The sequence below is a fragment of the Bufo bufo genome, chromosome 1, assembly GCF_905171765.1.
Source record: "Bufo bufo chromosome 1, aBufBuf1.1, whole genome shotgun sequence".
Taxonomy (NCBI): domain Eukaryota; kingdom Metazoa; phylum Chordata; class Amphibia; order Anura; family Bufonidae; genus Bufo; species Bufo bufo.
Genome location: NC_053389.1, coordinates 274,059,633 through 274,189,557, shown reverse-complemented (window position 1 = coordinate 274,189,557; position 129,925 = coordinate 274,059,633). Strand labels below are relative to the sequence as shown.

Here is a 129,925-nt window from a genome sequence, read left to right as displayed (position 1 = left end):
GCATTAATGCAGCCTAAAATTTGAATTTTGTGAAAAGGTTCAATATTCTAGGCTCAAAGTGTCACACTCTAGTCAGCTAATTAATCCATACCCCCTGAGCAAAGGGTACCTCAAAATTGAGACTTTGGGGTTTCATAAGGCTACTTTCACACTCGCGTTTGGTGCGGATCCATCATGGATCTGCACAGACGGATCCGTTCAGATAATACAACCACATGCAACTGTAGTGTCCCACTACGTAAGGGTGGGCACTACTCAAGGGTTAATTGGGTCACGTTGTTCTCCACCTCCTGTGGAACATGGTTATGGTATTTTATATTGCATTGTAATGTGTATTTTCATATTGTCTCCTGTGTACCAGGCCTGTTATGGGTGTAGTTCCTCCTTCTAGGCAGTAGAGGGAGCTAGGGAACCCCCTAGTATATATAGTCAGGTCCAGACCAGAGAGAGGGTGTGTAGTCAGAAGCCAGTGTGCTCTTTAACCAGAAGATAGCTGGGAGGCAGCTTTTGACATGCAGCTAGATAGCCCAGGCTCCTAGCTTGCTTCCAGGAGAAGAGGTTCCCTCCTGAAGATAACTAGCACCTTATCAAGTACAGAGCAGAGCCAATTTTATCCAGCCAAATAGAAAGCTGAAGGGCAGAAGGATATTTACAGCAAGAGGATTATATACCAGAGGAAGGTTCCCCTACCCAAGGATAAAGCCAGCAATAGGGCATACGGGCCTGGGTGAAAGCCAGACAGGATCTGAGGAAAGTACAGCCTGATCTGTAAGTGTTATTCCCTCTGAGTATCTTGCAAAGACTTTGCCTGCCATTTGCATGAAGCCTGCCTGTATTCAACATGATACATATGGAACTAACTGAAGACTGTATATAGTTGGACTGTTCAGTAAAAAGAAGTTCTGGTTCACTGCAACTTTGTGTACCTCAGTTATTCCTACAACAAATCGGTGTGCCACCGTTACCGGCACTGGCGTCACGAACTTTAAGGGATCTTGCCACAGGCACACTAAGCCTACAACACCCAGGGCACCTCACCTACCACCTGGCCTGGTCCCTATACACCGAGAGTGCCCCAGAGGATCCATGTGCCAGCCTCTCCATCACTGCTGTACGCCTGCCCAGGGTATATAAAAAAACTGTGAGTACCAAGAACAACCCTCGGTTTGTTAACTACCCCTGTGACCTCATATTCGCTCACCCTGCAGGACTGGTGTACTGCATATTTTGGTGTCACGAACAGGATATGGAATATTCCTACGCCATAGTGGAATCTGAACTGTGTGCCATTATTGCCTATAAAGTGATAAATGCCCTATCTGTTTATTTGAAAATTGTTGTGCCAAAGAACTGTGAAAAATCACGGTGTGAAAACTGTATATTGTGGACTGTTTGCCTTTTTGATCGCTTGCTGTTGTACTTTTTGTGATGTAAGGTGACAAAAATTTTTTTTTTAAAACTGTTTTTTTTTTTTCAACAGTGTTCATCTGAGGGGTTAGGTCATGTGATATGTTTATAGAGCTGGTCGATACGGACGCGGCGATACCTAATATGTATACTTTTTTTCCCCCCTATTTTTTACCAATTTATTTTTTACTTTATTTGGGGAAAATTAAGTTTTTGTTTATTTTTACTTGAAACTTTTAATTTTTTTGGGGGAAAACTTTATTTTTTCAACTTTTTTTTTCACTTTATTTTTTCTTCCACTTTGGGACTTGAACTTTTGGGGGTCTAATCCTTTACAATGCATTCCAATACTTCTGTATTGGAATGCATTGGCTGTATGAGTAATACTGTGTGTATTACTCATACAGCTTCCGGCCTGTGAGATCCAGGGGTCACCGGAAGGCAGCGCGATGCCTTTCTTAGGCATTGCGCTGCCTTCCATGCCATCAGGTCCCCCCTACAGCCGCATGGGGACCCGATGGCACCGCCACACGCCACCGCAAACCGCAGGTAAAGCCGCAAACCGCAGGTCTGAATTGACCTGCAACTTGCGGCGATCGCTGACACGGTGGGGTCACGGGACCCCCCCCCCCCGCGCATTTAGCCAAGGTGCCTGCTCAATGATTTGAGCAGGCACCGGGTTCTGATCACCGCCCGCCGAGTGGTGGTGATCGGACATACACATAACGTACAGGTACGTCATGGGTCCTTAAGGACTCGGGAACCATGCCGTACCGGTACGTCATGGGTCCTTAATGGGTTAATAGTGGCCCCTGCCCCCTTAACAGTGGCCTCCACAGTGTCCGCCCCTTTAACAGTGACCTCCACAGTGGCCTGCCCCCTTAACAGTGACCTCCACAGTGGCCTGCCTCCTTAACAGTGACCTCCACAGTGCTTACCCCTTTAACAGTGACCTCCACAGCACCCTTCCCCTTTAATTCTAGGGCTACACGACATGTGTCACGCAACATTTTGTCTCAACAATTATTATGATGATAGGGTATGGTGTAGCACTGCGACATGTGACATGCTGCGACTGCGACACGACAGTTGCAAATAATCCATCCAAGAAGGATTTTTCTGCGACTGTCGCATCGCAGTCGCAGCATGTCACATGTTGCAGTGCAACACCATAGACTATCATTATAAAAATTGTTGCGCAACATTGGTACGACATCAATGTCGCGCGACACATGTATTAGTGTAGTTGTGCCCTATGTGTCGCACGACACATGTCGTCGTGTAGCCCTAGCCTAAAGCTGACCTACAGCAGTGAAGAAAAATGGCTGGGTTGTTATGGAAACCTGGAGTAAAACTGTGTGTATGTGGAGACTAAGGGCCTCTATTGGCGAGCTTCTATTGGCTGATCAGGGACATGTAACCGTGTGTATGACAGTTGGGATATGAAGAGAAAGACTTGCAGGCTTGTATTGACTAATGCAGGTCATTTTTTAGGAATATCTCAGGAACGGTACGTCCTAGAGAGCTGTGACCTCCAGAAGATTTCTTTCAAGGTATCAAGGGATGTGTATACTAAGTTTAGTTGAAATCGATGGTTGCGTTTTTGAGTGATCGCGGAACATACACACATACACACATTTATACGTCCTTCTTTTTATATATATATATATATATATATATATATATATATATATAAATTTCTTTCTCTGCAGAACACAAGCAGACATTAGAAAAGTTATTGGACAAAGTTCTGAATGGCTTGGCAGCTGTGGGGTGTTACATGCCTTGTTCTGCCACATGCTGCCACCTAATCGTAAATTTGCCCTGAAGTTGTGAGGAAAATGGAGTACAGAGTACGTCAAACTCAGGGACCGGTGTGTTTTTAAGTTTTTCATCAACTAATCCCACTTATTTAGACTAGAGTATAACATTTTTGAAAGGAGTGCACAACTGCAGTGACCTTTGATAATTAGGACACAGAGATGTTTGGAGAGAGACAAGGCTGTCAAAATATTGGTGCATCCTTCTAATACAGAGAGTGCTGATACATCAGACTAAGGCCTCCTGCACACGACCGTTTTTTTCCGCTGTCCACAAAACGGGGTTCCGTTGGTCCGTGATCCGTGACCGTTTTTTCGTTCGTGGGTCTTCCTTGATTTTTGGAGGATCCACGGACATGAAAAAAAAGTTGTTTTGGAGTCCGCCTCGCCGTGCGGAGCCAAACGGGTCCGTCCTGAATTACAATGCAAGTCAATGGGGACGGATCCGTTTGACGTTGACACAATATGGTGCAATTTCAAACGGATCCGTCCCCCATTGTCTTTCAATGTAAAGCCAGGAGTTAATATACCATAGGATCAGAGTTTTCTCCAATCCGATGGTATATTTTAACTTGAAGCGTCCCCATCACCATGGGAACGCCTCTATGTTAGAATATACTGTCAGATATGAGTTAGATCGTGAAACTCATATCCGACAGTATATTCTAACACAGAGGCATTCCCATAGTGATGGGGACGCTTCTAGTTAGAATATACTACGAACTGTGTACATGACTGCCCCCTGCTGCCTGGCAGCACCTGATCTCTTACAGGGGGCTGTGATCCGCACAATTAACCCCTCAGGTGCTGCACATGAGGGGTTAATTGTGCATATCATAGCCCCCTGTAAGAGATCAGGAGCTGCCAGGCAGCAGGGGGCAGACCCCCCTCCCTCCCCAGTTTGAATATCATTGGTGGCCAGTGTGCGGCCCCCACCCCCGGCCCCCCCTCCCTCCCTCTATTGTATTATCATTGGTGGCCAGTGTGCGGCCCCCCCGGCCCCCCCTCCCTCCCTCCCTCTATTGTAATATCATTGGTGGCCAGTGTGCGGCCTCCCCCGGCCCCCCTCCCTCCCTTTATTGTATTATTGGTTACTTAGCAATATTACAATATTAGAAGCATCATACTTACCTGCTGCTCTGTCTGGGACCGGCCGGGAGCTCCTCCTACTGGTAAGTGACAGGTCTGTGCGGCGCATTGCTTAATGATCTGTCACTTACAAGTAGGAGGAGCTCCCGACCAGTCACAGACAGCGCAGCAGGAAAGTATGATGCTTCTAATATTGTAATATTGCTAAGTAACCATGGCAACCAGGCCTGCAGTAGCGTCCTGGTTGCCATGGTTACCGATTGGAGCCCCAGAGCGATTAAACTGGGACTCCGATCGGAACTCTCCGCTGCCACCATTGATCGGGGGGGAAGGGGGAGAGGGGAGGCCGCACACTGGCCACCAATGATATTAATACAATAGAGGGGGGGCCGGGGGGGGGGCGCACACTGGCCACCAATGATAATACAATAGAGGGAGGGAGGGGCAGCCGGGGGAGGCCGCACACTGGCCACCAATGATATTAATACAATAGAGGGGGGGGCGGGGGGGGGGGGGCGCACACTGGCCACCAATGATAATACAATAGAGGGAGGGGAGGGGGGCCGGGGGAGGCCGCACACTGGCCACCAATGATAATACAATAGAGGGAGGGAGGGAGGGGGGCCGCACACTGGCCACCAATGATAATACAATAAAGGGAGGGAGGGGGGGCCGGGAGAGGCCGCACACTGGCCACCAATGATATTACAATAGAGGGAGGGGGGGCCGGGGGGGGAAGCACTGGCCACCAATGAAATTAAAACTGGGGAGGCAGGGGGGTCTGCCCCCTGCTGCCTGGCAGCCCCTGATCTCTTATAGGGGGCTATGATATGCACAATTAACCCCTCAGGTGCAGCACCTGAGGGGTTAATTGTGCGGATCACAGCCCCCTGTAAGAGATCGGGTGCTGCCAGGCAGCAGGGTGCAGTCATGTACACAGTTCGTAGTATATTCTAACTAGAAGCGTCCCCATCACTATGGGAACGCCTCTGTGTTAGAATATACTGTCGGATATGTGAAAACTCATCTCTGAAAAAGCTTTTATGCAGACGGATCTTCGGATCCGTCTGTATGAAAGTAACCTACGGCCACGGATCACGGACGCGGATGCCAATCTTGTGTGCATCCGTGTTCCTTCACGGACCCATTGACTTGAATGGGTCCGTGAACCGTTGTCCGTCAAAAAAATAGGACAGGTATTATTTTTTTGACGCACAGGAAACACGGATGCGGCTGCAAAACTGTGAATTTTCCGATTTTTCCACGGACCCATTGAAAGTCAATGGGTCCGCGCAAAAAAACGGAAAACGGCACAACGACCACGGATGCACACAACGGTCGTGTGCATGAGGCCTTATCAAGACTGTTGCTTTCTGCGCCAGTCTTGATATCCCCTGCGCTGCCAGAGAATGCGCCTAATTTATGACCAAGCGCATGCCTCGTCATAAATTAGGCATATCCTCCTACAGTCCATGTGCCTAACCATAAATCTACGACCTGCAACTTTTTAAAGGGAACCTGTCACCTGGATTTTGTGTATAGAGCTGAGGACATGGGTCGCTAGATGCTGCTAGCACATTCACAATACCCAGTCCCCATAGCTCTGTGTGCCTTTATTGTGTAAAAAAAACTATTTGATACGTATGCAAATTAACCTGAGATGAGTCCTTTGCATATGTATCAAATCGTTTTTTTTACACAATAAAAGCACACAGAGCTATGGGGACTGGGTATTGAGGATGTGCTAGCGGCCATCTAGCGACCCATGTCCTCAGCTCTATGCACAAAATCCCGGTGACAGGTTCCCTTTAATGCCACCTTTCAGGCACACAGAGAATGAATAATCTCCCCCATAAAATCTAGCAATGTAGCCCTCAGACTAAAAACAAGTTGTGCAGCCCTGGTCTATGAGGACAGCCTGACTGCTCCCTAATTATTTACCTTTAGAATATGTTGGATTTAAGGTGTCCTATCTTGTTTCCCATAGATAACTATGAGGTGGCGTGATATCAAGATGCCTCTTATAGCCCTCCCTTATTGAAATTACTTTGCCGAAATGACAAAGATTCAATATCCCAACAGACAATTCTTAAAACTTTATACACTGCCTCAAGTCACTCCAATACCCTACTGTAGAGATCTGCCCCACAGGCCTAACGCACCTCTGGTTAGAGTTGAGTTCTTCCCGTAGTGAGCATGAGCAGTCTGACCTGGAATGATTTCTATTTATCTCTAGTCACTCCCATAGCAAACTCCACCAGTGTCAGAGAGCAAGCAGAGACTTCCCTTCCTCTGGAGTTAAGCAATACAATATGCCATAATGATTAACAGAACGTGTGTGGAAATGGTGGCTGTCAAGACGAGACAAGAAGATTTCAGGTTAGAGAATAACTGATCAGACTCTTCAATTCCCTTGTAGCGTCCCCAACAAATAATGGAGCATTACCCGGTGTCCATTCCAGTCAGTGGACTATCCATGTATACACCGACATGCTAGAGAGGGAGAGGAGCTCTTTGTAGAGCTGAATAGATGACTGACCTCTATTAACTGAATTCAGTAGTACTCAATGTCAAGCATCAGCTAAAAAAAGCTACAATTCTAGAGGGTATAAAAAGAGATAAAAAAAAAAAGTTCTCCATGTAAAATAACCCTCTATAAAACCCTTGTAAGGTCACATCTTAAGTATGGGATTCAATTTTAGGCTACACGTTGTAAAAAGAATATAAGAGAACTGAAAAAGGATTCACAGCCATGTGACCAGATTATTACATTGGATTTGTTTAGTTTGGGGGAAAAAAAAACTTACAGCTTATCCTATTTATGTGCATAAAGAACTTGACAAACACTCATTTGTGTATTCAAAATGTCATTTAGGGGAGGGTTCCTCAACTCCAGTCCTCAGGGCCCACCTGACGATCATGATTTTAGAATATCCCACAGAATAATTACCTGGGGGTAAGTCCTGATGCACTGACCTTATATCAACTGCTCAAAACTAAGGAAATCCTGAAATCATGAACGGCAGGTGGGTCCTGAGGACTGGAGTTGAGGAACACAGATTTAGGGTATCACCAAATGGCAATTTTGGTGCTAATACATGTTGCGTGCTCATGTATCGCAGTGTAACAGGGCTGCCATAGGAATGAATGGCGTTGCAGTGTGGCTTGCACTTTTGCCGCGACAATGACACGAGAATCGCCAAAAATCCAGCAGTGTTGTTTTTTTTTTGCAATTCATGTGTCACGGCAAACATATGAGTTGCTCTTTGGCCCTATTCATTCCTAGTGCAGCCCTCCTAAGGCTACTTTCACACTGGCGTCCGTTTCTGAGATCCGTTTCAGGGCTCTCACAAGCAGCCCAAAACGGATCAGTTTAGCCCCAATGCATTCTGAATGGATAAGGATCAGCTCAGAATGCATCAGTTTGCCTCCATTCCGCTCTGGAGGCGGACACCAAAAAGCTGTTTGCAGCGTTTTAGTGTCCGCCTGGCGATGCGGAGCCAAACGGATCCGTCCTGACTTACAATGTAAGTCAATGGGGACGGATCCGTTTCACTGACACAATATGGTGCAATTGAAAACGGATCCGCCTCCCATTGACTTTCAGTGTAAGTCAAAACGGATCCGTTTGCATTATCATGTTTTTTTGTTCATGGTAATGCAAACGGATCTGTTCTGAACGGATACAAGCGTTTGCATTATAGGTGCGGGTCCGTCTGTGCAGATACCAGACGGATCCGCACCTAACGCAAGTGTGAAAGTAGCCTAATCTGCAATACCTGGGCACGCAACATGTGTCGCACCCAAAATCGTCCCTTTACATGGGGAGATTTTAGCCCTAAAAATAAGTCGATCAATGCTCATTTTATATGGACCAGTTGCAAATTGATTGTGGGTTGAGTGATTGCTATTACGATCTGTTCTGACCTCCTTATGTGTGAAGGTACATAGCTTGACAGACAGCTAAACCTTATCCCGGCAATAAATTGACAATGGAGTAACGTCCAAATTTATCTTCATTGCAAGGATGTAAATCAGCGGTAAAAAACAATGCGCTTACTAATGGGGTCTGACATATAGTAATGCATATACTGTACAAACACAGATGCATATCTAAACCAGAGCATGCTACCCATCTGCATAACAAGCATGGTCACTAGCTGCTAACTATAAGCTGCTATAAAGGAGAGGAAAAGGATATGCAAAATACATAGGAAAACAGATGCAAACAGGCTGTAATGTGGCTATGTGACATACCAGCGATGCTACTGTGAGCTTAGATGTAGAGGATGTCTCAAGAGGCTTCCAAGCCATGTGCTATCCTCAGGCAGTGATGACTGTGAATGAAGAAAATGGCTGCTATGTGCAGGGATGATGATGTCACTAAGATAAGGAAGCTGAAGTAGACCAAACTTGTAGTGTGAAATAACTGCAATTGTATGTAAAACGGCCACTAGATGGAGCTGTTACACAATCTACAGAGAATTATACAGAAAACATTAACTATGTATGAAAGTTATGCATAAATTAACAATAAACTTGCTGAAGGCATGACACGATCATTCACTCACACCCTTTAAGTTTGCATACTATTGGCAAGACATCCTGTTTACACAATTTTTGGTGCTGCAAGAAACATTCAATCACCTGATGTTTGCTTGTTTGTTGGGTCATCAGCAGCATTTTTACATAGGGCAATGAATGGGAATGAGCATTGTATAATTTCTGATCATCAGCCAGTGTAAAAGAGCATTTAAATATCAATTTAGGACAGTTTTCTTTACAGTTATGGTCAGTTACAGTTATAAATGAGCAACAAGGAGACACAGTGATGCGAAGCCCAAGACACTACCAGCTAATAATAGTAACAAAAACAAAACAAAAAATGAGCACCCCCATATGGATAAGGACTCTATCGATAAGAAACTGAACGATCTTACCAGATCCTGTAGAGAACCTTGGTAATGGGTCCAGTGTTGAAAAGAGGGACCTCTTGATTCTGTAGGGGTACTGTTGTCTGTTCAATAGCGATGTAGACAGGTGTGGGGAGACTTCTATCCCTACTAAAACCATGAAATGGGGGAGAGGACCCCTACAATGCCCTACCTATCTATACAGAGCACTCACCTCGAAAGGGGCGACCCCGTCCGGATACCTGTCCCTATATTGGCCAATTCCCTAATAGTAGTCCCTAATACTCCTGACGTGACACGTTTCTGACTAAATAACTCATCAGGGGAGACAAAGACTAAAACATTATTTATAAGCCAGACTACAAAAATGGTTGATGTCTATTGGAGTCTAGAACAACATAAAAGGAAGGGAAAGGCTGCATGCCGCCACTGGTAGGCCGACCCCTGAGATCTAAGGGGTATTACTTGCTATTCCCGATCCCACTGGCGGGTATTTGCACTTATAAGAGGCATACAGCCCTTCCCTTCCTTTTTATCTTGATTAGCTGGCAGCTTGATTAGTTTCAGATAGAGAAAGGACATGATTTTAGACACAGTGGACAGTCACTTATGTTTTGTATTAGTGCAGGGGTGGTGACAGGATGAGGTATCTAATTGGGTTCCTCAACATAGAGAAAGCCAGATACGGCAATGTAGAGAAAAAACAGAGTAACTAGAACTGCACCCTGAGGAATCTCAAAAGCAAGAGGATGAGAAGTAGATCTGTCAAATAATACACTAAACAAGCAAGTTACAAAGAAAGCCAAGAGAGATTAGCATCCTTAAGATAAAAGCAGCAGAGTGAAGCATGGTGAGGAGGAGTTGGTTATCTACAATGTTAAATGCTGCAGAGAGGTCCAGAGGAACCAGTAGAGACTAATAGTCACCATTGCATTTAGCCATTAGGAGATCATTTGACACTTTGGTAAGGGCAATTTCTGCAGTACAGAAACCAGATTGTAACAGGTGAAGAGGAAAGTTAGCAGAGAGATAATGAATTAGGTGAGAGAAGACTAGGAGTTCCAGAAGGGTCCTTAGTCAGGGCTGTATCTCTCACTAGGCATAGGAGGGCATGTGCCTAGAGTGGAGCCCAGCAAGGGGACAGCAATTGAGGGACTCATTTAAAAAAAAATATATATATATATTTTTTTTTTGTTTGTTCTTACAGTTACCCCACCCTCCAGTTCATGTTGCTGGCTGGGGATAGCTTTGCAGTCGCAAGAGCTCCGCAGCACATTATACTGCCTTAGTAGAACCACATACCACAGTTGAACAAGAAGTTCTGCTGGGGCAGTATATTGTGTCGCATTACGAAATTTGGTTCTGCTGGGGCAGTATATTGTGCTGCACTATGGTATATGGTTCTGCTGGGGCAGTACATAGTGTTGCACAATGGTATTTGGTTCTGATGGGGCAACATGTTGTGTTGCACTATGGTATTTGGTTCTGCTGGGCCAGTATATTCTGCTGCACTGTGGTATTTGGTTCTGCTGGGCCAGTATATTCTGCTGCACTATGGTATTTGGTGCTGCTGGGTCAGTATATTGCGCTGCAGTAGAACCAAATACCATAGTGCAGCACAGTATACTGGCCCTCTACGGCATCGCTGGGTCCATCTACTTATGTTAACCGTGCCTAGGTGTATTGGCCACTCCCCTGGCCTCAATAGGGAGAGCAAGAAGAGTAGCCGAGAGACTTTTTTTTTTTTTTGATTGGGTCAAATAAAGAGAGTAAAAAGGAGGAAGTATGGGCAGGATGGCAGAGCTTAGTACTGCATTCATTGAATTCCATTGGGCCATACTGTATCTCCATGTACCTTAAATGTAACATGAAGGCATACAGATGTTTATTCTGTAGATTTGAGCTGAATGCTCCAGAGGATGCAGTGCTGCTTCTGCTGGTGGCACAAAGAGAGTCTACTGCTCTAAAATATGGAACATAGTGACTGCACTTGATGCTACCCACATACAACCTCTTATTTTGACTAATATATTTGTCCACAGTCTTTCAAACTACAACTATGATTACTTGTATGTGAGAAGAGATGATTAAATGAAGATTTATAGTTGTTTTTTGGCCTCTTTTGTGTGTTTTGTGTATTACTTAGAAAATGGGAACTTATAAAGACAAACTTCATGCCTCCTCTGTGAGTAATAAATGCTCCAAATCTGATGGGTATTATTAGCTCAATATTATTCCTGGTTTTCTTGACACACTCTCAATAGAATCCTATATGTTGCTTTGTATAATAGGACAATAAGCCAAGTGTTATGTTTTCAGGGTTTGGGGGACTGTTAATAAGTTGTAATGTATGAAATTTGCCATCCATCTTGTGGCCAGTGTTATAGGATGGCTTTCAGTCCTGTAGCAAATGCAAGGAAAATGAATTCACTTAAAATTATTATGGTTGTTGAGTATGGACGTAACTGTCTGTATCATCAAAGGAACTTCTCTGCAAAAGACAAGCATACAGTTGAAACCAGAAGTTTACATACACTATATAAAAAGACACATATGCATGTTTTTCTCAATATCTGACATGAAATCAGAATGAACCTTTCCTGTTGTTGGTTAATTAGGATTACCATAATTATTATTATTTGCCAAATGCCAGAATAATGAGAGAGAGAGAGAGAGAGAGAGAATGTTTTAAGGCATTTTTATTACTTTCTGAAAAGTCAAAAGTTTACATACATTTCATTAATATTTGGTACCACTGCCCTTAAACTGTAGGACTTGGGTCAAACGTTTTGGATATCCTTCCACAAGCTTCTCACAATAGTTGGTCGGAATTTGGGCCCATTCCTCCTAACAAAGGCTACTTTCACACTAACATTTTTTCCTGGATCCAGCAGGGTTCATCAAAAACGCTTCCGTTACTGATAATACAACCATCTGCATCCGTTATGAACGGATCGGGTTGTATTATCTTTAACATACCCAAGACGGATCCGTCATGAATTCCATTGAAAGTTGTGTTAGAGAAAACGGATCTGTCCCCATTGACTTACAATGTGTGTCAGGACGAATCCGTTTTCTATTGTGTTAGATTGTGTCAGTGTAAATGGATCCGTCCCCATTGACTTGCATTGTGGGTCATGGCGGATCCGTCTTACTCCGCATCTCAGGACGGAAAGCAAACCGCAGCATGCTGCATTTTGTCTCCGGTATGAGAATGGAACGGAATGTATTTTGGAGCACTCCGTTCTGTTCAGTTACGTTTTGTCCCCATTGACAATGAATGGGGACAAAACAGAAGCGTTTTTTTCTGGCATTGAGACCCTATGATGGATCTCAATACCGGAAAACATTAACGCTAGTGTGAAAGTAGCCAAAACTGGTGTAACTGAGCCATGTTTGTTGGTCGCCTTGCTCGCACCTGCCTTTTCAGCTTTGCCCATAAATTCTCAATAGGATTGAGATCAGGGCTTTGTGATGGTCGCTCCAAAACATTGACTTTGTTATCCTTAAGCCACTTTGTAACCAGTTTGGCAGTTTTCTTCGGGTCATTGTCCATTTGGAAGACCCATTTCTGCCCAAGCTTTAACTTCTTGGCTCATGTCTTGAGATGTTGCTTCACTATTTTCATGTAATCTTCTTTCCTCATGATGCCATCTATTTTGTGAAGTGCACCAGTCCCTCCTGCAGCAAAACAATCCCACAACATGATGCTGCCACCCCGTGTTTCACAGTTGGGATGGTGTTCTTAGGTTTCCAAGCTTCTTCCTTTTTCCTCCAAACGTAACGATGGTCATTATGGCCAAAAAGTTCAATTTTAGTTTAGTCAGACCACAGGACATGTCTCCAAAAATGTAGGTCTTTGTTCCTGTGTGCATTTGCAAACATTAATCTGGCTTTTTTAATTCTCTTCCTGATAGCTGATTTCTTTAGACTTTCCCATGATGCTACACAAAGAAGCAGTGTGTATCTGGTGTGCATCTAAATACATCCACATGTGTGTCTCTAATAACTCAGATGTTGCCAACAAACCTAACAGAAGCTTCCAAACACATGACATCATCATATGGGCAGTCCAGAATTGTTTAAAGCATAGTAATCTTAGGCTACATGCACATGACAGTGAAAAAAAGGTCAGTTAAAAACTGACATTTTTAACAGACTTTTTTTCACTCATGCCTTTCTGAGAAACGGACGTTAGAAATTGACCCATTCAATTGTATGGGGGCAGTCTGTTAGTGAATAATCGACAAGATAGAGCATCTTCTATTTTTTTACGTCCGTTTTTCACTGACAGTAAAAAAAAACTGCTATGTGAATAACCCCATAGACTACCATTGGTCTTAAAACGGACATGTGATGGCCATCACATGTCCGTGCGCATGTAGCCTAAGTGTATGTAAACTTTTGACATTGCAGAAAGTAATAAAAATGCCTTAAAACATTCTCTCTCTCTCATTATTCTGGCATTTGGCAAATAATAATAATTATGGTAATCCTAATTGATTAAAAACAGGAAAGGTTTATTCTGATTTCATGTCAGATATTGAGAAAAAACATTTAAATAAAAAATAGATGGGCACTCAACAGTCAGAGTCACATGAAAATCTAAAGGTGCAATTTATTAAATTCATAAGATAAAATACATTTAATAAAAAACTGTGAAATAAACGATCCTATCAGCATGTGGGACTCTGAATACAAGCTGTCTAGGTTGCACAATCTGCAAAGCTCAAAATTGAAGTCTGCGACACGTGGGACGCCGAACATGCTCTTACCATACCTTGCAGCATACAGTCCTCCCGCTGCTGCAGAGGTTACTGTTGGACGGCTGACTGAGAGATTGAACCTGAAGAGATAAGTACATACTCTCCACTGTTTGTTGTGTATGATGTTTGAAATAGGATCATCTATAAATCACATATTGTACAGCTGTTGTTCTTAGCTTTTATTTAACCATTTATTTTACATTTTTTTTAATTAAATGTATTTTATCTTATGAATTTAATAAATTGTACCTTTAGATTTTAATGTGACTGACTGTTGAGTGCCCATCTATTTTTTATTTAAATTCTTGATACCACATTATTGATTTGGGTGCATCAATCTTAGTTGGAGCACCTAGCCATCCTTATTATAGGGTGAGCCGTCCCATATATATACTATTGAGAAAAACATGCATATGTGTCTTTTTATATAGTGTATGTTAACTTCTGGTTTAACTGTAGATGTGTAGCCCCTGGAGCTCACATAAATACACAGGCATCCTCTGTGATGGGTGGAGATGAGTGAATTTTTTGAAATTTGTTTGGGTCTAATCTGAACAAATCATTTGATTTTAATCAGGTTTAAATAAGTTTGACCAGAATTGAAAGTGCTTAGACAGCCCTATAAAGTTGTGCATGAAACCCTGAGGTCCCCTAGGACTGTGTATGACTCCTTTCCTTTAAAGCTCTATAAAGGGATGCTATCCAAAAAATAAAATAAAAATTTATATCTCCTTATGTGTCTTTGTTATTTGTTTTTGTTTCGTCAGATATCACAATTGGAGACCATAAAAAATAAAATAGAAAAGCAGTGCATTCTTCTCTCAGGCTACAGCCATATCTTTTCTCCCTTCCTCCCCCCCCCCCCCCTAGTTTAGGAGGAGGGGGCTGAGTTTAGGTTCGCCTTTCAGCAGCTTTGTAAAGCTGGGTAGCATGTGGAGGTATGCTGGAGATCAAACTAAATACAACGCACTCAGTTAGGAATGTTGGATTGCTGCAAAACTCGGCATGCAGTTATGTCTCAGGTAGATGATGATGATTACAGGTGTGGTTTGATTAGACACTGGGTCTTTGTAACGGTCACGTCCACACACACACACAGGGGGAAGGGTAGTGACCACTGCGCTCCACCCTCACCCCTGGCCCTGCCTACTTGCCTCACGAGTCCTGATGACAGGGGACAACTGGACGGCAGTCCCTAACTTAGGATATGTGCAGGGAAGACAGACAAGACAAAATATGGAACATGAACGGACCGGGTCAGAACCAAGAGAGCTACGCAGTACAACGGATTAAGCAAAGAATGGTCAGGAGAAGCCGGGGTCAAATACCAGGAGAGTAGCGAAGTACAAGAGGAGTCCAAAGAGAGTAGTCAGGTGGGAGCCGAGGTCACAATACCAGGATGCATGCGCAGTACAGGAGGAGCAGGCAGAGGATCGTCAGGGAACAGGATCAGGTAAATATTCAGTAGTCCAACAAATAGCCAGGAACCTAGAAATTAACAGGCAACCTGTAGCCAGCAGGCTGCCTGTATTTATAGTGGGGAGTGAGGGTCATGTGACGTGGCCAGTGTCACATGACCGACAGACCAACCAGTCGAGCACCGAGTGATCAGCTCGGCGCTCAAGGCAGACTAGGAGCAGGGAGCCACCCAGCTAGTACAGCCGCCCTGGGAATGAGGTCAAACACAGAACCTCATTCCAAAAGCTAAGCAACAGTTCTGCGGGCAATGGGGGACCGAGTGCACCTTCGGAACCCCGTGACAGTCTTATCACAAGAGGGCATACAATTGCTTTCCCCGCTGCCCAATAAAAAGGCTCTTAGAGGCTACTGTACCTTGGTGAGAGATACCTCTATGAAGCCCTCAGACATTTTGCCCATCTGACACACTTTGAGGGGGGCGCATCATTGGACTGATAGAAGCAGGATAGTCATTATAACAAATTGCCCACCATCTAGGCTGTTTTAACATGGCTGTTGGTAGGAGATGTATGAATCAGTGGTTATGTGAGGGCACACACATGTTGAACAGAATCCAGACAGCCCAGGCAGACCACCAGTAGAGTTTGATCTGCCGACCAGCACAAGCAACTTCCACAGTTTTGTTGTCTACCAAGGCACAAGTGGCATCTTCATTACACATCACTATTACAGACCATTTCCAGGCACTTAGCAGAAGGACATTTGGTGTCATGGCACCCATTACGTGTCCTGCATTGATAGACAGCCACCTTCGCCTTTTTTTTTTTTTTTTTTCACAATTCTTTATTAGTTTTTATATTGTGTCATCCATGTATATAACATCATTGACATATCAACAATCATGTCAATTTTACATCAATATTTGACAATCTCAAAAGGTCATTAAATGCGCATAAATCAAACACATTTACATTCTGGATACAATTGTTATTTCAACAATATTAAAGATATACCCTCTCCCACCCTCCAACACCCACCCTCTAACCCTCCCTACCAAGTATCACCCCCCTCCCATCCTCCCCAGTTTCAGAACTAACCGAATATATCAAAAGAAAATAAAAGAACAAGCCTAACCACTCTTATACTCAGTCTAGATTAGTCTACCTTTAGGTGCCCTAAACCCCCCTTTAGATCTTCCGTCAGATACCAGGTGGTTAATTTGAATGGAGACATGATACGAGGATATTCTGAAACAGGAATGAAGACCATCAGGAATTTCCTCCACCCTTGATAAAGTTTCCTACCTAGAAGTTCCTTATTTTTTAGCCATTCTAGGTGGAATACGTGTTTCAATTGAGATACGACCATGCCCCTTGATGGAATTTTTGGTTCTAACCATAACTTTAATATGCAACGCTTTGCTACCATCAGAAGTTTATGACCCAGTAAAGTCAAATGAGAGATTCCACCTTTTCTGTCATCACCTGTTGTTAAACTAGGTTGGACAATTGTGTGTGTGATGGCTAACATTGGAGAAATTTTCCCTTTAAAGCTGCTGATGTCATTTAAAATCTTACTCATCTGTGCCCAAAAATCCTCCAGTAGCGGACATGCCCACAGCCCATGAAACAAATCTGACCCCACTAATTTACATTTGGGGCAAGCTATCAACCTATTTGTATCACCTTGCCTAGCTGGGATATTGAAACCATATGTTGCATGATGAAGTATTTTGAACTGTGTCTCACGCCATTGCTCATTAGTAACCGATCGGTACAAGTCGGCTAAACCCGCACATATGTGAGGATATACAGGTCCTTTTCAAAAAATTAGCATATTGTAATAAAGTTCATTATTTTCTGTAATGTACTGATAAACATTAGACTTTCATATATTTTAGATTCATTACACACAACTGAAGTAGTTCAAGCCTTTTCTTGTTTTAATATTGATGATTTTGGCATACAGCTCATGAAAACCCAAAATTCCTATCTCAAAAAATTTGCATATTTCATCCGACCAATAAAAGAAATACAAAAAAAGTCAACCTTCAAATAATTAAGTTCAGTTATGCACTCAATACTTGGTCGGGAATCCTTTTGCAGAAATGACTGCTTCAATGCGGCGTGGCATGGAGGCAATCAGCCTGTGGCACTGCTGAGGTGTTATGGAGGCCCAGGATGCTTCGATAGCGGCCTTAAGCTCATCCAGAGTGTTGGGTCTTGCGTCTCTCAACTTTCTCTTCCCAATATCCCACAGATTCTCTATGGGGTTCAGGTCAGGAGAGTTGGCAGGCCAATTGAGCACAGTAATACCATGGTCAGTAAACCATTTACAAGTGGTTTTGGCACTGTGAGCAGGTGCCAGGTCGTGCTGAAAAATGAAATCTTCATCTCCATAAAGCTTTTCAGCAGATGGAAGCATGAAGTGCTCCAAAATCTCCTGATAGCTAGCTGCATTGACCCTGCCCTTGATAAAACACAGTGGACCAACACCAGCAGCTGACATGGCACCCCAGACCATTACTGACTGAGGGTACTTGACACTGGACTTCAGGCATTTTGGCATTTCCCTCTCCCCAGTCTTCCTCCAGACTCTGGCACCTTGATTTCCGAATGACGAGCAACAGTCCAGTGCTGCTTCTCTGTAGCCCAGGTCAGGCGCTTCTGCCGCTGTTTCTGGTTCAAAAGTGGCTTGACCTGGAGAATGCGGCACCTGTAGCCCATTTCCTGCACACGCCATGGTGGCTCTGGATGTTTCTACTCCAGACTCAGTCCACTGCTTCCGCAGGTCCCCCAAGGTCTGGAATCGGTCCTTCTCTACAATCTTCCTCAGGGTCCGGTCACCTCTTCTCGTTGTGCAGCGTTTTCTGCCACACTTTTTCCTTCCCACAGACTTCCCACTGAGGTGCCTTGATACAGCACTCTGGGAACAGCCTATTCGTTCAGAAATTTCTTTCTGTGTCTTACCCTCTTGTTTGAGGGTGTCAATGATGGCCTTCTGGACAGCAGTCAGGTCGGCAGTCGTACCCATGATTGCGGTTTTGAGTAATGAACCAGGCTTGGAGTTTTTAAAAGCCTCAGGAATCTTTTGCTGGTGTTTAGAGTTAATTAGTTGATTCAGATGATTAGGTTAATAGCTCGTTTAGAGAACCTTTTCATGATATGCAAATTTTTTGAGATAGGAATTTGGGGTTTTCATGAGCTGTATGCCAAAATCATCAATATTAAAACAAGAAAAGGCTTGAACTACTTCAGTTGTGTGTAATGAATCTAAAATATATGAAAGTCTAATGTTTATCAGTACATTACAGAAAATAATGAACTTTATCACAATATGCAAATTTTTTGAAAAGGACCTGTATATCTTCTTCCCCCAACCAAGCTTTCCATTTGTCGAATATCTTTTTCTTATCCTTAGCTCTCAATTTGTCCCTAAGCGAATGGTATAATGAGGTAATTGTGGGCCTGCCCGAAGTCTTGAGGAATATGTCAAACTCATTCCTGTTCCACTCCCTGGACAAATCCTTCACTAGACTTTCGCTATACCTCCTAATCTATATATAGGGTAAAAAATTTAACTTCTGTAAGCCCCACTTCTCTTCTAGTTCCTGTAAGGTGGCCCATCGATTCTCCCCTTCTCTGAACAAGTCACCTGCCTTAGTTAACCCTTTCTGGATCCACATATCTATTAACCTGCTGCTGTCACTCGCTTGAAATCCTGGGTTATGAGATAGCGGGAAATGCTTGGAAAATTGATAACACAGTTGAAACTGCTTCCTCAGAATTTTCCATGTAAGGATTGTGTCCCTTAACATTAGTGACCTCTTAATGGATACTGGAAGCTTGGGTATACTTGTGTGTACTAAAGCCATGAGGTCCCAAGGTGAGGCCAATTGCGTTTCTAATTTCAGATTAGAATAATAGGAAGTTTTGTTAGCCCAATCAAGCAAATGACGACTCAAGCATGTTAGATTATAGCCCCTTACGTCGGGGAAATTCAGTCCCCCATGTTCCCTTCTCAGCTTTAACTTGTCTAGGGAAATACGTGGTCTTTTTCCTCTCCACATAAACCTTGTGAAGCCTTTTTCTAAACGTTGTATATCAGCATGCCTAAGTAGAAGAGGAATGGTCTGCAGTGGGTAGAGTAATTTGGACATCCCCATCATTTTTATGAGATGACAGCGCCCCATCAAAGAAAGCGGGAGGTTGATCCACCTATCCAAATCTGTTAATATCTTAGTGATCAATGCTGGAAAGTTCAGCTGATACAAAGAGTGAGGCTGCTTTCCCACCTTGATGCCCAAGTATGTAATATATGATTTGGCCTTGGTTACCGGGAGTTTTTCTACCCAGAACTGAGTTTTTTTTTGTATCAGGAAATAACGTTAACAGTTCACATTTTGCAAAATTAACTCGATATCCTGAATATGTGCCAAACTTTTCGAGTTCCTCAAAAATTGTCATTACCTGTTCTTTAGGTTTATTTAAAAAAAGAATAATGTCGTCTGCAAATAGAGCTGCCTTTAGACATTTTTTCCCCACCCTAATCCCCTCAAAGAGATCAGAATGGCTCAATCTTCTGGCTAACGGCTCTAAGGCCAAATTAAAAAGGAGAGGGGATAGGGGGCACCCCTGGCATGTGCCTTTCTGTAAAGAAAAAGGACTTGAAAGAAAACCTTGTGTGTACACTCTAGCTTTGGGATTAACATATAGTTTGGATATAAAATTCCTAAAATGACCAACAAACCCCATTTTATCCAGTACCGCCTCCAGCCATGCCCACCTGACGTTGTCAAAAGCCTTTTCCGCGTCAATAGTGAGCATGGCTGGAGTCTCTCCTCTCCCCTGATCCTGGCTCACCCTATCCAATACCGTTAATACAGTTCGCAGATTTGTGACTGCAGATCTTCCTTGCACAAATCCAACTTCTTCAGGGGCGATCAGAGTAGGTAATATGATCGATAAACGATCTGCCATCACCTTAGACAATATTTTTGTGTCCACATTAATTAGGGAAATGGGCCTGTATGACCCTGGATGCAATGGATCTTTCCCCACCTTTGGTAGTAACTTAATATAGGACATATTTTCTTTATCAGGGAGTTCTTTCCCCTCTAACACCTTGTTATAAAGATTTAGCATAACTGGAGATACCTGAGTGAGCAACGCTTTATAATACTCCCCTGTATATCCATCAGGACCTGGAGCTTTGGAGTTACTCAGATTACTAATAACTGCCTGGAGTTCTTCTATGGATATTTTAGCATTCAACTGCGCTACCTGTTCTTTTGTGACTAATGGTAATTGTACCTTATCTAACAGGGTATCAACCAGATTGGGACTGGTCTGGTCCACATACAGAGTTCTATAATATTCCCCCACTATTTTACTAATTCCTTCCGGATCAGTAATCACCTTATTGTCAGAGTTTTTAAGGGCCGAGATGAATTGTTGGCGCCTCTTACCCTTTGCCAGGTTTGCTAATAGACGACCCGACTTGTTACCAAACTTGTGCAAGATAGCTTCAAAGGCCACGAATCGCAGTGATTCTCTCTCTTTAGTGATCATGTCAAAATCCCGTCTCGCTTCCACCCAATTTTTCTTATGTGCTTCAGTGGGATTCTCTATAAAAGACGTATATGAGGACCTAACTTTTGCGCTAGCAATTTCCTGTTGACTGGCTACCTTCTTTTTCATCCCAAACATATAATTCATTATTCTTCCTCTCATCACTGCCTTAGAGGCGCGCCAAAATAACCCTGGATCATCCATATGCTCCTGGTTGGCCTCCCGATACTCCTCCCACCACCCTACTAACTTATTTTGGAAGTCCTCTCGAGATAATAGCTGAGAAGGGAATCTCCACAAGTAATCCGGGCCCCTAGGATAATCCTCACTTAAGATTAGTTCTACAGGCGCATGGTCCGCTATCACCCCCAGTCTCCTACCGTCGCCTGCTCTACCTTCCCTCTCAGTGAGCTATGCACTAGGATATAATCTATTCGTGACCACGAATCTTTCGCATGTGAATAGAAGGAATAACATCTTTCATCAGGATGGAGTTGCCTCCAAGGATCTACAATCCCAGTATTCTGCATCAATTTTGACATCACTCCATCTCGATGACCGACGCCCAGTCCCCCACTGACATTACTCTTCCTGTCCTCCAGTGCGTTGAGGACCGTGTTGAAATCCCCTCCTACTATCTTATTGGGGCAATTATCACGCAAAATTCGTTCCTCAAGTTCCCTGTAAAATCGTGCGTTGCTATGATTCGGACCATATACATTATATATGCTATACTGGGTCTCCTGAACCTTCAACATTACATGAACCCATCTGCCCTGGTTATCGGACTCAGAATTCAGAATTTGACAGTTAAACTGCCCATTGATAAGGATCAACACCCCCGCATTCTTGCCAATCGCTGGTGAACCCAGCACCTCCATGACCCACAATTTTTTCATCCTGAAGAAATCCTCCTGGCCTAAATGTGATTCCTGTATTAAGGCTATATCGGGTTTCATCTTCTTAAGATGCCTAATTATTCTCCAACATTTCTGCGGTGAACGTAAGCCATTGACGTTCCAAGAGACCACCTTCATTTTAACTAGCTAAACTAACTAGAGTAGTAAATCTAGACTGAGCATCTCCTAGGCTGTTCTGTTAAACTAAACTAAAAATGCATTCCTGTCATGGTCTTACCTTCTTGCTGTTCTCCTTCGTTTGACATGTGCTGGCGGCCATCTTGGTTTCTGGGTTTCTTGTAGCCTCCCACCCTGCGGCTCCTCCTTCCCACTGGGAGGAGCTGGATGCCCAGCTCATATATATAGGAGGTCTGTGGCTTCAGTTCCTTGCTTGGTCCTCCTGTGTTCACATGCTTCCAGACTGCTGCTGCTTCTGGTTCCTGATCCTGGTTTCGTCCGACTACCCTGCTGGTTCCTGATCCTGGTTTCGTCCGACTACCCTGCTGGTTCCTGATCCTGGCTTCGTCTGACTACCCTGCTGGTTCCTGATCCTGGCTTCGTCTGACTACCCTTCTGGTTCCTGACCTCTGGCTTCGCAAAGACTCTGCTTCGGTTTCGCCATCCGTTTGGACTTTTGCTTTACAGCTTTATTTTCAATAAAGCCTTCTTATTTTCACTTATCCCTTGTTGTACGTCTGGTTCATGGTTCCGTGACATTAGGACCAAGCCATGAATTCTGACGGTACAGGGCCATCCTCGCTACCCACGCTGGTTGCCAGACTTGATCAGCAGGATCACCTGTTGGGTCGGTTCGCTGTGGCGTTGCAAACCCTGCTTGAACGCACGGCTCATTTCGCTCCCGTTGCCGATGGGTCGGTTGTCGCTCCTGGGCCCGCTCCTACTGCCGCTCCGGTTGTTGCGCCAGAGTCTACCCCGACACCTGTTGTTGCACCTGCGGTGTTTCGGGGTATGACCGGTTCTGCCCCTCTTCCACAGCGCTTTGGGGGAGAGCCAACTCAGTGCCGAGGTTTCCTTAACCAGGTGGGCATTTATTTCGAGTTGCTGCCACATGCCTTTCCCACTGAGAGATCAAAGGTGGGCTTCTTGATCTCGCTGCTCTCGGAGAAGGCCTTGGCCTGGGCCAGCCCTTTATGGGAGAACAACAATCCGGTGGTTGCCGAGTTTTCCGGTTTTGTTGCTTCTCTTCGGAAGGTATTCGATGTGCCGGCTCGTGCTGCCTCTGCTGCGAAGCTCCTTATGTCCATCAGACAGGGTTCACGATCCGTAGCTGAATACGCCATTGAGTTTCGTACCCTGGCAGCAGAGGTGGGCTGGAATAATGAGGCTCTGGTCGCTGCTTTCTCTCATGGTCTCTCGGATGCCTTGAAGGATGAGGTTGCAGCTAAGGACCTACCAGTGGAGCTCGAGTCTCTTATTTCTTTCCTGATTTTGATTGACACCAGACTCAGGGAGAGACCTTCCTTTAAGGAGAGCCTGCAGAGGTTTTCTAACAGATTGGCGCCTACGTTTGCTGTCCCACCCGTGCCTCCCTCTCCTCCCACGCCTCCTGGGGATGACTTGTCTGGGGGTGAACCCATGCAGCTGGGGTTTGCTCGCCTGTCCGAGGGGGAGAGGGTACTCCGGAGACGCGAGGGCCGATACATGTACTGTGGTCTCGGTGGGCATTTTCGGTTGGCATGTCCGAACCGTCCGGGAAACGCTCGCACCTGAGATCCTGTCGGGGGCAGATCTTGGGTGGAGTCTCCTCGTCCCCGGTTTCCCGTGTTGACAAACCACTGATCACTGTTGTCCTCTCCTGGGTCGGGGGCTCGGTGACGACCCAGGCGTTGGTGGACTCTGGTGCTGGTGGTTTGTTCATTGATAATGTGTTCGCTGCCGCCAATTCCATTCCTCTGCAGGCTCGAGGTTCCCCACTGGCTCTTGAGGCGATAGACGGCAGACCCCTTCTGCCGCCACACGTGACTCATGAGACCCTTCCAGTGGGGATAGCCATTGGTGCCGTTCACAGAGAGTCGGTCTGCCTCCAGGTTATTTCGTCTCCACACTACTCGGTGGTCTTGGGGTACCCCTGGCTCCGGAAGCATAATCCGACTTTCGATTGGAGATCGGCCGAGATCCTCTCGTGGTCACCGCAGTGTGGGGCTAGTTGCATCCATGGGTCTGTCAAGTTGCTGTGTACTTCCTCGGACTTTCTGTTGCCTCCTGAATACGAGGAGTACCGGGATGTATTCGATAAGGTGCGCGCGGTTGCCCTACCTCCGCACCGCCCATACGATTGTGCCATAGAGTTACAATCTGGTGCCGTTCCTCCTCGTGGCAAAGTCTATCCACTGTCGGTAGCGGAGAATGAGGCCATGGAGGAGTACGTGAGGGAGGCGCTTTCACGCGGACACATTCGCAAATTCTCGTCCCCGGCAGGGGCTGGATTTTTCTTTGTGAAAAAGAAGGGCGGTGAGTTGAGGCCTTGCATCGATTACAGGGGTCTCAATCGCATCACGATCAAGAACGCTTACCCGATACCCTTGATTTCCGAGCTGTTCGATCGCCTTAAAGGGGCCACGGTCTTTACCAAACTCGACCTGAGGGCGGCATATAACCTGGTAAGGATCAAGGCGGGCGATGAGTGGAAGACCGCGTTTAACACCAGGACCGGTCATTATGAATCCTTGGTTATGCCCTTTGGGTTGTGCAATGCGCCCGCAGTCTTTCAGGAATTCATCAACGATGTTTTCCGTGACCTGTTGCAGCAGTGTGTGGTGGTCTATTTGGATGACATCTTGGTATATTCTGAATCCATGGAGGCTCACATTCTGGATGTCAGACGAGTGTTGCAACGGTTACGAGAGAACAAGCTGTTCGGTAAGCTTGAGAAATGCGAATTTCACCGATCCCAGGTAACCTTCTTAGGTTACATCATTTCCGCTGAGGGGTTCTCCATGGATCCTGAGAAGGTTTCGGCTGTCTTACAGTGGCCCCAGCCCAGTGGTCTTCGTTCCCTGCAGCGCTTTTTGGGCTTCGCCAATTATTATCGGAAGTTCATCAGGGACTTTTCCATGCTAGCCAAGCCTCTCACGGATCTGACCAGGAAGGGCAGTAATTCCCAGGTCTGGCCGCTCGAGGCCATCCGAGCTTTTGAGGCTCTAAAGTCCGCCTTTGTGTCGGCTCCGATTCTGTCGCATCCCAACCCTGGGTTGCCCTTTGTCCTCGAGGTGGACGCGTCTGAGACGGGAGTAGGCGCCCTTCTGTCTCAGCGTAGAACACCAGAGGGTCCTCTGCTTCCTTGTGGGTTTTACTCCCGGAAACTGTCTTCCGCGGAGTGCAACTATCAGATTGGTGACAGGGAGTTATTGGCCATCGTGCAGGCCCTTAAAGAATGGAGGCACTTGCTCGAGGGTTCGGTGGTTCCGGTCCTCATCCTGACGGACCACAAGAATCTGACCTACCTTTCTGAGGCCAAGAGATTGACACCACGTCAGGCCAGATGGGCTCTGTTCTTGTCACGTTTTAATTACGTGGTCTCCTACCTACCCGGTTCCAAGAACATCAGGGCGGATGCCTTATCACGGCAGTACTCCGAGCTGTCCAGGGAGGAGTCGATTCCGACATCGGTCATACCTCCGAATCAGATCTTGGCCGCCATTCGCACCAGCCTGACCTCTCCCCTGGGTGAGCAGATTTTGGCGGCTCAATCTGGTGCTCCCTCTGGGAGACCCAACGGCAGATGTTTTGTGCCTGAGGAGTTGCGCACTCGGTTGTTGCGAACCTACCATAACTCCAAGACCGCGGGGCATCCTGGAAAGAATCAGCTGTCCTGGGCTGTTTCACGTCTGTTCTGGTGGCCTTCCCTACGTTCCGACATCGCCGCATATGTAGCGGCATGCTCCGTTTGTGCCCAGAGTAAGTCCCCTCGGCACCTTCCGTTGGGCCTTCTGCAACCCATAGCCACCGGGGAGCGCCCATGGTCACACCTGGGGATGGATTTCATTGTGGACCTCCCTGCATCCCGAGGCCATACGGTCATTCTCATGATTGTGGATCGGTTTTCCAAAATGTGCCACTGTGTTCCTCTCAAGAAGTTACCCTCTGCACAAGAGTTGGCCACGATTTTTGCCAGGGAGGTCTTCCGGTTGCACGGTTTGCCCAAGGAGATTGTGTCGGATCGGGGGAGTCAGTTTGTGTCCAGGTTCTGGCGCGCCTTTTGCTCCCAGTTGGGGATTCATCTCTCCTTCTCCTCGGCCTACCACCCTCAGTCCAATGGGGCCGCAGAACGATCCAATCAGGCCTTGGAGCAATTCCTTCGTTGCTATGTCTCCGATCACCAAGACAATTGGGTTGACCTCCTGCCTTGGGCTGAGTTTGCCAGGAACACGGCGGTGAACTCTTCCTCTGGGAAGTCTCCCTTCATGGCCAATTATGGGTTCCAACCTGCCGTGTTACCGGAGGTATTCTCTCCCCAGGATATTCCGGCTGTGGAGGATCACCTTTCCGTCCTACGTGCTTCTTGGGTACTGATCCAGAAGTCCCTTGAGGTCTCTGCGCAGCGCCAGAGACTCCAGGCTGATCGCAGACGAGCGCCTGCTCCTTCCTACCAGGTCGGAGACCGTGTATGGTTGTCCACCCGCAACCTCAACCTTCGAGTGCCCACTCCCAAGCTGGCGCCTCGCTTTGTTGGTCCCTTCCGAGTGCTTCGCAGGGTAAACCCGGTAGCCTATGCCCTTGCGCTTCCTCCTGGCATGCGGATCTCCAACGTGTTTCATGTCTCCCTGTTGAAGCCACTGGTGTGTAATCGTTTCACTTCCTCGGTTCCTCGGCCTCGTCCGGTCCAAGTGGGTAATCGTGAGGAGTATGAGGTGAGCAATATCCTGGACTCACGCCTGGTCCGCGGTCGGGTGCAGTTTTTGGTCCATTGGAGTGGTTATGGTCCAGAGGAGCGTTCCTGGGTTCCCTCCGCAGATGTCCATGCTCCTGCCTTGCTCCGAGCCTTCCACGCACGCTTCCCTCAGAAACCGTTCTTTACTCCGCGGAGGAGGGGCCCTTTGAGGGGGAGGTACTGTCATGGTCTTACCTTCTTGCTGTTCTCCTTCGTTTGACATGTGCTGGCGGCCATCTTGGTTTCTGGGTTTCTTGTAGCCTCCCACCCTGCGGCTCCTCCTTCCCACTGGGAGGAGCTGGATGCCCAGCTCATATATATAGGAGGTCTGTGGCTTCAGTTCCTTGCTTGGTCCTCCTGTGTTCACATGCTTCCAGACTGCTGCTGCTTCTGGTTCCTGATCCTGGTTTCGTCCGACTACCCTGCTGGTTCCTGATCCTGGTTTCGTCCGACTACCCTGCTGGTTCCTGATCCTGGCTTCGTCTGACTACCCTGCTGGTTCCTGATCCTGGCTTCGTCTGACTACCCTTCTGGTTCCTGACCTCTGGCTTCGCAAAGACTCTGCTTCGGTTTCGCCATCCGTTTGGACTTTTGCTTTACAGCTTTATTTTCAATAAAGCCTTCTTATTTTCACTTATCCCTTGTTGTACGTCTGGTTCATGGTTCCGTGACAATTCCCCCTAATCTCTGAGTATCAGAATGCCTTAAGCATAGAAGTATGTCACAATTATAATCTATATTTCTCCCCCCCCTAACAACAGTAACTTATAACTCCCTTTTTTCTGTGCTGCAGGAACATAACCGCCACTTCTCAGCAGCATCTCGGCCTTAGGCTATGTTTAAACATCAATTTTCAGTATTCCCTTCATGGGCCGCTAACTTTCAGCTCCCATAGCAAACAAACAATATTCCCAATGGTATACTTAGGACTTCGAACTGTCAAGTCTCCCCATCTTATCATATCACTCTAAACATAGCGGCAATATGTCATATCTCATTACATAGCCTCTCATGCGTAACACTTGTAGACATGATCAGCTCTTGCTAGCCGCCATTTTGCGACCTCCCTGGGATTTCTGATCCCTTGATGGGCTTGCCCTTTCTTGCGTTTCCCGGTTCTGGTCATGGGATGGGTCTTCTTCCTGCCTGCCCGAGGAAACGTTTGGAGATCGAGATCTAGTATATTCCATCCCCCGCTGATAGTCCCGACTCTCCTTTGACCGCAATAACATCTGTTCTGCTTCCTGGGGGTCCCTGAAGAAACGTACTGAGCCATCACGCATAGCCACCTTCAAGCGGGCAGGATACTGCAGTTGAAAACGAATCTCCCGCTTATAAAGTTCCGAACATACTCGGCTGAAGTCCCTGCGTTGGCGGGCAACCGCTGCTGAATAGTCCGCAAATAAGAGGATTGTCTGGCCCCGGATTTTAAGTGGCCTTTTGCGGGTACGGAAGGCACGTAGAATTGCCTCTCTGTCACAGTAATCTAAGTACCGCATTATCACTTGCCGCGGCCTGCCACCCGCAGCTGCCTTATTGCTTCCCCTGTGATTATTATCCGGCATCGGGCCTATTCGGTGTGCTCTCTCCACTTTATGCTTGCCCACAAGACCAAGAGCTTCAGGTAACTCCCGCTCACATATTTCCATCAGATCTTGAGGCTTAACGCTCTCAGGGAGGCCCAGGAGTCTCACGTTGTTCCGCCTAGACCTATTTTCAAGGTCTTCTAAGCGGTCTTTTAGGATAATGTTCTGCCTGAACAGTTCTTGAGCCTCACCATCATTTCTCTCAAGCGCTTCTTCCACCTGCACTAACCTCTTTTCCACTTCCTCTAAGCGAGAATCATGCTGGGACAATGTCTCCCGGATTTCATGCAGGGACTGCGTTAGAGTCTTTGCCAGCGTCTCTCTAATATCTGGCGCCAAGTACCTTGCCACTTCAATTGCCAGCATCTGGTAGTTGATTGCCGTAATATCCGGCTGAGATGATATGGGTGTTTGTACCTCCACTTGTGAGCTCAGCAGAGTCTCCGATGCGACCGAGCGGGAATCCTCCATTTTGTCCAGGTTAGTCACCTCACGCGCGCCTTTGCCTCCGGTCATTATTCTGCTCCCACTCCTTAGAAGGTATCGGTCCATGGACCACTTTGTGCCAGAGTACAGCAGACTGGACCTCTCACGTTCCAGACCCTGAAAAATGCCTCGGTGTTGGAGTAGGGGCTCGGTTTCAGTGCACGGTGTCCGGAGCTCTAGCCCTCCGTGTCCTGCATCACAGTGCCGGAACCGGAAGTCAGCCACCTTCGCCTTTGTTTGTAGTGGTGTCGTGAATTACAAACCTAGACTGCTATGAACAAACTATATTGTCTTTAGCGAGTAATCCAGGTTCTGTTTGGGATTCCACGATTGTCAGATTTGAGTATGCAGGCCTTGTGTTGAGTTCTTCAATCCTGCCTTTACTGTGGAGCGACACAAAGCCCTAAATGCTGGTGTGATGATCTTGGGGGCCATTGCCCAGCCCAGTGATATGTACAGGTCATCCTCTGGCCACATGTTGCCTTTCATGGCAGGGCTTCCAGCTGGCATTGTTCAGCAGTATAATGCTTGCTCACACACAGCAAGTGTACTGTCTCCGCCAGATTGCAACACTTCCTTGGCCTACCTGGTTGCCAGACATATCACCAATTGAGCATTTATAGTACTAGTTAGCACATCAGCTTCCATAACCTATGCGTGTGCAGGATCTACAGGCCAGCTGCAACCTCCGTTGGCAAATGTGTCACAGGATACCATATGGAACCTGTATGCAGGGCTGCCATCGGGAATTTCAGGGACCCATACAGGCAAACCGTGTGCCCCCCCCCCAGCCCTTCTCATATTCATAGCCGTAGAAGTCTTTATTTATAACTTATTTTTCTTGTCAGGCAATTTTGCCAAACACATAATTAAGATTTTAATTTCTTTGAACTTTCAATATTGGTTAAATAAAAGGGGGGAATGATTCTGCCATTTTACACCATGTCTTGGTGTGTTATTTATTTATTTTGTCAATGAGTAGATACATTACATCTCCACCAGTTCCATCATCACAAATACATACGCAAGTGACAGTGTGCCTAAGTTCCAGAAAAGCAAAGGCTTTTGTTTTTACAAAAAACATTTAAAAAATTCTCCCTTTTTGGGCATCAGAAGTAGCAGCAGTATGGTATGGAATTTGAAGCACAAGGCAGATGTGCATCTGTATGGGTGTATTAGTAGTGGCAGCAGCACAGTATGGATCCTGATGAACAAGGGAGGAGACGTGAGGCTGTGTAAAGGTAGTACAGTCCTGATCAAAAGTTTAAGACCACTTGAAAAATGGCAAAAAAAATCATATTTAGCATGGCTGGATCTTAAAAAGGTTCCAAGTAGAGCTTCAACATGCAACAAGAAGAAATTTTTTGAGCATTCAATTTAATGAAAACAACGAATTAACTGAAACAGGCTGTTTTTCAGCTGATCAAAAGTTTAGGACCACATGCCTTTAAAAGGCCAAATCTGTGCAAAGATGTGGATTCATTGTCATTTTCTGTCAGGTAGTCACACGTTGTGATGACAAAGGCAAAAAAACTCCCTTTTTGAACGTGTTCGGGTTGTTGAACTGCATAAGCAGGGTCTCTCACAGCTCACCATCGCTGCTGAGGTGGGACGCAGTAAGACAGTCATTTGGAATTTCTTAAATTCTTAAATGATCCTGAGGGTTATGGAACAAAAAAGTCAAGTGGAAGACCCAAAAAAATGTCATCAGCACTGAGCCGGAGGATCCAATTGGCTGTCCGTCAAGACACTGGCCAATCCTTGACCCAAATTAAGGCCCTTACTGGTGCTGACTGCAGCCCCATAACCATCAGACGGCATCTGAGACTGAAGGGCTTCAAAAACAAAAAATGTCTTCAAAGACCTCGTCTCCTTGAATGCCACAGAACTGCTCGTTTGGACTTTGCAAGAGAGCACCAAACATGGGACATTCAAAGGTGGAAGAAAGTTTTATTCTCTGATGAGAAAAAATGTAACCTTGATGGTCCTGATGGTTTCCAACGTTACTGGCATGACAAGCAGATCCCATCTGAGATGTTTTTTTACGCGCCACAGTGGAGGGGGCACCATAATGGTCTGGGGTGCTTTTTCCTTCAGTGGAACAATGGAGCTTCAGGATGTGCAGGGGCGTCAAACGGCCGCTGGCTATGTCCAGATGTTGCAGAGAGCATTCCTCATGACTGAGGGCCCTCGTCTGTGTGGTAACAACTGGGTTTTTCAACAGGACAACGCTACAGTACACAATGCCCGCAGGAAAAGGGACTTCTTCCAGGAGAATAACATCACTCTTTTGGCCCATCCTGCGTGTTCCCCTGATCTAAATCCAATTGAGAACCTTTGGGGATGGATGGCAAGGGAAGTTTACAAAAATGGACAACAGTTCCAGACAGTAGATGGCCTTCGTGCGTCCGTCTTCATCACTTGGAGAAATTTTCCCACTCACCTCATGGAAATGTTGCATCAAGCATGCCGAAACAAATTTTTGAAGTGATAAACAATAACGGCGGAGCTACTCATTACTGAGTTCATATTTGGAAGTTGGATTTCTCTTTTTCGGGGGGGGGGGGGGGGGGGGGGGTGGGGGGGGGTTAGTTTTTTTTTGGAGGTGTGGTCCTAAACTTTTGATCAGCTGAAAAACAGCCTTTGTTTTCATTAAATTGAATGCTCAAAAAATGTTTTGTCTCACTCCCATTTCTTCTTGTTGCATGTTGAAGCTCTACTTGGAACCTTGTTAAGATCCAGCCATGCTAAATATAATTTTTTGCCATTTTTCAAGTGGTCTTAAACTTTTGATCAGGACTGTAGCTGTGGCAGTACTAGCAGTAGCAGTACAGTATGTAGCCAGCTGTGTACTGTAGGTGTAGTAGTAGTGGCAGCAGTAGCAGTTTGGAACCTGATGGAAAAGACAGGAGACATAAAGCTATGTAGGGGTAGCTCGAGTGGCAGTAGTAGCTGCAGCAGCATAGTTTGGAACCTGATGGACAAAGCAGGAGAAGCACAGCTTTATAGGCGTAGTATTTGTTTCCCAGGCGTAGTAAGTGGGGTAGCAGCAGAGGCAGCAGTACAGTATGGAACATGAGCATGTCTTCTATTCCACCAAATGCAGCACAGCCACAATGTTCCTGCCACTGTTGTTGAACATGTTGCCAAATTCTAGGTGGTGGGGAAACACTCGGTGGGAAATTTGCTGTTTTTTGCAGAATAGCAAGCGATGAACTGTGTAACTTTTCTTGCATAGGCTTATTAGTTTCAATGCAGCATCAGTTTACAGAAATCAAAGGATGGATGGGAAGTGAAAGCAACATTCTTCCCTGTTTCTGTTGGTCAGATGTCCATTTAGGAGGAAGTACAGGAGGTGAATAAGTGCTTGGTGTGGGAGCCTACTGGTACAACAGTGGCGGTGTCAATGGCACCTTGCTTCATTGCTATAGAACAGCATTGCCACTACTGTGCAAAACATTGACCCAGTTGGCTGTAAAAAAAAACATGTACTGTCCCTAGCCATAACAGCTGTTCTACATGTCGATGGTGGCATGCACCTTTGCCACCGCCAAGCAACAAGTCTGAGAAGCGGCCCACGTTCACCACGTGAGCGTACAAGGCATGTATCCTCCATTGCAACTGCCATCTTTTGCCTAAAGGCAGTGATATCTACTAAGTGGTACTGCAGCGACTCCATTGCCAGCAACCTGGCCAGGTGGGAGTTCAGGTGGCACCCAAACAGATTACCGGGTGCGTATTGTTGTTTCCATGTCCACACATTCTATGTGGAGGATGAGGAGTAGTAGTCTGAGCAGAAGAAGCAGTAGCTGATTAAGTTGACAGTGACAATGATGTGACTGTACTGACTGTGGATGTGGCCTGGCTACTAGAATGTTGACAGGGGAGGAGGACAGTTTTGCTCTCATTGCTGGGCAGTTCACTTACTTCACGTGAGCAGGTGATGTGGCCCCCTGTGCTGAAGGAGAGCCGTAGTTCCAACATTTGTGATTAAACAGCCACAGTGGGTTTTGTTTTTTTTGCTTGCAGAACTTGCACACTGCTATGGTTTTATTGTTGGACACTTTGAAGAAAAATTCCCACATGGGACAAAGCCACTACCAGCAACACTCACAGTTCTAGCACTAACATACCTGAGCTTTTCCTGGGTCTCACGTATTTCAAGCCTGCACCACCACCAGCAGTTCCAGCCTATAGCAGCTTTTGTTTTGGCCATACATTGGCTCTGCTCTTTATTGCCACCAACTCATCATCACACTGATCCAGTTCCCGTCTAACACACAATCATGATCAGTCATCATCACCCCTACCACTTATCTCAGACTGATATGTCAGGGGTTTACTGCCCCCTCCAGCATGATTACCACCTTTATATTTTCCCAGAGGGGCCCTACTACCACCCCCAATACAGCTATGCATTTCAGTCATCAGGTCCTCTACCTCCAGCCATCTAAACACTTTAATAATCTTTCACTTAGTATGTTGTCTCTTCTTGGGGAGAAAAATAAATAAATCACCCCACTAAGACTGGGCAGTGACTACAGAGAGGAAATTAAAGGCTTGTCTGGGGCCGCACGGTGGAATGTGCTGAACTCTGGCTCAAAGGCACAATGTCAGACACAGAGGTAACATCAACTTCATCATGCTGGGACTGAGATGATGAGTGAGCCACCCAGTCCACAATGTCATCCACTTTCTCCACAATAATAATCCATCACCTACCAGAAGTAAGGGAGAAACGTTGCCTGCTACTACTGACAGGATGGCATAGTGCAGACCATGTTGCTTGCACTACAGCCTATTGTGGTGTAAATAGCATAATAAATGTCCCCCAAAGTACATTAAAAAAAAACGCTAACATTTAATTTCTATGCCCTTTCTAAATATTGACAGAAAAAAGTGTAACGAGAAGCCAACATTCGTGACCACTTAAAGAGGACCTTTCACCACTCCTGACATGTCTGTTTTAATAGCTTCAGGCATTCCCCATGTAATACCAATTCTGGAGCATCTATTCTTATGGCTCTATGTTGTGCCATTCCTTTATTATTTCTACTAGAAGTTATGATTGAATTGCTAGCAGTCTGCAGTAAGGATGCAGATGGGAGGTAACAAGTTGGGGGAGTGTGTGTAATGACCGGCGTCACGCAAAGGGAGGGAAATGGGAAGGCCCTGTCCAAGGGAGAGGGAAAGGTGGTGACCCCTGACTCACCTTGCGGCTGGCACCTGACGTCCCTAGAAGGGTTCCTCACCCGTACGCCGATCACGTGCCTAAACCCTGGCTTTCCCTAAGATGAGCCCTATGTAGCCCTAAGATGGGATCACTAGTCCGCACCACTGACACTAGGAGGAAAACACCAAGGAGAGGACAGACAATACAGACAAACATATAATCCCAGGTGGGCGACAACAGCAGACCAAGAAGGCCCAACAGGGATCCGGAGGGTAACGTTCTGGAACAACAACCAGGGAACACAGCCACACAGCTCCAGTGGGTCAGTATAGAAGTTCAGGCAGGAAGCTCTATATCTGGCAACCAGAGAAGTGGGAGATGGGAATATAAGGAGGTTGGGATTGCTGGACAAGAAACAGCTGAGGAGGAGAAGCTACGGATCCCTGAGTGAGCCAAAAAGGATTGCAAGGCAAGCCCAGAAAGCTACCATTACGAAACAGCACTGTCTTTGTACATCGAACGCGCAGCCACCGGCTGCGACTTCCTGACCCCGGGTATAACGGAGTCAGACGTGGCTCTTGACACCCTCGTGACAGTGTGCCTGCAAAGACTCACTCTATCCAATCAGTGCTGCCATTTTCAGACTGTGCAGGTACACACCCCTAACTTGTTACCTCCCCTTTGTACCCTTACTTAAGGCCAATTGCAATTGATTCATAACTTCTAGCAGAAATAATAATGGAATGACACAACATAGAGCCATAAGAATAGAGGCTCCAGAATTGTTATTACATGGGGAATGCATGAAGCTATTAAAACAGACATGTCAGGAGCGGTGAAAGGTCCTCAGTTTCATTCCATAAAAAATATTGTTAATCGATATTTGGCAACCCTATACCAATAAAAAAAACAGAAATGTATTTTGAAGTCTAAACGGATTTGGAGAAGATCAGAGGTGTCTCCTACTGTATAAAGAAACATACTGGATTTTCTACACTAAATACCATTTTTTTCCACGAGGTCTAAATGATAAAACTGACCTTACACTATATTATTAATAGATCTTGGTATTTGTTTTATCGAGTTTTTGTCTCCTTCATTATATCAGATTGGGGAGGGGGAGAAGGTTGTAGACTTATTGGCCCTGATTTGTCATGCCGCCACTCCAGAATTCTGGCTTCAAAAAGTTGCAAAATGGGGCTTTTGTGACTTTTTGCACTTTTACACCACTTCAGTTTTGAAATATGGGTTGGAAAGTGGGCCTGGTTAGTTATGTTAATGAGTTCCACTCCAGATTAAAATATTTTTTTTTTAAGTTGCAATCTCACTCCAGTTAGAGGGGTGGAGTAGGAAGACTGGAGTATCTTTTTGGTATAAAAGTATCAGGTTTAAGGATGAGAGAAATGTATCAAACAACTGGCGACATTTGATAAATGTGGCATACACCAACACAGACTGAAGTAAACCTGACTTCAAATATTCCCCTCATGATAAACTTCTCCCATTGGGTCTACAAAATACTGGCTTCCATCTCCAACGATATGACGGTGCCTGGGCGCGTTTTCTGGCAAATTGTTCAACTATACATATTGGTTGTTATCCTGAGGTCTTGTTGCTGCCGATGATGGATTTTAAAGGAGTGAAATAAAGCTGAACTTTTAATAAGTGGAGCTGCAATTCCCTAGTGTGGATTTCATAAAAATCACTGATGACCCATGTTACCTTAATACCCCCCTTTTATAGGTGTAACGTAAAGCTTCTTTACCATTATGGTTTTAAAAAAAAAAAAAAAGGCTGATTTATAATTCAGTCAGCCTCTTCTGTATACCAGTTGAATAAGTGGTTGAGACATTCATTGTAATGGAGACATCATCACATTTTGATAATGGTTCCAAGTATGCCTGTTATACTACCCCTATAACTGGCCACTAAAAGGTCACTGCTTGTAGAACACGTTTTATAACAGGGAGTTTTTAAATATGCAATTTTATTCCTAATAGTTTATGTAAAGTAGTTACACAGAACCTAAGTAATCTATGATAGGATAACGCTAAAAATCTGAAATTACACAGCATTCGAGCAGAGTGGATTACTGCACAGCCCTTTAAGTGCATCTTATGACCTACATGTCTACTACTGGTATAAAACGGGTACCAGCTACAGATTTAAGAACCTGTCATACCTCGTTACCATCTTCTATGTATACTGGTTTATGTGTGTATTACTGCACTTAGTTGAAGTGGAGATACAATACCAGACAATACAGGACAGTCGTGTTGCTGCCTGTGGAGGAAGCAACCTTATATATCTCTTTAAGATTGTCACTAAGAGTCTGCTATAAGGGTACATTCACATGATGGATTTTGAAAATCAGCAGGGAATCCACACAGATTTTAAAAGCATGTTGATTAAGGCTGCATTGCTGCTGGTTTTGGTGGGAATCCATGGAAAAAGGAGCGAAAAAAATATGTGGACACCCAATGGCATATTTTTTTGCAATTTTACATTCATTTCAATGGGAGATTCAACAGAGATTCTGCGTCATTAGGGCATGCTGATTTTTCCATGTAAAAAAAAACAAGCAAGTGCTGCTTCCCTTTGAAATGAACGGGAGGCTGTTTGGAGGTGTTTTTGGCGTTTATTCCGTGTGCGCGCACAGGCTGCTCCCTCCCTCCAGACTAAGAAGAACATGGTGTCTTATGGATAATTAAAATTAAACACAGGGGGTATTGTTAAAACAATTAAAGTTTATTAACCAGTTCAAGACTGGGCCATGTAACCCCCCACCCATCCCCCCCATCTTCCTGACCATGCGCTTTTTCAACTTCTTTTTTTGTACATGCATCTTTGAAAGCCATACCCCCCCCCCCCCCCATTCAGTTATGTAAATTAACTTTGTGCCTTTTTTAATAGAGCCCCCAGAGAGGTTGTACAGGGCTGTAGGTGGTCTGCAGACCCAGTAGCTCACACCAACTCCTAGCCATCATATGACCGCTGGGACAGGTGTAGGAAGCTGCAATGCTGCAATGCTCATTGAGCATTGTGTATAGATCAATGAGGACGGCAGGGGTGGTGAAAAACCATCCCTACCTTCTTTATGGGGAGTCCTGCTGTGCTCCCTGCTCCCACAGCTGCATTATTAGTGCTCAACTGCAGTTTCTGCAAGGATGTTTTAAAATGTCTGTGCATTGATATGTGCTAACTGCCCAAACGCATATAGTCAATGGGCAAGCGGTTTAAAGCGAACCTTTCACCTCATTTTCACTTTATAAACTAGCAACAGTACCTTATAGATTATCTTGAGTGTGTTGTTATCCATGTTAGTGCCGCTTTCCTGGGCTCTTTATACTTCAAAAAATCGTCTTATAAACTTCACATTCGGTGCTCCAACAGTCATGCAACCAGTCAAGGGTGTAGCCCTTCCATCTCCTCTGGCCGTACCGCCCCTGCCCTAACCCCTCCTCTATGCTCCTTAACTGACAGCCGGCTCAGTCGCCGGGACGGCGCTTCCGAAACCTGCGCATGCGCCGTCCTCCTGATTCGCCGCGCGATCCCGTCTTTCTTGCTGACAAAAGCGCAATCATGTAAGAGAATCGCGCATGCACCTTACGCGATGCCGGCCTGTCTGCTCTCCCTCCCGTGCGCGCGAATCAGGAGGACGGCGCATGCGCAGGTTTCGGAAGCGCCGTCCCGGCGACTGAGCCGGCTGTCAGTTAAGGAGCATAGAGGAGGGGTTAGGGCAGGGGCGGTACGGCCAGAGGAGATGGAAGGGCTACACCCTTGACTGGTTGCATGACTGTTGGAGCACCGAATGTGAAGTTTATAAGACGATTTTTTGAAGTATAAAGAGCCCAGGAAAGCGGCACTAACATGGATAACAACACACTCAAGATAATCTATAAGGTACTGTTGCTAGTTTATAAAGTGAAAATGAGGTGAAAGGTTCGCTTTAAGCAATAAAGTAGTTATAGACAAGGCAACACGTTTCGGAAGCATTCAGCTTACTTCGTCAGGCATCTAATAAAGGAAGCCATATGCTTCTGAAATCCACTTTAGCAGCACTCCTGTAGCCTCACTTTTAAAAAGGAGTGTCAACTGAGTAGCCTCAGTGACTAAAGTGAAAATTACAAGTTTCTATTTAATATGGATATTGACATGGAAATTAGAAAGAAAGAAAAAAAAAAAAAAAACTTAAACCGCCAGCATTACCCTTAAGGTGTTCTCATCAAATAAAAAAAAATAAAAATTGTCTGATAAGATGTCTGATGCCCCTGATTGCAGAAAAATACATAGATTACACTTACCGGTAATCCGTTTTCCATGAGCCCATGACAGCACCTGTGAGAGATCCTCCCCCTTCCGGACAGGAAACAGGAACTTCCCAGATTTTAATTGGATCCTCCTCTCTCCACTCCTCAGTTTGTGACAAGATCCATAGGACTGAAATAATTTTATATACAGTGAAAACATTCACTCTATCACATACATATGTGCGCCTAAATCTACACGGCCCCCTTTTTAAAAAAAAATATACATAGGGTGTGGAATAATGTAGGTGCTGTCATGGGCTCATGGAAAAGGGATTACCGGTAAGTGTAATCTATGCATTCCATTACGCCCCATGACAGCACCTGTGAGAGACTATAATAGATGCCTTGGAGGAAGGGGGGGGGGGGGGGGGGACTACTACAGCCTGCAGAACTTTTCTTCCCAAGACCAAGTCCTGACTAGATGAAAGGTCCAATATGTAATGTACACTGCTCAAAAAAATAAAGGGAACACTTAAACAACACAATGTAACTCCAAGTGAATCACACTTCTGTGAAATCAAACTGTCCACTTAGGAAGCAACACTGAGTGACGATCAATTTCACATGCTGTTGTGCAAATGGGATAGACAACAGGTGGAAATTATAGGCAATTAGCAAGACACCCCCAATAAAGGAGTGGTTCTGCAGGTGGTGACCACAGACCACTTCTCAGTTCCTATGCTTCCTGGCTGATGTTTTGGTCACTTTTGAATGCTGGCGGTGCTTTCACTCTAGTGGTAGCATGAGACGGAGTCTACAATCCACACAAGTGGCTCAGGTAGTGCAGCTTATCCAGGATGGCACATCAATGCGAGCTGTGGCAAGAAGGTTTGCTGTGTCTGTCAGCGTAGTGTCCAGAGCATGGAGGCGCTACCAGGACACAGGCTAGTACATCAGGAGACGTGGAGGAGGCCGCAGGAGGGCAACAACCCAGCAGCAGGACCGCTACCTCCGCCTTTGTGCAAGGAGGAACAGGAGGAGCACTGCCAGAGCCCTGCAAAATGACCTCCAGCAGGCCACAAATGTGCATGTGTCTGCTCAAACGGTCAGAAACAGACTCCATGAGGGTGATATGAGGGCCCGACGTCCACATGTGGGGGTTGGGCTTACAGCCCAACACCGTGCAGGACGTTTGGCATTTGCCAGAGAACACCAAGATTGGCAAATTCGCCACTGGCGCCCTGTGCTCTTCACAGATGAAAGCAGGTTCACACTGAGCACATGTGATAGACGTGACAGAGTCTGGAGACGCCGTGGAGAATGTTCTGCTGCCTGCAACATCCTCCAGCATGACCGGTTTGGCATGGGGTCAGTAATGGTGTGGGGTGGCATTTCTTTGGAGGGCCGCACAGCCCTCCATGTGCTCGCCAGAGGTAGCCTGACTGCCATTAGGTACCAAGATGAGATCCTCAGACCCCTTGTGAGACCATATGCTGGTGCGGTTGGCCCTGGGTTCCTCCTAATGCAAGACAATGCTAGACCTCATGTGGCTGGAGTGTGTCAGCAGTTCCTGCAAGACGAAGGCATTGATGCTATGGACTGGCCCGCCCGTTCCCCAGACTTGAATCAAATTGAGCACATCTGGGACATCATGTCTCGCTCTATCCACCAACATCACGTTGCACCACAGACTGTCCAGGAGTTGGCAGATGCTTCAGTCCAGGTCTGGGAGGAGATCCCTCAGGAGACCGTCCGCCACCTCATCAGGAGCATGCACAGGCGTTGTAGGGAGGTCATACAGGCACGTGGAGGCCACACACACTACTGAGCCTCATTTTGACTTGTTTTAAGGACATTACATCAAAGTTGGATCAGCCTGTAGTGTGTTTTTTCCACTTTAATTTTGAGTGTGACTCCAAATCCAGACCTCCATGGGTTGAAAAATTTGCTTTCCATTTTTTTATTTTTGTGTGATTTTGTTGTCAGCACATTCAACTATGTAAAGAACAAAGTATTTCAGAAGAATATTTAATTAACTTAGATCTAGGATGTGTTATTTTTGTGTTCCCTTTATTTTTTTGAGCAGTGTATATAAAAGGTGTTTGGAGAGCTCAAAGTCGCAGTTCTACGAATCTGATCAATGGAGGCACAGCCTCCCTGAAATTGAATGAACTGAGAGGCCTTCCTCCACTACTTAGTTGACTCTAAGTATTTGCAAACACACCTTACATCTAGTTTATGGAACCACTCTTCACCTTCATTTTTGGGATTCTGGCAGAATGAAGATATAATGATCTCTTGGGATCCATAAAAACCTGAAACTACATTTGGTAGAAAATCTGGATCTGGTTTAAATACGATCCTGTCATCCAACACAGAGGTATAAGGAGGAAAGGCAGATCAGGCGGAAATCTCCCCCACCCATCTAGCTGAGGTATTTGCCACTAGAAAGGCTGTCTTGTATGATAACATTCTTACAGGGATGGAATCTATAGGTTCAAATGGACTTTGAGTTATACTAGAAAGGACCACATTAAGATCCTAAGGGGAAGATCTGGGCCTAATGGATGGATTCAGTCTGGAGGATGCGCTTATAAACCTCTTTATCCAGGGATGAACTGCCAATCTAACCTCAAACAAACCACTAAGTGCAGAAACCTTAACTTTTAAGGTACTAGGTCTTAACTTTTTATTAAGCCCTTCCTGTAGAAAGTTTAAAATCAATGGCATATCTAGGGGTAAGGATAGATCCAAGTCTGATCTGGAAAAATCTGATAAAGGCTTTCCAGATTCTTAAATATATATCAGAAGTAATCATTTTTCTGCTAGCCAGAAGCGTACCAATCACCTGTTCTGACAGACCCCTGGATCTAAGGAAATCCCTCTCAGTATCCAGGCCTCTCTTTGGAAGCAAACAGGTCTATTGATGGGGTCCCCCCTCTCAGTAGGTACCCAAGGATCTGAAAGAGACAGTTTCCTCAGCCACGTGAATCATACTCTTTCGGCCAACAGGGGCTATTAATATTAGTGTAGCATCCTTCCTCCTGATTTTCTGAATTACTCTGGGTAGCAGGCCCAAAGAGGGAAACGCATAACATAGACCTTTCCCCCATGGCTGAGACAGAGCATCTATCCCCTGAAAATGATCCACCTGACTGAGAGAAAAAACAACAACTCTTGGACTTGCTGTCATAAACCCATTATTTGGTTGAACACTTCCTGACAAAGGCACCACTCCCCCGTCTGAACCTGTGCCTGCTTAGGAAGTCTGCCTGTCACACTGTCGTTAAATATCCTCACATGTCTGTTTATTAAAAATGGCAGGAATTCCTCATAGCACAAAATATTGTCTCTGAAATTCTGGGACTGCTGGATTTGGGCAGACGACCACTGACTTAGGAAAAATAAAATAAAAAATCTGAGTGAACTCCCCACCCCCTGGGGCTGTCATCTGTTGTAATTATTATAGGATTGACTTTTATCCTTTCCCCTTTTGATCTCAGGTTTACTGGATCCATCCACCAATACAGGAACACTGTCACTGACTCGGGAATCGGAATCCTGCAATCTAGGGATACAAGATCTCAGCTCCAGCATGATAGAATGGAAGCCTGAAGGATCCTGGACCTGAACTGGGCCCCTTTCGCTGCTGGAATGCATGTCAGTAGACCTAGCACTGACATGGCTTGTCTTATGGTAGAGACTCTGGGTTCGCTGAATCCCCTCAACTTTTGTTATATTAAAAAGCCTCTCCCTTTCCGGAAGAAAGGATCTTTGTGATAATGAATCTAGCTGGATCCCTAGGAAAGTATAGCGGTAATTTGGTGTCAGACACGATTTCTCCCAGTTCATGAGCCTAGATTTGTCAAGGTCCTTAACACCTCCTGAATCTGTCTTTAAAGGATATTCGGAGACCGTCACACTAAGGAGATCGTCCAGGTACGGGATGATTATGATGTCCAATATCCTCATTTGCACCATCACCTCAGCCATTAGTTTTGTGAAGATTCTCGGTGCCTGAGATACCCAAAGGGAAGCGCTCTGAACTGTAGATAAAGGACTGAATCTTTTGTCTGCACTGCAACCCTGAGAAACTTCTGAGAAGTATGGGTATGTGATAATAAGCCTCCTTGCTATCTATTAAAGCTATAACACAATTGGGGAACAGATGAAGGATTGTTTATGCTACCGATTCCATCCAGAACTTATGATAGGACAGACACGAACATGGGTCTTTCAGATTTGTTATTGTCTGATCTGACCCGAGTTGAACAAAATACTTCCCCTCTTTCTTCTGCCAGCACTGAGATTAAGGGTCCATTCACACGTCCGTTGTTTCTTTCCTGATCTGTTCCGTTTTTTGCGGAACAGATCTGGACCCATTCATTTTCAATGGGTCCTGAAAAAAAACAGACAGCTCAATGTCTGATTTTTTTTTCAGGACCCATTGAAAATTAATGGGTCCAGATCTGTTCCGCAAAAAACGGAACAGATCAGGAAAGAAACAACGGACGTGTGAATGGACCCCAAGACTGATTTGCCCCTTAGGTCTTTTATTTCCCTTAATAAAGCTGCCTGTTTCAGGGAACGCTGTTGTAAAGCTGTTATTTTTACTCTCCTTGGTGAAGACTTATTTGCTGTAATATTTTGCCAAGCTTGGGAGAGGCGACTCCCCACCTGTGGCCTGGCGTCATTGCCGAGATGAGTTTCAAGACCGAGGTTTGGACTTAAACAGACCTTTTGATTTATTTCTTCTCCAATCCAAGCTTTTCCTTTGGTCCCTAGCCTCCGCCTTTTTCTCTCTAAATTTCTTTGTTTGGAAAAAGATGGTACTGAAAACCCCTTTTTCTTGTCAGAGGTTTTGACCAATATATCATCCAGTGCGGGACCAAATAGAAAATTACCCTGACAAGGAAGGACGCATAAATTGGATTTTGATGCAATGTCCCCTTTCGACCCCTTTAACCATAGGGATCTTCTGGCAGAATTGGACAAGCCGCTGCTCTGGCTGACCGTGCGTCAGCCGATGTGTCTGAAATAAACTGCCTTCAGCATAGTAAGGATTGCTTCCAGCAGTTTTTCTCTCGGGGTTGTACTAGCTATATGTGATTCTAAAGCCTCATGCACACATCCGTGAAACACAGACCGTGTGATACCGGGCCTGGATTTCTTCTGAGTGCAGGAGCGCACGGCGTCATTGGTTGCTATGACGCCGTGCGCTTCCTGCTGCCGCAGTACAGTAATACACTGGTATAGATCGATACCAGTGTATTACCCTACTGCGGCGGCAGCAGGAAGCGCATGGCGTCATAGCAACCAATGACGCTGTGCGCTCCTGCACTCAGAAGAAATCCAGGCCGGTATCACACGGTCCGTGTTTCACGGACATGTGCATGAGGCTTAAACTCCACCAACCAACCTTAAGTGACCTAGCCACCAATGTTGTAGCAATATTAGGTTTAAAGGAAAAAGTGGATGCCTCCCAATTTTTCTTGTAAATTCTTTTTTTTTTGAAAAAGATTACAAACATGAGTTACGTCACTCAATAAAATATAAGGAAGCAGATATATAAATAATGCAAATCACAATAATGAAAAAAGGGGAATAAGAGAAAAAAAAAAAATCTATGTATGAATATCAATCAGCATTGTATAAAATACAAATTTGACTATTAAGTGTAACTTTATTTCGTAGAACTAGGGAGAGTGATAGGACCGTGGAGGGGAAGGGAAGAGGAAGTTGAGGGGAAGGAGAGAAGAGGGGGGAAGGAAGGAAAAAGGTAGTGAGGAGTAAGTACCAGTCGGGAACCCAATGATTATTTCTCATGGTTCAGAAAAAAGATGCTGAAGATGTTGAAGGCGTATGACTCACAATCATAGAAATAGAGAGAGAAAAGCAAAAACAACTAAAGTGGTGAATTTTTATAGCAAACCTCAACACTTTGTATCAATTTTTCTAAGATAGGTGTCAGCTCTTTTATCCATTGGGTTTTTAAGAGAACCCAAATCCTCAAACAGGAGGGCCGATTTTTTTTTATTGACTTTTGCCACAGGGGCATCCACCAACGGTACATCTTGCCATGCCACTACTTCCTGATCCTAAAAAACTGATACTCCTTTTTGCCTGATCTAGGAAAAAAAAAACTTATCGGGCTTGTTCCCTCCCTTTTTATCAATTCCTTAACACAGTCCTGTATGGGAAACACTCTTGCTTTCCTTGGTCTCAGACTTTAAAACATTAAATCCTCTTTTGACCTGGATTATTTTTCCTCTTCCATTTCCATAGTAGATCTTAATGCTCTTAATAAAAAGGTCTGTATCCTCTACTTTAAATAATGGCCTCCCGGCAAGGTCCTCAGACGAAGAATCAGAATTTTCTATTAAGCTTTCTTCCTCCCAATCAGACTCAGAGTATGATTCTACAACCTGAACTTTCTGGACTTCCATTTTGACCAGATTTTGAAAGTTCTGGAAGAGAGAGATGGGGATTCTTCCGCTACCACTCTTCCAAACATGCTTGACAACAGACTTTGGGGTAAGATGGGCTTAACTTATTTTTGCAAATCCCACACTCTCTGCCTTTTGTCTTGTGGGTGGCCTTCCTTGGGAGCTCCTTAACCAGCATTAACACAGCCCACAGTGAATAACATAAGAAACAATCTTCTAACCAGGAGATAGTAGGGTACAACCCCTCTTACCCCCCAGGAGTACCATGCCAGATTCGGAGTGCGCTCCTGCCTTCAGTGGGCTGTGGTCCATTTCCCTCTTCCTGCATAATCAGTGGAATTACAGGGGGACTCTGGAAGGGCAGTGGTCACCATACAGAAACCTGCCACACTGCTGCTGCTCCCTTCCATGATGGCCGGCGTCTCCTTTCGAAGGGCGCGCACCACCCTCCATGTTTCTGGCTCCTCCCCTTCCCTGCACCAGCGTGGAACGCACGCATCACATCCTGCGCGCCAACTCACTGTGTGCCGGAAACTGGGCCCGCTAGTACACCTCGCTCCGACGTGCAGGGAGAGGACAGATTCTCCTTCTCCATGGAACCTCGCCCAGCCGCAGGCAGAAGGGACATGAGGAAGCCAACAGGAATCCCCCCCCCCCCCCCCCCATGGCACAGAAAAGGAGACAACCCAGGCTTTACAGAGTCTTATGCCATCAGGTACCCTCCACTAGGTATATAATTCAACCCTAGAGGTCCTGCAGCTTGCATAATCGATCCGGGAAAGATCCATACACCTGTCCTATGGACAGGAAACAGGAAGAAACTGAGAAGTGGAGAGAGGAGGATCCTTTTAAATTCTGGGAATTTCCTGTCCGGAAGGGGGAGGATCTCTCACAGGTGCTGTCATTGGGCGTAATGGGAAAATCCTTATTCCCCCGCAGGCAGTATGTAAATGAGGTTCTTTAAGTCAAGGAGGCAGCAGCTTTCTTGCTTGAATCAAGCTTGCAGCGCCCCCTTCTTAACATTTGATTGACAGCCTTCTGTATCATTTCATGCTCAATTCCAGCCTCACATCTTGCACATGCCCCTATTATCATGTTTTTGGCACCTTCGCTGTGTTCCCTGCTACAGTGTACTTGTCCTTGGTGTGAGGTAGATACGCAGCAGCAATGTTCTGGGACACACGTGAGTATGCACCTACACACTCAGGGAACAATGCTCAGATGCTGGAAACGCAATCATACGATGCATGGGTGAGATGTGAGGCTGGAATCACATGAAATTATACAGAAGGCTGTCAATCAAAAGCTAAAGGGCAGCAAGGGGGCGCAGATCATTATTTACATACGGCCTGCAAGGGGAATAAAACTTTCTGCAATAAGGCGCATCAGACCTCTAAGAAAGTCAAGCTAAGATAAAAACATCTTTAGAAACATGATGAGAACATCTGTAAGGTAATGCAGGTGCATTTTGTAGCAGACAGGTTCCCTTTAACATAAAAAACTATCATTTTTTGATAACACGTCGCCTTTAATACATAACACATGTCTAAAAGACTGGGCTTCTTCCTCAATGTTGGTCTGATGGTATCGGTAAACCCCAAAATGTGACATTTTACAACCAACTTGAGAGTTGAGCAACGTGGACAACAAGATGTTAAAATATTGTTTTTCTGAAATAAATATGACAGACCACAACATGAGAAAAAACTTTTATTAGAAGAACAAGATATCTTTAAAAACGAAAAGGCAATGGGTGTACAAATAGAAGACAAACAAAAACATGACAGTAGAACAGGATTTAAAGAGAAGATGCATGCACTATACACACACACATATATATATATACATATATATAAAAAATTAAAAAACATGGGATTATTGGGTTATAATGTGGCAAAAACAACAGGAATATTTAAGAGTCAGACACAAGCTCTCGAAGAACTACAGGTGTCAGCAATCAGCATACAGTGCTAGTATCTGCAGCACATACCAAGATCAGGGTAAGGCCTCATGCACGTTACCATATTTTTTCATCTGTGCCCAATCTCCATTTTTTGCAGATTGCACACTCACCCATTCATTTCTGAGTCCGCAAAAAAATGGACAGTATGCGGATGTCATCCATGTGCCGGTTCCGCACATTATAGAACATGTCCTATTGTTGTCTGTATTGCAGGCAAGAATAGTTATTTCTAGTAATGGGAGTGAAAAAACAGCAGATTGTACACGGAAGATGCCCGTATTTTGCAGATCCATGGCGTGCATGAAGCCTAACAGGGGACAGAACTGTTCCGTGAGAAGACACCTAGACGACATCAGGAAAACATTGCCTTCTTTGCAGCATACATTTCTAGACTCCATAAATTGGAAGATCTCTACGTCATTCACCCTCTAGGATTATTTGGTGTGCAGCTATGTTCTGATCTGTAGCTTGCTGCACCTTTTTATAGTATTTGCGTCATTCATTCCCTTAGGATCACAAAAAAAAAACAAAGGGTCTACTACAACTGGAATTTAAATGTGTTGTCCGGGATTAGAAAAACAGCACCTCTGCTGTTCACAAGTTGTCGGTAGCATTGCAGACAAGACATTCATTTCCATTGGATTGTGCTGCAATACCAGGCACAACCCATGGGCAGGTTTTTCTAGGTCTAGACTACCCTTTTAAAGTTTATATATACACGGTAATATAAAAGGAGGCAAACCAAGTAACATTCATTTCAGGTCTGTTATATGTGACAATCTACATTTCCTTCTGTTGCAACTCCCAGCATACCCAATGGCACATTATGGATATAAAAGGGGCAGTCTCAAGCTACTTTGGTTCAGGTTAGTAGGGAGCTCCTCCACTAGAGCGCAAACAACTTAGCACTCAGCCCTGTCCCTTGTACTGTATATTACAGATTGTATTAGGGGCAGTTATCTAAGGGCTGTTTCACACAAGCGAGTCCATTGCGGGAATCACGCTCCGTGTGAGAGTGTGATCCTCCGCTCTGGACTTGCAGGAGCGCACGGCATTATCATGATTTATAATGCTATGTGTCTCTGCATGGCCTTTTTTCCACAGATTCAGTGACATAAAGCTGTCACTATGATTCTGTAGAAATAAGGTCAAGCAGAGACACATAGCATTATAAATCATGATAATGCCATGCGCTCCTGCAAGTCCAGAGCGGAGGATCACACTCTCACACGGAGCTCGATTCCCGCAATGGACTCGCTTGTGTGAAAACAGCCCTAATAGACACTACAAATTGCCACATCCATGAAACAAGCTCCTCCAACTCACCATTTATAGCAGTCTATGGTTTGTCTGAAGGCCACATCCCAAAGTCATTTATGGGCTACAGGGAAGCCACAGAGAACTTCCCCAGTAGTCTGGAGCTGTGAAGCCAGTTGGCAAGTATAGGGCAACATACTTGATTCTGTGGTATACTATAATGGTCATGCATGCCCTCTATATGGCAGACTTCACGATGGATATGGCTTATGTACTGTGTGTAGGAGGCCTATTAATCAACCCTGCAGGAGGGGGCAAGCGTAATATGACATGCCAAGGACTCATATAGAGCCAACTGTCCCTCCAATCTTGCTTGACTGCACACAGATCATTTGGGACACTGGGTGTCCTCCACTAATTTAACTTCATTTCTGGAGAACCCCCTTGTATGCAGATATGTAGGTGCCATGAATCTTTGGAAACCCAAACAATACTCCATTCACTAGTCTTAAAGAGAACCCATCACTAATATCTGAATACTTTATAAATTGCTGTTTGTCAGGTCATGCTTTTTAGCCAATACTACGTACTGACTCCTCTCTACCGTTGGCTCCTAATCTCCACTGACAACAGCAATAAATAAGAGATGAGGCCTAGTTTTGTCTAACGGATTAGAACACCCCCCCACCATGTTTCTGCGGTGATAAATCCTCTTTAAGGTTGTTTTCACACAGAGCAGCATTTGTACACAGTCGTAATATAGCCTATAAAAGTGCATTGGGCCATACTGTACCCAAGCATTCCTCCCATTTCATTTTGTGTCAGATTCACATGCATTCGAGAAGACAGAAGTAACAGACTATGGAATGCTCCATTGGATGCTGTATTATGGACATTGTATTTGTAAGGGTTCATCCACGGAGGACAATGTCGGTGGAGAAACAAACCAACTACTCTGCGCCAAAATCTGCATGAGATGCATGCAGATTTGATGCAAATTTTGCTGTGGATTTCACCAAGTGCAAGAGTGAAATCCTTGGTCTAAATCCACAGAATAAATGAAGCAGCTGTGGATTCCAAATCCAATCCGCAGGTCATATCCTGCAAAGATTTTTTTTATTTTTCAGAGCGTGAGGATGTATTTGCCTCTGGCCATTCAGCAGCAGCAAATCCGCAGCGTATCTGTCCTATGTGGACATGCCTTAACACTTTTCTTTATGGAGCACCATATGGCGGCACACAGATTGCCTAATATATATAGGGAACTCTGCGGGCATAGCTCTGCTACGTGTCCTCGAGTATTGCTTCAGTCAACGTGTCCACCTGTAAAATCTCTTGCCGGTGACGTTACCGAATCCGTCCAACTACAGAATGGCAACATCACTTATAAAGGGTACAACTCTATACAGACGTACAAGGGGAAATTGGACTTCTTACAGGTTTACAGATTTTCTAGTCTTTTTCTTGCCATACAGATTTTTTGTTATCAAAAATATATTGCGCAGTCTATACCTAGTACAGATATTCATATTTACACATTGGTAAAGCAAGAGTCACCAAATACTTACAGAAATATGTACAAAAAAATGCAACAAAACTTACTGAAATAGTGTAAAAGATAAAAATAGAAATGCAGCAATAAATTAAGCTTTCACAAACCGATGAGCTTACAACCGTCCCCAACAGTCCTTAGAGAAGAGGCCGCACTCTTATTTTATTTCAATGGGCGTATTTACATACAAAGTCCAATACTGAGAAAGTCAATCGTTTCAGGTGACTCTGCGATTCCCGACATCTGTAGTGAGGAAAGAAATGACAATGTTCAGCAAAAAAAAATAAAAAATGAGGCCCACACGACAGGCTGACTTAATTTCTGCTTTATTTTTGTAATTATTAAACAATATGCTTGTCCAGAGGCACAGACTAAACATAGTTACAGAATATAAGCTTTTCAATTAATCACGTCCATACAGGGATTAGACATGAGGGAGGTAAATCTGGTTCAGACAAGACATTTGTGAAAGGTCCGTCATTACAGAGTTAAAAGGGGTTTCCAGGATTTTTATTTCTTTACTGATGACCTATCCTCAGGATAAGTCATCAGCATCTAATCGGTGGGGGGTCCAACACCTGGGACCCCCACCGATCAGCTGTTTTGAGAAGGCAGCGACGTCATACATTGTATAGCAGCCGTGCTTGGTATTGCACTCAGCCCCACTCACTCATGAACGTGTCGTCACTTGGCCTAGGAAAAGCTGAAAGAAGGCAGCAGTGCTCACAGGAGCCTTCTTAAACAGCTGATCAGCGGGTTTCGGACCCCCACCTATCACACACTGATGACCTATCGTGAGGAGAAGTCATCAGTGTAAAACACCCGGAAACAGGCTGACCTGTTGCATGTGTGCTTGACAGCTGAAGGCATCTGTGTTGGTCCCATGTTCATATGGAAAAAACAAAAACAAAAAACAAAGTTTTAATATAAGCAAATGAGCCTCTAGGAGCAATGGGGGTGTTGCCATTACACCTAGAGATTGTGCTCTCTCTGCACTTTAACTGACAGGGCCAGCAGGCATGATCACATTTACACTGCCTGGCTCCGTCAATCAAAGTTTAGAGGATGCAGCAATTGCAGAGAGAGGAGCCTCTAGGTGTAAAGGCAACTCCCTCATTGCTCCTAGAGGCTCATTTGCATATATTAAAACATCATTTTTTTTTTATTTTCTCAGCAATGAGGGCACATATGAACATAGGACCAACACAGATGCCTTCCGCTGCCAAATGCACATGTAACAGGCCAGCTAGTTTCATAGGTACAAATCTGATGACAGATGCCCTGTAATTTATGAAACTACACGGAAAGTCTCTAGAAGAGAAATAATATATGTATGTGAGTTATAGTTTGAAGCCATATCATTTCTATTTTTAAAAACTTGCCTGGGAGCAGCCATATTGGAGACACAGTACACACTCCTGAATAGACAAAGCTATAGGTTTATGTACGCTTTGTGTCTTGAATTAAAATCTGACCAGGGTTTTCTTTAAGTTCAACAAAGAATATAGTGGTAATTTAATTGCCTCCCTATGAAACTCACCCTTTAATGTATGTATGAATGCATGAGAAAAAGGAAAGCCCCATTGGAGACGAGATATGTACTGTATGAGGACAAGCTTGTACAGAAATGCAGAATATATTGTGGTGCTATATAAGCAAAATGAATAGCAGTGAATAGTCAGAAAAGATTTCAAGAAGAGATTCATCCCTTAAACACTAGAGAATGGCAGAAGAGCTACAGAGCCTTATCAGTGTGTATAGTGTCATTCATGCCATACATGCATGGGTGGGATTCACATCACAGTTTGATTTTCTGCTCTTCTGATCCATCAAAAGAACAGAAAAAAACAGGATCCTGTGAAAAACAAGCAAACAGATCCTATGCATCAGTTATGCACATTTTGCATGCATTTTAGCCATTTCCATCTAAGAAGTTTTTTTGTGTCTAAAAAAACTGATCTCAGACGGAAATGGCTAAAACAGATGCAAAACGCGCATAACGGATGCACAGGGTGCGTTTTTTTGTTGTTGACAGGATCCCGTTTTTTTATTCTGTACTTCTGACGGATCAGAAGAACGGAAAATGAAACTGTCATGTAAATCCCGCCTTAACTGGTCAGAGCCATGGTAAACTTGTAAATGAACCACACCTGGTGGCTCAATAAATGGTTCAATGACACAATGAAGAAACCACCTAATGAACGAGACTGCAAACAATAATAAACTGTACTAAAACGTATCTAGGAATACTATGTAACAGTTCATATCCACATTTCATGAACGGCTGCACTCAGCCGGCACTTAAGGCTGTGGGATAATATGTGCAACTTGGGGTAATACGTATAAAGGCACCAACAGCATTAAGACAAGTCAAACCAGACAACAAATAGCACAGGCTAAGGCTTATTTTGTGTGTTTTAGAGAGCTAAAGCAATTGTCTATAGGCACAAATATAAAAAATATAGTAAACTGGTTGCATCAAAAAGGTTGTCCCTTCCATTACAAGTGATGGCCTATCTTCAGTATATCCGTCTTCAAATACTTTCAGTTCACTTGCGTTGTTACGGATCCGGCGGGCACTTCCGGCAAATGGAGTACACGACGGGTCCAGACAACGCAAGTGTGAAAGAGGTCTTCGGGTAGGTTTACAGACAGAAAATCCGCTGATTTCTGTGCAGTACCACACTAAAAACCATGTGTTATTTGAAATTTTTGTTTTTTTGTTTGTTTTTTGCAGATTTGCAGCAGTTCTCACTTGCATTGCAAAGGTTGAAATCCACACTAAAAAAATTGCACAAACAACTGACATGCTGCAGATTTCTAAATCTGGACGGCAGGTCAATTTCCACATGGATTAAAATAAGCAAAGTGTACATGAGAAATGTCTAATCTCATACACTTTGCTGGTACTGTATTAGGCTACTTTCACACTAGCGGCACGGACCTCCGGCAGGCTGTTCCATCCGGTGAACAGCCTGTCGGATCCGTCCTGCCGCTAGTGACCGCGTGCCCCCGGACTGCAGCCCCTTCCCCATTGACTATAATGGGGCGGGCGGAGGCACGGCGAGAGGCTAACGGAATAAATGTCGGACATGTCTTAGTTTTATCTATCTTCACTCTTTCACCGTGCACTGCCGTGCCTCCGCCCCCATTATAGTCAAGGCAGTCCAGGGGCACACGGTCACTAGGGGCAGGACGGATCCGACAGGCTGTTCAACCGATGGAACAGCCTGCCGGAGGTCCGTGCCGCTAGTGTGAAGGTAGCCTTATGCTGCAGTTTTACCGCACGGGAATCTGCGCAGAAAAAAAACTTGTGTAATCTGCGTAAACGTGTGCAGCCACCCTAAGAGGGACATTACTATACAGATGCTGTGTTATCAAGGTACAATTATATAAAGCAAATAAGTACCCATTAAGTTCCGCCCTCTAACTATTACATAAAATGAGTACACACTGACACAGATAATGAAACTTATAGCAGGGCCAACATCTGAGGGTACTAAATTTAAATAAATAACCATGTAAAAAATACAGAGGAAGGTAGAGCACTGACCACTCCAACGTACGTTTCGCTGCCAGGCATCTGATGGGAGCAAAACATGTCCCTTTACATGTTTTTTCAATCCTATTTTACAGATGCACCTAATAAAAGTTGTATTTTTAGTATGTATTTATTAGTCCTGTGCATTTTTGTGGGGTGGTGATCTATAATAACCATTTCCTAAGCAGGGGAATTAAACCCAAATATTCCACCCCATTTCATAAAGCCTAGCTATTATTTATTTATTTTTGATAAAACAGAGCTTCTTACTAGAATTGAAAACATGGGCTTCTAGACCAGAACAATGTCTTTTTTGTAAATTAGTGTGTGTGAAATATTAGCGTTTAATTCGCCCCTTCCCGGGAAGTAGTAATTATAAGCTTAAAGCATATCCATACCACCTTATGGGGTCCTTTTCAGTTTTATATGCTGGTCTAAAGATGCGGTACAGGGTATTTTCATAGGTTTTGTAGGCTCTAATATTGGTTTGTATACTGAGCATAACTATACAGACATGTAGAGCGGCGCCCAGGGATCCCCCTGCACTTACTGTTATCCCCGGGCGCCGCTCCGTTCTCCCGTTATAGCCTCCGGTATCTTCATAGTTATGCTCCACCCAGGGGAACCTGCCGGCGTCTCATTCTCCCATGCTGTAACGCTGGCCAGTCGCAGCGCTCAGCTCATAGCCTGAGAGAAAAAAAAAGCCTCTCAGGCTATGAGCTGAGCGCTGCGATTGGCCAGCGCTACAGCATGGGAGGAGACCCCGGGAGCTTCCCCTGGGTGGAGCCTAACTATGAAGATACCGGAGGCTATAACGGGAGAACGGAGCGGCGCCCAGGGATAACAGTAAGTGCAGGGGGATCCTTGGGCACCGCTCTACATGTCTGTATACTTAGTTTAGATGTTTTATTCTAGTGAAAGGTCCTCTTTAAGAGTATATTTGAGAGGGATAGCTCATCTTAACAACATTTCAGACATGGAAGGGTCTGTGCCCTGCTACCACACTGTTCTCTAGAATGAAGTGCCCGTTCACTCCCCTGTATGTCAGGTTTCTTTGTCTTCTGCCATGGAGGTTTTACATGTAGCCCCATGGCAGTAAAGGAGATTGCCTCTATTAATTTGGAGATCTGTAGACAAAGATCCATGGCATTTAGAGGACCACTAAAGCCCCCTTAAGTGTGGTCACAGAGCCAAACCCCCACTGATGACATTTGACAATGTTGAATACACTGTATGATAAGCCTATCTTTCACAGTCAAGTTGCAAACTGACAAACAGATGTTTCAGAGAAAAGCAAGGAAGCAGATGTAGATAGTGGTCAAGCAATAGGTAAGATATGATGAGCCTTGGTCCTGTCTAATCAAACTTACCCAAATGGGGGGAAAAGCTCATGATCTAGAGTTGGAGAGGGGATAGGTCACATTCACATAGCTGTAAAGCGTGTCCATGCTGAAGAAGTGATAAATCAAGGCCATGGCCATGTGCCTCTGCCAACTTTCTAGTGCTGGTGGGCTTCTGTAAACAGGAGGAGTTTGCTTGAATACTATGGGGGGGGGGGGGGGGGGGCAATATATAGGGAAACCAGGCAGAATGTAGACATAACTAATGAAAGCCTCAAAGAGCCCTCCAGCGATTAGAGTTGATCAGCTGATGACAGCTGGGGTTTCCTTTAAAACTGCATGAACACCTAGTCTATGGTTGCTAAAATGCCATCACGGAAAGACAGCCCTAAAGCAGTAGACAGACGAGTCCCATACAACGTATGAGGGAATAACCTGGTTAAATTCGTGCTGACACAAAAAACCAGCACATGACAGACACTCACCAAGTTAATGGCTGCTTTGCCGCTGGACCTTAGGTCCAACACTTTGAGTCTCCTCTTCTGGATTGGGACGTTTGCCAGAAGACACAACAGAGGTCATATTGTTCCTGGCTGTGGGCAGATAGAACATTGCTAAAAACAGGTGGGCACAAGCTATCCTACACATAGACCTGAATCATCGGCATGACTGTATGTAGCATTATGTAAGGCTTGATATTGTATAGATGTCACAACTTTAAATACTTAAATAGCAGCTGCTGAGAGTCCTACACTTTGGTGGACTACTTTTTGGCTCTTCTCCAGTACCCTATGGCCATTAAAACCACAGAATCTTATCAGGTAACTGGACACTCAGCTCGACCAGTAAGTAAAGATATAGAACATGGACACTCATCCCACACTAGTCTCCTCACTAAACACTGCTTAGTAAGCCTTCTAATACTGAAGACTACAGGAACTAGTATCTGTCTAAGGACTATCGCAGCTCCTCCAAGGAAACCAAGCCTAGCCTTGTTCATACTTGGCGGCAGTGACGCAGCACACAGTAGAGTATAAAATCCTACATCTTGAATGACAAGATCACTGCCCTCATTCTACTGGATTCATTTACAGTATACTGAATGGAGACTCCTAGAAGATGGCAGAGTAAGGAGAAGTACCAACTGTGGAAGACTTAAAAGGGTATTCCACTCTCAAAGTGATGGCACAGCACTAGTATGTGAAATCATTTTATAACTGGTGAGTGTCCAGCCCCTGAGGCCTGCACCAAACCTAAGAATAAAGATTTTCCAGTGCTCATTCACCTCTTCACTGAAGCTCCTGGCCATATGCTGCACAGAAAATAGTAACAGGTCTAATTAAAGAGGTTCTACACCATTTTATTACTGATGACCTATCCTTTGGTTAGATCATCAGAATCTGATTGGTGGGGGTCCAACATCCGGGGCCCTTGCGGATCAGCTGTTTGAGAATACTGTGGTGCTCGCAGTAGCGCCGCAGCCTTCTCTATGTTTCCCGCAGGACCAGTGACATCACGATTATCATTACTTGCCTGGGTGTTGCTCAGCCCCCTTAAAGTGCACTGGGCTGAGGCACGCCCAAACCAGTGATAATAGTTGTGAGGTCACTGGCCTGTGGGAAACAGCGAAAAGGCCGCAGTCTTCTCAAACTGCTGATCGGTGGGGGTTCTGGGTGTCGGACACCTGCTAATCAGATAGATCATCAGTAATAAAAAGGTGTAGAACCCTCTTTAACTTGAATGCAGGTGTCCAGCAGTTCCTCGCACAGCACATGACTGCGGTGTCACTGTGCAGGGAAAGGCGGTGAAGGGGCTACAGCACTAAATTAGCGCTGCCGCCCCTTATAGTAAGGATCAGTGGGGGTCCCAGAGGTTGTGCTATCACCTTATGAGATGGGAATACCCCTTTAAAAACACTTAGGCAAACTCCTCTCAGGATATGTATACAAGAAAAATACAGACCTTACAAATGCAAATACACATGTGAATGACATCCATCCTTTACACTTTTCTATTCAGACTATAAAGTGATGCTCCCAGGAGGAAGGTGACAATGTACAAAATATGGCAAAGTCAGAATTTTATTAGGGCGATAATTGCTCTGGCATTGGCAATGCACGGGCCCTTAGATTACCAGGTTTTCCCACTGAATAAAGGGTCAAACAGCAGTGAATGGAGCAAGCAGAGAAATCACATCAATTATATAAGTGTGTGTCTGCTTGATAATGCAGCAGGCGAGAGGTGCAGAGGTGTCAGGTCAGGTTAGCATCGAGCTTTTCACTAAAAATGGATGGCATCTCCAGGACAGACAATCTGTGCATAACTTTCAAGTGAAAAACCAGAGTGGCAATCCACAGCACGTCTGCAGCAACTGTATCAGAGGCAAATGACAAGTGCAATAAGCCTTTGGATTTTCTGAACAGGCCATAGTATCCTTATAGTGAGACTACTACTACTATCTGATGTAAATGTAATTACCTTGTATTAGGTAGGACTGCTGGCTGTCTCCATAGTTGTAATGCAGGATACTGCTCCCCTGCCAGTAACCTACAAGAGATGACATTCAATTAGTATCCAATTAAACACTGTGTGCCAACACTTGCTGCTCCATGACGGAGCCAAACAAAGGACGATTTGATGGATTTCAATGGTCCTTTATAGATCAGTCACATGAACATCATCTGCCATCCGCAATAAAATAGAACAAAGCGATAACCTTCTGATTACCCTGGGGCCAGCTCTTCAGCTGTATAAAAAAGGAGTTTTTTTGGGGCAGCGTTAATCTAAAATAAAACCTAAAGGAAATAAATTAATAACCTTATAAACACAGTGGAGACCGCTTTCTAAATTTAATGACCTTGCCATTGAATAAATATGTTGTTACATAAATGAAAATAGCAATCAATTGGCAAGACATAAAATGATGGCTTAGGCTACTTTCACACTTGCGGCAGGACGGATCCGAAAGGCTGTTCCCCCTGTCGGATCCGTCCTTCCGCTATTTCGCCGGACTAAATAGTCGGACATGCAAGACTTTTAGTCCGGCGGCCTTTCGCTGTGCACTGCCGTGCTGCGCCGGAGCTCCGCCCCCGTCCCCATTATAGTCAATGGGGACGGAGCGGCGGAATAGCGGAAGGATGGATCCGACAGGGTGAACAGCCTGTCGGATCCGTCCTGCCGCAAGTGTGAACGTACCCTTAAGGTTGGAAATTTAGAGATTTTTTTTTTCTGGTAGCTGGTTTAATCGCTTAGGGTAGGTTCACATCACCATTTTAGCCATTTCTGTCTGAGATCAGTGATTTTAGATGGAAGAAAAAGTCCTCCACTAAGGATCTCAGATAGAAATGTCTAAAACTGATGCAAAAGGGGCATAACAGATGCTTAAAATAAAGGCTATTTTTTTTTCTTTGTTTTCTGTTCTTCTGATACATCAGAAAAACTGAACACAAAACTGTCCAGTTTAGACAACCCATTTTCATATACAAGTAATTCTGAGTTAATAAAGGTGGTTTCCCTGTTTAGGATCTCTTAGAGTGGATAGCAATAATAAAGAACATCACTCACTCCGTCCTGCATTATACAGACAACCTACTGATAAGAATGGGCAATGTGTAGAGATTCATTTCCTGTGTGGTTGTTGTGCTGCAGAGACACTGAAAACTTACTGTCAGGTATCCCCACGGATTATAGATGATCGCCAGGGTTTCAGCAGAGGGACACTTTGTGATCGACTTATAGTGAAGACACCCTCCTAACAAGTAGTGATTGGCCAAACCCTTTTAACCCCTTCTACCCCAGAGGTTTTTTTGTTTTTGCATTTTCGTCTTGACCTCCCTGCCTTCCCAGAGCCATAACTTTTTCAGTTGTCTGTTCACAGGACAAGTTGTCTGTTTTTTGCAGGACAAGTTGTAGTTTCCAACGTCACCATTTAATATTGCATATGATGTAGTGGGAAGCGGGGGAAAAAATTCCAAATGGGGTGAAATTGCAAAAATAAAAATAAAAAAGCAATTCCGCCAGTTTAACGTTTTTTTTAATTTTTATTTTATTTACGTTTGATGTGTGATAAAACTGACCAGTTAGGGTACTTTCACACTTGCGGCAGAGGATTCGGGCAGGCAGTTCCATAGCCGGAACTGCCTGCCGGATCCGTCAAAACGTATGCAACCTGATGGCATTTGTGAGATGGATCAGGATCCTGATCCGCCGGACAAATGCATTGAAATGCCGGATCAGTCTCTCCGGTGGACGGAACACTCGGGGCCGGATCCGCATTAATGCATTTCAATGGGAAAAAATGCCAGATCCGGCATTCCAGCAAGTGTTCTGGAATTTTGGACGGAGATAAAACCGCAGCATGCTGTATGGTATTATCTCAGTCTTGAAAAGTCAAAAAGACTGAACTGAACACATCCTGAACGGATTGCTCTCCATTCAGGATGCATGGGGATAAAACTGATAAGCCCAGAGGACGGAACTCAATGCCGGAAAAGAATAACGCTAGTGTGAAAGTACCCTTACTTTTATTCTGCAGGTCAGTATGAATACGGCGATACTTTATATGTATAGTTTTTCTTGCGTTTTGATAGTGATAAAATAATTAAAAAATCTGTTTTATTTTTTGTTGCCATATTTTGAGCCTAATAAATTGTCGTCATTATGTGTACGAAGCTGTGTGGGGGGAGGGATGTGTATTGCTTTTTGATCACTTTTTATTTAATTTTTTTGTAGAAAATGAAGCGACCAAAAACGGCGAATCGGCCATTTTGACGCTTTTTTTTCCGTTTTGCTGTTTGCTGTATGGGGAATATATTTTTATACTATGGCTGTTTTCGCACATCGCGTCACCCATGATGTGTATTTTTTTTATTTTATTTCAGTTTCTATTTTTATTTTGAGAAAAGGGGGGGGGGGGGGTTTGAAGTTTTACGTATTTATTTATTTTTTAAACTTTGTTTATTTTTATTTATTTTTTTAACACTATTTTATAGTTCCCATAGGGAACTATAACAAGCAATCATTAGATTGCTATTCTCATAGACTACAATGCACTAGCTCAGGAGCGGTCGCCATCTTAAAAGACCCGGCCAGCACCATACAGGGAAAGGGTTAAAGGAATGAACACAGAAAATGCACAAATAAATATTATCCCAAAGCTTCCTGCCCTGATCCACAGCTTTACCTTGGTCCTATTTAGTCATAAGAGTCTCCAGCCAAAGATGGAGCAGATGAGCAGGAGATTAACATGATTTGCTCTCTGGAGTATTTCAACTGTTTATGTCAGGATCACAGAAAATATGCTGCAGACTGAGGAGTTGTGAGGGCAATTATATTTCTTGTTTACTTCTTAGCATTCATTTTTAGGTTGAGTGTTCCTGTAAAGCAGGTCAGTGGAGAGAATTTAGGAAGGATATTATCACGACTGGGCTGGCTCTACTGTGCTATTCGGTTAATAGCAAAGAAAATACAGAGCATTCCTAGTTATCATTCTACTGTGATGGTAAGCCAGGCCGGGTCTTCCCCACCTACTCTCCAATCACTGATGGCCGCTTATGTATCTGCTTTTATACATCAGTCATTAGGGAGCAATCTGTAGAAAGCTGGAGATCCCATCATACCTTGCATGCCTCCAGTTCCAGAATGACTCTCTCCCTGGTTATTATTTGAATTGCTGGAAGAGTTGCCCTCGCTGGCTCCCATTTGAGGCCCTGTGAGAAGAAAGAAAAAAAAAAAAAAAAAAAAAAAGGAGGATAAATACAGAATATAATTAAATTTGAGGTCAAGATTCCATGATGAATGAGAACACTGCACAATGTGGAAAGATCTTGTGGTCTATCATGGCAACTCTCCACATGCAAACGCTTCCCAATGTGTAGTATCCATTTATCTACGAATATTGGAAAGTAGTCTGTATGGATCATACCAAGCCAGCTGTGTATACTGTACACACCCAATCACTATGTCTTCATTAAATCAGTCATTATTAAATAAGCACATTAAAGGGGTACTCTGGGAATGATTTAAAATGGCTGCCAGGAACGTATCCTAGAATGTGAGCAGAACTGGTTGCCTCCACTTAGGGCCTCACTCCACTGCCTAACAATAGATTGGTGGTGATTTCATTCTGCATATGATATGCCACCATGGCTGAGTAGCCTGACAGTAAAATACATCAATATGTAGTATATGCAAGTGCCATTGTTTATTGCAGTGATGGCTAATCTCCGGCACTCCAGCTGTGGTGAAACTATGACTCCCAGCATGCTACATTCATTTCTATGGAGTTCTGAGAACAGCCAAGCAAGTGTTCATCTTGGGAGCTGTAGTTTTACCACAGCTGGAGTACCGGAGGTTAGCCATCACAGGTTTAGTATGTAGTGAGGTCCCATTTCCTGACTCTAGACAGCTCTGCAAGTGGAGTCAACCACTTCTGCTCACATTCTAGGACAGCCATTTTAAAGTGTAACATTTTTTTTTATTAGAGCTAGGCATGTATACCTGAGTTAGTCTGCCAATGATTGCCAAAAGATCTGCAATTTCCTTATAATAACAGCTTTCCTTAATGTCCTCTGTCCCTTTCCACTGCTCCCTTAAAAGACAGTTGCTAGGGCTTGTCTGTCTCCAGCTAGGAAGACAGAGGGGCGGGGCCTTCACACTGCAGGCCTGGATTAGGCTTCAGAGTGAGGAGGCGTGTCTCTTAGTAATCCGATCTGATTGGCTGGCAGGGAGCTGCTGGCTACAGCAAGTGTGTATGGGAAGTGAGGGAAAGCAGTTTTGGCCTCAGAGAACTGGCAGAGGAGCCATCTTGAGAAGGTCCTCATATTGCAAATGTTTAAACAGCCGTAACTAAGGGAAAAACTCAAGGAAAACAGTGGTTTGCGAAGAAACTAAAGATTGCTTTATGCAAACATGACAGTTACACTTTAAATCAGTCATTATTGTTATGTATGATATGCCATCTGATTTTTATGTGTTACCTTATTCATAGGATAACCCTTTTAACAAGGAATCCCTGTTGAGACTACACCCCTTCTCGCCCTTTGAGTTAATATGTCAGTCATACGTCTTGAACATGTTTACCAATGTAATGCATGGAATCAGTAAAGGTCTGATTTAGACATTAAATTATTGGAATCCTCTTAACAGTAAGCACAGAAACTCTTCACTGTGGAACCTGACAGCCGATTTATGAAGCCCTTTCTTAAAAGAAAACGTGTAAATCAGAAAACAACCTCCAGTTCGATTCAAGTTTTTAGAATATTTAGTTGTATTCTTTTTTTTATTTTCACATGCCATTTAAACAAAATTCAGCAGTTTCCACACTGGCCACTAAGTGTGCAAATACTTATTCTGAAGAGATCTCTTTTCATTAGTCATCCCATTATCATTACAATGACAGATAAAGTGTCACCTACGGTGTATATATATATATATATATAGATAACACAGAATCTACCATTCACAACAGATGATAGTCACAACTTGTCTACTGCCTTCCCTGTAGAGACCTCTGTGCAAGTCATTGAGGATGTCTAGAAAACTTCTGCATAGTCAACAAGTCCCTTCCAGAATACTTATTCACAAGATAGGGGATAAGTGTCTGATCGTCAGGGGTCCAACTGCTGGGGCCATGGCCGATCATGAGAAAAGCAGCCTAGGCTCCCCATTTGAATGAATGAGGGAGAGGTCATGCACGCTTGCTGCCACTCCTTTCAGCTCTATGGGGCTGCCGGAGATAGCCAAGCACAAGTGCTTGGCTATCTCAAGCAATCCTACAAAGTGTAATAGAGCAGCGGATACTCATGCGTGTCTACCACTCCATTCAAACAGGGAGCCCTCGAGTGCTTCTGTTTTCGTGACTGGCAGGGGGCTTCAGCGTTTGTCCACTGTTCTGCGGTTAGGAGATAAGTTGTCTTAATGGGACAACCCCTTAATAGCAGCACAGGCAGCCCCATAATTAGGCACAGAAAATACAGTAACAAATCTACAAATTAGAAACTAATAAAATTAGAAAAAGGAATATATTTCAAGATCCTAGTAAAAAGAAATATAGGTTACAAATTCCTTTTAGGTGCAGCATTTAGTGACGAGCAGACTATGTCTGTCTATGGGGAAGTTCTTCAGTTTATCAGCTGCACTGCGACGTGAGTGTTGTAACCTAGGAGGCCGGTGGATTCAAGTGATAAACAGAATTTCAGAAAAGTTTCACCATAGTCAGACATGACCCAATCACTGCTACTTACAGAGGGCAGCATAAACAAGTTCATGGATGCCCTTTAATAGCTCATTATGTGGATTTCTGAGCAGGGGGTAGTTTACCTCCATTGTTGCTGCAACATGGCATGGTGTCCCCTGGAGAATAACTCATTAGTCCACCATTCCCATTGCCATTTGGATTTGAAGGCACTGATGCAAGGAGTCCTATGGAAAAAAACATTCCAGATTTGCACCGCATATTAACAGTGTATCCTAGGGATCAAACACCTAATAGTATGGGATTATTTTCATACAAGAGAAAATGAAAAATCCAGAAGGTTCTTTGGATAATGCACAGTGGTATAAACTGTATCCAACTTACCAAGTCCTCTGTATCGGGAAAGCTGCTGGTATATCTGTTTCATCCGTTCAATGTTCAGACGGCTGGCCTCTGCATGATTCACCATTGGTTTGGGGTAATTTACCCCAATAATGCATTTTGCTACTTTCTGCACTGCTTCCGGGGCATTCCAAGGATCGTAAATGTATTTTGGTGGGAAACCTTTCAAAATTGGTAAATACCTCCTTCAAAAGAAAATAATAATTGTCACTCTTTTGTAACCATACACTTTCTCTAGGGTCTGTATAGATCGTACAACAGAGTGTGCGTGCTTTATGGCAGCTGCAATGCATGGTAGGGTTGGCCAGATTATTATATTGGTGATCTCTCCTCAGGATAGGGCATTAATACAAGATTGGCGGGGGTCTGACTCACAGCACCCCTGCTGATCAGCTGTTCGAAGAGAAAGCAGCGCTTATGTTGCGATATTGATGGCGAGCAGGTGTAATTGCCGCTCCTCAGTCCCCATTTCACTTCAATGGGAAGGAGCAGTTTCTCTCTGTCTGCTCCTTCCCATTGAAGTGAATGGGGACAGAGAAGCTGCAATGTTGATGGAGCAGGTAAACATTGAAGGCAACGCTCGTACAAACACTGCACTCTCTTCAAACAGCTGATTGTCGGGGGTGCCAGCAGTCAAACGCCCGCTGATATCGACGACTAGAGATGAGCAAAGTGAGCTTTGGATGCGACATCCGAAGCCGCTTCGCTAAAAAATTCGTTATAATACTGTACGGACATTAGTCTCCGAATAACGTATGGGCTCCGATGGGCCGAAGTTATTCAGGAAGTCACGCAAGACTTCGTGGAATAACTTCGGTAATTATTACAGTTAAACACTTCAAAACTTGGAACCAAACTGCAGGTGGTACCTTGTAACCGAAGCAGAGTTCGGTTCCAAGGTTTTTTTACTGTAATAAACAATTACCGAACTTATTCAACGAAGTTGCATGCGACTTTGTGAATAACCAACTTCAGCTCATCGGAGCCCATACAGTCGAACATTGTACGGAGACGAATCTCCGTATAGCATTACGTTTTTTAGCGAAGCGGCTTCGGATGTAGCATAAAAAGGCGCTTCGCTCATGTCTATTCATGACCTATCCTGAGGAATGGTCATCAATATAGGAAAATGGCTAACTCTTAATTGTCAGAAGTGTCCAGAGACTCCATGCAGTCACCAGCACCAGACCGAGTACTGTTTCCTCCCTGGAGAACAGCAGAGCTTTGTCTCTGTGGATAATGTTGATTTCCTGCCTTATCTAGGCCATCTGCAAACAGCAGGCCTCGCTGATTCTACTTCAGAACGCTCAGAATAAAAGCCTCATTTTTGGACAATTTTCTGATACTAAAATGTTGTCAGTTAACAAATGCAGTAAAGATCTAGTTTCATTTTATTTAGTGCCGGAAATAAATTACCGGATGTAATCCCCATTGGGGTCGGTTCTTCGTCCAAAGCCAACTGGGCAGTAACAATGGAAAAACTGCTGGAAAAAGGAGCTGCATGACAACCACATCCAGCTCCCAGCATTTACACTCCAATCAGCATCCAGTAACAGCTCCTCAAAGACCTGAATACAAAGAAAAAACCAACATGAGTCACCTGTGACATGTGCCAACTCCTCAATAAGAGACTGTAATTAAACGAACAAACATTGTCTGTAACCATTACATAACTAGCAGGTTCTGCAGGTTGGCCTACATGGCAAGTACGTAGTCTGAATAGTGGTCACCCTCTGCCTGGATCCATCGTACAACACTGGTACTCAAGTCACTGATTTATATACACCTTATCAGGACATGATTCATTGCACTCATCTGTATGGGGAAAGTGGGGTACATTTACTATTGAAAATGCTCCAGAATTTTGGGGCAGTTTGTGGCAAAAAGCTGGCGTGCATGTTCTGCACCACATTTATTAACAGTCTTAGACACTTTTTCGTCTCATCCAGCAAAGGGTGAGGCTTAACTTGACACACTGTGCCACAAATTGGACATTTTTTGGAGTAAATTAAGCCAATAGGTTGAGTAATGCTAGATTAGACAGACTAAACGTGAAGCAGATTCACCATTCGGCATCAGCCATTGTGATAAATATGGCGCAGTTTAAAGGAGTTTTCCGACATTTTAATACTGATGGACCTATCCTCTGTGAGAGCCGCGGCCTTCTCTCTGCCTTTCCTAGAGGACACATTGATCGGTCACATGGCCTAGGAGCAGCTGAGACCCATTGAAGTGAATGGGTCTGAGCTGCAATACCAAGTACAGCCACTATACAATGTATGGCACTGTGCCTGGTGAGTACCGAGAAGGCTGTGGCACTCACAGGAGCGCAAATTCATTCTCAAACAGCTGATCGGCGGGGGTCCTGGGTATCGGACCCTCAGCGATCAGAAAATGATGACCTATCCAGAGGATAGGTCTTCAGTATTAAAATGGCAGCAAACCCTTTTAAGACTGTCTAGTCCAAGCTTACGCGGTCTCTTGGTATTTGTAAATCTGCCCCATTGTGTCTAGATGAGATTCCCACAACCTGCTAGAGGGTAAATAGATTTCAGAGTTGAGGAAACCTTGTTATGGCAGACTGGGCCCGTCTATGTATTATATGGTCACTCTCATTTGAAAGGGATCCATGTAATGCTATATTCCCCTGCAGTGGCTAAAGCTACCTTTTAAAAATGTATTTGTTCAATTGAGATAACCCCTTTAAACAGCACTGGATATGTTAAAGGGAAATTCCACCATTGATACTAGTAAAGATAACATCACAGTATAACAAGCTGGCACAATTTTTACGATAAGAGATGGACAATGGCCCCAATATTGGACGTTTTTACAACAGAACATCACTTAAAGAGGAATTCCCCCTTAAAGGAGTTATCCTTTGAATCATTTCATACCTAGAGTGTAAAAGGCAGTAGATTATGTTAACAATTCACCAGTGCTACTGTTTAGCAGCCGCATAAAGGAGGCACGTGGATGTAATCTGTGCTGCTGGGTGTGCAATCTGAACAAAGTCAGTCTCCTTCCCCTTCCAATAATATACATTGAAACCTCTTGGAGACAACCACCCAAAATTACTGTGAAAATTGGTCTTCAGGGAAGAGGGACGGTCTTGAAAATAAAATGGCCGCCATTGTGTATAACACCTAACGGAACTGATAATCTGTCAAATGAGATCTGGTCACGTAGTGGTGTTCTTAAAGAGGTGATCTTTTGTAGAGGATTCCCTGTAGCCTTACTTTCCATCCAGAAGGAGTCTTCTCAGCTACTGACAAGCAAGGTGGGAAGTAAATGGAAAATATTCTTTACGATCTATACAATGAATACGATAGGGCAATCCCTCTGAGGGGACCCTCCGGTTCAAGAAAATTAAAATGAGGGGAATGAAAAAGACACTTAGGTGGTGACCACCTTTTCATATGCAGATCCACCAATTCCTGGGCTCCTTCTGCCATCCACGATGGTTACACCGCTTCTTAGACTACCTGGTACACACATACATCAGTAGCCCAAACCACTTTTTACTTATTCCTTCTCTAGGATTGGCCAGCACTGCTCACATGAACAGTGCTGGCCAATCCAAGGGCAGCAGGACGTGTCTTCTTGTACAGTAGGCATCAGGCAGTCTGAAAAGCGGTGCGACCATCTTGGATGGCAAAAAAGTAGCCCAGGAACTGATTGATCTGCAGCTAAAAGGGAAACAGGAGGTCAACGTGTAAGTGGTCTTTTCATTCCCCAGTTAATTAGATTTTTTTTTTTTTTCTTCCCTTGAACTAGAGGGTCACTTAAATACAGCCACCACAGCCTCCTAGACTTTTATTACATCCTTTTAGGGCTTGGATGGGACTACATTAACCACTTCAGCCCCCAGTGCTTAAACACCCTGAAAGACCAGGCCACTTTTTACACTTCTGACCTACACTACTTTCACCATTTATTGCTCGGTCATGCAACTTACCACCCAAATGAATTTTACCTCCTTTTCTTCTCACTAATAGAGCTTTCATTTGGTGGTATTTCTTTGCTGCTGACATTTTTACTTTTTTTGTTATTAATCGAAATTTAACGATTTTTTTGCAAAAAAATGACATTTTTCACTTTCAGTTGTCAAATTTTGCAAAAAAAAACTACATCCATATATAAATTTTGCTCTAAATTTATTGTTCTACATGTCTTTGATAAAAAAAAAATGTTTGGGTAAAAAAAAAAAATGGTTTGGGTAAAAGTTATAGCGTTTACAAACTATGGTACAAAAATGTGAATTTCCGCTTTTTGAAGCAGCTCTGACTTTCTGAGCACCTGTCATGTTTCCTGAGGTTCTACAATGCCCAGACAGTAAAAACACCCCACAAATGACCCCATTTCGGAAAGTACACACCCTAAGGTATTCGCTGATGGGCATAGTGAGTTCATAGAACTTTTTATTTTTTGTCACAAGTTAGCGGAAAATGATGATTTTTTTTTTTTTTTTTTCTTACAAAGTCTCATATTCCACTAACTTGTGACAAAAAATAAAAACTTCCATGAACTCACTATGCCCATCAGCGAATACCTTGGGGTCTCTTCTTTCCAAAATGGGGTCACTTGTGGGGTAGTTATACTGCCCTGGCATTCTAGGGGCCCAAATGTGTGGTAAGGAGTTTGAAATCAAATTCAGTAAAAAATGACCTGTGAAATCCGAAAGGTGCTCTTTGGAATGTGGGCCCCTTTGCCCACCTAGGCTGCAAAAAAGTGTCACACATCTGGTATCCCCGTACTCAGGAGAAGTTGAGGAATGTGTTTTGGGGTGTCTTTTTACATATACCCATGCTGGGTGAGAGAAATATCTTGGTCAAATGCCAACTTTGTATAAAAAAAAAATGGGAAAAGTTGTCTTTTGCCAAGATATTTCTCTCACCCAGTATGGGTATATATAAAATGACACCCCAAAACACATTCCCCACCTTCTCCTGAGTACGGAGATACCAGATGTGTGACACTTTTTTGCAGCCTAGGTGGGCAAAGGGGCCCATATTCCAAAGAGCACCTTTCGGATTTCACAGGTCATTTTTTACTGAACTTGATTTCAAACTCCTTACCACACATTTGGGCCCCTAGAATGCCAGGGCAGTATAACTACCCCACAAGTGACCCCATTTTGGAAAGAAGAGACCCCAAGGTATTCGCTGATGGGCATAGTGAGTTCATGGAAATTTTTATTTTTTGTCACAAGTTAGTGGAATATGAGACTTTGTATGAAAAAAAAAAAAAAAAAAAAAAAAATCATCATTTTCCACTAACTTGTGACAAAAAAAAAAAAATTTGAGGAACTCGCCATGCCCCTGACGGAATACCTTGGGGTGTCTTCTTTCCAAAATGGGGTCACTTGTGGGGTAGTTATACTGCCCTGGCATTTTCCAGGGGCCCTAATGTCTGGTAAGTAGGTAAATGACCTGTGAAATCCGAAAGGTGCTCTTTGGAATGTGGGCCCCTTTGCCCACCTAGGCTGCAAAAAAGTGTCACACATCTGGTATCTCCGTACTCAGGAGAAGGTGGGGAATGTGTTTTGGGGTGTCATTTTACATATACCCATGCTGGGTGAGAGAAATATCTTGGCAAACGACAACTTTTCCCATTTTTTTTATACTAAGTTGGCATTTGACCAAGATATTTATCTCACCCAGCATGGGTATATGTAAAATGACACCCCAAAACATATTCCCCAACTTCTGCTGAATACGGAGATACCACATGTGTGACACTTTTTTGCAGCCTAGGTGGGCAAAGGTGCCCAAATTCCTTTTAGGAGGGCATTTTTAGACATTTGGATACCAGACTTCTTCTCACGCTTTGGGGCCCCTAAAATGCCAGGGCAGTATAAATACCCCACATGTGACCCCATTTTGGAAAGAAGACACCCCAAGGTATTCAATGAGGGGCATGGCGAGTTCATTGAAAAAAAAATCTTTTGGCACAAGTTAGCGGAAATTGATTTTTTTGATTTTGTTCTCACAAAGTCTCCCTTTCCGCTAACTTGGGACAAAAATTTCAATCTTTCATGGACTCAATAAGCCCCTCAGCGAATACCTTGGGGTGTCTTCTTTCCAAAATGGTGTTATTTGTGGGGTGTTTGTACTGCCCTGGCATTTGAGGGTCTCCGCAATCATTACATGTATGCCCAGCATTAGGAGTTTCTGCTATTCTCCTTATATTGAGCATACGGGTAATGAGATTTTTTTTTTCCGTTCAGCCTCAGGGCTGAAAGAAAAAAATGAACGGCACAGATTTCTTCATTCGCATCGATCAATGTGGATGAAAAAATCTCTGCCAAAAAAAGAAAAAGGAGGGGAAAGGAGTCTGCCAGGACATAGGAGCTCCGCCCAACATCCATACCCACTTCAGCTCGTATGCCCTGGCAAACCAGATTTCTCCATTCACATCAATCGATGTGGATGAATAAATCATTGCCGGGATTTTTTTTTTTATATATACAAAGTGTTTGCCAAAGTATATGAACACCGCCACCTCCTCAGCTCATATGCCTCGGCAAACGTATCTTTTACTGCAGAGGAGAAATCTCGTCTTGCAGCGCCGCATACACCGACTTGCGTGTAATCTGACAGCAGCGCAATGCTTCTGTCCGAATGCACATCAGTGCTGCAGCTGGTCGATCGGTTGGTCCACCTGAAAGGTAAAAAAAACAAAACAAAAAAGAAAAAAACAGGCCGCAAAGCAATAACTTTATTAACTGTTGAACAGAACATAGAAACTTTTTTTAAACTTTTTTAACTGAACGTTTAACTTTTTTACTTACCGGTATTTTTTTTTTTGTTTAGTTTTTTTTACCTTTATAGAACAAACCTCTCCTTCCCCATGGGACAATGTGCAAAGCGCAAATCGCCCAAAGATGTGGCGAAGTACGTTATGCACTTTATCCCAGGTGAAAGGAGAGGTTTGCAGCAGCTGTGAGTGAATGGGCCCTAATAGCCCTGTGTGCCTGTCCTGGTGAGATGTGATCCCTATGCTAGGTGTACCTGTGTGTGGTACTTCCGGAAACACTCTCCATAGCATAGGGCAGGGTGGTCCGGACAGTCAGGACAGAAATAGCGGGTGTCACGCCTTATTCCACTCCTGCTACAGACACGACATCTTTTTCGGGGTGACGGTTGGGTTGAGGTACCAGGAACGACACTGGGGAAATGTCGCTCGTGTAGACGGCTAACTACACTGGTGGATGGGGCCACGGAACCTCCTGGGTAAAGGAGGTTCTCGATGATCTCTTCCTGGAATTTGAGGAAGGATCCTGTTCTCCCAGCCTTACTGTAGAGAACAAAACTATTGTAGAGCGCCAATTGAATTAAATATACAGACACCTTCTTATACCAGCGTCTGGTTCTGCGGGAAACTAAATACGGAGACAACATCTGGTCATTGAAGTCCACCCCTCCCATGAGCGCATTATAGTCGTGGACACAGAGGGGCTTTTCAATGACACGGGTTGCTCGCTCAATTTGGATTGTCGTGTCTGCGTGAATGGAGGAGAGCATGTAAACGTCACGCTTGTCTCTCCATTTCACCGCGAGCAGTTCTTCGTTACACAAGGCAGCCCTCTCCCCCCTTGCAAGACGGGTGGTTACAAGCCGTTGGGGGAAGCCCACGCGACTAGTTCGCGCGGTGCCACAGGCGCAAATCCGTTCTAGAAACAAATGCCTAAAGAGGGCCACACTTGTGTAGAAATTGTCCACATAAAGATGGTACCCCTTGCCGAATAAGGGTGACACCAAGTCCCAGACTGTCTTTCCACTGCTCCCCAGGTAGTCAGGGCAACCGACCGGCTCCAGGGTCTGATCTTTTCCCTCATAGATCCGAAATTTGTGGGTATAGCCTGTGGCCCTTTCACAGAGCTTATACAATTTGACCCCATACCGGGCACGCTTGCTTGGGATGTATTGTTTGAAGCCAAGGCGCCCGGTAAAATGTATTAGGGACTCGTCTACGCAGATGTTTTGCTCAGGGGTATACAAATCTGCAAATTTCAGGTTGAAATTGTCTATGAGGGGCCGAATTTTGTGGAGCCGGTCAAAAGCAGGGTGGCCTCTGGGACGGGAGGTGGTGTTGTCGCTAAAGTGCAGGAAACGCAGGATGGTCTCAAATCATGTCCTGGACATAGCAGCAGAGAACATGGGCATGTGATGAATTGGGTGCGTTGACCAATATGACCGCAATTCATGCTTTTTTGTCAGGCCCATGTTGAGGAGAAGGCCCAAAAAAATTTTAAGTTCGGAAACTTGGACTGGTTTCCACCGGAAAGGCTGGGCATAATAGCTTCCCGGGTTAGCGGTTATAAATTGTGTGGCATACTGGTTGGTCTCTGCCACGACTAAGTCCAAGAGCTCCGCAGTCAAGAACAGCTCAAAAAATCCCAGGGCCGAACCGATTTGAGCCGTCTCAACCCGAACTCCAGACTGGGCGGTGAAAGGGGGAACTACTGGTGCGGCTGAAGTTGGTGACTGTCAATCAGGATTTGCCAGCACCTCAGGGACTCTACGGGCCTGTCTGTGCGGTGGCTGCGACGGGGTAACTATTGCACGTGCCACCGTACCAGCTTCAACTGCCCTTCTGGTGCTCGCTACTTCACCAGGTTGTACGGCAGTGCTGGTACTAGGTCCAGGAAGGGCTGCGCTGCTGGTGTATGCCTCACCACGTGATCCGGCAGCGACAGCCCCACTCTGCTGCTCTTGAAGCGGATCCTGCATAACCTGTGGTCTAGCGACATGGGGCCGGGTACGCCTGGTGCTGCCAGGGACCTCCACCTCCTCGTCCGAACTTTGGGTCAGAGAGCCACTGCTTTCCACAGGTTCATATTCTGACCCGCTAGATTCGTCAGATGAGGGTTCCCACTCCTCATCCGACTGGGTCAGAATCCTGTAGGCCTCTTCAGAAGAATACCCCCTGTTTGACATTTTGGACTACTAAATTTAGGGGTATTCCCTGAGACTACCCAAGAAAAAAAGCAAACCTGTCTTACAAAGGGGAGGCTAGCGAAGTACCGGAGGCCGCTGCGGTTGATAAAAAATATCAAAACTGATTTTTTTATCGCCGCAGTGCGTGTAAAATGAATGTGCAGTGATCAAAAAATATATATTTTTTGTCACTGCGGTGGGGCGGGCGTGGGTGAACGCACGTGTGGGCGACCGATCAGGCCTGATCGGGCAAACACTGCGTTTTGGGTGGAGGGCGAACTAAAGTGACACTAATACTATTATAGATCTGACCGTGATCAGTTTTGATCACTTACAGATACTATAAAAGTACAAATGCTGATTAGCGATACGCTAAACAGCGAATAAAAGTGACTGCGGTGCGGTGGGGTGGGCGCTAACTGACGCTAACTACCTAACCAAGGGGCCTAAACTATCCCTAAAACCTAACAGCCAATACCAGTGAAAAAAAAAAAGTGACAGTTTACACTGATCACTTTTTTTCCTTTCACTAGTGATTGACAGGGGCGATCAAAGGGGTGATCAAAGGGTTAATTGGGGTGCAGGTGGGTGATCTGGGGCTAAGGTGTAGTGTTGGTGCTACTCACAGTTCAGTCTGCTCCTGTGCTGGATCCAACCGACGAAAAGGACCAGCACAGGAGCAGACAAGCCATATAACAGATCATATTTACTAATATGATCTGTTATATGACTTTGGATTGGATTTTTTGAAAATCGCCAGCCTGCCAGCCAATGATCGTTGCTGGCAGGCTGGTGACGAAATACTTCTTTTAATTTTGCCGGCCCGCGATGCGCATGCGCGGGCCGGCTTTGAGCGAAATCTCGCGTCTCGCGAGATGACGCGTATATGCGTGACTCTGCGCAGCGCTGCCACCTCCGGAACGCAATCCTGCGTTAGGCGGTCCGGAGGTGGTTAAAGAAATTCCTTCCATAAACCATGCCAGTCATGGGCTGTGTCTGGTATTTCAGCTTTGTCCTATTCACTTAAAATGGGGCAGATCTGAAATTTCAGATAAAGCCAATGATCAAGAGTGCTATTCTGGAAGCGTACTGTGTGTCCTAATGCTGAGAAGTTAGCCTATAAAACCACCAGTATACAGAAAGTAGGTCATTTTTTACAGCAAATATTTTATCTAGCCATGAACCCTATCCAATCCTGAAATGCTAACGTGACGCAAAACTCAAGTATAGAAATGTGTGGGAAGCTCCTAATCCCACTGCGAATATAATTAAATTCCACAACGTCAGGCGCCTTCTGACTTGAACAACTGGAAATAATTCACTGTTGATAAAGATCAAGCTCTGCATGGATCCATTACATGGTAGAGATCGCAAACTGATCATAATCAACCTTGAACCATTAAAAATAGCCCAAAATTAGTATCCACCCACAACCAGGTAGTAAAGATCATAAGACCTAGTAGAATTTTGCTCAAGAAAATGTAATCATGTTTTTCAGTTCAGCAGGCATGATCTTTCTAGGTTACTCCCGGCCTGTTGTGTTCGATAACGGCAGGTTTGAGGTCACGGCATACTTAAAGCGAGACTGAGCCTTATCGGTACATAACTGGGTTCATTTCCGTTCCACGTTTGTATATATTATTGGAAGAAACTGAAATCCAATGTACACATTGACCTTTTCGTGGTTTATACAGCAAATGAAGCAACGGAATTTGTAAAGCAACTAGAGTCGCCCTACAAGGCCAGTTATCTGCCAGCTTTGATAAATGAGACCTACGGTGCTCCGTACAAGCGGGAGAGGGTACGGTCACACGTAGCAGATACGTGTGGGCAGAAAATCCACAGCCTATTACAGTAGCAACAAAGTGGATGACATTTTATCCACATTTTCTCTCATTCATATGCGGTGGGGAAAAAAATAAAAACTTCACTCCTTTTTATGTAGTGGGGGGAAATCTGCAGCGACTCCACAGCAAAAGCCACATGTAAATGTTAAAATAAATCACATTATTATTATTATTATTATTTTTTAATAGCATGTAAAATGGCAATTATACTTTATTTCAAAATTTAGGCTCTTTAAAATGAATATGTCATCTAATGGTGGGACAAAAGCTTTAAAGGGAATGTGTCATCAGAAAATGACCTATTGTTGAAATCACATCTTTTTAAAGTATTTTTGATTATATTATTTTTAATTTTCCAGTATCTGAATTTAAGCAAAAACCATAAAATCCTGCAGTTTTCGCAGTGGTCAAAAGGCCTAATAGGCACCACAACTTGGCCTTAATAAAAGCTCAGGTAAGATGGCAGCCCTCAATCATGTTCAGGAAATAGAATTTAAAAAAATCTTAAGTCAGAAAATACGTGTGTTGCTATCTTGTTTTAACTAGCAGAAAAAAATATTTCTGTGACACATTCCCTTTAAGGGCCAAAATAGTCTGGACACTAAGGCTAGACACACGAGTAAGAGGAACTCGCAGTGTGTTTCAGTGTGAGGTCCCATTCGGACCTCCCCTCCTCTGATAGGATCGCATAGCATTATTCTGATTTATAATGCTGTGTAACCCTTAGAGTCCTAAAATCTACTGAATTACACTGACATAATGCTGTCAGTGTACTACAATAGATATCAGGACTCCCAGGGTCACACACTATATATATCTATATATCTATACCTATAAATGCTGTGCCATCCTGTTAGAGAAGTGGAGGCCAGAATGGGACCTCTGACACCACGCTGCAAGTTTATCGCATTGAACTCGTGTGTCTAGCCTAAGGGTTTAACTTTATCTCATATATAAAATTAAATATGTTTCCAACCAACCCCTTTAACTTTCTAATATTTGTCATTAATCTTAAAAGCAGAGGTACCATATCAATGCAATGTCATTTCAAACCAAACGGCAAACCCTAGAACGTACTAACCTTCATTCCTTCCTCCCAGCTTATCCACAGATCCCCTCTAGTGAGAAAGCAAGCCACAGCATGCCGCGCCAGGTGGTGGATCCAACCTTCCTGCCGTAGCTGTGTCATAATAGCATCAATCCAAGGAAAGCCTGTCCGTCCCTCGGCCCATTTTGCAAGGGCTTCTGGGTTCCGGTCCCAGGGAATCTGAACGCATATGGGATTTCCATCCATTTTGTCAAAGCGAGGGTTGTTTGTGGCTGCCGTGTAGAAAAATTCTCGCCACAAGAGCTGCCCATAGAGAGAGAGAGGAGGCGAACTGTTTTTCTTTACCTAAATAAAACATTAATCGAAATAAGGGGGTAAAAAAAGGCAAAAATAAAGAGATAAACAGCACAACAAACTGCATAGTCACCAGCTCTGGGGTATTATAGTTTATACCTTCCAGAAATAATATATGCAGCGCAGCGGCCAGTTAGGCTAAAGTGACAGCGGGAGGTGCTGCCATATTGGTTGTTACCTTTGAACATGCTGACAGAGGGTTGATTGCCTCTCTGCAGCAGTCACAAAGTGACAACCAATATGGCTGAACTTCCTGCTGTAACTTTTGCTCCTACAACAGAAAAAATACATGTCATTCTCTGTAAGAAAATACTTACTAAAATGTTAGGTAGTGTTCTACCCTCTGATTTACTAAATATTTGCCCATTTTGCACTAAAGATGACCTACTCCCTCTCCTGATTTATCTGTTTTATTGAATACTTGCATTCCCTATGTAATAATTCTGGAGCATCCTTTCTTATGACTATTTTGTTCCATTCCTCCTAGATTTGCGTTCCATCTGGGTGTCCCTGCACAATATGACACTATCCAATCAGTGCTGTCAGACTGCAGGCAATTCCTTCATAAAACTCTAGTAGGAATAATAAAGGAACGGCAAATCGTAGAATCATAAGAATAGATGCTCCAGAATTGTTAGTACGTGGGGAATGCAGTTAGTTACTACACCAGACATGTCAGGAGATGTGACGGGTGCCCTTTAAAAGGAAACCAGACAAGTGCTAAATTATGAAACACTGTAGATTTCCGACAGTCAAACATCAGATATTGCAGGATTATATTTAACCTCTGATTGGTTCATCTCCCCATGGCCTGCTGTACAAGCTGCATTTTATTCCACCTACCTTCTTGTATAAATCTGTTAATTTGAAATAGAAGAGACGGCAGGAGAGACATCCAAACCGCAAGTAAGGGCTGAGTCCTGTAGTGCTTGCAAGAAGGGAATTGGCGTTCATACGAGGTCTTTCAAAGTTTGCCACCCATGCCTGAAATAAGAGCAGACCATAGTAATCACAGTACCCATCAGGCAAGTTTTCTAGAATAACATGGTCAACAGGACCTGCACACTCCACTAGGTTTTTCCATAGGGGAAAAAGCGGTGATTCGTTCATATGGGTCTTGGACAATCAATGGGTCTTGGACAATCAATAGGTCAGGTCTTGGACAATCAATGGACACATTTTATTTTTTTAAAGCAGACCCTATTTTCTAATTAGGAGGACCACTGCTGCAGAGCAGAGAACAGCACAGTAGAAAAAGGTAAGTATAGGATTTACTGGAATAAGGCCCCTTTTTAAGTAACTTAGACACCCCATTTTAAGTCCTGTTCCTTGACTGTTTGCCAGTCTGCAGGACTTTTTAAATGACCCTGAAACGAACAGTGGGGGCAATGTTACATCCAGTGTAGATTTGACATTCATTTCTAGGTAAAGCATTTATTTATGAAACAGGTACTTAAAAGGGGTTTTCCAGTAGTAATAATTATATCAAAAGCCTGCAGCATTCCCTCTGAAACAGATGATTCATACTTACCTGACCCACACCGCTCCAGTCCTTTGCGCTGCACCCGCTGTCTCTATCTTCTGGTCCTCGTGGTGTTTACATTTGGCTAGCCATGGGCATGGTTTCAATTGGCTAGCCATGGGCATTGAACATATCACTGCTGCAGCCAGTCGTTGACTGGGGTGGTGCATGTGACCACGCACATAGCCAGCACGATGTGAACGACATAGGGACAAGAATAACGAGGCAGTGAAGAGGACCAGAGCGGCATGGAGCAGGCAAGTATGAATCTTTTGCTTCAGTAGGCATGCTGTACGCACTTGATAAAAAACTATATTTACCAGAAAACCCCTTTAAAGAATTCAATTTTACAACGTTCATCCCTGACCATAAAGCTGGTCCTGCCCAAATCTGTTTTATCAGTCCTAAACATGTGGTAAAACATTCTGGGACTATGGCAGCACAGAGGCACAAGTAGCTTTAGCCATCTGGTTTCCATATGGTGCTTTGATATGGCTCTATGTTACGGGGTTACCAGCTCCATAATACAGCATCTAATGACGGCATATGTCGCTGTAAACAGGGGGTCAGCAACACACTGCCATGGAGGTGAATGGAGCACACTTGGAGTTGTAGGACTGCCGGAGGTTGCAGATCCCTGCAGTAGGATATTTCTCAAGGATTTCTTAGGGCCCTTATACACATGAAGAAGAATGGGCCAATTATCAAAAACAATCGTGTGCGGGCTCATTCCAGATAACTGGCCAGAGAAAGCTTGTTTGCCAGGTCATGACATTATTCATGTGGCACCAAAATTAGCCGCTTGTCAGCAGCAGCTCATTGAGATCTTCCCCTGTGCTGGGGCCCCGGCTGTGCTCCACCTTCCTGCTCTGTCTTGACACGTGAATGCCGCTCAGCCAATCACAAGCTGCATTGATGACTTGTCATAATCAGTCATTGGTTGAGTGGCAATCTGAGCCATTCCTTGTGTCAAGACAGGAGCAGGATTCGGTGCTGGGGGGATACCAGCACCATTAAAGAGATAGCGGACTAACACGGTGAGTACAGGCTCTTATTTTTTTCTCATTCCATTTGCTGCCCAGGTGAACGCTTTACGATTGTGCTGGAATAGCCCATTAACTTGTATACTGACACTTATTAGGAAAGTATCTAGGGCTCCACAGCAACATTTGGCTGCCTGTGTGACCGGATAAAACCATGGCATCACCACCAGAAGGTTTCTCTATGGGGGAAACGGTCACACAATGATTCATAGGGAGACATTAAAGTAATGCTGCAGGTTCTACCGCTAACTCACCGACCAATGTCTATTTACCTTTCTTTCCAAGTGCCTTTCCAAGCGAGTCAGTGCTTCAGTCTCTCCTCCGGGCCACACGGCAGATGGTAATCCTTCCGTGTCAAAACCTAGACAGACGGCCATAACACAAGATGTTAGCTCCTCTTCCCCAGCTATATGCTTACATAACACAGAACATGAAACGTACATTTTTTTATACGTTAGGTTTTATTTAAAACAAAACACACAACAGTCCATATACAGATTTCAATTCTTGATAACGGTCAATACTTTAACTCCTTGGAGCTAGCAGTCGAGGCAATTCCATTTCCGGCAAAGGGACATGTGCCGACAAAATCGGACTCCGGGCATGAAAGGATTAGAATTTAGAGTAGATTTGTTTTAATTGGTCTTGATGGTATAATTAATATTTAATAAAGATTGTCTAAAAAAGAAAAAAAAAAAGGCAATACCAAGAACAACTAATGGAAACTAGTGTGAGAAACAGGACAGACAAAGCACATACTAAAACACCTACCGTATATTTAACTCTATTCAGGACTTTCTAGTTTCTTTACTCCCAACCACCCCACTTATTGCCATGAATGCTTGACAAATCACAGCCTACACTGGGCATACCATGCCTTGTTGCCCATGGAAACCAATCACCATGCACTGACTCAACGGCACTTTGATACGAGAGGTCTCTGCTAATCTAAGAGCTCACCCCAAATATCAAGTACCTTGGCAAAAATAATTCTTATGCCTAATGAAGGGTGTAAACCCAAAACTGTGCAAACTGAATATGCAAGTGTTGTTTTCTTTGGCATCTGACTTGCGTGGATCTAGTAAAGCTCTTCTGAAGCAAACCCGCTGTTCTTTTTCTTACCTTTGATTTAAAGGGGCTCGTCTGAGACATGGGTGGTACATTGCTAGGATATTTCGCTCTCCATTCATTTTTAAAGGGAGTTCCAAAAATAGCCAAGTAAGCTCGCTTGACTTTCTCTGGAACTCCCAAAGATATGAATGGGGAGCGCACTGAGCATGCACGGTGAGCTCTCCTTCACTTTCAGGGGCCTGTTCTGGAGATACCACCTCTGGGACCCACAGCTATCTAACACTGGTGGCATATCCTAGAGATAGGCCAGAAATGTCTTAGATGAGACAACCCCTTAGGCCTCTTTCACACGGGGGTCCCGGATTTGCTCCAGATGCATCACGTGTACATTGTGGGAAACCCGCGCGAGTGCGCACGCAATTTCAGTCAGGGTGCAATGCGTTTTGCACGCGCGTGATAAAAAAAAACCTGAATGTGGTATCCAGACCCGAACGCGGAAGTTCGGGTTAGGTGTTCTGTATATTTTATTATTTTCCCTTATAAAATGAATTCTTATCTTCATTCAGCAGGACCTGCGCTGACGTCGCCACGCTCACCACGTAATCAAAAGGTCCTTTTGCAGGTCCTGAAAGAATAAGAAAGAAGACGATGCCGGCTGCGCGAACAAGAGGATGAAGGGAGTTAATTATTTATTTATTTTTTAACCCCTCAAGCCACATTTTAGTGAGCATTCTGTATTAAGAACGCTATTATCTTCCCTTATAACCATGTTATAACCATTGAAGTGAATGGGTCCGGATTCAGTGCAGGTGCAATGCATTCACCTTACGCATTGCACCCGCGCGGGAAAACTCGCCCGTGTGAAAGGGGCCTTAAAGTGCTGCTTTTATTTGACCAAAACAAGTTAAAAGGGTATGTTTACACAAGGCATATTTATTTTGTGCAGAAAATCCATTTCATGCATATGAATGGGGTGGTTTCTACATCATGCGTATGGATTACTGCAAACATCGATAAGATGAATGGGACAGTCGCAGAAACGTTTTCAACAAATCTGCCTCATGTAAAAATGCTCGTTAAAAATGAAACCAGAGTTTTTTTTAAAACTGCTTTGGTAAAATTAATGCTGTGCCGCAACTGGCTGTCATGGGCAACGAAGATTTTTCTTTTAGACCACTCTGATGAATTAGACTTGTATGGAAATTGATCAAGCAACACTGCGATACTGAAGCGTGCCATACAGATGTACCAGAGCCTGGCCTGTCAGATGGTTGAGATTTGTTATTAGGTACAGCTCATTATGAGAACGCGTTTCATGCAGGTAAACCTACACGGGTTATTCAGCTCGGCTACACTTGTATTTACCCATTACAAAAAAAGGGTATGGGTATGAACACTGCGATCCATATTGAAAGCCGTTCCAGGGCCACACCAGTCCTGAATAGGGATAAGATGAGATCTGATATTCACATCTTAGGTCATAGTAGGAGTTCAGGAGATCTGGTTTGCTTTGTTTGGTAGAGAACATAACACAAGTTAGAAAAACAAACAAAAGCTACTGACGTCTTCACTGCTCTATGGGCCTACCCCATAAGTCCACTTCGCTGCACAACATGTGGTGCGGTGTAGACATACAGGCTATGCCCTTGCCACAGGGTGGCTTTCTTTTAGAAACATTAACGACCCCACCTGTGCCGCCTTCTCATTGGGTTTTCGCACTGTGAACCTCCTTTGCAACGATTCCGGCCGGCGCTGGGAGCAGTTGGCATCACCAGATCGCTGAAGTCAGCGGGAAGTGGTGCAACCGCTTTTTTTTTTTCCCCCGTTTGTTATGTCTTGCAGCCAGAAAGTTACCCACTAGTTGTCACACTGCAGCCTATAGGCACCTGAGCACCCTGTCTAATTGAGATCCTGGCAAAAAAAGCTTGGAGAGAATGAAATAAAAAAAAATAATAATCTTGAACGTTAAATGTGCAGGGATTTGCCTTGGTTTTTCTAGTTCCTGGAGGAATACAAAGTGCAGCTAGTGCTCGCTCAATTGTAAAACCACCACTGGAGAAAAAAACAAACATAAAATAGGTGTAAGTTTTTATGCAGTTCAGAAATGGAAAGCTCCAGATAGCCTGCTCTGGTGCAGATGGGAGATGAAACCATAAGAAGTGAAGTTCTCTGCCATGTCCTCAAGATGGAGTCAAGAAAATGCCTCCACAAATTGGTAAAATGTTTAGCAAATTGTATTATCACTCCAAATAAGTAGTATTGGTATGTAACAGCTTTGCATACATAATATACGCTTCTATTTTTCTTAATAATACGGAGCGAGATTTTTCTTTCGTACATGCATCCCATTGCTGGTAAATGTGGCACCAAAGAGTTAAACAGCTTATTTTCTTCTTAAAAAAATAAATAAATTCAAAATTAGAGACATCTGTAAGACTTCCCTCAATTTCAGTCTAGCAAATAGGTTTCCAATTCACATTCCTGGGTCGTAACGAGTGAGGTTCTAAAATCCTGTGCCAATCATGTACTAAATTCATTAAGTGGGTAAGTGCCAGGTAATATGCCATGCTATGATTTCAAAATGTGCCACCAAAAGTATACAAATGTAATCTGTATAAATTACAAAAAAAAAGTCTTAAACGTGCAATCAATGCACGCCTCAATGTGAGCTCCGTTTTTTTTTTTTTGGGGGGGGGGGGGGGGGGATAGATGTGAAATGGGTGACATAGGACATTTTTCAGGGATTCACATTATTACAACAGAAGGACCATAAATGAAACAGAACATTCATACTCTACACTGACCAAACAGCCTCTGGTTTCATAGACAGCATGGATACAACCATGATTTCCACTTGGAACAGTTGCTAGGTTCCAAAAAATGTTGCAGAACATCCTGTACTTCACCACCAGAAAATCTGGAGTTGTCTGTCACCATGTGAGAGTAAATGTGTACACATTAGATGAAAGTCGCCTGAACCTACAACTATCCAGTGTGTATGGGGAGTGCGGGCTCTTCCCATACAGCAGATTCTGGGAGGGGAAAAAAGTGCTGGGCATGTTAGATGTTAACATACTCCACCCTTCGTTCCTTGGGAGATGGGTGCCTGGCAGCGGCTTATCCCCCTTCTCCACATTAACAGAAGCATCCATGCACATCGGGAAGTCTAGAGGAGTAGATGTCAGATGAAAAAGCATTGGCCAACAATAATCTAAAGTGTATAGGCAATTTTAAAGGAGCTGTCAGAGAAGAAAGGTGTCTAAGCTGCAACACCAGATACATCTCCTGGTCACCAATGACTGAGCAGGCACATACATCTTTATCGGTCAACCACTGGCGAGGGAAAGGGGAGTGTGCTGGTCATAAATCCAACCCACTCATAACTCTGCAGCCACTAGATTCTTTTTTTCTTGGCTATTAAGACAATATATTTCGAGCAATTGAGTCTAATATCCCGAGGGACTCTCAAAAATGACACCATATTCTCATGAAAGGTCTTCTCTAAACTGCTCCATGTGTTTAGACATTTGGCCTTCTCAAAGGACTTGTCAACTGGCATTTTAAAATAAAAAAAACTGAATGTCTTGTTTATTGTAGTCAAATAGTGCTGGGACTAAATCACATCCCAAACAAGTTAAAGGGAACCTGTCATCAACTTTATGGTGCCCATGCTAACAGCGGAATAAAGTAAAGACAGGTGAGTTGATTTCAGCGCTCTGGCATTTATAAGTTAAAAGTAAGTGGTTGTCGAGAACCAGCATCACAATCATTGCAGACTAGGCCTGGAAAAGAGTCAAGGCCACCTGAGAAGAGTCATTGTTATTCATGAATTCCTGCTCTCCTGCCCACCTGCTGATGACTGACAGTCTTCTACCTAGTTTTCTCCCTTTCTCTCTAGGAGAGAACTGCCAATCATCAGTAGATGGGCGAGAGTGAAGGAGATTATAATAACCAGGACTCTTCTCAGGTAGATTTGACTCTTTTCCAGGCCTGTGTTGCAATGATTATGATGCTGGTTCTCAGCAACCACTTACTGTTAGCTCATGAGTGACACACCGCTGACATCAGTATTTATGTCTATATTTTATGCTGCCCTCAGTGAGGTCAGCATAAAGTTGCTGACAGGTTCCCTTTAAAGGGGGCTGCCCACCACCAATACTGAGTAAAATAAGACTTTGCAAGCAGAATGAAAAAAATAAAAAATAAATTTATAAACATGTAAAAAAATGTCAAACTACACTTGCCACTTTGACGTGTAATCCACACATCAGTATCTCTATTTACACTACTCCAATATAATGTTCTCCATTTGCACACTTCCATCAGGTATTTTTTTTGCTGATGGACCAATCATGGATCCTGTAAAAATAGAAGCCATGATCCCAGTGTAAATGGAGCCTAAAAAGGACACTTTGGGGAGGATGAGGGGTGAAGAGTGAATACTTTTATAACCACAGGTGCTTAGACTTGCAGTTCTGCATTGTAGAGGCTGAGTTATAGAAAAACCAGGCGAGGTCTACAAAAAGCTGATCTCACACACTCACTGTGTCAAACCTTCAACCTATCTGCCGACATGTTCAAGGGGTTTAAAATAAGTATACAATAATATACCTAATTCCTCCAGAGAAGGAACCCCATATTTCTCATCGTGGTCATCAGACACTGGAGTAGAGCATTTGTCCATAACCTCAGCTGTGATGGTCTCTACCGGGATCTCCAGAGGCTCCATTTTGCTGATCAATGTCTGGAATCTTTTGTAGGTTAAAGGCGGCTGTCCGCCATTCAGCTCAATAATCCTAGTAAAGGTCAAACACACGTGTTAATGGAAATGTTACACTAGGACCCCAAAACTTATGTAGAAGGCAATTACAAGAGGTTCCAACAACAAGAATCATTACGTCACTTGCCACTTGAGTCTACCTATCAATGGTCAAGCAGGGAATACTGAACAATATGGCTGATATTTGAGCCTCTACTAGGAGATATGTGCTTTTTTTCTGCGGAGGCCATATTGAAAAATATGACAACAGGAAATGCAGCCATATTGGTTAACAAGTGTCAATGTTATTCAAAGCCTTGCTGGCAAAGTTTCTAAGAAGGGAATTCATAAGGTGACAACCAACATGGCTGCACTTTCTGTTGTCACTTCTGTCAAAATGACTGCCACAACACAGCCGAAAAATGCTACTCTCTCTGCATTAAATAAAACGTAATTACCGGGTACTTTCACACTAGCGTCACAGGGGCTCAATACCAGAAAAAAAGGCGTCAGTTTTATCCTAATGCATTCTGAATGGAAAGCAATCCGTTCAGTATGCATCAGGATGTCTTCAGTTCAGTCCCTTTGCGGTATTTGACCGGAGAAAATACTGCATGCGACGGAACTGCCTGCCGGATCCTCAACGCAAATGTGAAAGTACCCTTTGACTATTTCTTCTGATTTTCTAATACGTGGTCAATTTTACACTGTGGGTGAGAAATCCTCCAGAAACCAGTTACAGGGAATGCATCAAAAGCACTTACTTGTCCAGATCGTACAGTGTGTGAGAAATGCGTACAATGACCTCTACGCCGGCTTCACTGGCCAGTTTCTTGATTGCAGCATCACGCTCTTTCCCGAATGGTTCCGAATCATACTCTATAGACAATTTACTGATCTTCCATTCCTGGAGGAGCGTGTAATGAACAAACAAAAAAATAAATAAAAATAAGATTTGCTATAAATGGAAAAGATAGAAAACAACAATGGCAAGCAACATGTCCTATTTATCAAGTCTATGTATATGGTAATGCAAACAGTCATAACATCCGAGCGGAAGCCATATATAAAGGAAATAAGGACGATGATGGAAACGAAACGTACTTTGAAGAGCCGAGGAAACACATCAGCAGGTTGTCCGCGGATCACAAACAAGCGGGAGTTCAATTTGCGCAGATTAGCATCAAGGTCTTCTAGACACTGCAGCAGGAATCTAAAGAAAGCAAAAAAAGGAAAAGAACTTAATGAGAAAAATACAATAGAAACAAAACCAAGACGTCATCAGGGTATAGCGTCTTCGAAAATTATTCAGAAATGACTTGAGATGTGAGGAAAAAACAATCAACCACAGGATCTTCACATTTCAAATGCGACTGTGTCGTCCACGTATCCCTGTCTGTTTTACTAACCCCAAGTAATACCAAATCTGGAGCATTTTTCTTATGACTATGTTGTGCCATTCATCTACCATTCCTTCAAAAAGTTGAACAGCTAAGGCTAGTTTCACACTAGCGCATAGTTACATAGTATGTAACTATCCGGCCGCAACCCTCTGCACAGCGTTTTTTTCCAGCTGATTCTCAGCATATTTGCCCGAATGCGGCTAGTTCTCTGCCAGTCCCTAATATAGTTAATGGGGCCAGACAGGGACTTACAAACTCCTGCCGCTAGTGTGAAACTAGCCTAATAAAGTTTCCTCTGGGTGTTACCAGTTGGGGGTGTCTCCCTGCACAGTCTGACTCTGGAGGCAGTGATTGCATAGAATGTGCAGGGACACCCCCCCAATGGGTAACACCTAGATGGACATTTATTGCAGATTTGTTTAAAAAGATTAAAGGGTTTCTGTCACCAGATTTAACCCCATTAAGCTAGCTGACATTAGCAATGTGCTAATGTCAGCTAAACCTAACTAGCCTATTCCTAGCCTAGCAGGGGGGGGGGGGGGGGGGGGGGGCATTGTTCCTGCTCCTAGAGGCTCCGTTCTCCCAACTTTGTCGCCTCCCTCCAAGTCCTGATTGACAGGGCCGGACAGCACTCACATCTGTCTGCCAGCCCTATGCTCTGGTGAAATCTCACGCCGTCCAGTATTTGGCGCAGGCGCGGTGAGAAAGCTGGCAGACTGCAAGCGTCTTTCACCCAATGCGCCTGTGCCGAATACTGAACGGCGTGAGATTTCACCAGAGCACAGGGCTGGCAGACAGATGTGAGTGCTGTCTGGCCCTGTCAATCAGGACTTGGAGGGAGGCAACAAAAGATGGGAGAACGGAGCCTCTAGGAGCAGGAACAACGCCCCCCCCCTGCTAGGCTAGGAATAGGCTAGTTAGGTTTAGCTGACATTAGCACATCGCTAATGTCAGCTAGCTTAATAGGGTTAAATCTGGTGACAGAAACCCTTTAATGTGGGGGGGGGGGGGGGGGGGGCCCAAGTGTGCCCAGGCAAAAAGTAGTTCTGGCCATAGCAATCAAGGAGGATCAATGCCTTTACTAGCTTGGCTTGAATACCATCAGTTGCAGTGGGCAGGCAGGAGAGGCGGCACATGGTCACTGCTCCGGGGCTGTCCCCATTCCACAAGCACTAGGCACTTCAAACAATGGCCATGATTTGGCTTCCACTGTAAAATGGAAACTGGTAGGGCTGGTGAGATTATAATTATATGTTACATAGGCACGGCGGAAACAATTTTTTCAAGTATCCACTTTTGGGCATAAGGCAGTCACCCCATGCACATCATAAAGGGTTCTATTTCCATCGTTTACTGAAGTCATTTGTCCCGATTCTGTATTTTTGCAGCAGAGATGAATAATCTCCTTGGTAACGGCTGGCTGGGTACATAGAATACGTCACAGCACAAGCCGATGTGTGCAGAACCTGCCTGATGCTGTGTGTAATCAATGCTACAAACTGTGCAAAGACGTCATATAAAGCAACACGGTCATAAGCGTCTATAACATGCCCTCACAGGGTTAAACTGACAGAGGCTCCATGGCATTGAGCTGAAGGGCCATTCACTGGTTACATCTCTAGCCATGCATATAGGCACCCTGTTCCCTGCCACAACTCATGAGGAGCTGCTCCTTCTTCCCGGGCCCATTAGTCCACCTTCTGAAGCACTGATTTCCTGTAAAGCAATACAACTGCAGCAATTTAGGAATCAGACCCCCTTCACACTGTCAGGAGCACAAGCTTACATGAAACACGGTTAGAGGGGACATGCATAACAATCCCAAATTATCCACTGGAAATAGAAGTACAGACAGTCTGACCTACAAACCCATTTAGCAGCTTCAGCATCTGATTAGTAGCCGGGCCGCACATTCTGTCTGATACGTGGATTAGACGTGGATGTGCTCCTGATCTGTCACCTTGTCTGCTGGCTGTTCTAAAGTCCACTCCATAGGAGACTAGTATACAAGGCATTACACTAAAGGGGTATTCCGGTAGGTACAAGTCATCCCCTATCCACAGGATAGGGGATAACTATCAGATCGGTGAGGGTGCTACCGCTGTGACCCCCACCGATCATGAGAACAGGGGATCCATACTCCTTGCAGGCCCCTTTGCTGCTCCTGTAAAATGACTGGAGCAGCAGGCTGTACATGTGCACGGCCGCACGATTCATTCTATGGGAGTTTTGGAGATAAGCAGCGCTCAGCTATCTCTGGAACTCAAATAGAAATGAATGGGGCAGCCGCAAACATGTGTAACCAGCCGTTCGGGTCATTTCAAGGCAATCGCTGCACAATTTTTTTTAATCTTGACTGCATTTTATAGTCCACAGTCAGGGCAGGCCAGAGGTGTCAGACCCTCCCGCTTCCTTAATAAGGCAGAGCGGTCATACAGCACTCTGCCCGATCAATGAGAGGTGTCCATCTATAAACTTCTCTCTCTCCCCCTGCCTAACACCGATCTCTGAGATCAGTGCAGGCAGGCGAGGAGGAGGAACACAGCCCTTTCCATCCTGAAGGTCTCTAAGCTGCAGTGAAGATGAAAATTCTGACCTTGAGGACCTTTGCTTATGTCACCAGTGGGAGGGGCAAGGCCAGGATAAGCAGAAAAGTGAGTTGGTATGTGTGTGTATTTGTAGAATGCCATGATGATGGAGAAGAAATAAAAAAATAAAAATAAAATCTAGCAGAATAAACATGGCGGGGCACTAAAGAGCAATGACTGGAGACGTACTTTCTTGGATAGGTACATTTAATAGGGTGACCTAATGCCCCATTGCTGTTTGTTACAATAATCAGTAGATGACACACTAAGGTTACAAGAGCTCAGCAAAGCTATTAACCCGCTCTACGCTAGACCCCATAGTAAGTGACATTGACTCCTCCATATAATTAAGCTACCAGGGAAGGTTTAATAAGTAGAAAACATTTTTGTTCAATTCTCTGTTGTCCAATCCTGTCTCTGATGCGTCTTATAGTCCACACATACGATAGTTATGTTTTACTACAATATTTTTTTTCCATCTCCATATTCTGACACCCATAACTGTTACATTTCCAACTACAGAGTTGTGTGAGGACTTGTTTTTTGCAGAGAGAGATTTAGTTTTTATTGGTACCATTCTGCCGTATATCAGACCCTTTAATCACTTTTTGCTAATTTTTTTCAGGGTGAAGTGACCAAAACCCCCTGGCAAATTGAGCATTTTGATTTTTTCCCCTTTAGGGCACTCACAGGACAAATTGTTTTAGATAGTTTACTTTCAGGGTTCAGACACTTTTGGGTGTAGCAATATTACGGTATGTATGTTTTTATTATTTTTAGATAAATTCTTTTAAACTTTTTTAAAAACTTTTTTTTTTACTTTTTTGTCTCCCTAGGGAACGTGAACATGCAATCATCCGATTGTGTATACCATACACTGCAATAGTATATTACTGCAGTACATGGGAGCTTTTCAAGCACAGTGCCTTACATTGTATAACAGCTGTACTTGGTACTGCAGATCAGCCCCATTTACTTGAATTGGGCTGAGCTGCAACTAGGTCATACAACTGATCTATGGTGACATCACATAGCCTAAAAAAATGCCGCAGCACTCAGAGTGCCCAGCCTCTTCTAACAACTAATCGATGGGGGTCACGTGTGTCAGACCTCTGCCGATTCGAAATTGGTGATCTATCCAGAGGTCATCAATAGTAATGCCAGGATCACCCCAGTTAAATGCTTATTTGAATATAGATTAAAAGAAAAAAAGGGATATTCAGCATCGACAACAGCTCCCCCCCCAAGCCCCTCCGTGGGAATATACTTACCCCGCTCCCTGCACAGCTCCTGGTCCCCGCTCTGCCGCTTGTCCCTGTACACTGATGAAAACATCCAGTGTCGGGAGGAGCGGCTGGGTCAGTTAAAGAGAGTTTTTTTATTTTTCAAATGGTCTGTGAGACCAATGGCTGTCTCTAAATTACACGTGTGATAATTCCTAAGATAAAACATACATAAGCTTTTATTGTATTCAAATTAAACACTCTAAATAACGTTTAAAATTGTCAGCTTGGCCTGCTGTCTGTGTGGGATTATATATATATATATATATATATATATATATATATATATATATATATATATATTTTAATATGCTGGCATTTTTGGATCCTGGTGGACGTGCTTACTGTCTTGCTGTAATCTTAGCTCCGTTTAGCTACTTTGTGTTCAGCAGCTACAACGGATGCTAACTGATACCAGCTCTGTTATACCACAGCCTGTGGTCCGTCACAGTCCCTGGTCAGCAGACTGCCCGATCCCCTGAAGACGCCAAGCTAAGTTGGCGAAACATGTCGGGGGGCAGAGTGCTGTAAAGCAGTCAGATAGGGAACTGTGTGGAAGGCACATCACTCACTGGTAGTGATAGATAGGAATGTGAATAAGACCAGCGACTGTGACGGACCACAGGCTGTGGTATAACAGAGCTGGTATCAGTTAGCATCCGTTGTAGCTGCTGAACACAAAGTAGCTAAACGGAGCTAAGATTACAGCAAGACAGTAAGCACGTCCACCAGGATCCAAAAATGCCAGCATATTAATATATATATATATATATATATATTATAATATATATATATATATATATATATATATATATATATATATATATTATAATATATATTATAATATATATTATATATATATATATATATATATATATATATATATATGAAATCCCACACAGACAGCAGGCCAAGCTGACAATTTTAAACGTTATTTAGAGTGTTTAATTTTTTAATTTGAATACAATAAAAAAGCTTATGTATGTTTTATCTTAGGAATCATCACACGTGTAATTTAGAGACAGCCATTGGTCTCACAGACCATTTGAAAAATAAAAATATAATTGTGTCTCAACACGTAGTGAAGGGTCACCCAAAAGTTCAATAGTTAAAGAGAGTGACCCAGCATTTTGTTAAGGAGATCTGTCACTAGTTTATGTTCCCCTTAGTTAGGACACCATAAAACTGGCTGGGCACCACACCTCAGCATTATGCAGTTACACAACTACAGCTTCCCTCAGACACTATAAAGCTCTGATATATACAGACACCAGTCGAGTTATAGCCAACATTGCCTGCCACACTCTGGGCTCTGTTCACATTGTGTCCAAGCCTTCCATCGCAGATTTCCTGACCTATTCCGTACTGTAAGGCTACAACATATGCTACTGTATAAGCATACCGTGCATCAGTCCATGTAAATGAACCCTAGATCTCCCAGCTTGGCCTCTGAAGGACTATAGTTAGCCTATAGCTAGGAGGATTACACATATCCGGGTAGCCGTATAAAGGCTAATTCTAGGTCAAGGGAAAACATCGCACACTTAAGAATAGAACAGGATTGTATCAGATTAACGTGCAGTTCCCTTGTGACCTAGAACATGGAGCTGGGTCACTTCTCAGGCTCTGGACCTCCAACTAATCTTCTAACTGTGGGGGCAGAAGAATGGTCGACAAAATGGAAGGATATAAGGGTATTGTGCATTTCCAATCACTATAAAGAAGGAAGAAACAAACATGTGCAATGTATGATGGCCTAACACAAGAACAATAACTCATCTGCCTGTGCTAGGGTCTGTGAGCAGTGATGCATTCATATTGGGGGGGGGCTGTCCCAGCTGGACGTCCTCTGGTTGATTGGCACCAATTGCTTGTCAGCAGAGCTCCAACATGGCTGTCAGATCATGGTCCTGACTGGCAACCTCTGCCATGGCATCCATATTCCTACTAGTCATTTGGCACACAGGTTGGCAAGTTAGGACTTACTGCATTTGTGGCCTCCATTTGGTATAGAATAAGCCAAGCTCTCACAAAACATAATTACAAGTTACTTTTAATGAGACAATGGCCGGGCGCCAGACTTCCGCATTATGACATTAAACAATGTAATTACACAACTGAATCTTCCCTCAGGCACCACCGGATTGGGTAATACAAAGACACAAATACCAGTCACCTTGCAGAACGTTGCTTGCCACGTGTTGGACTGTGTTCAAGTTGCACTCCAATTGAGATACTAGCAGGGTTTCTCAACATATACCTATGGTGGAAGACTGCAACATATGCCATCGTATAAGCATAACATGTCATGTATTGCCATAGGCAAAAACATAAAAATGCATGTGTATGGGGGAGCTGGCACAAATAGATGTCAGGCAACAGCTATTGAAGGCATATGGGCACCTTTAGGCTGGTTTCAGATGAATATATTACAGGCCAGACCTGGGCAAACTACGGCCCGCGGGCCGTATACGGCCCGGCCGACCTTTTAATCCGGCCCCCGGGCGGAGCCAGAGGCGTGCCAAGCAACGATACCCCTCCTCCGCGAATGAAGAGGACTTCCGACTCGGCGTGCTGCGTGTGGCATGGCGCGGTGGCAGGGAGGCAGCGTCAGCGGCAGTACTGTCTAGGTAAGACACAGCAGGGGGGGGGGGTGCCTCGTGCGAGCCGTACCCGGGACCCGGCCGGCCGCAATTATTCCCTTCTCTGCTGACACCTCATTTAGGAGCTGTCCACAGCACCAATGGTTTGCTATGGAGATTTTCTCCTGCTCATGCAGTTCCTAAAATGGACAGAGGTGTCAGCAGAGAGCACTGTGGACAACGCATCACGCAAATCAAGAAAGAAAGGGATTTCCTCAGTAGTATACAGCCGCTAAAAAGTTCTGGAAGGATTAAGATTTTTTAATAGAAGTAATTTACAAATCCGTCTAACTTTCTGTCACCAGTTGAAAATAAATATTTTCCAGTTGACTACCCCTTTAAGATTTGGAGTGTCTTTGCATTATGTCTTGAGAATGCTAAGAACCTCTTTCCAACAGTAAATGAAACTCAAAATGTGTATGAGGGAACGTGATTGTAAATTTTCACTAATATGAGTCACAAATAGTGAAAAATGTTCATTGTTTTGGGAAATTTTGTTTAATAAATTTAAATTTTTTTCTTGTAAGGCAACCTCACTTTTTCATTGTTTAACTATAACAAGTACTCGTACCAGTTGTCCAACAATGATATTTACTGCTTTTTATAAAGAAATACAATTGATTTTATGCAGTATTGAGTTTAGCCTTTTGGCCCGGCCCTCCAAAATATTTTCAGTTTCTCATGTGGCCCCATCGAAAAAATAATTGCCCACCCCTGTTACAGGCACATTAACGTGCTGGTATTACAGACGAGTGTTGTGGCCCGACCATGGCCTACTGACTCAAACTCCAATAGGGATCAAGGATGCTCCAAGATGGGGTCAGTAAGGACACAAATAAATGCACCTGTACAAAGCTTTTCCATCACATCTAAGCTGCCCAAACACATTCTGATCATTAGGCCGACAGCGTTCCTTCCCGGCTATCTCATACATTTCGCTCGGCTGAACGTGTATGAGTATTCTATGGAGAGAGCGGAGAAAGCAGCTGCCAGACACTTCTGGCGGTGACTTATCGCCAGGGAGAACAAAAGGATTGGGAGAAAAATTGTATTTTGCCCAATCCTTGTCTGTCGGGGAGAGTCGTGAGCTCCCCACACACATTTCAGCGTCGGCCGAACGTGTCGCTCTTGGCGGGTTCAGCCGACAAAAGACTAATGTGTACGGCCACTTTACAGGTGGAGATTATCTGGACCAATAATCGGGAACAAGAAACCCATAGATGTGCTGCCAATCACCAGACGAGTGGATGATCCATCATTTATCGGGCACTTCGTCCAATGTGGAAACAGGGATATATTGCAGACAATGAACTGGTACGGGGATGAATGATGGTAGTAACGATCATTCATCCCCATACAGCGGCAATGACTGCTGCATGTAAATGCAACTGAACGATCAGGAAAGAGCCTGTCTTATTTATCATTGTCTACGCCTGTTTTAGGCGTAGAAAATTATCTAAATCTACACCAGCGAGGTCTACATAACTTAGACGCATCAAGTGCCAGCATGGGGTTATTAAGACCAGCATCTAAAACACTGGTCTTAATAAATGACCCCATATGTATCTTGTAACCTAAAGCACAGTGATGGGTCACTTCTCAGGCTCCAGACCACCAACTAATCTTCTAATTCTGTCCTAGGGACTGATCAGTGATGCAGTCTTATTGAGAGGGTTGTCCCTGCTGGATGCCCACTTTTTGGAAATGCAGTCAGTCACTCTGGTGGGTCGGCACCCATGTAAAAGCAGTCCACCCCTTTGGCTGTCAGACAGTGAGCCCTTCTAGGTCATTCGTATGACCAACTGGTCCTTTAGCACAGGGGTTGTCAAGTTGGCACATACCCCTTTATCAGACTTACTGCATTACGATTCCGCAATATACCAGATATAATTAGAAGCTATTTTTAATTGAAGGATGGTAGGGCACCACACCTCAGCATCATGGAGTGACGTGTCATAACCACACAGCTTCCCTTGTGCACATACGGAGCAGGCAATACAGAGGGACAAACAATACCAGCGATGGAGGAAATATGCCTGGTGTTTGCACCAAAATCCAAATTGAATCCATCCTTTGTAAACATAGCACTAGACCAGGCATGCTCAACCTGTGGCCCTCCAGCTGTTGCAAAACTACAACTCCCATAATTCCCTGACAGCCTGCAGCTATCACCCTAGAGAAGGGAATCGTGGGAGTTGTAGTTTTGCAACAGCTGGAGGGCCGCAGGTTGAGCATCCCTGCACTAGACGATTAGGGTACGGCTACACTGTCAGGGGCATGACACAGAAATGAATGGGGCCGCAGCGCAACTCGCATGTTTGCTGCGACACTGGCATGCGAATCACAAAAAATCCAGCACTGCTCGATTTATTTCTATGGGATGACCGCTACACTACAATGCCCCTGCGATCCATAGCTATGACCAGTGTAGCCGTACCCTTAAAGTGCATCTGTCAGCATATTTGTTCCCATGAAACAGGCTGACCTGTTGACCCATACCTCCCCTGAAATGAACGGAGAGGCCAGTCACTGTACTTGGCTATCTCCGGGACTCTCATAGAAAAGAAAAGTTTCGCTGCGCACATCTGCGACAGCCCACTCCATTCATTTCAGGGGGGCTGCAGGGAGTATGGGGCGCCTGTTCTCATGATTAGTGGGGGTCCCAGCGGTACCACCCCCAGCGATTTAATAGTTATCCCTTATCCTGTGGATAGGGGATAACTTGAAAACAACCAGAATACCTCTTATCCTTTCGCTGCCAGGGGTCTTTGGACACTTTGCACCTCTGGTAGCAAAAACCCTTTTTGCACTTTTAACATGTACAAATACAACCTAAATTACAAAATATGAAAAAAATAAAATCATACTAACCCCCATACATTTCATGCAATTGTGTCAAAGTGTAATTTTTCATAAAAAATATTTGTTGAACACAGACTGATGACTGTGCTGTTGTCTTGACAGGCTGCTGCTGACAGAAATGTTCACCTCCATGTAACTTTTCCTTGTTCCTCCTGAAACTCCAGGCCAAGACTTCGCTCATCCAGTAGCCTCCGCTGGTATACAGCTTGAGATAGAGCCCTTAGTAGCAAGAATGGCTAATACGATGGGCAGAAAGAGGGCACATATAGGGCACTCTTCATATCACATCCACAGCGGTGGAAGCAAATCTAATAGGTTTTTATAAATACCTTATTCCATCATTCATACATGTGCACTTCTGGAGGACATTACACAGACAGTAACTGAAGTAAAAAAGTCCCGTCTACCGCTTTATCTCGTCTGTGGCGGAAGTGCAAGGAACACCTTGGGATTGGAGGGCATTTTCCACACGTCAGACATGCTATACTTTAGAGGGGTCTGTTTTGGGCAGATTGGGTTGTGCATGATGCCTTTAATGCCCATAAACCAATGTGGCACAGTCTCTGAAAAAAAAAAAAAAAAAAAAAAAGCACCTTTTTCTAAACTAAAACAAGCCCTTTAAAAGTGGTCAAGGTTGCATGGAGGTGCCAGCCGCCGGCTTCAGTATACAAATTGCCCTTTCTTTGAATATTCCGAGCCTTTTGCCATAATTACAGAATTATGTGACTAAAGAGCCAGCAATTATGTCAATAGGTTTAGATAATTACTTGAGAAGAAGACGTGTGAACATTATGCAGCCAAGCGCACGGAAAGGAAAAAAACCTTTTGTGAAGTACTCCCATCCCATGTGCGGTTGTGTGTCTTTGGCAGTCATACAAGTTCAGCCATGTGCATTATGGCAGTACAGTCAGTAACTGGGGCTGAAGAGTCTCTTTAACCATTCCCTGCCCTGGCTGCAATCGGATACTACAATCAGAGGAGACTGCCTGTGGGAGAGAGACGGCATTAGGATCCATAGCCGGGACATAAAATACAGGTCCATTCCTATAATATAGGTCATGTACACTTCTGAACCACGTTTATTACTCCACTCCTGCCTACACCTTTTATACCGATGGCCTATCCTCAATATAGGTCATGTATTGGAGGGGGTCCGATAACCCGTCAATCAGTTGTTTCAGAGCAGCTCCACCACCAGAACTACATAGCTATGTCCGTTGTGTACTGGACAGAGCCGATTACCAGACTCCCATTCACTTTAATGGCAGTGAGGTAAGGAGCTCTGTCTACTGCATACAATGGACAGCGCTGTGGTTCTGGTGCCAAAGCTCCTCTGAAACAGCTGTTCAGCAGGGGTGCGGGGTGTCAGACCCCGGCCAATCAGATATAGGTGGTCCACCCTGGGGATAGGCCAACGCTTTTAAAGGGATTGCTGTTCTTGCATGTGACCAGAGGTCAGCAACATCAAGAACAGGACGTCATCACTTTAGTTCCAGTAGGACCAGAAACAGCAGGAATGTCTTCAACTTTTCAGTTATGTCGAAAGACAAAACACGCGGCAGATTTTTAATCAAGACTTCTTGCTTAATTGCTTTATTTTTATCTTAAAGTCAAAATTTTGTTCTACAGTCATTTATTCCTGCATACACGTGGGCTCTTACCTAAACTTGGAGATCCGAGACCCTCAGCCTAGTAGTCAAGCACCACCCTGTATGAGCCACTTTATTTCTGTCAACACCATAAACGGCAAGCTTATGAAAAGATCTCCCCCAAGAAAATCAATATTCTAACAAAACCAACGTAACCCACCCTGCCCCACTTGTCCTCTGCCGTCGGCAAAAAAAGCCAGGGCATTCACTTGGCACCAAGATAATGCACAAGGCTATTATCAGTCACCTTTAGCATACAAAAATAACTTTAGCAAGGCCCAGATTTAGAGAGAAAAAGTCTCCAGAAAGCATTTGTTGCTTTTCATTGTGTAGTTTTCCTTTTTAGCCACACGGACATGTTACAATGACTTCCAGAAAGTAGGTCATCACTCATAGCAACCAGCAGGGGGAGCCGGCTGCTCCCCTACACTGACCTACTTTACGGCTTACATGACAGCTGTGTGTAACTACAATATACTCCCTCTTTTGTATGCACAGGTCTAAATGCTCCCAAGGATTGTGACTGCCCAACCCTCAGGGAAAAGTCCTCAATTACGGCTTTTCCGGCATGTCTGGTCATCTGTGCTGCATTTACACGTTAAGTGGGGCAAAGGCACTGTTTGCGTAACTGTATGAGAACAAAGGAGGTCAGTCGATTTAGCCGTCGAAGGACCAAGGACTACGCACTAAACATAATGGCTTATATTCAGAACTGCGCAAAGTTGAAGTTTACAGTCTTGTGCCGAGGTAAAGAAGGCCCGGTGAAGACACCAGTACAAGCATCAGATCGGCAGTGGTCAGAGGTGTGAGGGAAAGCATAATGAGAACTTCTGAAGAGCATGTATGCTTCCCGGACCCCTAGGATTACATTTGGCTTCAGGAAATGGAGGCAGACCCTTGGATTTCTGCTCCGCTACAGATCCGCACAAGGATTAGCACCATCATTCCTGAAATTAGTGACAGGCCATTTATCTCTGTCCAGACGCTGCCAGAATACGCACCGTAATCTACCTACGCATGTGAATATAGGGTGCTGGAACCCCATTCACATGCATGGGATGTGCAATTCAATGCAAAATATGTGCTACATACCCGCAAGAATGAGCAGCACATTGCGCCACCACCTGGGTCATTTATATACTGCACAGTCTGTATCTGCTTGTTAAAGGGGTTTTCTGGGATTTTTTTTTTTTTTTTTTTACTGATGACCTATCCTCTGGTGGCCGCCGCAGGAGAAGTGAGCATCAGATACGTCCTTGTAGACCATGTCACCCTCACAGGGGCCAGGAACCAGACATATTAGGAGCTGTTTGATGGGTCCTTACACTGTAGATCTGTTTTAGATGCCTGGCAGGGACATGACGTAAACCCTGGAGGCCAACATGGGCCCTTCATGCAAGCAGAGGGTAGTTAAAGCAGATCTGCAGTGTGAAGACCCATTAGAGAACATCTCTGGACATCTCAGCTTCCTTGGCCCCAGTAAGGCCTCATGCACATGACCGTATGTATTTTGCAGTCTGCAAAAAACTGATCCACAAAAAATACGGGTGACTCCTGTGTGCATTCCGTATTTTGCGGAACGGAACAGCTGGCCCCTAACAGAACAGTCCTATCCTTATCCATAATGCGGACAATATTAGGACATGTTCTATTTTTTTTTGCGGAACGGAAATACGGACATATGGAAACGGAATGCACACAGTAACTTCAGTTTTTTTTTTTTGCGGATCTATTGAAATGAATAGTTCTGTATACAGTCCGCAAAAAAAAAGTAACGACACAGAAAGAAAATACGTTTGTGTGCATGAGGCCTAAATGTGACATGGAGGGAAGAAGGATTTTGGGAATGAAGAGGTCTTCCATATTCATGGTCTATCAGATCTGTAGGGGTCTGTTTCCCGACACCCCCAGCAATTAGCCCAATGGAGGAGGTCTTGGCACTCCGGCAAAAAACACATCTTCTGCATTGTTTATGAGGCCCCGAGTACATTTAGGCCTGTTGTTCCGTTTCTATGACCGAACACAAAACAAAATGTCGGCGGAACGGAAGGCATCCTGAACCGATTTCTTTCCATTCAGGATGCATTAGGACTAAACAGAACTGTTTTTTTGCCCCGGTTTTGAGATCCCCTGCCTGATCTCAATACGGTAAAAACAACAACACCAACACAACTGTGAAACAGGCCTTAGTAGTGGATGTGCCAGGTACAGCAGTTCAGTTCATTTCTGTGCTTGGCAAACAATGATGTGACGGTTGCTCTCTGATGATCTGGATCCTTTGGCCAGCTGATGGGGGTGCCAGAAGTCTGACCCTATCGTTTGCATATTAATGGCCCATAAGAGATCAATTATCAAAGTCCCTGAAAACCCTTTTAATTCCAGTCACCTCTGCATTTTTAGAGAAGAAAGGTTGTACTTGTAAACTTATAAAAACTCTTAAAGAGGACCTTTCATGGGTCCGAACATTGTAAGATAACTATCTGGACATGTAGAGCGGTGCCCAGGGATCTCACTGCACTTACTATTTTATACTGGGTGCCGCTCCGTTCGCCCGCTGTGGCCCCGTTAGTAGCAATTACCATACAGCGCGGGAGAAAGTAACGGGGCCACAGCGGGCGAACGGAGCGGCGCCCAGTATAAAATAGTAAGTGCAGTGAGATCCCTGGGCACCGCTCTACACATCCAGATAGGTATCTTACAATGTACGGACCCATGAAGGGTCCTCTTTACCGAAAGACCTTACTTGAGGCACAATTAGCTTTTGTTCTAGGACCTTAAACATGAGAAATGGTACTCTCTCTCTCTCTATTGCATACACTTCCTCATTTGCTGAACCTCATCATTTCTCATGTCTCAACTATCTGGTCCTCAGGTTCATCTCTGCGTTTGACAGATTTGGCGCTTGTATCCGCTCAGGCAGATTTTTACGGTGTAAAGTAGCGATGTCCAGCTCTCAGGTGGGAAGGTCAATTGACCAGTTCAGTTCCATACTACTTGATCTATGATTAAGACCTGTATCGGTTGAAACGTGTCAGATTTTTTTTTACAGGAGGGATATCACTTGTTTATATATTTTAAACGATTTTCTTGTTTTTATTCGCTGGATCCACTTTGTTTTTTTGGTAGATTTTTACGGTCACTGCTCTATCCACTTCTATAGGGGTTAACGGAAATAGCGCTACCACAGGAATGAATAGGGGGCGGCTGCGTATGCGCAGTGCACCCTCCCGGACTTTGTGGACTTGCACCTATCAGACATTGAGGGCAAATCCTAGCGATATGTCGCCAATGTCTGAGAGAGACCAACCCTTTAACATCATTGTACAGATTACATATATCTTCTTCCTCATCTCCCTTTCTTGGACTCTCTATAATCTTATACTACCTGTTATGTAGGGTGAAATATCCCCAGCTATATTACATGGTCTTGTAAGAACAGACATGTATGTCACAATGAAGTGCTTTTTGTATTGAAGTACCTGCTTTGGTCAAACTGTTTGTATGTATATTTACTTTTCTTTCAATAAAAAGAATACATAAAAAAAAAAAAGCTGTGGATGGCATTATGATGGGGGGGGGGGGGGGGAGGGGGGGGGGGGTCTGTGGATGGGACTGTAGCAGTGTCATCCACAGATCCACCAGCCCATAACAGTGCCATCCACAGATCCCCCCACCATCATAATGCCATCCACAGATCCCCCCCCATAACAGTGCCATCCACAAATCCCCCACCCCATAACAGTGCATCATCCACAAATCCCCCACCCCATAACAGTGCATCATCCACAGATCCCCCACCCCATAACAGTGCATCATCCACAGATCCCCCATAATAGTGTCATGCACAGACCGCCATTACTTCAAACCTACCAAAAGCACCACAATTTTTTTTCTTATTTTCCTCCTCAAAAACCTACTTGCATCTTATGGGCCGGTGCGTCTTATAGGGCAAAAAATATGGTACTCCACATGTATGAAACCCAGCACTGCATACACAGCTTCAGCATGGTTTCCAGGAGCAATGTACTGATAATATGGAAATAAACATGAGATATGACTAATGTGGGATGAATGACCATGCATATTTCATAGGACACACCGTTTACACTCACATGATGTACCCTCTTCAGGATGTGTTTTCTTGGTATACGGCTTTACGCACATCCGCTGTACCAACAAGTATATATATATATATATATATATATATATATATATATATATATATATATATATATACACACACATACATACATACACACAGTGACAGTGGTGGCAAACCTATGGCATGGGTGCCAGAGGCAGCACTCAAAGCCCTCTCTGTGGGCACCAGCTCCCTGTAAAAGTCTATGGTGTACCAATATGCCTTAGACTTTTCCTGCCATTCACCAGCACAGGGTGCACTATGAACAGCACAGGCGGTGCACTGAATGCAGGCAGGCTATTATAGCTAAATGTAAATGATAAAGTACATGGAAGATATACTATATTGGACTGTAGTATTCAGGGTAAATTGCAGTGTTGGCACTTTGTGACAAATATGTGGGTTTTGGGTTACAGTTTGGGCACTCTGTCTGTAAAAGGTTCACCATTGCTGATATAGGACAATGACGGCTACTACACCCATAAATCAGGCCCTAGTGCACAATCTGTGGCGAAAGCCCTTTATGCAGTTACCCTACTAGGACCCTTTATGAGGCAGGCTCGGCTACAGTGAGCTGATAACTCCATGCAGAAATGTAATATCATATGGCAACCATTGAAGTCAGTGGGTAACCCTGGAATGCATGTCAGCAGAGAGTCCTCCAGAGTAGCTCTCAAGTGACTCCCTGGTCAACATAGATGGCTTTTAAGCAGGGGGAACCCAATATATGTAAGAACATGTCCTCTTTCCGCTCTCTCAGGTTCTCCATCAGAAGGATCAAAGTATCGGAGATGTCTTGCTCCAGTCCAGTGTCCAACAATCCTGTAAACACGATAGTTTCTGCAGAATCTTCAGTTTCTTATATAATGAACAGGACATCCTAAAGCAGACAAGGAGAGACCTCACAACACACCATAAATTATGGTCTGATCTAGACAACTGAGGAACCACAGTAATCGGTCATGTAGCAAAGTTCCACAAAAACTGGTTAGAACATTAGAGCCGTTTATCTTTTTTGGTCTATGATCACAATGCCAGACCGGCAGTGAAGAGTGACACACCGCCAGAGAAGTCAGAGCTGGTGCACGACACACATACCGAAATAGAGCAATGCAGATGTATATGGTAGAAATACTGCGTGGAAGGTAAGGACAAAGACTAAGGGTACTTTCACACTTGCGGCAGAGGATTCCGGCAGGCAGTTCTGTCGCCGGAACTGCCCGCCAGATCTGGCAATACGGACGCAAACTCATGGCATTTGTCAGATGGATCAGGATCCTGATCCGTCTGACAAATGCACTGAAATGCCAGATCAGTCTCTCCGGTGTCATCCGGAAAAACGGATCCGGCATTTATTTTTTTCACATTTTTTGCGGTCTGAGCATGTGCAGACCGCAAAAACGGACCCGTTTTGCCAGAACACTCTGGGCCGGTTCCGGCATTAATGCATTTCAATGGGAAAAATTGCTGGATACGGCATTCCGGCAAGTGTTCCGGAACTTTGGACGGAGATAAAACCGCAGCATGCTGCGGTATTATCTCTGTCCTGAAAAGGCAAAAAGACTGAACTGAAGACATCCTGAACGGATTGCTCTCCATTCAGAATGCATTAGGATAAAACTGATCAGTTCTTTTCCGGTATTGAGCCCCTAGGACGGAACTCTATGCCGGAAAAGAATAACACTAGTGTGAAAGTACCCTTAGATAACAGTAATAAAAGCCATTAATGGTTGTCATAGGCATCAGTTATTACTACTGGAGAACACGGCAACTCAAGAACAACTCAGAGATCCTGACAAGTTATAGTTAGGCCAAGTTGACACTTCAGTTATTACTTCCATTAGCAATTGCGAGCCAAAAAACAGTAGTGAAGCCTACTCAGAGATGAGGCCTAATGGAAAGATCTGCACCTAGTTTGGGCTCAATAACTGAAGGAAATAAATGACCAAATAACTGAAGTGTGAACTGGGCCTTACATGTGTATGTCATGGTATAGCTGCCTTACATGTGTATGTCATGGTATAGCTGCCTTACTTAATGCACCATTTATGGGCTCCTCCTTCCCGCTGATATGGTTCCCCTGACCTAGCTTACACTTCCCATTATGCCTCTAGCTTGCCAGAGATCAGTTAGCTAGTGATCAGTGACATAGAACTTTTGTCCCCTAACTTACATTGCAGAGTCTCTCGGTGTATTCCTATGTGATGCAGCTTCACACTGCTTTTCCTTGCCTCCTGCCTGTGATGGGTTTATTCCTTCCACTTCTTACAAGCAGGAGGCCGCATCACAAAGGAAAACCCTGAAGATTCTGCGCACACAGAACTCATTGCATGGAGTCACCTTCTATATCACGGCATTCTCTTTGGCAGAAATGAAATCTTCAGCAGTGCTCTATGCATACATGGACATACAGAGAAACAGAGTGGAGAGGGGTGAAGGATTTGACAGAATTATGTAATCCTTTATAGGCAACCCAGCTACACAGGGAAAACTGACTAAACAGGAGGGTAATCTCAGGACTGGTACCCATACTTTGATCACATCACACAGCTTCCTATACTGTATGGAAGCAACTAAGCTGGGATAAATAAATTACACAGGTAGAATTATTGCTGGCAAGTTAACAATACGTGTAAATAAAAAAAATGCAGGAGTGCTTCTTTAAGTAGGCCCCTTGTCTGTGCAGGACTCTGCTAACAACCAGAACAATGCAACACTATATAGCACTGTGTACGTCTTCGGTCCACGCAAGGAGATTAATGTATAACATAAATCACAGTGAGTCATTACTTCTATAACACTATCCGCACTGCGAGGAAAAACTTCACGTTGTAGAAATCTCTCCAGCGCTATGACAGTAAGTACCGACACATCCAGCAGGAGCATTGAAGGGTCTCTGTAGCCCTCTGGTGGCCAATCTGCTTCTCGCCTCCCCCATAGCTGCTCTTTTCCAGCAAACTAATCCATATAAACATGTGGTCTACTTGGACATAAGTACAGAAACAATCATTTAAACATACTAGAATTATGCAAAGACCCATTAGCCAGCTTTCTACAGAGCCTGAGGGGCACATAAATCTGCTTTGTTGCGATTTATTTTACCGTTCTGCCCGGGTCAATCATCTATTCATGCACCGGGCGGATCAGGCTGAACACAGCTAATAGGGAACAGAAGGGTGGGAGTAGGAAGGGACGTTATATAATTATGAGTCATGGCATTCCTCAAATAACTTCAACATCCGTTAGCCTTGGATACAATATACCGTTCATGAAGCCTATACTTCAGATATCCTTCAAATATGGTTCCCAACCAAGGTTACCATGGCAACTAGACATCTGCCGCTGTGACGCACTTACCTGGATATGTATGTAACACTGACACAAATATGGGAAAATCCACACAAATAATATAATATAAAAGTGTGTGTATAATTATATATATATATATATATATATATATATATATATATATATATATATATATATATATATATCATAAAATATAAAACGCAGTGGTCATAAGGGGAGCAGAAGGGGCTCGCTCAGAAAAAGGCTGCATCTAAGTGAGGCACCGCAGCCCCCCTTCTCATGACCACTGTATTTTTATGCATTGGTTTTATATTATGCTATATAGTATTATCGAATTTTCCCATATTTCATCGGTTTTACATGGTACTTATGTGAGCTTTTTATATTACTTAGAGGGCCCATTGTCCGAGTAGGTGTATATAATTGCTGGTTATGTATTGGCTGAGTACAATGTAGGGTACATTTCCATTTAAAGGGCCACTACACCTACACCACCATTAGATTAGATATTGTTGCTTTTATAATCCGATGCATAAGTCATAGTCATTATTATGTAACGTTTATGGCGGAGGAAAATAAGCAATGTCTTTAAAGGCTGTCCCAGAACTCTAACTTATCATCTGAATGGAGACTGGTGGACATTGCACAGGATAGCGCTCAGTGATATTTGGCAGTTCCACAGACCCTGAACCACCACGCCATTCAAGTGAGGGAACGCAGGACCCCCTTTCTCATGATCCGTGGGGGTCTTACCTATCAGAGGCTTATGACCTATCCTGTAGACCAGTGATAAGTTACCACCTTTAATAACACAAATAAAAGCCACCTTGTCGCCTGGCACTTACCTTAGGCAATGTGTTCTCTGATGGATTATAATGGTCCTACCAGGTCATATTGGGGGAAAGTCAACCAGAGCTGACAGGAGGCAGTGACGATACTTTTCCAGTACTCTAGTCACTGCATTCAAGCGTTCAGTGGGGTGAAAACGGTCAGATTCCCACGGATCTGACAACCCTTTTAAACTTGCCACCGTTTCCCATTTAGATTGGTTTCTCAGAAACGTATTCAATTCTTGGATTAACACCCTAAAAGGAAAACTGCCTAGTTGTGCTCAGAGACATTTCTCAAGTACTGTTGTGTAAAACGGTTTGTATAGAGAGATGTTTAGGTGGCCATATTGGTAGTCACTCAAGGTGTTCTGCAAGTATTGGAGGGAGGGGGGTTTGCAATCCCCCCCCCCTTCCCTTTGGACAGACCGTCCTGTAAAGGGAGCTTTCTTACCTGCTTCCCGTTCCTTCTCCTCCAGGCCTATAATGTTCTACTGGGCTCCCTCGCAGTAAACATCCGGTTTGACATCTCTGCAGCCAATCACTGGCCACAGTAGTGACCGGCTACCCTTATGGAAACCATTCTCACTCCAATGCTCCAATACAGGCTGGCATGGTAGTGGCCATACAGATGCTGGATATTGTCCTGTGGGCAGGGGAGCTGCAGGATACCCTGATGAGCACGTTGTGTAGCACGGGCATTGTTTGGGCAGGCATTACCTGGTTGGACCGCCACATCTGCGCTTTAGCATTCTGTTCCGGCAGAGGAGCACAGTACTGGAACTGCCATATCAGGTACAGCCAGACACCGCTGGGTCCTTATTCTCCATAATGAGATTTCTCTGAATCCCAGTACTGCCTCCATTTTGGGAGTTAAATGTATGTCCGGCAAGTCACATGGCACTTAGCTATTCAGACCTCACTAGTCTGTCATGCAAACAGATCTGACCACAGGGCAACAGCCTGCAGATCAAGCAGCAGCTGTCATTCATATCCCATTAAGCAAATTCCTCTCATTCTCTTCTCGCAGTGAGAAAATGGGTCAGTGCTTGAAATCTGAGAGGAGGCTTTTACATGAAGACCTCACCCACTGTTACGTGTCACCGCGCTTCCATCATTAACGGAACAACTCTCTGAACAGGAGCAGCAACAGGTCTGCATGCTCCTTAAGTCCTGTTCACATCACCGTTTGGTTTTCAGTTTTTCTTATCGTTAAAGGGAGTCTGTCATCGGCATTTCACTTTTTTAACCCTTCCCATAACTCCCTAGCATGCTTACAGTTAATAAAGTCCGTCGGCTGGCGCATGCGCACTGCGATGCCCATGCCTTGTACGGCATCACAGTAATTAATGCGCATGCGCCGGCTTCGCGCAGTTAGCCGGCGCATGCGCATTAATTACTGTGATGCCGTACAAGGAATGGGCATCGCAGTGCGCATGCGCCAGCCGACGGACTGAGTGCGCAGGCGCGGGATCTCGGCGGAATAACAAGTTAGTAGAAAGGCGGTCAGAGGGAAAGGATGGGTGGGCGGAGGGTAGGAAGGGGCGGGGGGAAGCAATGAAAAGGCTGAGCAAGCAGGGCACATACGAGTGTAACGCCGCCCCTGGGCACTTGCAAGCCCTCATTTGCATAAGTTATAAAGATCGTTTTTGATGGTTCTATAAGTCCAGGATTGATGCCAGAGGTAACGTTTTTATTAACTAAGCATGCTAGGGAGCTATGGGAAGGGTTAAAAAAGTGAAATGCTGATGACAGACTGCCTTTAAGCAGATAATTTAAAAAAATAGTGATGTTACTAACCATTTACTACACTAGGGTACCACAAAGACTGCTACAGAAGTTTAGTCAATTCATGATGACCTGTTGCTGGTCAACCACAAGGTCTGGTAGGAAAGCTGTCTGCAGTGTTACATACGGGACTCCAGACTCCACTAATCTGTATGGGGGGCCGCTAGAGCTTCCTGGGGGTCTGCTCCCTCAGGAGGAAATGAGTAGAGACAGTTCTATTAGAAATCCGCTGATAAATTTTGGAGCTCCTATCCACACCTCTCCGAGAGACACTGTTCTGAAGATGTCTGGTAGATATACCGGTATCTTAAAGGGTTTCTGTCAGCAAGAAAATGGTTATTAACCTGTCTGACATTAGTGATGTGCTGTCAGCTGAACATAACTATATTAGTGCCATCTCACTGCATGCTGCCATTATTGAGAAAAAAAATAACTTTTATAATATGCTAATTAGCCTCTAGGAGCGGGGGGGGGGGGGCATTGCTCCTGCTCCTAGAGCAGGCATCCTCAAATTGCGGCCCTCCAGCTGTTGCACGACTACAACTCCCAGCATGCCCGAACAGCCTACAGCAGGGCATTGTGGGAGTTGTAGTTTTACATCAGCTGGAGGGCCACAGTTTGAGGATGCCTGTCCTAGAGGCTCCGTTCTCCCATCTCTGGCCACGCCCTGCTACACTTTGACAGTTGTAGCGCTGGTCTCCTCTTGCCGGCCCCGTCTGCCGTGAAAATATCACGCCTGCATCGTCCCGTTTAGTATAGGGTGACCACATTTCCTAACTGCCATTCAGGGACACTTACTTTCACAAGTGCATTTCGTCAAACTTATACTTGAGACTGGCAAAAAACATATCTGCCTGTGCATTTTTCAGTATTTCTGCACACATTAACTGGCTACTTTGCTGCCCTAAACCCAAAGAAGAGGCAGACATTATTCATTGCGAAGTTAAACTTACATTTTGTCCTCTTTAATGCTGATAACGGCCGCACAGTTACAGGCACAGTAGAGATCCCGGCCAGGCCGACGTCATGGGAGTCTAAGATCACGCGGTCACGCTACTCGGCCGCGCAGCAAGGAAGGGGAGGAGCCACACACAGGACAGTACTATGCGATGCCGATCTGATTCGGCGATCGCATAGTATAAAGAAGTGACTTTCACAGCAGCGGTCGGCGGCTAAGGTCATTCCGGGACACTGCATTGTCCCGGAATAAGGGTTACCGAGACCCAGGACAGACTCTCCAAATGCGGGACTGTGCCGGGCAATCCGGGACACGTGGTCACCCTAGTTTAGTATTCGGCGCAGGCGCAGCGAGTGAAGGACGCTCGCCGGCTGACGGCTTCACTCACTGCGCCGAATACTAAACGGGACGGAGCAGGCGCGAGATTTCCACGGCAGACAGGGTCGGCAAGAGGAGACCAGCGAGCCTGGCCTCGTCATTCAGGTGTAGCAGGGCGTGGCCAGAGGTGGGAGAACGGAGCCTCTAGGAGCAACTCCCCCCCTGCTCCTAGAGGCTCATTTGCATATTATACAAGTTTTGTTTTTTTCTCAACATTGGCGGCACGCAGTGAGATGGCACTAATATAGTTATGTTCAGCTGACATTAGTACATCACTAATGTCACCCAGGTTAATAACCAATTTTCCTGCTGACAGAATCCCTTTAAGAAAAATGAGTATACGGTACAACGGGCGCAATGCAACCAAATAACTACACCAACCAGTATAGCAGGGGTGGGGAACCTTTTTTCTGCCAAGGGCCATTTGGATTTTTGTAACATCATTCGGGGGCCATACAAAATGATCAACTTAAAAATTAGCCTGTTATTATTTGGTCAAACATTTTTTTTGTATAATCTTTATTTATATACTCAATTTTTACAAATAAAGAACAGCACCCTGCATCACTGGACCCCTTTACATTACACAGTACCCTGCATCACTGGACCCCTTTATATTACACAGCACCCTGCATCACTGGACCCCTTTACATTACACAGTACCCTGCATCACTGGACCCCTTTATATTACACAGCACCCTGCATCACTGGACCCCTTTACATTACACAGCACCCTGCATCACTGGACCCCTTTATATTACACAGCACCCTGCATCACTGGACCCCTTTACATTACACAGCACCCTGCACCTCTGGACCCCTTTACATTACACAGCGCCCTGCATCACTGGACCCTTTACAATACACAGCACCCTGCATCACTGGACCCCTTTACATTACACAGCACCCTGCACTGTGCAGGACATTAATACATGAGTTACCATGACCATTGACCGGTGCAGGACATTTACCTAGGGTTGCCACCTGTACGGGATTGACCCGGACTGTACAGGGTTTGAATCATGTGTCCGGGTCTCCTTCCGCCTTCAACCCGGACACATGATTCAAACTGTACTGTGGCTTAGCTGGTGGAGGAACACTAGTAGTTAAAGTTGGTAGGGGAAAGTTCTTATCCTTATACAGCAGTTCGGACAATTTAATCTGAGCCCCAATGTCCTCTTCTATACAAATACACTGAGTAATGTAATTGCCGGGATCAGCAGCACAAGGATTACTCTGCAGGGACTATTTGATGGTTTTCGGGCTCAGGCGGAGTAATCCTTGTGCAGAGGTTCTCAGTAATTACATTACTCAGCCAGGGTATCTGTATAGAAGAGGACGTGGGGAGATTAGATTGTCGGGACTCAGAACTGCTGAATAAAGATAAGAACTTTCCCCTAATGACATTGTGATTTTTTTTTAATATGCAGCATGGGGGGAGGGGGTAAATGTCCTGCACTGGTCATGGTAACTTATGTATTAATGTCCTGTGCACTGTGCAGGACATTTACCCCCCTCCCCCCGCCGCTATGCTGCATATTAAAAAAAATTGCTGTATTTCATGAAGCTGTCTGGCTGCCTTACTTGCTGCTGGAAATGGTTCCTCGTCGGTGGCGCTGGCACGTCCTCTCTATGCTCCTCCCATCAGTGTCATCCCAGCCAGCATGAATGGTGATCCCCGCCCGGCGGCGTGACGTCACTCACGGCGGGCGGGGCTGTAAACCTAGGGAAGCATCTTAGCTGCAGTGCAATAGCTGGAGGCTGGCGCCGGCTAACAGGGGGGGGCCGCAGGAGCAGAGTAAATGCTATTGGCTGGCGCCGGCTAACAGGGGCGGGCCGCAGGAGCGGAGTAAATGTATTGCTAAACACACGGACAATGAATGAATGATTGCCATGATCATCCATTCATTGTCAGTGTGTTTAGCAATACATTTACTCCGCTCCATAGTGACAATCGGCGGCGGTGTTTTACAATCGCATGGGGGGCCGGATTGAATGATTTCGCGGGCCGCAGGTTCCCCACCCCTGCAGTATAGCAATATTACAGCATCACGGCATTAAAAATAATTTCATCAGGATAGCGTCCCTTTAACAGAGTACTGCATATATTATACAAAACGTTTCGCTATTACTTTAATTACCCAATACACTTGGGATCTGATTGTTACTGAGCCGGCAATGTCTTCTGCTTGGCATGAATCTTAAATCTGAAATTCATGGAAGGCAGAGCACAAAATCATCAATAAAACAATTCATAACCTCTGCCGCTATTAAAGGCTCTTGAGAGCAGCATGTTCTTGCTGTATAACATGAATAAATGTTTCCTATTGTGCTGATCACTGTAATGTATCCCGGGAAGAAATGCATGAAACACAGCGCCCTAGACACCGCTGCCATCTGATCGGCAAAACAGCTGTGCAGGGTCTGATTAGGCAGCCACATCCAACACTTATTTAAAAAGGACATTTTACCAAGAAGTAGTCTCTAACCTGTCGCTCTCCCCCCCGCTGGAAAGCTACAACTCCTAGCATGCGCTTATAGTTGCAGGCTGAACAAATGGCTTGGCTTTCCATTTTCTTATGGTCCAAGGTGTTAAGTTTGAAGGGGTTGCTCCAGATCCTCAGGTTAGGCCAGCTAAACCTGATCAGTGAGGGTCCGATAACCCGAACCCCTGCCGAGCGACTGTTCTGCAGTAAGTCTGGTACCAGAGCTAGCTACTGAGGCAAGTAGGAACAGAGCTGCAGTAACCAGCATAGTGGACGGAGCTGTGTAGTTCTGGACAGGGAGTTGCCACAAAACAGCGATTGGTGGGGGTGCTGAGTGACAGACCCCCATGGCCTATCCTAAAGCCTGTATTACCCAGGCCGATTGAGCAAGTGATTGCCGGGAGGGAACTCTTACCTCCCAACAAAATCGCCTGCTGGCTAGCGGAGGAGACCGCTGCTATTACATGCAGCGATCTCCTCCACAGCATGCTGTCTAGAGGTTTGCTGGCAGCAGATTATAATTAGACAGCACGATTTGCCGCCAGCAAACACGGATTTTTAAGCGTTCTTTAAATAAATCACAATTGCCCGATGACCAAGCTTGTGTGAAATAAGCCTTAAGAGGGGCAAATCCGATTACAGGCAGCATCTTCTTCAGGCCTTCTAACTACCCAGGCAGTGGAACCATGGAGATCTAATCACTGAGTCTGAAGGAACACTGCCCTGTTTCCCTCATGTCTGTCTGGGCAAACAGATGGCCTGAAGAAGATCTGATCACCGAAAAAGATCGCCCAGAATCTGAATCAGGAGTTTCAATTATTATGAGCATTTTTTTGTTTCACTGGCAACGGTAGCTCAGACAATGTTGGGGTTGGAGAGCCTTTCTACCAACCAGAATCTGGGAGCTCGTCTCCATTACCTGGCAATCCGCATTCGGGGAGGATGGAAAGAAGGAACGTTTACAGAACAGTAGGTTGCCACTGCAAACTAAAAACTCTTTGCTCTTCAGGATCCGGCCAATGTTCATTTTTTCCCCTCTCTGCATTGTTTTTTGCAGGACAAGTTGTATTTTTTTAATAGCACCATTTAATTTTCCATATGCATTGAAAAATGGGGGAAAAAAATCTTTGTGGGGTAAAATAATACAATTCCGACTGTTTTTTGCACACACTGCGTTAAAAATATCATGATGACTTTATTCAGCAGGTCAGTACAATGACAACAATATCATTAGTTTTTACTATTGGTTTAATACTTTTGAAAAATAAAAATCTTTGAAAAAAAATCCATATTTTGTGTTGCGATATTCTGACACCCATAAACTGTTATATTTCTATCTACAGCTGTGAGACGGTTTGTTTTTTGTGGTACAAGCTTTAGTTTTTATAGCTACCATTTCGGAGTACATATCACTTTTTATTCAATTCTTTTCAGCGGGCAAGAGGAGCAAAAAACGGCAATTCAGCCATTTCTATTTGTTTTTGTCAGTTATGAGGCAGGGTTTATCAGGAACAGGGAGCCCCCTCCTTCTGACTAACCTCTCAGATTGCTGTAGCTGCTATTGACTCTGGCATCTGAGGAGTTAAATGACTGTGATTAGAGCTCTCTCCAACCCTGGTCATTGCCAATAGGTGTCTGCTGTATTACACAGCCAGCACCCACTATGTATGGAGCAGGCGCAGCTCGTAGGCTGGCTCAATACACCTCTCATTCATCTGAGAATTAGTCATCTCCAGGGGCATGAAGGAGTTAATGGGGTAATCTCACTTCATATATTTATGGCATATCCACATCAAAAGCTTAAAATCCCTCCAAATACATAAAGTGCATACATTTCAGAAAAAGTGCAGTTCAGTCTTACAGATCCATCCAGAATTATTGGTAACCAGGAATTTCCCAATGAACAAACTACCTTTATCCACAGACCATATGGATCTACTTGGAGGTAATGACCCAGAGTGATCCCACACGGGAGAGCACAGGGAGTAACTGATCTATGTGGTCACCATCGTGGCAGAGCACCATCATTCTAGATATTAAAAGTAAACTGAGAACTTCCATGCAATCCCGTCTTCCTCAGAGTCCATGGTTCTAGCTCTACTCACACCCATGCTCTCTCCTGGCAACCTCATTAGCAACTGATACCATCTGATGGCTCCAGAACCTGGTGGGCCTTTCCAATTCATGTCCTTCTCTATAGGAATCTTAAAAGTATGAGTTAATAGCATCCCTATGTTACCATCTGCTCTCAGTTCCTGTCTGGTGATCTTGGACCACTTTGCACCTCAGCCGTGTTAGCCCCCCCATATCAAAATTTTTGAACAAAACATATGCAATTGGTTAGATCTTTGTTAGATCAGGTTAGATCAATTGTTGTTTGCGTTAGATCTCATACAGAAGTAGAGATATTAACAGTTATTTGCAGGGGGGGCCCCCCCTTATCAAAAAATTGACAAAAAAATTAACTATTTTGGAAGATATTTGTTAGATCAGGTATGATCAACTAGTTGTTTTGTTAGATCTCACATAATTACAGACTTATTAAGTGATTAATGAGGGGGGGCTAGCCCCCCCACATGCAATTTTCAGGTAAAATTTGATGCAGAGTAATAGGCCTTAGTTAGATCCGGTAAGATCAAGTGGTTTCAACGTTAGATCTCATATAATTACAGAGATATTTCACATGAAAATACAGATATTAGGTAGTATTAAATAGGGGGGCTAACCCCCCCACATGCAATTTTCTGGTAAAATTTTATGCAGACTAATAGGCCTTCGTTAGATCCGGTAAGATCAAGTGGTTACAACGTTAGATCTCATATAATTACAGAGATATTATGGATATTTGGTATTACGTCAGGGGGGGGCTAGCCCCCCCACATGCAATTTTCAGGTAAAATTTGATGCAGACTAATAGGCCTTCGTTAGATCCGGTAAGATCAAGTAGTTTCAACGTTAGATCTCATATAATTACAGAGATATTTCACATGAAAACACAGATATTAGGCAGTATTAAATAAGGGGGCTAACCCCCCCACATGCAGTTATCTGGTAAAATTTGATTCAGACTAATAGATCTGCATTAGGTCCGCTAAGATCAAGTGGTTTCAACGTTAGATCTCATATAATTATAGAGATAAAAATATTTGGTATTACGTCAGGGGGGGGCTAGCCCCCCACATGCAATTTTCTGGTAAATTTTGATGCAGACTAATAGGCCTTCGTTAGATCCGGTAAGATCAAGTGGTTTCAACGTTAGATCTCATATAATTACAGAGATATTATGGATATTTGGTATTACATAAGGGTGGGGGCTAGCCCCCCCACATGCAATTTTGTGGTAAAATTAGATTCAGACTAATAGATCTGCATTAGATCCGGTAAGATGAAGAGGTTTCAACGTTAGATCTCATAATTACTGAGATTTTTCAAATGAAAACACAGATATTAGGAAGTATTAAATAGGGGGGCTAGCCCGCCCCCCCCCCTAACGTAATACCAAATATCCATAATATCTCTGCAATTATATGAGATCTAACGTTGAAACCACTTGATCTTACCGGATCTAACGAAGGCCTAGTAGTCTGCCTTAAATTTTACCAGAAAATTGCATGTGGGGGGGCTAGCCCCCCCTGACGTAATACCAAATATCCATAATATCTCTGTAATTATATGAGATCTAACGTTGAAACCACTTGATCTTACCGGATCTAACAAAGGCCTATTAGTCTGCCTCAAATTTTACCTGAAAATTGCATGTGGGGGGGCTAGCCCCCCCTCATTAATCACTTAATAAGTCTGTAATTATGTGAGATCTAACAAAACAACTAGTTGATCATACCTGATCTAACAAATATCTTCCAAAATAGCTAATTTTTTGGTCAATTTTTTGATAAGGGGGGGCTGATGACGGGTTAGCCCCCCCTGCAAATAACTGTTAATATCTCTACTTCTGTATGAGATCTAACGCAAACAACAATTGATCTAACCTGATCTAACAAAGATCTAACCAATTGCATATGTTTTGTTCAAAAATTTTGATATGGGGGGGCTAACACGGCTGAGGTCCACTTTGCAGCTCCTGATGGTCTCAGTCACATCCTATTCTGTTCCAGTCGGATTTCCATGTCAAGGCTGTCAGAGTCCCCTTGTTCTTGCAAAAGTTATGAAAGAAGGCATTCACTCTCTCAACTTCAATCAGATTGAGGTTTCACCTAAGCATGCAATGGAGACCAGGATGTCATGGAAGGCTATGAATCTTCTGCATTTCAGCTACCACTTCCTGCAATACTTCACCGTAGATGTCAACTATCTTTTGCCCATACAACCTAACTCAGCAGTAAAGTTTCCAAACTTCACCCCTATTATCCCAGGAGTTAACCATGAACTTGTGCAGCTTGTGGAACAACAACTCGCATAGAAGTTTACAGAAAGTAACTTAAAGTTAAATGCAAGTGGTATGTTGCATAGGGCACTGGTCACCTACCTCCTGGGATACCAGAAATATACTGGTGGGCAGACACTTCCCTGGACTCCCTTTCTGCATGTACTATGTATTATGCTGCTCCTCCGCTGTCTGATCGGTCGTCTTCTACCTCTGTGGTACACAATGTATTCAACATATATTCTCAGAAAAGAAGATCTCGGTATGGAGGAGGGGAAGACCAAGTCACAGTACAGGGGAAGACATGTAAAAACAGACATTACAGAGACACTACAAGAAGCAGAGGGATGACCCCCACTGAAGGCAGCCCAAACTTTACACAGGGCGATATCTACATAGGTTTCACCAGAACGCCCGTCCTCAGGTATGCATCTGGCAGTGTAAAAAGCTTTCCTTAACCCTGTCACCAACAAGGATCTGCTGCAGCTTCCAGAAGACAATGCTCCAAAATAATCTTCAAGCAGCCAAGTCCCAAGCCTTTTAGAGAATCCTATAGCCCAAGTGTCAGGCAACCGAAGTGGAATCCTATTTCTTCAGGATCTGTCCAGTGGGAGGTGTCTTAGGGAGCATCTACCCCTGTGGCAGGGACTAGTCACTAATCCCATTACAGTTGGTGTAAAACCAGTGCAGGCTCATCTCTCTGGAGCAAGCCAAAAAATAAGCTCTATTCCCGTCCTTGTGTCCTGCAGTACTAGAAGCAGCCAGTAAGTGCAGGGTCACAACACCCATTATGTTGAAGGGCAATGCCATCTTCCTGCTTGGCACAGGTTAATATAAGATAACGCCCAAAGTTCACATGCTGCAGTGAATCACCCGTACATGTACAGCCTGATCATAGACATGAATTATACTCGGTAAAATGCACCTATGATAATGCAGTGTAATCTGCAGGCAGCATGTTATAGAGCAGGAGGAGCTGAGCAGATTCAGATATAGTATAACTTGGAGTTTATACACTTAATATCCTGCTCTTTCTGGGCTTTGAAGTCCAGGAGGTGGTCCTATCAGTGATTGACATCTATGTATCTGAAGATTACAGCCTCCGAGCCACAATGGACTCTAATAAAGCAAAACTCAGCTAAAGGCTGAAGGTGACACATGGAGGCTACGCCATGTCCCAGATGCTTCACTTCAGCTATTTTCAGCTCATTCAATACCAAAAGCCATCAGATATCTTGATGTGTCAGTTTAATTAAATTCTTACGCACACAGCTCAGTACCGAGTCAATGAACATGCTCCTGTGTAAAATAATGCCATTTATTCCATCGATTTTCTCTTATTTCCCACATTGAGATACGTCATCCGTGGCCTTGACAGACTACTACAGCCAGCAGCAACGTTCACTCATACACATACCATGGAGCAGTGGTCTCCAGCTGCTGTGGAACTACTACCCGCAATGCATGCCATGTAAAGACCATCTGTGAATCTGGGCTTCCAATATGACCAATAGGGTGGGCAAAAATACTTATCCAAATATGCAACATAGGGACAATGTGTGATCCATCCTCATACTGTCAGGGCCAAAGAGGTGGCATCATCCTATACTGCCTGGTAGGATTGATCATGCTGATTAAGATGACGCCTTTCTTTTGTATGGATGTTAAACAGCTTCAGAGATATCTGCATTTTTATTCATATGCAAAGAAGCATGTTGGAGCACCAAGGGGCAGGGTTGAATCCTTGGAGCACTGCTTTGGTAATGCCCCTTTTGCTCTGCACACTCCCCCCTCCCCTGGATTGACAGAGTTAGACAGTAGCATGCTAAGGGGAGAGAATCTAGAATTCTCTCCTGGGATATCTACACTCAACGCTGACCACTTACCTCCAGGCTATAGCCTTCCCAATATTGAGAAAGGATGGTTTTCTATACTTAGAACGCTAATACATATAACTGATGTCTTTATAATAATATGTTGTGCCGTGAATAAACAAATAGGTCATCGCTTTCTAAGCAAAGAAAATTTCTATTCTCAACTTGGTAAGGCTATAGTAAGTAGGGTATATCATATGTACATGCTAGGAAACAGCTCTGCCCTTAGCATGCTGAAGTCTAGCAATGTCAAGGGTGTGTTACAAAAGCAGTGCTCCAATGATTCAGCCCCGTCCTCCTGGTGCTCCAATGTGCTCATTTGCATATGAATAAAATGTAGACATATCTCTGTGGCTGTTTAACATAGACAAAAGAGAAGAGGTATCGTTTTAATCAGCATGATCAATGCCATCAGGCAGTATACCTGGTTTAAAGGGTTGTCCGGCTTCAGAGCTGAACCTGGACATCCCTCCATTTTCACCCCGGCAGCCCCCCGATGCTCTCCTTTGTCCTGCGCTAAATCGCACAGGGCAAAGGCATTTTTTGGAGATCCGGTGACGTACCGGGGCTCTCCATGGGGCTGCCAGGAAGCCCGGTGACGTCACCAGCACTGATGGGAGGGATTTAGCGCTGCCCTAGCCAGTAGAACGGCTAGGGCAGCACTAAAGCACGCCCATCAAAGCCGCTGATGTCACTGAACACAATGCCGGGCGGAAACTTATTGAAAACAAAAAAGACCTTGCCCTGTGCGATCTAGCGCAGGGCAAGGGAGTGCATCGGAGCATGAGATGCTCCGATGCTAGCCTCAGGGGGGCTGCCTGGGTGAAAATAAGGGCATGTCCGGGTTCAGCTCAGAACCCGGACAACCCCTTTAATAGGGTTGATCTCCTTAAAAAGCATGAACTGAAACTTTTTGTCATCTACAAGCAGTGAAAATTTCAAGGAGGGGGTCCCCAAAGACAAAACTCCTGTCAGGCCATGGTGGGAGTAATAGCTTAGTAACACATCTAAAGCCATAGTTTAGAGGGCACTAGAATATAATATTGTCAGGAACGGTTTCAGTCCTACTTTGCAGCAGGTTATCACTTTTAGGGCTCATTCAGACGGCCGTATGCTGTCCGCAAAAATACTGAATGCTATCCGTTTTTTTGCGGATCCGCAAAAAAACGGATCTGCAAAAAAACGGATAGCATTCAGTATTTTTGCGGACCCATAGACTTCAATGGGGCCATGTCCTGATTTTCACGGACAAGTATAGGACATGTTTCATTTTTTTGGCGGATCCGCAAAAAAACGGATAGCATTCAGTATTTTTGCGGACAGCATACGGCCGTCTGAATGAGCCCTTAGGCTGGGGTTACACTCCAACATTTGGTTACAGCAACCTAAATGTTACCCTATGGGAAAGAAGATCACAGGAGACCATCACAAAACATTTAACCCTATAGCCCCAGTCTTATAAAGCGCATGCAGTGTTTCAGCATGGTCCCAACTTTGTAGGGTCCTGACAGATGGCATTCAGTCCTGAAGAGATGATTGCAGGGAGGAGCAGCAGTACTGGTCCTACCATGGACATAAGGATGTAAGTAACCACACACATATCTATGGTCTGAAAGATAGACCACTGCTATAAAGTACTCAGCTGCTGAGATACTACAACTTCCAGCATGCCAAAACAACCTGTACCTGTCAGGACACGCATGGAGTCATAATTTCACCACATCGGGAGAACAATATTAGAGCTGAATTTGGGAAATTATTTGAACAGTATTCCTTTATTCCCATAGATACGATCAAGCTCCTAGTCCAGTATAATTCTACACAAAGGTGCAGTGACTGACCCCATACCGACCGCATGCCTGTGCAGACCGAGCACTCAGACCTCACTACGCCCTTTACGGAAGTCCGCCCAACTCTCTGGGCAGGACACATCCTCCAGAGAGAGGCAAGCAGAGGGAGTAGTGCCAGTGTAGACGTCCCTCCTTCCTCAGCCATCTACTCCAAATACATTATAAACCCTGGTTATCCCAGCTTTCTAAAGGCTGCACGTGGTAATGCCCATCAACCATGAAGTGCTGCATGTCAGAGGTGAAGTGACTGGCAAAGGAAACAATACCCACCTAGAAAGTGCTGGAAGAAGGAAGCCACCATTAGGCTACTTTCACACTAGCGTTCGGGTGTCCGCTTGTGAGCTCCGTTTGAAGGCTCTCACAAGCGGCCCCGAACGTCAGCCCTAATGCATTCTGAATGGATGCGGATCCGCTCAGAATGCATCAGTCTGGCTCCGTTTGTCCTCCGCTCCGCTCAGCAGACGGACACCTGAACGCTTCTTGCAGCGTTCGGGTACCCGCCTGGCCGTGCGGAGGCAAACGGATCCGTCCAGGCTCACAATGTAAGTCAATGGGGACGGATCCGTTTGAAGTTGACACAATATGGCTCAATTTTCAAACGGATCCGTCCCCCATTGACTTTCAATGTAAAGTCAAAACGGATCCGTTTGCATTATCATGAACAAAAAAAAAAATATATATATATTTTTTTTTGTTCATGGTAATGCAAACGGATCCGTTCTGAACGGATCTAAGCGTTTGCATTATAGGTGCGGATCCGTCTGTGCAGATACCAGACGGATACCGCTCTGAACGCAAGTGTGAAATTATATGTGCTGTGGTAAACTGCCAGACAAGCTTTTGTGTTGGTTATGATAAAGTGCCAGGCAGGGTCTGACATGGGTTGCGGTAAAGTGCCAGGCAGGGTCTGACATGGGTTGCGGTAAAGTGCCAGGCAGGGTCTGACATGGGTTGCGGTAAAGTGCCAGGCAGGGTCTGACATGGGTTGCGGTAAAGTGCCAGGCAGGGTCTGACATGGGTTGCGGTAAAGTGCCAGGCAGGGTCTGACATGGGTTGCGGTAAAGTGCCAGGCAGGGTCTGACATGGGTTGCGGTAAAGTGCCAGGCAGGGTCTGACATGGGTTGCGGTAAAGTGCCAGGCAGGGTCTGACATGGGTTGCGGTAAAGTGCCAGGCAGGGTCTGACATGGGTTGCGGTAAAGTGCCAGGCAGGGTCTGACATGGGTTGCGGTAAAGTGCCAGGCAGGGTCTGACATGGGTTGCGGTAAAGTGCCAGGCAGGGTCTGACATGGGTTGCGGTAAAGTGCCAGGCAGGGTCTGACATGGGTTGCGGTAAAGTGCCAGGCAGGGTCTGACATGGGTTGCGGTAAAGTGCCAGGCAGGGTCTGACATGGGTTGCGGTAAAGTGCCAGGCAGGGTCTGACATGGGTTGCGGTAAAGTGCCAGGCAGGGTCTGACATGGGTTGCGGTAAAGTGCCAGGCAGGGTCTGACATGGGTTGCGGTAAAGTGCCAGGCAGGGTCTGACATGGGTTGCGGTAAAGTGCCAGGCAGGGTCTGACATGGGTTGCGGTAAAGTGCCAGGCAGGGTCTGACATGGGTTGCGGTAAAGTGCCAGGCAGGGTCTGACATGGGTTGTGGTAAAGTGCCAGGCAGGGTCTGACATGGGTTGTGGTACACTGCCAGGCAGGGTCTAACATGTTGTGGTACACTGCCAGGCAGGGTCTAACATGTTGTGGTACACTGCCAGGCAGGGTCTAACATGTTGTGGTACACTGCCAGGCAGGGTCTAACATGTTGTGGTACACTGCCAGGCAGGGTCTAACATGTTGTGGTACACTGCCAGGCACAGTTTGGTAGGTGCTGTGGTACACGGCCAGGCAGGACCTGCAGTGTGGTGAAGTACCAGGCAGAGTTTGGTAGGTTCTGTGGTACTTTACAGGAAGGGTCTGGTTGACCTACATAGGTCACATATGAACTTAACTTCTGAAGCCATCTGGTGGCAAGTATGTAATCCCTCTGTTACATAAAGCCCCGTCATCCTCATACTTTTACATAACATTATGCATGGCCATCATATTTACAATCTCAACTATCCTTCCAGAAGACAAAAGTGGGGGATAAAGGAGACATACTGGGATGTCATCTCCTCCTGGTTCAGTCTCTGACACATCAGTGCCAGGAGTGGGGGTCCTGGTGCCAACACCTCAACCACAGAGGGAGGCTCAAGTCCCCACCCTCTTTAATCAACTAAACTCATTTGGTGCAGAGTTATAACTTTCTATAACCTCCATTGAAATATGGAAACGTACACGACTTAAAGGGTTTCCAACATAAAAAATAAAGTTAGGGCATGGATGGGTGGTGGGAACTCACTGACCCCGAGTCCTGACCTGGCTAAATGATAAGTCCTATAAGAATGGAAAATTCCTTTAAGTCAGCTCATCCGATTATCTGAGCCTGAGATGTAAATGATACAAAATAGGGCTATTCCTACTTGAAGTATCCAGAAGAAAGAGGAGCGGGGCTCTTCCTTACCTCCACCTGTTGATTCCCACGTTAGAGGATCCTGCAAACCACGGATCCAGAATGTAGACGCAGCGGATGGTGTCAGCCCCTCGGATACACTCCTTCAGGGCAGGGTTGTCGTGCAGCCGGAGACCCTTCCTGAACCAGTGAACAGCATTCACCCCCATTTTCTTACTATATTCTTAAGACTTTGGGAGAGAGGGGTACTAGATAAAAACACCTCTGTCCAGTAGAAGTTGATGTAGGAATCAAGTCCAAAATTGACTCATGATGTCCAGTTGAAAGAAATGCGAAGGTAAAAAGGGGTTCAGATTAATTTTTGAGGGGGCTTAGCCTCTGCGACCCTCCTCTGTAGCCAAGATACACAATGGGGGTTCTGCCTGGATACTAGAATGTTGCAGTGATCTCCCTAACATTGTGTGTACAGAGCAAAAGTTGTTCCAGGGCTGAGTGTACCCCCCAAACTGCTAACTGAATGTACCACGACCGCTACCTCAGGCTATCTCCAGCCAAGTGCGCACCGCTCTCTCAGCACACTACACTGCACGGCACCTAAGCCCCGCCTTCTACTCCTGATTGGCCGAACACTGCTCACGTGTCCACGGAGATCTCACGTTTCTCTAGTGTGTTCGCCACACTGCTCCCGCTCCTAACAACGTAGCAATGCGTTTCTCCGTCCGTCACCCCTGCTAGTGCGTATTCATGTTATGTACTATTGACGCACGGTTAGATAGTATCCCCGGCGTCCGTTAACAGGGAAAACAATCTCCGTTTCTTCTTAGTTTATGTTCGGCTGTTATGGCCAGTGACGTCAGGAGGCGGGGGATCGGTCGCGCTGAAAAGTTCCCGGATGAGCACGTTGCTGAGTGACTTTTCGCTTGTTCACGGCGCATGCGCGGAGGCGCGAGTGGTTATTTTATGTGATAGGGTTGTGCTGTATTTTGACGAGTTGTTGCAGTCGGAGCACACATTCATTTGTGGGGGGTGAAGTGAACTGGTGATGATGGCGGGTGGCACGTTTTCCGTCAGTGTCTGTCCGAAATAATCCTCAGTCAGACACCCGGCATAATCCCGTTTGCCCTGCTTGATGCTATATGTAGCTGCCAGGCTGCAGGTTATGTAACCCTCATTTAGGACACACCAGCCCCATTTCTGCTAATAGCTCAGCCTCCACATAAACAGCAGATGTGTCGCATGAGGAAATTTGCATCCTGGACCAGAAATCGTCTTGCCATGTAGGGTTTCTGTCCTGAGAAATAACGTTATGTAGCTGACTGACATAAGCGAAGTACTAATGTCAGCAGTACATAACAGTACGCTTTATAACTCCCTGCCTGCCGCCGTGTTCGTAAAATAAAGACTTTTATAATATGCTAATGAGCCTCTAGGTGCTACTGGGGCGTTACTTCAGCACCTAGAGGCTCGGTCTACGCACCCTTTGGCACGCCCAGGTCCAGTCGATTGACTTTCGAATTCTCAGTGTCCCGTGAAGGACGCGCTCCTGCTGCCGGCTTCCTCACTGCGCCAAAGGAAGGAAGCCGGCAGCAGGAGTGCGTCCTTCACTCACTGCGCCGAATACTAAACGAGACGGCGCAGGCACAGGATTTATGGGACACTGAGGAGAACTCAAAAGTCAATCAAGTGTACATGGGCGTGCCAAAGGGTGCGTAGACCGGGTCTTTAGGTGCTAAAGCAACACCCTAATGGCACCTAAAGGCTCATTAGCATATTTTAAAAGTTTATTTTAAGAGCTCGGCGGGCAGGGAGTTATAAAGCGTACTGTTATGTACTGCTGACATCAGCACATCGCTAATGTCAGTCAGCTACATAACGTTATTTCTCATGACAGAAACCCTTTGAAGAGGATTTACCCCAAAAATGGTGACCCAGAGATTAGACTGGCGTAGATTGCAATGTGATGGCAGGTGCTGTATCCTGTCAGTGCACGATCGCTTTATGAGATGGGACTATTGCATACCTCCCAACTTTTGAAAAGAAGAAAGAGGGACATTTTTTCTGCACTAGGCCACGCCTCTAACTCCGCCCAAAACATAACAAAACACCTAATCCCACCCAGTCCCCTAAATGCCCCCACATAGTAATTATTCTTCCTGTATGCCACCACACTGTAGTTATGCCCAGATATGTTTCCCCTCACAGTAGTGATGCTCAGATATGTGCCCCCTCAGTAATTATGTCCAGATATGTGCCCCCTCACAGTAGTTATGCACAGATATGTGCCCCCTCACAGTAGTTATGTCCAGATATGTGCCCCCCACAGTAGTTATGCACAGATATATGCCCCTCACAGTAGTTATGTCCAGATATGTGCCCCTTCACAGTAATTATGCACAGATATATGCCCCCTCACAGTAGTTATGTCCAGGTATGTGCCCCCTCACAGTAATTATGCACAGATATATGCCCCCTCACAGTAGTTATGTCCAGGTATGTGCCCCCTCACAGTAGTAATGCACAGATATATGCCCCCTCACAGTAGTTATGTACAGATATATGCCCCCTCACAGTAGTTATGTCCAGGTATGTGCCCCCTCACAGTAATTATGCACAGATATATGACCCCTCACAGTAACTATGCACAGATATGTGCCTCCTCACAGTAGTTATGCCCAAATATGTGCCCCCTCACAGTAGTGATGCTCAGATATGTGCCACTACACAGTAGTTATGCCCAGATATGTGCCCCCTCACAGTAGCAATGCCCAGATATGTGCCCCCTCACGGTAATATGCCCAGGATTGTGCCCCCTTCACAGAAAGTAAAAAAATATATAATTACATATCTGATTCCCCAGCAGCAGGAGGATGCACATCGTCTGCTCTGGTCTGTGTAGGAGGAGGAGCAGAGGCTGACTGCCGGTCAGCCCCACCCCCTGTCCAGACCTGCAGTGTGGAGCGCCATCAGGGGGGAGGAATAATGAAGCAGGGAGCCGACCGCTCTCTGCTTCATCATTACAGGCAACTGTCTCTGCTGAAGCAGGGACAGCTGCCAGAGGGCGGGACAGCCACTCCAATCCGTGACTGTCCCACCGGAGACGGGATGGTTGGGAGGTATGGAATGTGCACATTTTAGCTTGCCGCTGTGTAGGGCCCTATTACATGAGCAGGTGATCAGTTATCAGGAAGGCATGTTAGCATAAGGGCTCATACACACAACCGTATGTATTTTGCGGTCCGCAAAAAACGGAACCGCAAAAAATATGGATGACATCTGTGTGCATTCGGTATTTTGCGAAACGGAACAGCTGGCCTCTAATAGAACAGGCCTCTCCTTGTCCGTAATGCAGACAATAATAGGACAAGTTCTATTTTTTTGCGGAACGGACATACGGAAACTAAATGCACACGGAGAAACTTCAGTTTTTTTTGCGGACCCATTGAAATGAATGGTCCTGCATACGGTCCATAAAAAAACGGAACGGACACGGAAATAAAATACGTTTGTGTGCATGAGATCTTAGATTTGTATGAATTGATTCACTCGTCAAACAGACTAATGGCCCCGCTACCTAAGAGGCACCCCCTCCCATTAATTGACAGCAGCAGACATCACTCCTGGCCCTGTCAGTCTCACGCCAGCGCTGTTATGCTGCAAAGACCAACCGCGCATGTGCTGCTACACTACCGAGCACCCACGAGTGCTGGACCCCAACAATCAGCCTCTGTGAAGGTAACACTGATTGTTTTTCGGGTGATTTAATTTTTAATGTGCACCTAAAATCTGAATTTGTTGCCCTAAACAGGTTGGGCTGCAGACAAAATGCAAAGTGTTATTGTTCCTCCCCCTTTCACTTTGCATGGGGCTGTAGGAAAATCCCCTTAAAGGGCTTCCCTGGGGATTAACATATTGATGGTTTATCCTCAGGATAGGGTATCAGTATGAGATTGGCGGGGGTCTGACTGCCATCACCCCTGCTGATCAGCTGTATGAAGAGGCTGCGGAGCTCCATGAGCGCTTAGGCTGCTTCCTAGGCCATGTGACGCCATGTTCATTGATGACATGAACTAGGTGCAGCTCAGTCCCATTCAAGTAAATAGCTTTGTAATTTATAATGCTGTGCATTCCAGCCTGATCACGGGTCTAGTGTACTCTACCCACAGAATGCCATGAGTACAGTACAATAAGTATTTGGTTGGACAGGAGCTGACAGCGCCATAAGTTGTTACGATGCAGTGAGTTCAGCCAGAGGAGCAGGAAATGCAGCCATCGCACAGAGCATGTTTCATGGACCTAAGGCCTCTTGCCCACAACCTTATGCCCTCCGAGATTTACGGTCCGTGAGCGGGCCATATGTCCTGGAGCGGCATTAATTGTGCGCACAGCATCATAGATTACAATCATGCTGTGCACGTCGGGCCGCCGGCTGGGCTTTTGTTCCGCATTCATATGATCATTTGAATGCAGGACAATAGCCCCACGGGCGGCCCGACGTCCACAGCATCATTGTAATCTATGATGCTGTGCGCTCCCATGCGCACGATCAATGCCGCTCCGGGACATATGGCCCGCTCACGGACGGTATATCCCAGAGGGCATAAGGTCGTGGGCAAATTGCCTAAGGCTACTTTCACACTTGTGTTGTTAATTCCGGTATTTAGATCCGGCAGTGGATCTCAATACCGGAATTAAATGGATCCGTTTTGATTTTGCACATCAGTGTGCATCCGTTCCGTTAGGATGCGGTTGTGTGAAATTAAAACGGAATAATTTTTTTTCCGGTATTGAGATCCTTTGCCGGATCTCAGTATCGGAAAACAACAACGCAAGTGTTAAAGTAGCCTAACATGCTCGTTTGAAACTGTCCGTAGAGTTTTTTGTAGGGTTTTGATGATTGTGTATTTTCCTTGTGGATTTCTGTTGAGGATTCCACAGTGGATTTTTCAAATGTGAGCACATACTCTTAGGCCCCTTTCACACGGGCGAGTCACAAAGGGTAAACAGTTCTTCTAACTGTGTGACTGGTACTTTCACTTTGTGCTGGTCATCTAATAAACCTTTTTTTTTTTTTAAATGCTTCTATCCCCAGATATTCTAGTAATAATGTTAGCATAGCGCTACCTGCTATTTCTTTTGAACAGCCTTTTTATGTCCAACAAAGTAAATATGGCAAGGTGCCCTGGACACACATGCTCAGTTTTACCTCTCTCACGGATTCTTCAGGTATGTGGAGGGATTCCAGGTGTAAGAGGTCATAAACATTTATTTAAGCCACATTCTTATCAGTAAGATAAGAACTGAACTATAATAAGAGTACTTTCACACTGCCTGCCAGATCCGGAAATCCATATGGATACGGATGCGAATCCGCCTGACAAATGCATTGCAATACCAGATCCATCTCTCCAGTGTCACCCAGAAAAACGGATCCGGTATTTATCTTTTTCACAGATTTAAAGGTCTGCGCATGTGCAGACTGGGAAACCGAATTCGTTTTTCCGGAACACTTGGTACCGGATCCGGTATTCATACATTTCAATGGAAAGTGTTCCGGAATTTTCTCCGGAAAATGCTGCAGTATTTTCTCCGGCCAAATACCGTAAAAGGGACTGAACTGAAGACATCCTGATGCATACTGGACGGATTGCTTTCTATTCAGAATGCATTGGTACAAAACGGAAGCGTTTTTTTCTGATATTGAGCCCCTATGACGGAACTTAATACCGGAAAACTGTAACGCTAGTGTGAAAGTAGCCTAAGTGTTTATAATGTCAGAAAGCAGAGATAAGGAGCCTGTCAGCTCCCCAACTGACGGAAATGACAGAAAATTCACAGGCTGCTACTAGAGCATCTCAGCTATGTACCGAATAAAGTATTTCAGATTTTTAGTGACCAATTGAAAAAAAGATTTTTAGCTCAAAATGACTACAATGCAATAATATAAAAAATTGCCCCAAAGGTGTACATAACCTTTAACTCTGGCTCATAGAAGGGGATCTCAAGAGAGACACCCTTTAGGATATCCATATTCCCTAACATTCCCCTATCATGTTGAAGGCAGCATTTTTCAGAGCAGGGGGAGCTGAGTAGATTGATATGTAGTTTTGTAGAAAAGATTCAGTAAAACATGTATTTTATTAATTTAAATTTGTGTTTATTCTGGGCTTTGAAGTCAAGGAGGTGGTCCTATCAGTGATTGACAGCTTTCCTTTATGACTGTGTACACATAGATAGCTGTCAATGACTAACAGGGCCGCCTTCTTGACTCTCAAGCTCACAAATAGATGGTAGATTGGACTGCATTTTCAGTGTGACGGGTTGGCTTTAAATATCCTTGCTTCTTATTGCTGGTCATGTGAAAAGCTTAGAGTTCTGATCCGCATCTGCTGTTTTTCTCACTTGACTTAAAGTTTTCTTGTATTTATAGAAGCTATTACAGCCTCACAATAGATGAAAAGTCTATATCAATTTCACTTAAAGGCTTCTGATTTAGAAAAGCTAATTTGTTGGCCTTGTCTACTCCGCTGAGCTACAGGTAATCCTCTGGAACATTGCCTCTCAACCCCCCTCCCTCCTATAAAATGCAGATCAGTCACTGTCCTCTAATTACCCCATGTTTGCTCTTCTTGTTGGCTTTAGTTTTGTATACAAAATTATGGACAATAGATAGGTAATGGAGGTTATAGCATGCAAAGAAAGGAACGTGTTTCTGTAGTGCCACCTGTAACCAACTAGAACCCTACTCTGTATTGACAAGGACCAAAATGTGTGAAAAAGCTCTGTTTATAGATCCAAGTGGCTGCTTTAGATCATCTTCAATGTTTTACCAAGATAAAAAAAAATCAAGCGGAGTAATGCTCACCTTACGCTTTTCTAGTTCCCCAACAGTCTCTGAATCATGATCTCCAAAACTGACATATTGACATGGACATGTGTCAACCGTACTAACTATGTAACATGTGACCACCACAACTAGTCACTGACCTCAGTCATTTCTGCTGCAGTCTGCAGCAGGCACATGTCTGTGTCGAAACATCAGCGCTGGGGACCTGAAGAGCAGCAGCACGGGAGCAGAGGAGAGTTGGTTTGGTAAGTATTACTCAAATTTGTAATTTTATAGCATTCTAAGCTTATGGTCAAAAATTTCAAGGGACTGAACAATATCTGAACAATGGGATCGAGGATTACAGGTTAGTCACCTAATGGTGACACTATTAAAAAGTTTTCTCTTTTCTAGAGGAGTTCTAATTTGCATACTTACAGGTAGTAGGGAGGAATCTGACAACTATAGGCCAGTAAGCCTCACAACAATAGTGGGGAAATTAATGGAAACCATACTTAAGGAGAGGATTGTGGAACATCTAAAATCCCATGGATTGAAAGATGAAAAACAGCATTGGTTTACTTCAGGGAGATCATGTCAAACTAATCTTATTGATTTTTTTGATTGGGTGACTAAAATCATAGATGGCGGAGGTGCAGTAGACATCTCTTATCTAGACTTTAGTAAGGCTTTTGATACTGTCCCACATAGAAGGCTTATCAATAAATTGCAGTCTTTGAGCTTGGACTCCCATATTGTTGAATGGATTAGGCAGTGGCTGAGGGACAGACAACAGAGGGTTGTAGTCAATGGAGTATATTCAGACCAAGGTCTTGTTACCAGTGGGGTACCTCAGGGATCTGTTCTGGGACCTATATTGTTTAATATCTTTATCAGCAAAATTGCAGAAGGCCTCGATGGTAAGGTGTGTCTTTTTGCTGATGACACAAAGATTTGTAACAGGGTTGATGTTTCTGGAGCGATACACCAAATGGAAAAGGATTTAGAAAAACTAGAGGAATGGTCAAAAATCTGGCAACTAAAATTTAATGTTGATAAGTGCAAGATAATGCACCTGGGGTGTAAAAACCCAAGAGCAGAATATAAAATCAGTGATACAGTCCTAACCTCAGTATCTGAGGAAAGGGATTTAGGGGTCATTATTTCAGAAGACTTAAAGGTAGGCAGACAATGTCATAGAGCAGCAGGAAATGCTAGCAGAATGCTTGGTTGTGTAGGGAGAGGCATTACTAGTAGAATGAGGGAGGTGCTCATGCCGCTCTACAGAGCACTAGTGAGACCTCATTTGGAGTATTGTGCTCAGTACTGGAGACCATATCTCCAGAAGGATATTGATACTTTGGAGAGAGTTCAGAGAAGAGCTACTAAACTGGTACATGGATTGCAGGATAAAACTTACCAGGAAAGATTAAAGGACCTTAACATGTATAGCTTGGAAGAAAGACGAGACAGAGGGGATATGATAGAAACTTTTAAATACATAAAGGGAATCAACAAGGTAAAAGAGGAGAGAATATTTAAAAGAAGAAAAACTGCTACAAGAGGACATAGTTTTAAATTAGAGGGGCAAAGGTTTAAAAGTAATATCAGGAAGTATTACTTTACTGAGAGAGTAGTGGATGCATGGAATAGCCTTCCTGCAGAAGTGGTAGCTGCAAATATAGTGGAGGAGTTTAAGCATGCATGGGATAGGCATAAGGCCATCCTTCATATAAGATAGGGCAAGGGGCTATCCATAATATTCAGTATATTGGGCAGACTAGATGGGCCAAATGGTTCTTATCTGCCGACACATTCTATGTTTCTATGTTTTCTTTTTCCCAGGGAGCATTGCCTTTAAGACTCCCCAACGGTACTCGGGCTCTGCAGGGTGAACCAGTATCTTCCACGAATACAGGATGTAAATTGATGCAAGCTATTTTATTTCATGCTTTGAGTATTTTTGAAGTTATATATACAGGTGAAACTTGAAAAATTAGAATATCGTGCAAAAGTTTATTTATTTCAGTAGTGCAACTTAAAAGGTGAAACGAATATATGAGATAGACTCATTACATGCAAAGTGAGATATTTCAAACCTTTATTTGTTATAATTTAGATGATTATGACTTACAGCTTCAGAAAACCCCAAATTCACAATCTCAGAAAATTAGAATATTGTGAAAAGGTTCAATATTCTAGGCTCAAAGTGTCACACTCTAGTCAGCTAATTAATCCATAACACCTGCAAAGGGTTCCTGGGCCTTTAAATTTTCTCTCAGTCTGGGTCAGTAACAATCACAATCATGGGAAGGACTGCTGACCTGACAGTTGTGCAGAAAACCATCATTGACACCCTCCATAAAGGAGGGAAAGCCTCAAAAGGTAATTGCAAAATAAGTTGGATGTTCCCAAAGTGCTGTATCAAAGCACATTAATAGAAAGTTATGTGGAAGGGACAGGTGTGGAAAAAAAAGGTGCACAAGCAGCAGGGATGACCGCAGCCTGGAGAGGATTGTCAGGAAAAGGCCATTCAAAAGTGTTGGGGACTTTCACAAGGAGTGGACTGAGGCTGGAGTCAGTGCATCAAGAGCCACCACACACAGACGGATCAAATGTCGTATTCCTCTTGTCAAGCCTTTACTGA

At 44.5% G+C, this 129,925-nt stretch overlaps 1 protein-coding gene across 3 annotated transcripts; it reads right to left on the bottom strand.

The window, feature by feature from the left end:
- Positions 1-48,754: 48,754 nt before the first annotated feature.
- On the bottom strand, positions 48,755-121,264 carry CRY1 (cryptochrome circadian regulator 1). Of its 3 annotated transcripts, none has more exons than XM_040439457.1 (14): positions 120,507-121,263; positions 84,655-84,763; positions 84,315-84,457; positions 83,403-83,587; positions 77,993-78,081; positions 75,999-76,139; positions 74,835-75,146; positions 64,381-64,532; positions 62,947-63,149; positions 62,688-62,789; positions 59,987-60,076; positions 56,847-56,915; positions 54,854-54,961; positions 48,755-49,730 (listed from the first exon to the last, which is right to left on the bottom strand). In XM_040439457.1, exons 1-13 carry the CDS (start codon positions 120,662-120,664, stop codon positions 54,858-54,860), a joined length of 1,857 nt encoding a protein of 618 aa, XP_040295391.1. In that variant the 5' UTR covers positions 120,665-121,263; the 3' UTR covers positions 48,755-49,730; positions 54,854-54,857. The 3 variants fall into 3 exon arrangements, with proteins under 3 accessions (XP_040295391.1, XP_040295411.1, XP_040295401.1); XM_040439477.1 differs by lacking the exon at positions 120,507-121,263 and adding an exon at positions 110,784-110,835; XM_040439467.1 differs by lacking the exon at positions 54,854-54,961 and having other exon boundaries at positions 120,507-121,264.
- Positions 121,265-129,925: the final 8,661 nt, after the last annotated feature.

Bases quoted from the DNA above. Each gene is read 5' to 3' on its own strand.
- CRY1 (XM_040439457.1), bottom strand. From the start codon at position 120,664: ATGGGGGTGAATGCTGTTCACTGGTTCAGGAAGGGTCTCCGGCTGCAC. The intron at 75,147-75,998 runs GTAGGTGGAATA...TGTTTTATTTAG, and splicing joins TAACAGATTTATACAAGAAG to GTAAAGAAAAACAGTTCGCC. The intron at 60,077-62,687 runs GTAAACTACCCC...TTCTTCTCACAG, and splicing joins ATGTTGCAGCAACAATGGAG to GGCCTCAAATGGGAGCCAGC.